This window comes from Neofelis nebulosa, chromosome 1 (assembly GCF_028018385.1).
Source record: "Neofelis nebulosa isolate mNeoNeb1 chromosome 1, mNeoNeb1.pri, whole genome shotgun sequence".
NCBI classification, from domain to species: domain Eukaryota; kingdom Metazoa; phylum Chordata; class Mammalia; order Carnivora; family Felidae; genus Neofelis; species Neofelis nebulosa.
This window is the reverse complement of record NC_080782.1, coordinates 191277117-191421295: the sequence shown is the minus strand read 5'-3', so window position 1 is coordinate 191421295 and position 144179 is coordinate 191277117. Positions and strand designations below refer to the sequence as shown.

At 40.9% G+C, this 144179-nt stretch overlaps 1 protein-coding gene and 3 long non-coding RNA genes across 7 annotated transcripts in view; 1 reads left to right on the top strand and 3 right to left on the bottom strand.

Moving 5' to 3' along the window:
- Positions 1-3259, top strand: part of LOC131496426 (uncharacterized) — a 5490-nt gene extending 2231 nt beyond the window's left edge. The window contains exons 2-3 of the long non-coding RNA XR_009254490.1: positions 907-968; positions 3147-3259. This is a non-coding gene — a long non-coding RNA (uncharacterized LOC131496426). The remainder of the gene's footprint in view (positions 1-906; positions 969-3146) is intronic.
- Positions 3260-24490: 21231 nt separating this feature from the next.
- On the bottom strand, positions 24491-62450 carry LOC131484030 (uncharacterized). Of its 4 annotated transcripts, none has more exons than XR_009247988.1 (6): positions 62265-62450; positions 46628-46785; positions 45835-45956; positions 44047-44831; positions 25759-25807; positions 24491-25353 (listed from the first exon to the last, which is right to left on the bottom strand). It is a non-coding gene; the product is annotated as an uncharacterized LOC131484030 (long non-coding RNA). The 4 variants fall into 4 exon arrangements; XR_009247983.1 differs by lacking the exon at positions 62265-62450 and adding an exon at positions 51687-52571; XR_009247980.1 differs by lacking the exon at positions 62265-62450 and having other exon boundaries at positions 46628-49533.
- A 4928-nt stretch (positions 62451-67378) lies between these two features.
- LOC131484023 (uncharacterized) lies at positions 67379-137381 on the bottom strand. Its single transcript, XR_009247976.1, has 4 exons — positions 137143-137381; positions 135936-136063; positions 75045-75195; positions 67379-67655 (listed from the first exon to the last, which is right to left on the bottom strand). It is a non-coding gene; the product is annotated as an uncharacterized LOC131484023 (long non-coding RNA).
- A 5101-nt stretch (positions 137382-142482) lies between these two features.
- The window catches only part of POU4F1 (POU class 4 homeobox 1), a 2613-nt gene continuing 916 nt past the window's right edge, over positions 142483-144179 (bottom strand). The window contains exon 2 of the mRNA XM_058682309.1: positions 142483-143910. Coding sequence (XP_058538292.1) covers positions 142768-143910 — 1143 coding nt within the window. The 3' untranslated portion in view covers positions 142483-142767. The remainder of the gene's footprint in view (positions 143911-144179) is intronic.

Here is a 144179-nt window from a genome sequence, read left to right as displayed (position 1 = left end):
AAACCCCTGATCCCTCCGGAGGGAAAATTGACGCATGAATTCTAAACTGCTCATCACATTCACATTTTTTCAAATGTATCACAAATCAATATTTTATTCATGAAAACATTAAACATTACATTATTACCAAAACATTTTGTAGAACCTTGAAATTTATTCTCAAGCGGGGAGTTTCCTCTCGCTCTTTGCCTAAATACTGCTCTGCAACTGATGTATTTCCCGAGACCAGTGAGAGCAGCTTCATTCTCGAACAGAAACAATTTACCTGGACCGTCTGCAGACAAGGCCTGAACCCCAAGGAACTGCATTAATTGGGAACAGGCTTTGTGAGCAGACAGAGGGGCCTTGGTTTTTCACCTTCTCCCACAGGGAATTACTTTCACTGTCATTTACAGGAGCCTGGACAGAAAGGGTGGGGCTTCAAAGTGAAATACAGAGATAAATGATTTTGATCCATTCTCAATATTCCATTCTTAAATAGTCCCTGAAAACTCTTCACTCATATATAAATGATCAAACAAATGAAACAACTGAAGCCAGAGAGGAAGGCCATGTTACTGAGTCCAACTTGCTTACCCACATGTGTTTAAGTACTGCAAGAGCAGTATGTTGACGGTTATGGCCTCAAAGCGAAGGACAATATATTCAGTTTGCAATCAAATCACATTGCTATAGATTCTGATTCAGAAAATGTTCTCGTAAAGAATATTCGTTCAGTTTCACAAATTTACCCACCTGAAATTTGCTCTAGTAGTACACTAACTTAGCTTTTAGATCCAGGAAAAAATACGACGGAAGACAGTATCCTCGGCTTATTTATTCTCTAGGAAAGAGGATAGTTTTATATACTTTACTCTCAATTTATGGAAGACAGACAATTCAACATGTTTATTTTTTTTTTTCAAGTATAAAACACTGGAGGTGTATTTTACTTAGTGTGTGCACTAAGAAGCGACTCTTCCTAAAACGTGAGTACCACATGACCAGATCCTTGGAGGTAATATATCATGCCTGGATCTGAGTGGAAAATTTGGAAGATAATTATTAAGGTTAAAAGATCTAAAAATTGAGGGGCGCCTGGGTGGCTCAGTCGGTTAAGCGTCCGACTTCGGCTCAGGTCACGATCTCCCGGTCCTTGAGTTCGAGCCCCGCGTCGGGCTCTGGGCTGTTGGCTCAGAGCCTGGAGCCTGCTTCCGATTCTGTGTCTCCCTCTCTCTCTGCCCCTCCCCCGTTCATGCTCTGTCTCTCTCTGTCTCAAAAATAAATAAACTTAAAAAAAAAAACATTAAAAAGATCTAAAAATTGAGAGGTGAAGGATTCTGCCAACTTCAGGGCTGTCACAAATAGACTTTCCCTGTAGCTGACACAGAGAGAGAGTATTAGGTTACAGGAAAATTTGCTCTGAAAAGCTGTTAAGGCAACTTCAGCTTATTGTGGCATTACAGTATAATGCTGTGCAAGAGAAATACAATGCAAATCATAAATGTGAGTCACACATATAATTTTAAATGTTCAAGAAACCGTTTCTAAAAGGAAGATACAATTAATTTTTAGTAAGATCTTTTAACCTGGGCCCCTGGGTGGCTCAATCGGTTAAGCAGCCGACTTCAGCTCAGGTCCTGGCCACACGTTTCATGAGTTTAAGCCCTGCGTCAGGCTCTGTGCTGATCCACTTTGGATCCTCTGTCCCCCCTCTTTGTGTGCCCCACCCCATCTCTCTCTCTCTCTCTGTCTCTCAAAAATTAATAAACATTTATATATATAAATAAATAAATAAATAAAATCTTTTAACCCAATATATCTAAAATATATTTTTTATTGTTTATTTTTGTGAAAGAGAGCACAAGCAGGGGAGGGGCAGCGAGAGATGGAGACACAGAATCCGAAGCAGGCTCCAGGCTCGGAGCTGTCGGCACAGAGCCCTCCGAGGGGCTCAAACTCATAAGCCATGAGATCATGACCTGAGCTGAAGTTGGACGCTTAACCTACTGAGCCCCTAATATATCTAAAATATTATCATTTGAACATATAATCAATAAGACATTATTGAAATATTTGCATACATTTTTTCATATTAAGTCTTCAAAATACATTAGGTACTTACACTAACGTCTCAATTGGACTAACAACCTTTAAAGGGCTTAGTAGCCACACGTGGCCAGTGGCTATCAGTACAGACAGCGACTTGAGAGCGGGAACACACACGAAGACTTTCTTATTTTGTTCTTAGCTCTTTTTCTTCTTTCCTTCTTTTCTTTCCTTCCTTTTCTTTTTCTCCTGTCCCCTGTTTCTCTTCCTTTCTCTCTCTCTCCTTCCGAGTCTGTGCATGCTATGTACTGAGAATACTATAGAGCAATATAGGCCCGAGCCTTAAATTCTGAAAACATTGCCTCCTTTCAAAAAAAAAAAATTAAAAGCACTATTTAAAGATACATAAAATAGGGGCTCCTGGATGGCTCAATGGGTTGAGTGTCCCACTTCGGCTCAGGTCATGATCTCACGGTTTGTGAGTTCAAGCCCCGCATCAGGCTCTGTGCTGACAGCTCAGAGCTCAGAACCTGGATCCTGCTTCAGATTCTGTGTCTTCCTCCCCTCCCCCCACTCGTGCTCTGTCTCTTTCTCTCTCAAAAATAAACATTAAAAAACATGAAAAAGTAAAGATACATAAAATAGTATATACTAGTTTAAATTCAGCCACAAATATGGCTACAAGTTTTCTGGCAGCTGAAAGCGACAAGCATTACCAGTTACACAATTCACAGTGTATATGATCCAGAGTCACTAAGATAAACTCAAACCAGTTTCTGCAGAGGAGAATTACTCTCCTCTGACTTTATAAATCTAAAGTCTTATAAATAAGCAAAACTATGAACACAACATGGTAGACTGTTCTATAAAGGGTGCATGCAGTGCTTTTCCAGAATCACTTGAAGATCTCCAGCTCTATAACATGCAAGAAAACAGAAGTCTATCATTCAGTACTCCCTGATGACCTCATACAATACCCGGAAAAACACTTGACCTTTGTAAACTGACTTGGATCCTGGAAAAAAATTGTTTAACGAAACTGTTAGTATTGTCTTATTATTACATACATTTTATTCAATTCAAATTCCTGAACAGGTGGCAGGCCTTCTTTTTCATAGATACAAAAGCAATGAGACTCTAACCTAGAAAGACAACAGCAATATCACAGAGCTAAAACCAAGACTTGTGAACAGAAGATCATGCAAATCCATTAAAAACTTAATACAAAAGATACATGCTGTGTTTTTTATCATAAATAAATACATATAGAGAACAAATTTCACTTACATATCACTATGCCCATAAAGTATGAAGAGCTCACAAAAAGGGAAGTGCCTTGGATTGAGGTTCTTTAAGAACTGAAATTCATTTATTTTTTTACGTGACACAAAGGGGGAGATTCATGTGGACTTACCTGTAAAAAGCACTGAAGATATTTTTTTGCCACATCATTTATTTATGCTAGAGGAGTAGCATTTTAAATAGAATATTTAAATTTCCAAACAAATCGTGTTAGCATCTACACCTCTAATCGGCTAGCTGGGGCTACCATGCAACTGCCTCAGGATGCAGAGCTACCTGGGATCAGGACTGTGCTTCCCTTTGATATGGAAGGGTCTCAAATAGGTAATCCCCTCATTGTCTCAAGAGACACAACCTTAAGATTTCAATAAATCCTAAGGTGCACGAAATGGGGCCAGTCGCATCAGCTCCCCTGCCATCCTTTCTTCCTTCAAACACACACACTAGATAATGGTTTACTGTACGTTGACTCTAGCTCCATCTGAAGCCGAGAGGGCCAAGAGCAAAGAATTCGGTGCATTTATATGGTTTTTTAAGAAGGATATTGATATCATGCTACCGTTATGTTCACCAGAGGACGCAACTAAATTATCAAGGGTCCCTCAAGGCTAAATGAAATGGTTAAAGATGTATTTATTGATTTCTAAAGAAATATTACCAAGGCACTGCATAGTAACTCACCACTCTCATGACTGAAAGGGTCTTGGCTCTCTCTAAAGAGGAGACAGAACTCCAGAATACACAATAATGTTAAAACTATTGCATGTTGTGTTGTGAAACATACCCGAATCGGGGAGGGCAGAGAAAAATCATTCGTGCAGACATTTAACTTGAACCAATTCTATTCTTTATCTTTTCTTGTATTGTTGTTCTCTTATTTATTTCTTGTAAAGCAAAAATTGTAATTAATTACTTTGAACTCCAGTGTGGGGCTGTAATCACAACCCATCAACTTAGGTTGACATACAATGCATTTACGCACTGAAAGCTTTCTAAAAATACGTGCAGGATGGGGATATAGAAACTTGTATACATAGGAAAACCATCACGCCCCCGTTGGGGAATTTGAATTTTTTTCTCAAATAAGAGGAACATGTGCAATGACACATGTTTTTTTCTTTTTAGTTGACAATTGTCTCCCTTTTCTGTAGATCCTAATGGTGAAATAATGGATCCTGCCAACCATTATGAGCTTCAACCCATCTGGGGACCCATAACTTTTATTGTGGTCCATTATCTGGCCATTAGAGGCCACAAGTGTCCTCAGCACAACTGTGTAACATTTTGCTGAGGAAAAGGTGTGGAAACTGTGGAGGCAGCAGGTTTTTCTAGTATCTAAACCATGGAAACTCCAAAACCTCCTATATTGAGACCATTCATTTTCCTTATGCTGAAATTTTTATAGTGTATGCCTCTTGGATAAAGTTTCCTTATCTAGCCCTGCCAGGAAACCAAATATTCCACCAAGTACTGGTGTGAAACACCCTTGCTTTCTTTTCCTAGGAGCGAGCAGTCCTGATTCTAAGACGGTGTGTTATAGCTATTTAGCTTAGAAAACCAATATGCTCTGACCGTAGAGAATATTTACTCCACCTATCATACTATAGGTGAAGAAGTGACAAAGGGGATGCCTGGGGATTCTCAAGAGCGTCACCAACTTCACATGGTCTGCGTAAAATAGTCTGCCTACCGCACTGGTAAGAGAAACACAAGCCACACGAAGTGAAGCCTCCTGTCTGTGTGAGTTTCCTTACCGAAAGAAAACAAGTACATCATTTTCGCTACTGCTCCCTTTGTTAGCTACTGGCCAGCTCTTTGGTACACCCACTGATCACCAACGTCATCATTACTTTCTATTTGTGTCACCCTTTTGATCACAGACCGCACACTCCGATGAACTTACAAACAAGCGTAGTTCAAGATGTTGCGTGCGTTTGTTGCCAAGTGTGGCCCATCTTTCATCCAGAGGGCAGGGAGGCCAGACGTTGTCTTTCCTGGGCCTAATATAGAGTGTGTGGAGCTCAGGATGGGGCCAGGGCTTCATAAGGAATATAATAAATGCTTCCCACTTGCCTCAGCGGTCACCTCTCGACCCGCTCATAATTTTGAAAAGCTTTATGGCTGGGTATCTCCACCTCCATTCTTACATCAGACTCCACATCTTGCATTAGCAGAAGCATAGGTGGGAAATCTTTAGGTTAGGCCCATCCCCACAGCATCCCGACCTGAGGGCAAAGAGACCATTACTGAGACTACTCTAATGGTTTTCTCCTGATGTCTGTGAGTCTAAAAGTCAGGAACCTTAATTAGGAAAGGCCAACGGATCACTTCACAGTATTCCCCAAAGTGGGTAATTTGTGTGTTTATTGCCAAACACCGTCTAGACAGCAATGGCTGCTCAACAATATTTAATCAACAGTGTTTATTAGGCACTTATTATGTGCTGTACACTGTGTTAAATAAGACATTTGAAAACTCCTACTCTCAACGTGTCTTCTTCTCGTGAAGAAAAGCAGAAAAAAGTACAAATAATCAGACAAGAAAATATCGAACAATCGCTGTGAAGAGACTAGAAATACTGCAGTCATGGACGGCCAACATATATTAGGTGGTTAGGAGATGCTAACATTTATCCTAAGAAGCAAGTTGTCATGAAAGATCTGGGAGTGAACATTTCCTGGAAGGAAGTTGGAGTGAAGAATACAGGACTGCACAAATTTAGTGCCTCACGGGATGGAGAGAAAAGCAGTGTGAGCAGAAAGGAAGGACCAGCCACGGAGACTCAGGAGGAGCGAGTAGTGAAGTGGGAAGACAAGCAGGTGGGGTGGTGTCAGAAGAGGTCAGCCAGGAGGCGGGGGGCAAAATGGTTTGTGTTTTTATTACAACTGAGTATAACCCAAAGCATTAAAAGTTTTCAAGCAAGGTTGAGATTTTTTGGTAATTATTTGATAAAAAGAGTAGTCGAGCCATCTCATGGGGGATGACTTGTGTGGCGGGGTATGGAGGTAAGAGGGGCATGAGGAGGATGAAGAAGATGTGGTATACATATATACAATGGAATATTACTTGGCCATAAAAGAATGGAATCTTGCCATTTGCAACAACTTGGATGGACCTAGAGAGTATTGTGCTAAGTGAGATAAGTTAGTCAGAGAAAGACATATTCCATATAATTTCACTCATATGTGAAATTTAAGAAACAGAACAACAAACAAAGGAAAAATGAAACAAAAAAAAAATCAGACTCTTAATACAGAGAACAGACTGGTGGTTAGCAGAGGGGAGGTAGGTGGGGGGATGGGGGAAATAAGAGAAGGGGGTTAAGAGTTCACGTATTGTGATGAGCATCGAGTAATGTACAGAACTGTTGAATCACTATATTGTAAACATGAACCTAATATAACACCCTATGTTCATTATACTTGAATTAAAAATAATGATCTACAAAAATAGTAAAATGAGTGGCATAAGAAGCCAGTTAGGGGAACATTGCAATATTCCAGACACTACTAAACTCATAATGGTTTGAACTGGGGCAGAAATGATAAAGATGCAAAGAAATGTAGGGATTCAGGACATACTTTAGCTGCAGAACTGAAAGGACTTGCCAAAGTTTTAGAAGTGGATGTGGCAAAAGAAACAAATTAAGTATGATGCGTCTCTAACGACTTGGTAAGCAGTTCACTGAATGAGGGGAAGCTTGGGGGTGTAAATCAAGTGCTCTTTAGGGCCATGTGAAGTCTGAGTTGCCTCTTAGACATTCTTGTGAATATGTCAAGTAATAATATGGATATATTATATGGATATATATATATATATATATATGGAGGGAGAATAGGACTTAAAAAAGATTTGGGTTTTAAAAATATATATACAGAGAGAGAGAGAGAGAGAGAGAGAGAGAGAGAGAGATATTCCAGGGACAAATCCTTGCTCTTTCCAACTTTTAGAGTAGAAGGCACCAGAAAAGGAAGCTTAGAAGGAGGAACTGATGGAGTAGGAAGGGAACTAGGCATGTGTGATATCATGGTAGATGAGAAACAGGAGGTCTCCACGTGGGTTTCAAGCACATTTTTCTTTAACTTTTAAAAAAATGTTTTAATGTTTATTTATTTTTGAGAGAGATAGAGAGCAAGCAGGGGAGGGACAGAGAGGGAGACAGAATCTAAAGCAGGCTCCAGGCTCTGAGCCATCATCATAGAGCCCAACGCGGGGCTCGAACCCCCAAATTGTGAGATCATGACCTGAGCCAAAGTTGGACGCTTAACCAACTAAGCCACCCAGGCGCCCCTAAAGCACATTTGCCTGCAAATAAGACAGATCATTTATGTGCCCTGCTGACCTATGCACAGAATTCTATGATTTTGTATATTATTCCTAGATGCTTTGGTAAACACATTGACAAATCCATTCATTTTTAAAAATTATTTATATTCAGGATAGTTAGCATATAATGTAGTCTGGGCTTCAGGAGTAGAACCCAGTGATTCATCTCTTAATGTATGACATCCAGTGCTCATCCCTGAAAGTGCCCTCCTTAATGTCCGTCACCTATTTCGCACATCCACCCACCCACCCACCACACTTCCAGCAACTCCCAGTTTGTTCTCTGCATTTAAGGTCTCTTGGGGCACCTGGGTGGCTCAGTCAGTTAAGCATCTGGCTTCAGCTCAGGTCATAATCTTGCAGTCTGTGAGTTCAAGGACCACATCCGGCTCTGTGCTGAAAGCTCAGAGCCTGGAGCCTGCTTTGGATTCTGTGTCTCCCTCTCTCTCTGTCCCTCCCCCGCTCATGCTCTGTCTCTCTCCCTCTCGAAAATAAATAAACATTAAAAAAAACATTTTTCAGAGTCTCTTATGGTTTGCCTCCCTCTCTGTTTTTATTTTTCCTTCCCTTCTCCTATGTTCATCTTTTGAGTTTCTCAAATTCCACATATGAGTGAAATCATATATCTTTCATTTTCTGATTGACTCATTTCTCTTAGCATAATACCCTCCAGTTCCATCCATGTTGTTGCGAATGGCAAGACTTCTTTCTTTTTCCTCACCAAGTAGTATTCCATTGTGTATGTAAACCACATCTTCTTTATCCATTCATCAGTTGATGGACATTTGGGCTCTTCCCATAATTTTGCTATTGTTGAAAGTACTGCTATAAACATTGGGGTGCATGTGCTCCTTTGAATCAGCATTTTTGTATCCTTTGGATAAATTCATAGTAGTGCAATTGCTGGGTCATAAGATAGTTCTATTTTTAATTTTTGTAAAGGAACCTCCATACAAACTCATTCATTTTAAGTAGCACACACCTGGGCCGGCTACCTTTTCTTCTTCAGTAAATGTTGAATTAAAAAGCCTTTTGAATAACAGCCTTCCAAAACGGCATGTTTCCTTTATCACAAGCCATTGAAGTCTGGGGGTAGAGGCACATGTGTTGTAGCTATGAGCCATTTCTTCACTTTGGACTCAGTTGTCCTAACACCACTCACAAGCCATGCGTACAAATCTGTTACATAAATGCATGTGCCACCTAGTAGAATTCCAACACCATTACAGCAATTATGTTTGGTGAGAGCATTATTAAGAAAAGGAATGCCTTGATGCCTTGGGTTCTATGTAACTACACATACATAAAGTTTTACTCGCATATTTGGTGATCCCTTTCTACGGTTCTGTGCAATTCTTGCCTGTGCTGTTTATTATTACCACTTAATGCTAAACAGTAATTATTACCACTTAATGCTAAACGATACGCTGGAACATCAAGTCCTCTCATATTTTAATGTCATATATATTAAACTGGATTACTCACAACCACCAGAGTGACTTTTCTAAAGCATAAACTCCATTATGATTGTGTTCTCATAATTTAAAGCTCCTCACTGTCTTTTCACAGCCTATGGGACCAAGCCCAACCCTCCTATGTGTTTTATAAAGTCCTTCCCTACTTGGCCTTTGGCTGGTTTTCTAGTCTTTTCTAGGACCAGACAACCTAATATCCTATGTCCTAGTTCTGAATATCCTATGTTGCTACTTGTGACTACTTAACGATGCAGGTGCTTCACTTTGTTTCGTACCACAACCCCTTTGCTCCACTCCACCCCATCCGCTTGGAATGTCTTGCACTTTCCTTCAGCATCCCCCACCCCAGACAATCCCCAATTTTGTACTTTTTACTCTGTGAGCTATTACTTCTACCTTATTTCTCTCTGTCTTCTCAGAATCGTGAATAGTTCTGGCCCATGATACACATTTCAATATATCCATGATATTAAACGAACTGAAAGGGCACCTGGCTGGCTCAGTTGGTAGAGCACACGACTTTTGATCTTGGGGTTGTGAGGTTCGAGCCTCACATTGGGTGGAGAGATTATTTAAAAATAAAATGTTTCGGGGCACCTGGGTGGCTCAGTCGGTTAAGCCTCCGACTTCAGCTCAGGTCACGATCTCACGGTCCGTGAGTTCGAGCCCCACGTCGGGCTCTGGGCTGATGGCTCGGGGCCTGGAGCCTGTTTCCGATTCTGTGTCTCCCTCTCTCTCTGCTCCTCCCCCGTTCATGCTCTGTCTCTCTCTGTCTCAAAAATAAATAAATGTTAAAAAAAATTAAAAATAAATAAAAATTAAAAAAATAAAAATAAAATGTTTCATGGGTGCCTGGGATGCTCAGCTGGTTAAGTGTCTTACTTCGGCTCAGGTCATGATCTCACCATTGGTGAGTCTGAGCCCTGCATCAGGCTCTCTGCACCGATGGTACAGACCCTGCTTGGGATTCTCTCTCTCCCCCACTCTCTCTGCCTCTTCTGTTCTCTCTCGTTCTCTCACTCAAAATAAATAAACTTGAAATTTTTTTAATTAAAAAAATCTTTCAAAAAATTTTTTTAATTTATAAAATAAAATAAAATGAACTGAATCTCAGTGTCACGTCCTCCATGAAGCTTTGGCTAAACCTCTTTTCTACTGAAATGAAATCAACCAGTCCATCTCTGTGTCTTTACCATACCCCATTCATTAGCCAGCAGGCTATCTCTAATACTTAATCACACTGCTGTCTTCTCTATCAGTCTATAAATTCTTTTAAGGATTCTGTTTTATGCTGTATCTCCTGTGTCTAGGTTAGTGCCTGGAATAAAGTATCATGACACAAGGTTAGAATCTGGCAGCGGCATTGGTATCAGATACAAGGATTGTAAAAGAGAACTTTCAACTGCCCATAACAATATGACTTAAAATATGCCATCAAGGACCACCTTTATATTATCTTTTCTACTTGGCGTAACAGCATAAAATAAAAAAAAGAGGCGATAGCAATAATGTATTCACTCAGCCAAGTTTATTGATCACTTTTTCTGTATAAGATCTGACCTCTGAATCCAAAGAGATTACAGTTCAAAGAGTAGGACGTGTACACAAACCATCACTATACAAGGAATCCTATAAATACTCTATAAGGGCTAGAAAAGTTCAGAAGAAGTAAATAAAAAGGGTTTCACCCTGGTTGGACCACAGAAAGCTCAGAACAAAGGTGGCTTCTGAGCGTGATGTAGAAAGGACAGTGAAAGTTTTAAAGACGATAACAAAATGTGGAAAGCATTTCAGAAGGAAAAACACAATCACTAGCAATGACGTGGGGGAGGAAATTGGAACTTGAAAAGGAGAAAACAGTCACCAATAGCACTGGCATAGTTTTGAACCAGGGATCAAACATAAATCACTTACGTTTAAAAATAAACCCCAACTCCATGCGTGCAGGTTTTAGGTCAATAAGTCTCGATAGAGCTAATAATACATCTCTTGAAAAGGTTCCCCTGGTGATTCTGAGGCCAATCACTGGCAAAGGGCGTGAAAGTCCAGTAGGGGCTACAATTTTGGAGAGGGAGTGGCCAGTGGGGATAGGAGTCAACTCTTAAAGATTTAGAATTTTAAACTGGGAACCATCATTCCTCCAGAAAGTTAAAATCTAAGTAGATTTAGAGAGATTGGACACTCAAGACAAACACTGGGTTAGGTACCAATGAGACACTTTGGGTTAAGTACCAACGAGAGATACAGACTAGGAATGTTAAAGAATTCAGACACGAACTGATTTCGTTAGGGAAGACCTGACGAAAAGGTCATGACTGAGCCTTGAAACATTAAATCTGGGATGGCACGTGTCCGAGCATGACTGACAGCTCCTTCTCAGCCTATACTGGACATATTTAGGCAGGACAGTCTTTCCCACTGAACGCAGACTGAACCTCAGAATCCTTCTCAACACAGCACTAACCCACTCCTTTTGATCGGAGTGGACCTGCAAGCTGAAATTCTTTGCCATTCCTGATATTAGTCAGCCAGAAAAAAAGTCAACTGCATTTCAGGCCGTGGTAAAAAACCGTGAGACAGAGTAGAGGCAATCAAGTTCACAGCATGTTTTTAGGCTCGAAAATAGCAATCACGTAGGAGAGAAATAAGAGAAAAAATTAGAATGGTAGACACAGGCCAGATTCTTAAGGGCTCAAATATTTTTATGCTGATTTCTGATTACTAGAGTGCCATTATCCAATTGCATATTAGTATAGTGTTCTATTTGCACACTCATGTCTATTTTTTATTTACTAGACTATACTTGAAGTTGTATGTGAAAAAGAAATGTACTGTCTTCTTTAGCCTTCAGCCTCTTATTTCTGTGTTCTGTCTCTTCCTACAATGCTGCCACTCACCCGTGCAATGTCTCTAGATATGTTTTCCCTTCCCTGAAGCCCTATTCCCACACAGTTGAAAACTTCTCTGGCCAAAGGTAAGAGCAAACTCTCACTAAAATGTAAATGACTGATACGATTGAAAGCATGAGCATTCTCCCTGTTTCAAGGGCACTGGACTTTTTCGGCAGAGAACCAGAGACTTTAAGCAGAGTTTCTCAACCATGGTGCTATTACATTTGAACCAGGTCAGTCTTTGTATTGGAAGGTTGTCCCACACATTGGAGGACATTTATCAGCATCCTTGGCCCCTTCTGCCCATCAGATTTCAGTAGCAACCCTCAGTCATGACAATCAAAAATGGCTCCAGGCATTATCAGATATCCCCAGGGGGGACAAAATTATTGCTAGTTGAGAGTCTCTGAGCTAAATAAATAAATCACATGATATGAAATTTCTTCCAGATGAATACTCCTGAAAGCTCTTTACTAGGCGACTAATAAAGGTGACCCTGACTAGATACACCAACAAGTCTTACTGGCTGTCAAACTAGCAACAGCCACGGAAGCTTTAAAAACCCAATGGTTTCTTTTTGAAAGGGTTTCTTGGTATCAATTCAAATAGAAACAAACGTATATCGACATTTATACTGACATCCCATGCATTATCATTGGGTTAACGTCTGGGAAGACAAGTTTTGCAAAACATTTTGGTAAAAGACACTTTGTATAAATAAAGACAAATAGAGGGTTTCAGGCAAAACATGAGGATCTTGTCAGTATCTCCCGTGAGCCATAAGTGGTCTGACATTCTGCTTTGACAAAGATGAGGCTAATACCAAATATATTTCAACATGTGTTGGGAAGTATTTTCCAGGCTTTTGAACATCAGACAATCAATATATTGGCTGCCTTTCAAGAAGTGCAAATATATATGCTAAAAATTGGGTTTTTTCTAATTCTTACTACTCTCTTTTTATATTTTTAACATCATAATGCACATTCCCAATGGTTAATTAGTAGAGTGAGACATATGTCAGAGAAAATCACAATTTCTCTGGTGGCACTAAGATTGCATGTTGGTGAATGCCAAAACTGCTTTACATCAGAAATCTCTGAAAAGTAACTACCTCAACCAGCCTAAAGTAGTTTTCGCCTCTTAGCTACACTTACTTAGCAGTTATCGTAATTCTACCTCATGCTATAATAGAACTATTCAACAGCCTTTGATGAACATATACAAGTCATTTTTTATAAGTTAGTCTATATAATAATGAGTGGTCCATAACATCTCTTGACTAGTGGATATAATGTACCTTGAACTCACAGTTTTCTAATCACACCAAACTAATAAGAATTATAACAGATTTCAACTCTTAAGCTAAGGATTTGGATTTTAAGGTGACAGCCATTGTTCCTCCAGAAGCTTAAAATCTAGTTAAAGATGTCAGACTATCAGAAAAACATTGGCACACTTTAGGGTAAGTACCAAATGAAATACATATAGACTATGTATGCTAAAGAAATTTTAATTATGCCTTAGAAAGGACTAAGTATTATGGATTAAGTATTCTTTAGTAAGGGCTAAGATTATAGATTAAAGAAAAACTTGACTACTATGCAAACTTCATCAACAAACGGCATTCCATAGTGGTTAAAAGTCTTAACTCTACGGCTGTAGAGCCTGGGTTCAAACCCTACATCCACCCTTACTAGCTGTGTGATTTGAGGCATATTGCTTAAACTCTCTGGGCCTCCATTTTCTTTTCGGCACAATAAGTATAAAAAGATTTTTTTTAGAAGACTTATGGAGAGGATACAAGGGTTAAATAAATCAGTCCATGCAATGTGCTTAGAACAATGGCTGACACATAGTAAGTACTACATAAGTGTTTGCTGCTTTCATTAAAAAGAAAACAGTGCAAGGTGCCTGAGAGGCAGACTAGTAGAATGGTTAGGAATGCTCACCTTGGATGTGATCTGAGTCAGAACACTTGCACGCTGTGCGACTTTGGGCAAGTCATATGACCTACCTGAGCCTCAGTTTCCTCATCTACATAATGGGGATAATGATTGTTCCTCCTTCTTCCGGTTATTTGAGAAATAAACATCCTAGTGCACATTAAGTGCGTGGCCTTCTGCCTGTCACAGTACTGAATAAATGTTACAAATGAATGTTTGCATGTGTATTAGAAATAGAAGGGGAAGAAAGAGTACAAACATTTGTCACTTGGACAAACAGTTACGTAGTGGTAGTGCCTCCTTTGTGCTAGGCAGTTGCAGATACTAAGGTGAACGAGACATTGTCACTGGCCTCAGGGGGCCTAGACTCTGATGGGAGCTCCCAAAATTCTAATCAAGTTGTCCAAAATTTGAGACAGACCATAATTTTCACAAGTGTATTCTGTTAATTTATAAAGAGCTCTATAATATCTAATCTCACGATACTATGTAATCTGTCTAGGGTTGTCCTTTGACTTCTGGAGCTTCTTTTCACTCATCTGTTCATTTATTCCTGTGAGTGATATTTATCGAATATCTGCTCTGGGCCAGTGATGGTGCTGGATTGGGACATACAACAGTGACTAGAACAAGCATAGCCTTGAAACAGGGAAATTAAGATCCTGGGGAGTCGTGATGGAATGAATGCATACAGGCATACTAAGAGAGTATTGGAAGGAAAGGAGAACATTCGCAGTAGGAATGAGTTTGATTCGCATCCATTCACAGTAATATATTAAAGAAGGGAGAATGCGGAAAACACTGTACATCCTTGATAACTTTAGAAACAACACAGTCATTGTTGGGGTGGTTTGTTAAAGTATGGCAATTCTAGAATGAAGCTACGTAAAGAGCATTCAGTCATGACTGCAAATGTATCATGTGGGAATCTGAATGGTTGAATTCTTGTCCTCTGATAAGAAAACCAGACCAGGAGTCATGATACCTGACTTCTGATCCCGACTCTACCATTAATTATCTGTGTGACCTTGGACAGGCTCACAGCCTCTGTATATATCTTTGTTTCTGCATTCTTCACATGGGGACAATGACACTGGTACATACTGTTTCACAGGGCTGTAATAAAGGCTCCAGGTAAGGGATATATAGAACTGTCTTTAAAACATAGCACAAATGAAAGGCACCAAGACATTTTAATTAAAAAAAAATCATAATAAGGGATCCGCTAAGAGAAGGCAGAGAAATTATTACTTTAAAGACAAATAATTTTTCTAAATTCCACTAAAAGCCACGTGTTGGTTCTTCATGGTCTAAATAATACTTTACTTGGCGATTGTTCTGTGCACTGTGGGGAGGTCAGCACTGACGAGCACCTTGCAGGCCAGGTAGGGCTTGCGTTCTCTTTAATGCAGAGAGCAGCCGTGGAGGTGCGAGGCCGGCTTTCATGGCGCCCGGCAATACGAGCCATCTCCTTTTTCCTCTCTTCTCTGAATGTTGAATGATCTGCGATGAAAAACTAACAAGCGCCTGTCAAATCTGAAGCCTCAGCTTTTCTGACAGAAGGTCCACTGGACTTTCTTATCAAGAGAGCCTTTATAAGGAAACTGGAACTCTCTCTCTCAGAAAGGAAACAGAGCTCATCAGAATCTCTGGACCCTTGACTTAGAGGGCATGCTGTCTCCGATGAAGGTCTTTTGATCATGGGGCTTTTTTATTCAGATTTGACTTCACATTATGGCTAATCAATACCTCGCAACTGTCCAAGCCCCCAGTCAGACGCACGTCTCTCCATCAGGCGGGGAGGCCTCCTAATTGAGGAAAAGTCAGAGACCTAGGTACCAAGCCCTCGGGCCATAGTCCGGAGCCCGCTTTCTCCTTTCATAGCATTCTAGGGATGGTGGAAATAAAACTTAGAGACATGACAGGCACAGCTAAGAAGGATCAATTCCTGTCACTTGCCACCAGTGTTTACTGCTTCCCCAGGTCTTCAGAGGGTGTTTTCCTTTCATAGCTTAGGGGAACTTAACCTTTTAAAAATGGGAAGGTGGTTTCTTCATGAATTTTAAATTATTTTTTCTCATATGTCTACCATTGTTGATTAGATTAAAATGATTTGCTTTCTTCCCCCTAAATATCGAATTTTGTTGAGTCATAGTTGGGGGAAATATAAATTGGAGTGCCAGTATTCGCAGTGACGCATTGAAGGGGCCATATTAGTGACAGCTTGGGTAATAACGCATCTAAGACAATTAGCACGTTCTCATGACCCCAGTGTTGAACAGGAAGTGGAGATAAATTTCTATTCTCACATTTGTCACTGATATTAGGCAAGCTCCTTACTTACCTAAAATTTATTAGCAGAGGTAAAATATCTTGGTGCAAATGTAAAATATATGGCCATTATCTCCACTTATTTCTTCCTATCTAAATACTATATACATAAATATCTACAGAAGTAAAGATTTTTTTTCATTTCTCAATTGCTCGAGTATCCTTCAAACGTGACTAATTTCTCTGTAATTAAACCATAAGACTATACACTTTTGAGAACATTGTAAGACATTTACATAAAAATTCCTAGATCATCAATAAAAAGTCTATGATTTTATTGCATTTGTTCATGACCAGTAAACATGTTTTTTAATACTAAATTTCTTGGTTTATGACAGCCTTAGACATACCTAAAGGTGTCTTCCCTTCAACCCCAAAACTACCACTGCCAAAGAGTGAAACATTTAGTCATTCAGCCAACCAGTATGTGGTAAAGTTTCAACTGACCCGGGTTAGCTATTTCCCATTCCCTCTGCCATAAGCTTGCATCCATATGAAATTGACTAAATTGGGAGGGGGGAGTATTGGGTAGATACAGGTCCCATTCCTTAATATTATCCTGAAAAGAAATTTTTACTCAAACTAACAACTTGCCTTTTAAAAGACAGAAGTTGAGGCTGAATGAAATTAACTAGAATGTTTAAGGAATTAAATATGTATACTTGGGGGTTCAGTGATTAAATAAAGTTATGCTTCCCCCTCAAGATTTTTAGCTATGAGATCTTTCTAAACTATGCCACATATTCTTGCCTTACTTAGGACAGTTTGCTGAATGGACTCTATTTTTCTTTGATGGATGATGAAAGACTTCAAAGTCCTTTGGGCTTGGGAATCATTATTTTTAACCTCAGCTCTTCCTGAACAAAAATGTGTGCATAAAGTTCTGGAAAATCTAGTAGTATGGATATCAATCCCCAGGACATATTCTGGAAGTTGTTTTGTTGTTTTATTAAACCTCTGTTATTCATTTAATTTCTTTCCACTTGCCTCTTTTCTCCTAGGCTGAATGCAAAAAAAAAAAAAAAAAAGTGAGTTGAGTGAAGTCTCTCGTTAACTAGGTACTCATCAATCTAGATTTTTCTTATGCTGTGTCGACATTTTAAACAACATTGGTATGAGCTGAGCAATTTTTATAAGTTGAAAAAATATATAGAACCAAACTAACTTCAAAGAAACCTGACTGTATGTTGAACAAAACACCTTCTGGGGAATGAAAAGCTCAGCAGCATAAGAGAGCTGACCTGTGTGCCCCGGTCCAATGATTCATAGAATATACCCATACTTAATAAAAAACCCTTCTTCAAGTCCTGGAATAGGTCATTGCCTTCTCTGAGCTTACAAAAAAATCTGTATATTTTAACTCAGGTACCCATCATTACTCTGTTACAGAACCATCTACGTGTTCCTTCTGAAATTGTTGTATTGCTGAAAAGAGTTCAAGGCTTTTGGTAATGAAGTATTATCTCAATATGGTAATGTGATTTTGATATCTAGTCTGTAGTGTGATTTTGATATTTAGTCTCCCACTTAGCTCTAGAATTTGGAAGACTGCATTGTATTTGGGGGCTCTAATTATACCTGTCTATCTTTCCAATAAGATTCCATTAATTACATTCCATTCTTTCACTTTGATATCTCATTAAAATCTTATAAATGATCATGCAGTGACCTTGAAGGCTATGCATAATACATGAAAGTAAACCTGCAGTAAAATGTATTCTTTCACTCCTGACTGCCTACATCCCATGCTTCTTTTCTTCTCCCAAGCGACTCCAGTTGGGAGAGTTTTGCTAACTGAGCCAAGGTATGCAGGGATGTGCACTTCTCCCAGCTCCAGTATCTTTCTTAGTCATGACAGCTGCAATATGTTAATGGCTTCTGTTTGGATGTGATGGCCCGGTTACTACTTAGGGCACTATGCTAATTAACATAGGATGGCAACAACAGGTGCAAATGTCATTTTACATCAACATCATGCACATGCAAAGCTAGCTAGCAGCCCAGAAGCAAGCCAAGCAAATGTTAACTTGAGTCAGCAGCCTTGCAATCTCTGAACAGATCTTCTTTAATGCCCATGATTAAAGGATTCACTGTTGCTTTTTTTTCCCTGCAAGAATGGTATTTCTGAATCTATGAGGATGTCTTTATAAGCTTTTAAAAGTTATGATTCAACAAAACGCACTTCTACAGCAGATCAAGTAAAATGCATAAGGTCTGTATTTATGGCTTCCTTACTGAATAAAAGTTCTACTGAGCCACGTTTATTGCACTAAGCTCCTTACGAAAGGGACACAGTTTGCACAGAGTAAAATCCTATCATTTGGCATGGGGTGATTTTCCCAGTGGGATGAATGCATTTTATTTTATTTCTTTGTATATTTATTTGGAGGTTGGTTCTTTTAGATCATATTTTTCTTACATTTTAATGTAATGAAATTGAAGAAAAGTAGAAACAGAAATTTCTCTTAGTTAAGGCACTGTAATTTAACGGTGTGAGATCTTTTGTTACCCCACAAAAGGGGAAATTCATAGACACTGACATCTTAAATAAGTAACAAACAATCATTCATTCTCTAAGACGTAATTTATCATAATTTATACCAAATGATTAATTTAATTTTAATAAGGATATTTAAGGATCATTAAGTGACTGTACAAATCATCCCCAAAAAGGAGTTTTGCTAGTTTAGTTTTCTTTAACAATTTGAGTTCTGTGAGATTTATATTTATGAAACAATCCAAGAACATTGGAGATAAAAAAAAAAAAAAGAAAAAAAGGATAAAGAAATCCTGATGGAAACACACACACACCTTATGGATTGAATTCGCTACTTTGGTCCACTACTCACTAGCTGCTTGGCCACGTGGCTTTCTCTCTGAGCCTCAGTTTCCTCATCTGTAAACTGGGGATGTTAAAGACATTTCAGGTGCTTAGGGGATGGCAATTCGGATTCTGAGTTGAATTCAATTCAGAAAAATGTGCATTTTGTTTGCATCCCTGCCATAGTGTTACTGAGTATCCTGTAATTATCTTTACATGTCAATGGCACATACGCTTTGGAGCTCTCCAAGGCTGTACTTATGTCAGATTTACCTTTTTATTTCCAATACCTCGCACAGTGCTGGACCATAATAGGTTTCAAAAAATACACGGTGCATGGATTTGTAAATAATCTACCAGTAGTTCTCAAATCTTTTTATCCCAGAACCCAAAGGGCTTTTGTTTATATTGATATTTATAGTATTGGAAATTAAAACTGAGAATTTTTTCAAACGTTACTTTATTAAGCCATTTAAAACAATAATAACCCCATTATACGGTAACGTAAGTGAATATTTTTATTTTTAAAGACTGTATTTTCTAAAGCAAAAGAAAAATTATGTGAGAGGGTAGCATTTTAAAATTTTTTCAAATCTTCCTAACATCTGTCTTAATGGAAGAAAGCTAGATTCTCATGTCTGCTTCCTCAGACATATTGCCTTGGTTACATCACAAATATTTGGGGAAATTTATAAAGCAGAACCCAGAAAACTTAGCCTTGTACTGGGAATTTATATAAATGTGTTCTTGAGTATCTCAGATGCATTTTGAGGAGCCCAAAAGGACAAATAAAAGCATGTGATATAAATCATGAGCTATATCATAGAGCAGAGAGCATTAAATCCCAGAGCCTTCATGACTCCAGAAATTTCTTATAAAAAATTATCAATTAAAATCTCCAGAAGCACTATTACATAGTACTTGAGAATATGGAGCTTGTCTTTGAATGCAACGGGGTTCCAATCCTTCATTTGTCACTGTGTGACTCAGATAACATCTCTCAGCTTTGCTTCTGTCTTTGGGATAACAGAGAGGGTAATTTCTGCCTCAAAGCATTACCATGATAATTAAATAAGATCACACAAGTGAAGTATTTAGCACAGCGCCTGGGATAGAGTAGACCTCGATGAATGTTAGTGATTGGCAGCTGGAGGAGGAGAAGGTGGGACCAAAGAGGATATCCGTTCATTGATAAACCTTCGGAACACATTATAACCCTGTGAAGCCCCGATCGCTCCTCTGAAAAAGTTCAGTCCAAACACACAAAGAATATCTAAACACACGTGGAGTCCCATTGTTGACTTGTGTCTTTCAAAAGCCATTGAAGACAATTCCCTTCAAAATCACCCAACTAAACTCACAACTCTTATTTTTCCTAGCCAGGTTTTTGCCCTTCAAACCTTTGTAAACCTGTAATATCCCAACTACCAGTTTAACACAACGCAGCCACCCACCCAGCCTCGGCCTCCCTCACCGCTGTTTCTGATCCACTAACTTTTCTCTTCCTCTAGGTTCTTTCCCTCAACCTCCAACCTCTCATATCTGCTCCTTTCCTGCCCATAGTCTGCTTTGGCTTCCAACCTCCAGAAGCCGCTCTGGCCAAGACAGAGCTCTGTGGAAGGGGGCGTGAGGAGAGGGCCAAGAGGGGGAGACAAACAGGGAGTGGGATTGGAATGAATGGAGAAGAGACAATGGATCTGTGAACACTCCTGTGTTCATCATTTTACAGTGTCCCAACTTCACTCCACAAATATCTAATGCGTGGCCCCTATATGTCCATTGCTCTGTTCAATGCTGGAACAAAATGGACACAGTCCCGTTACTCAAGGAACTGAGTGTAGTGGGAGATAAACTGGAAATGTGAGAACCCAGTGAGCCCTCTCTGCCATGTATGTAAATGCTGTTCTGAGCTCTTTGTTTGCTTTATTTCAAGTTCCTGGATTAAAGAAAAGCTTATGGACACTAATATTTTCAATTATCCCTTTTTTAAAGTTTATTTATTTATTCTGAGAGACAGAGACAGTGTGAATAGGGGAGGGGCACAGAGAGAAAGAGAGAGAGAGAGAGAGAGAGAGAGAGAGACAGAGGCAGAGAGAGAATCCCAGGCAGGCTCTGTGTCATCAGCGCAGAGCCAGATGTGGAGCTCAAACCCATGAACTGTGAGATCATGATCTGAGCTGCAATCAAGAGTTGGATGTTTAACTGACTGGACCACCCAGGCACCCAATTTTCCCTTTATTTGACACCCTGAAGATATTTATACCTTAAGGCACCGCACTACCTAAGATTTGGGTTGATAGAGAAGTATGTCTTCCTTTCGTTAAGTGGGAGAAGGTTGATGGTGAACAGAGAAGTGAATGAGAACTGGTGTGACCCTGGAGCACAGAGCTAATTCTAATGGGAATAGGTGAGGCGAAGAATGTGGAATCAGGTGAGTTTTGTTTTTATAGTAAATGTGGGACTAGCAGACGAGACTGATGAACGGTAAGCAGACTGGAGAATACCAAATAGAGCACACTTGGTGAAGAGCTTATGAATGAATATTTGGCCCAGAACTCAGACTAAATTATCCCTTCACATTGCTACTTTAAACAACACAGGAGAGGGGTGCCCAGGTGGCTCGGTTGGTTACTCGTGGGACTCTTGGTTTCAGCTCAGGTCATGATCTCACAGTTCCATGTGTTCAGCCCAGCATGGGAGCCTGCTTAGGGTTCTCTCTCTTTCTCTCTTTGCCCTCCCACACCCACACTGTCTCTGTCTTCTCAAAATAAATAAATAAACTTAAAAAATAAAATAAAATAAAAGGGGTGCCTGGGTGGCTCAGTCAGTTAAGTGTCTGACTTCAGCTCAGGTCATGATCTCCTGGTTTGTGGGTTCAAGCCCCACATAGGGCTCTGTGCTGACAGCTCAGAGCCTGGAGCCTGCTTCGGATTCTGTGTCTCCCTCTCTCTACCCCTCCCCTGCTCACACTCTGTCTCTCTCAAAAGTAAATAAACATTAAGAAAAAAATTTTTAATGAAGTGAAAACAATAAGGCAAGATAACATTTTTGAAATACTTTCTGATATTTTTTTCATAGTCTGTCAATCTTGTCTCCTTATGAGTTCCCACTCACAAGGGTGGCCCTTGTGAAGTGGCCTCTCCCACTTTAGAGGAAACCATCAGTCTAAAATAAAGGAGTGGTCCCTCACTGTCAAGTTTCCAACTAGATTTTTTTTCCCTAAGGCTGTAGCCTTAAAAGTCAGATTTGTTGGCGGGGGGGGGGGGGGGGGGGGGGGGGGACATGGGTTTTCTAAATTCCAACAGCTTTAGCCGTACAAATGTAAAACAAAGCTGGGGAGCTGGAGGCTGGAGCATGGGGCCAAGGTACAGCTTTAGACCCACGTCCGGACTCCCTGTTGGAGGGGACCTCAGCCGGCCCTGTGGGGAGAAGCACCTGCACGTGGCCTCTCCGTGTGGCCCGTGTTCCTTTCCCACAACGACAGAGGGAAATCGAAGTTTGACCACACTGGAAGGAAGGGAAAGGAGAAGAGGAGAATAAAACGCTCTTAGATGGTGCCTGCGTCCTCAGGAAGAAACCCAGTCCTAGCGTCACACAGCACCCCTCCGTCCTCCCCCACTTGCCTCGGTTCCCCCAAGACCGCCCCGTCGCTTCGTGGAGAGGTCAAGAGAGGCTCGGCCCCTCCGAGGCTGTTTCCTCACCTGTGAAGTGCACAAAAAAAACCTCTCACCTAAGTCATGGGGTCATTGTGAGGACTACGTTAGATGGGCGAAGGGCTTAAAACAGGGCCCGGCCCGTGGCAAACGCTCCACACACGTCAGCTACCACTGTCATCGGTTCTTGTACCGGCGTGCAGCTGTGGTGTGCCATCAGCCTCCGTTAGAAGGGAGAGAGACTGCATGTGGAGTTGGGACGGACGCTAGCACGTTAGAGGATACCTTCAATTTCTTCCTTCAAGTGCATATTAATTGAGCCTCTAGGAGGGCAGGGCCCTGACCAGGTGTATCTTTGGTGACCGCAGAGATCCCGCTGGATCTGCCTCTCGCAGGAGGACGCCCTGTGGCCCCGGGGAGCAGGGTGGACGGCTTGCAGCGCCCCGTACCTGTGGGTATGATCCACCCGGAGTGCTCCAAGCCCCGCCTCCCTCCCCAGCCCCTCCCACGCGGGACGCTGGGCGGCTCAGACTAGAAAGGAAGCTCCTTTCTATGAACATTTTGTTGCTGTGGAGGTATATTCAGAGAAAATCATGAGTCGGGGGCACCTGGTGGCTCAGTGGGTTAAACGCCCAACTGCGGCTCAGATCATGATCTCCTGGTTTGTGAGTTCCAGCCCCCGGTCAGGCTCTGTGCTGACAGCTCAGAGCCTGGAGCCTGCTTCGGATTCTGAGGCTCCCTCTCTCTCTTCCCCTCCCCTGCTTGTTCTCTCTCTCTCTCTCTCTCTCTCTTAAAAATAAATAAACATGAAAGAAAATAGTGAGTCAAGTAGGCACTGGGGATATTGAAGGAAGAAGATAAATTTTAAGTCTTTTTTAAAAAAAGGACTTTACATTACAAGCGGAAATCATCCAAGATTGGTTCTAAAAATTACCATTTGGAAGCAGAAGCTTTAACATACAGAGCTGGATCGGTGCCTTGATACACCTTCTACTGATTCCCCCCTTGTATGATTCTTAAGTCCATGTGCTTGAAAAGTTGCAGTAACTCTTACTACTGTTGCAGTTTTACTGGTTCGCATAATTTTACCTAATCCATTTCTCACTTGAGCAATCATATAAATAATATGCATAAGGTCTCAGAACCTTGCAGTCAACCCTGTGCTCATTCCTCCTACCCTTTCAGGACCAAGTATGGTGCCAGCCACCCACCAGGGATACCCCCATAAATAAGAGACTCTACCCCACTCCTGCTGTAGTTTCTGATCTTACAGTGGGGGGGGGGGGGCAGGTTTGGGTCCAAAGCTGTTCTCTGGAGCAGGGGCCAATGAAGGACTGGGTCAGGAAGACTTACAAGAAGTGACATTTTAAGCAGAGACCCTAAAATGGAAAAGACATCATTAAGTTTTACCTCTCCCCATTTTAAAAAGGAAGAAGTTAGGGTTATGTCTTACCCAAGATCTTTTGGCTAGTGTATCTGGCTAGAATCTTGATGCACAATTTATTCTGCATTTGACTTTAGTTTTTTTATGGGAGCGTGTATCCTGCCAAGTGACAGAAACATAATCTGAATTCATTCCGATCCTGCCCCTTCTGCTCTCCACCACTGTCCCTCTGCCTCCCACCCCTACCTCCCACCCACACATCGCTCATCCCCCCTTGCTTTCCCCAGAACTGTGTAAGTTCTAAGAAGCTTCAGTAATGTCATAATGCTGAGAAGTATGGTGGGGGGACAGGGGAGGAGAGGCTTTGTCCTTGTCATCAACTGGTTGTGCTTCTGTCCTGACATGCTTGTCTAGACGTGCAGACAGATCTCCCTTCTGCTTTTACATTGTGCTGTGCGTGAAGGATTCTGGGGCCATGAAATCTCTTTGTTCTCCAGACATAGGAGCTAAGGTCTCATCTGATCTCAGATTCTCCAAACCTATTCTGGGATTTCCAACACCTCCTGTTTCCCTTAGTGAACTTGCCAGGGACATAGCATGGATAGGAAATGACCCTAGCCTCTGAGCTTTCTGAAGTTCCCCTCTAACTAGCTTACCTGCTGGAATCCCAAGGGAGTTTTCCTGTTCTCCTCAAACCAAAAACTTATCACTTAACACATATTTCTTGCCTTTTTGTTTTCTGTTCTCCTACCCTTTGACTGTAGGATGCCTATTTGTCTAAATGGGACTAAGCATAGGACTAATTTTCAGGAGGAAAAGTTTATGAATATTTCAAACTACAATAGCCCCTCTACTGATTATCAAATTGAAAGATATATTTCAGGATTTTCTTTCTGTATCATGAAGGTGCAATGTTAATCACAGGAGCAGTGCCAGAGCTCAGAGGAGTTAAGTTTGTGCCCTCCTTCCACCGCAGATATTGCCTCTTAAACAAGAAGAACTGTAGAAACTTAGGACCAGATATCCGGTGACCCATACAGGAGGACGTGTCATTAAATTCGCCAAGTCGGGGATGCTTCTGTAAACAGCGGTGTGGCAATCGTGACAGAAGTGATGCTTTCGATGCAGAATGCAAGATGTGCTTGTAGCAAACAGACACCTGTGCTCTTGTCTCTGCCGTGTGATCTCTCCCACACCTGCCCAATTTAAAAACAAAAGGGGGGGGGGTTGATTGGAACTAACACAGGAGGCAATAATTCTCTGCTCATATAATACAAATATATCATGGGCATTTATTTTTAGTAGTTATAAAAGTAACTATAGAAATGGTTGTGCAAATTTATTTTTTTTGACTATCATTTAGATTGTGAACAATCAAGAAAGGGACCCATTTCAGACCATGTTATATAGTAACCAAGAATCCACCTGTTCCCAGTACCATTGTCTACAGTGTCCACTCACTTCTACAGCCTTCCCCCCAGAGGTGAAATTCAGTGTGTAATACAAAAATTCGTAGAGTGCTGAGACAGCACAGAATCTACCTGAGATCCGCTACAAACGTTTCAGTACAAAAGGACGGGCCACATGAGGCCAGAACCTACCATAACTGTCCCGTGTTCGGCCTCCAGGTGAAACAAGCCTCGTGTCTACCTATAAACACATTGGAATTAGCAGGAATGGAGGGGCTAATGTTGAGAAATGTTTTCTAAATGCACTTTCTTTCTTTACCTTACACTTTAGTTTTGCACTCCAAACTATTCCTCTTAGAATTTATTTTTTTCCCCACTAAACATACGTACAATATCCTGGACAGTTATTACTACATTTTTCTGTTGAGTTTCTCTAGCTGTGGATCATCATTACCATCATTATCATTGGGAGCTGTCACTTCCAAAATAATTTGTGAAGAGATCCTTTTGGCTTTTTGTCACTATGGCTTGTGGGGAGAAATAGAAAGTTGGTGTTTGTTGCACGTAAAAGTAACTTTTCCCATCATCAGGCATGTGCATGATGAGGGGCAAAACGTAAACCACTTTGACTTCACACGATCATGGACCACGTGACTTTGCATAAGCACACCAGCCCGCCTTGTAAGGGGCTGCGGGCTAGGATGAGAGAAAAGAAGGGGAAGAGAAAGGCAGAGAATGAAAACAGAATGGGGGTGGCACCACCCATGCCCACGTGGCCTGACAAAACGTCTTCTGGCCGACTTGGCTCTCTGTGCAACTTATCCCCCAGTGTGATCGATTTACTAATCATTTCAAAACAGGCTTTTGTGTATACTTTTTCTAGCTACAGCTAATTTGTAAACTGAGAATATTGTCCTTGAAATAATTAACCAGTGACTTTCTCTCTGAAAAAGTATTCAGTATCACTGGGTTTTAGAACTAGATACCCAACGTCTCATCCCAAGTGGACCTTGCAATATCTCAAGTACCTTGTTAATTCTTCTGGGTGCTATTTCTGTTGAATTAACCCTAAGTTCAGGAGCTTAACGCAAGCACTTTATTATGCTAACGGATTCTCTGGGTTAGTAATTTAGACAAGGCACCACGGGAATGGCTTCTCTCTGCTCTTTGAAGACTTGGTTCCCAGCTAGAAGGTTCAAAGGCTGGGGCTGAATCCATAGCGAGGACTGATGTCATATGGAGGTATGTTTATTCGCATGACCGGTGATTGATGCTGGCTGTCAGCTTTGGCCCCATCAGGGGCTGTTGGTTGCAGCACCAACACCTGACCTCTCCCAGTGGCCTAGGCTTCCTCATAGTGTGGAGCTTCAGGGTGTTGGCTGCTACATGATGGATCAGCGGTCCAAAAGTGAGTGTCCCAGCCAGCAAGGCAGAGTTGCGCTGTCTTTGATTACTGAGCCTCAGAAATCGCAGTGTCACTTGAACCACATTCTACAGGTTATAAGCAAATCACAAGCTTGCCCAGAGCCAAGAAAGGGAGAATTTGATTCCGTGTTTTGGGGAGGTAAGAGAAAGGTTCTAGAAGAGCATGCAGGACAGGAGGTCATGTTGCAGCTGTGCAGCAGCACACCCCTGCCAAGCCCCAGACACCTGCCTCAACCGCAGCATCCTCAGCTATAGGGAAATCGTGTAGCCACGGGCGTGCGTGCAGATAGCTGGGGCCCCTGCAGCTGCCTGTCGGTCCGGAACTTTGGGAAATGCAGTTTGCCCCATAGATTCAAACAACAACTGACCATGAGGGGGAACTTCATTTGAATTATTATTCATCATGATATATAACAATTCCAGCTGATCAATTTAGTTTTTCACTTCTCAGTTGGTTATTTGGCCTCTCAAAGATCCAGGAAAACATCCCTTTTCCCCTTGGTGTGATGTGAATATTCTTTTTCCTTAAAAAGAATTCACAAGCTGAACAGTGACGAGAGACCATGTAATAAGTAGAAATTCTTAAATGATGCTCCAGAATAGCTTGACTAAGAAAATTATGTTGTGGAAATAAAAACTGAAAAAAGTATTTTAGGATTTTGTGTCTGTGTCATGAAAAAGGGAGCTGGACTTGAGAGTCTGTAAACAGGGCAGCTTTAAGAGATTCTAGAATAGTGAGGAGCATCCAAAGTCATCTCTTAAGCCACAGCTGGAAGATTTCAGACAGAAAGAAACCATTAGATTTCTCAAGGTATAGATACAGGTCAGCACAGCTATGAGACATACACATCAGTATACTGCATTAGTAAAATGGTAAATCGATTCCTTAAAATATTAGGATATACAGGGCCTCTGAGAGGAAGCCTGGTTGTGTGTGATTACCAACCTTGCTCGTTTTTGTAATCTTTTGCTTTTCAGACATTATTTGGCAATATAGCCTTGAATGTGTAAGCTTCCCCTCTTGTTTCCCATAATAATACAACCTTTTAAGCAAGTGCTTAAAAGAAAATTGAAAGATTTATCCTACAGTTCAAACCCTAATCTATCAGTGAATATGTTCACAGCCAAGGGTTAGCTTCTATCAGATCCTAGTAAAATGTCCTTGGAAGGGTTTTACAACTCCAGACCCTAACTATATGGTTTTGCACGAAGACATATTTAGCTAATGGAATTATAGCCTCAGCTTACGTATTGTGCTTGCTAAGTGAGATTTCTCAGAAATTCACGCAGCATGTACAGGGCTCTTAACTCCAAAAAGTCAAACCCTGGCTGGCTGGGCCCACTAATACTGAGCGCATATTATTTTCATGCACTTCCATTTGCGTGTGCAAATACCCATATTTGCTCATGGAAATTGCACAGGCAAGCAGATGATAATTTAGAAAAAGGACAACCCTATTCAGCATGCACCAATGCACGAAGGAACACATGCTTTCAGTGTCTGAAGATTGCCCAATCCTTGGGCAGTTCATGAAGAAAAAAAATTAATATTCTTGTATGCATGGCAGGTGAACTGACAAATAATGAGGATGCACTTAAAGGAGACTGCTAGAAGTTAGCATTATTTCACAGTAATTTTATTCTCGCTTTGTTTATATAATCCACTATCATTTTTCAGCCTTGGGAAAAAACAAAAAATGAGGCTGAGTACAAGAAGTAACTGGTCTATTTCCTCCTCTATAATTCCCGGTGTCAGTTTTCACAGTTATCTTTCCTGTTTCTGCCTCCTGTAAATACATGGATGTGAATAGCTCTCTTTTTTGCTCAATTAAAATATATTTTGTAATGTGAAAATCAGCTTATCTCGCTTTGGCTACCTTAATTACCTTTGTTAATTCTCCTGGCTTCCCCCCCCCACCCTGATATTTCACAATCGCCTTCCTTATCAAAATGGCGACCCATTTTCTCATCGTAGCACTCATTATCCTAACTTCTTAGAGTAGAATGAATGGAAATGGGCTTCAAGACTAAACTATTGAGTCATGGCAATATTATTGCATGCTGCCTTTGAGAGCGTGTGTTTCTTCAGGAGCCACACTTGTAGCACGTAGAGCCAATTTGGAGACATAACCCAAGTATCACTGCTTTCTTCCTCCAGTGGCTCAGACCGCTGCAAAGTCCTCCTTCTCCTCCTCGTATTTCAGGGGGCCAATAGTTGGTTCACACAAGTGTAGTTACCCACCACGCAGTACCTGCCGGCTTGGCCATCATGCCATTGCCTCTACGGTTTGCCGCTCTCCACTTGCCCGGCATCATGCCTCCCACACACCACCCCTCTCTGGACACGGCTGACCCCACACACCCCACAGCCTCCTACCACTGCTAACGCACCTGATCCTGTGAGGACCCAATGTTGTTGGCAGTTAGCTTTTGAAGTGGATGAGAATGTGTCTCTCTCTTTGTGTATCACCGTATGTCAGATGGCCGCAGCCAAAACAGTATGCTTGTGCCCCAGGAGTCTTCACATGGCCAAACGGCTCTTTCAGTTTGCACTTACAGACACTGCTCACAGGTCACTGGAAGCCTCAGACATGAGTTCAACTGGGGGAGGGGGGAAGAATGTGCTGGGCTGGGCTGATAGATACCACCACCCGAGAAATCCCCAGAATCTCCCTTCCCCTCATAAGTCTGAGGTGTTGTTATTGAAGGAAGTGTCTCATGCCTGGCTCCCTCTCTGCCTTGGATGGGTTGTCCAGTAATGCCTCCCACAAAACAACTTTCAGTGGGTCTCCCCATCAATCCACCTGACCGGCTCACACATCTTTGGATCTCACAATGGACACAACTTGGGCTAAGACCCCTGCCACATTTCACATTCATTTCTATCTGTTCTTCTGTCTGAATTGATTACTTATCCCCTTGGTTCTCAGAAAGGTGAGGTCAATATTGGCATGAAAATTCCTGGTGCGAGGGGGTTGTCATTTAGCGAGTCATTAAAGATCACTTTTTAGTCAAGAGGAAAAGAGTGAGGAAGAAAGAAAGGGGGAGCAACAGAGAGAGAGAAAGAAACTGGGGGTCAGAATAAGTGACTATAACAACCGACTGCTAGAGCCAGTGTTACCTGTCATCCCCCTTGGAGGGGAGTTACTGCATCAGATCCACGAGTTACTTCAGAGGAAGGAGCAAAGAGATAACCCGTCTGAACATCAACTGAGCTTGGAAAGGGCTTCAGATTACCCTGTTGTCAAAATATAATTTCGTAATCTGAGTCACTGTTTTTAATCTGATTAGATAAGGCTAAGGGGACATCACTTATTTAAAAGGAAATGGATACGAGAAGGAGGAACATACTTAAAAAGTTGGAGAAAGAAAGGGAGGGAAAGAGAAAGAGCATGATTCCCCCAAGTAAGTTTGTAGATCAAAGAATAGTAGTAAAAAGTGTCATAGTTTTGAATTGTTACCAAGGCACAAAAATTGTACCGTGAATCAGGCAACCATTAGACTGGGCAAATTATCATAGATCATGAGAGAATGGAAATAAAAGATGGAGTCCATGAGGTATTTCTGAAACCAACCTAAGTTGCATCATGCAAATTTTTAGTTTCTTCATGGAGGTAACTCACTTATGTGAAAAATAAATCATAATTTTTACTATGAGAACAACTATAAATCCTAACTTACTAATATGTTAATAAATCCTTTCTTAATTTTTCCTCACGTTTATTTTTTGAGAAAGAGAGAGAGAGAGAGCATGAATAGGGGAGGGGCAGAGAGAGAGGGGGACACAGAATCTGAAGCAGGCTCCAGGCTCCGAGCTTTCAGCACAGAGCTTGACGCGGGGCTTGAACTCATGGACCCTGAGATCATGACCTGAGCCAAAGTTGGATGCTTAACCGACTGAGCCACCCAGGCGCCCCAATTAATGAGCCACTTTGAAGTGATGTCCAGGTTCTTTCTATTTTTCCAAAATGAAGGTTTATTAAAACAAGAGAGAAACTGAACATTACCTCTTTAAAATATGTTTAACTAGTATATGGATACCTCTCTGGGTATCAGCCATTTCAAATTTGTACTAATTGAATCCATGGTTATTTTCATGGCTGAGAGTAATTTGTTCTAACTTTGGTGAATTTGTGTGTGTGTGTGTGTGTGTGTGTGTGTGTGTGTGTGTGGTTTAATAAAGTCTCTATCTTATTTCTAATATTAAGACTTGAGCTAAAACAAGAAACACATGACTAATGAATATCCATGCACAACTGGAAAGCTTATTTCATATATGAGAATGTTTTCTAACTAGACTTTCTTTTCTTTTAAAAGTTGCTAATGGGGGGGGTGGGGCTGTATCATTTCCTAATCCTACATCCATCAAATTCATGATAACATAGCATTTTAAATACTTATTATAAATTTTACATCTTAACATACATTACACCTGGGCAATCATAAATGTGGGTGTTCTACTTCTGATAAGAAAATTTTAAAAACTGAAACATTTTTAACCATGCTGGATCATGTTAATACGTTGAAGGATAGTGAATAACTGTTTTCAAATTTCTCACTCTTCACAACTTCTTGTGGCTCCTCACCTTTCAGATTTATCTTGCTCATTCTTTGTTAATTAAAAATGTTAAAAATCAATCTCTCGTCAAAGCTGTTCTGTAGTTAATAGGCCACCGTATAGCAGCTTAATGTCCAATTACTCTGTGTGAGTAACCCCAGCCTCTGTCAACTAGGAAACATTTACAAATTTAACAGGGTAATTTGTTCATATTACAATATAATCTTTATTTCAATTTACCTGAAGCATGTTCGGCATGGGCCAGAGGTTGACAGTCTAGATGAGCATCAGTGACGAGACTAACTTTGGCCAAGCTGTGGAATCTGAGGTTAGGACTGTGTCCCTGTTGCAGTTTATTTTCCCTACCTGCGTAGTGGGGTCGCAGAGAATCACAATCTTGATTCATTATAAAATTGAGTACGATAAGGACCTGTCCCACTTTTAGCTCGCCTTCTAAACACCCACAAAACACTAAACTGTACTTGAAGCGGGCCACTTCCCGTGCATTGGCCAGAGCAGCCAATAGCCTGTGTTCCTTAACACAGCACTAATATATAACAGCTGCTAACTTAGGGGTGCTTGGGTGGCTCAGTGAGTCGAGCGGTGGACTCTTCATTCCTCCTCAGGTCATGATCTCACGCTTCTGGGTTCGTGAGGTCAGGCTGTATGCGGACAGCGCAGAGCCTGCTTGAGATTCTCTCTCTCTCTCTCTCTCTCTCTCTCTCTCTCTCTCTCTCTCTTCCTCTCTGCCCCTCCTCCATGAGTTCTCTCTCTCTCTCTTTCTCTTTCTCTCGCAAAAAAAATAAACATTTAAAAATAAATAAATAAAATAAGAGATAGCAGCTGCTAACCTGATAGTGAATGCGAAAAGGAATGAAAGTGTTCTGTGCCAAGGCCAAACCACTTATTCATGAAATCTAGTCCAGATTCATCTAATCAAACCCCCCCACCCCATCTCCTTCTTTTTCCTAAACGACTTGTTCGTTTTGTTTTTCTGGTGTTTCGTTTTTTGTTTTTTGTAGGGGTTTTTTTGGTTTTTTGTTTTGGAAGGGATCTGGGCACATGCTAATATTGACTCTGAAAATAACATGTTATTACTTTATTACCTTTATTATTTTTCCAGACAGCTTTCTAAAGCAATTTCTTCTCCTCATTATGTTTTGTCCAACAGCCCCCTTTCCAGGTCCCTTGGCTAAGCTGTCAATTCTCTCAGTACTACCTTTAACCAGAAGACCAAACACTGTGCTGTTTCCTCCCACATGCTAACGAAATCCCTCTTCAAAAGGAACATGCTCTGCCTTTCCATGTATCCCCCGAGTTTCATGTGTGTAACAATCTCATGTTCAAAATACCGGTTACTTAAATTTTCTTTGAACAGGGAAATATTTAAAAATATTAAATCATTTTAGTAATCCACTTAGCACTCTCTGAACCTTTTCTTGTAATATGAGAAAAATCACATGAAAAACATTTTAAAATTATAAAACATTACATTTAATCTTCTTTACTGATCTATAAGTGTCATCAATCAGAATATTTCATTTTTAATTATTTTTGAATATTTTGTCATGTAAGTTAGATTATCTCTCTTTCAAAGTGAATGTGAAAATAACACACCTTTTTCTTTTCTACCCAAGAATTCTCCAGCAATCATTACAAATACAGAAGAAAAAGCATGGTTCTGACTAGAAAGGGTTCTTTGCTCCCCATAATATTGTTTGCCCTACAATTACCCAACGCTGCTTAATCAGCTTAGTATCTATTTTAAAGTCAAGAACATCACACCTAGTTCACCAGTCACATTAAAAGAATGATTCTTAACATATCTGCTTTAGCATAATTTATGCTAAATTATTTTTGAGAGTAAAAAAAAATAAAAAGATGAAACAAATGAGTTTCCATAAGCACGAGGAAACTTCTCCTTTTCTCCACCCACTCCCCAAAAGACACACTCTCACATGTACCCCAGACTTGGCCTATAAGCTTATCACACACCCTCTGAAGCTCATCCCTAACCACAGATTTAAAATTCTTGCTTTAATTCAGAGGGTGATAACACACAAAACAATAGTACGAAACTTGTGACAAGTGAGCTATGATATGGGGATTTCTAGAAACTTCTGTTGCTTGACTGAATTGACTCATGCTTTCAATAAAAACTGACTAAGCCACTCCAATAGACCAGGAATACGTAACACTGAATAGTGAATAGAGCAGGAAATGTAATACTGAACAAAATAATCCACTACTTTCAAGGAGTTTACACTCTAAGTAAAAAAAGATAAGGAATAATATACCTGAGACAGAGATACTTAAGTAATTAAAAAAAAAATGCTAAGAAGCACTGGTGACACGGTTGGCAAAGAAATAGACTGAGAAATTTGATTGGGCAGAGTCGTGGTGCCCTTCCTGGTGAAGGAGCTGAAGTTGAAATGTCTCTGTGGATACTCACTAACAATCCAGCATGTTAGGAAATGGCTTCTTTGAGGGAGGAACAGAAGGATATTAAAGAGATGCTGCCTTTACCCAGTTTCCTTCTTTACCCAGTTGGGGCTGAAAACCCCAACTTTACAGCTGGTCCTTAGAACTTAGGGACACCTGGGTGGCTCTGTCAGTTAAGCAATTGACTCTTGATTTCAGCTCAGGTCATGATCTCACAATTCATGGGATAGAGCCCCATGTCGGGCTCTGCACTGACAGCGTGAGCCTGCTTGGGATTCTCTCTCCTTTTCTCTCTGCCCCTCCCTCCCCCTCAATAAACAAATAAACATTTAAAAAAAGGAACTTAAATATTGTCCCTAAAGCTTTTTTGTAAAAAAAAAAATAAAGTGGGGGGAAGGGGGTGAAGGGAGGGCTATGTCCTTTTTCTCCTCATAATAACATAAATGTATTCTTCAATAAAGGACAGTTTGGGGATATGTATCAAAAGCCTTAAAACTGTACTTGCAAGAGTTTGTCAAGGTTCATATATGTACAAAAACCCAGATGTATGAGAGTGTTGTTGCTGTATTTGTCTTAACAAAGGAGAGAAAACAGCCTAATTCCATGAACAGAACAACGATCGTATCCAATTTGATACATTCATACCATCATTATTATGTGGCCAGCACAAATCATGAGTTGGATCTATGTGTTCTAAACTGGAAGAAGCTCCAAATACATTTTCTTTTGATTATACAAAATAAAGGTACAGAATAAAGCATGTACATCCATTTGTAAAAAGAAAAATATATACTACATGTATATGCTTACACAGACTATTTCCAGAAGGTACCAGAAGAAATGTTTAACAGTAGTTGCCTGTGGGAGAACCAAGAGTCTCTGGTGGAAGAAGAAGTTACTTTTCATTATATATGATCGAGATTTTACAATGGGCATACATTCCTTTTTTTAAACAATAAAGATAAGCTAGCTGAGAAAGTGACCAGGTGTTTCTTATGCACCCATTTGACCCGGAGATTCTAGGTCGAAGATGTTTTCTAAGAACATTATTATTCAGAATATAGATGATTTAGCAGGATTCACAATTTAGTTAATAGAGAAAAAATGCACAGTAGTTGCCTATCCAAGAGCAAGTGACTATTAAATAAATAGTCATTTATTTTAAAAATAAAATACTTTACAGCCACAGAGAACGATGTCCTGGAAACATATTTACTGACTTGGAAATGCTTTTTTTTTTTTAATTTTTTTTTCAACGTTTTTTATTTATTTTTGGGACAGAGAGAGACAGAGCTGAACGGGGGAGGGGCAGAGAGAGAGGGAGACACAGAATCGGAAACAGGCTCCAGGCTCCGAGCCATCAGCCCAGAGCCTGACGCGGGGCTCGAACTCACGGACCGCGAGATCGTGACCTGGCTGAAGTCGGACACTTAACCGACTGCGCCACCCAGGCGCCCCATTTTTTTAAAATTTTTTTTTCAACGTTTTTGGAAATGCTTTTAGTTAAATATTGTTTAAATGAAAAAGGCAAAAAGTTATATACATGTGTATATGCATGTGCACAAATATGCATATGTTAACAGTAGTTACTGGGTGAAAAGATCCTGAATCTTTTCATTCTCTTAAGCACGATTACTGTGTTCTCTCATTTTTTTACAACAAAACATTTTAATGTCATTTGATTAATGAAAGTAAAACGAGGGCATCATGGTACAATAACATCTCCCATTAGCAGAATTGCATCAATAAACACATTTGCACAATTTGGTTCTGGAATCAACAAGTAACCTTTAGATGACAGAGGTCAGGATCCCGAGGACCAGGATCCCTTGGTCAGGACCAAAGATAGACAAGGTGTGAGCATTCCTGAAGCCCAAGGTGAGGGCCCATATCGAGTGGCCTTGGACCACAGAGCCATTGTGAGGTGACTGGCAGTCCTGGTGTGAAGAAGAGAGAATTGGGAACCGAGGCCATCAGAGGAAGGACAGCTCTAGAAGGAGTTTTTGTGGCGGTGGCGGTTGTGGTTTGGTTTGATTTGTGTTTTTTCACTGAGTGACGTTTGTGTAACATTACACAACATTGTGGAGGTTTAAGATGCCCAACATATTGAGTTAATATATTTGTATTGCAATGGGATTGCAATGGTATTGTTAGCTAATACCTCTATCACTTTACATAATTATCATTTCTTCCAGTGCTGGGAAACACTTAAAATCTGGCCTCTTAGGGGCGCCTGGGTGGCGCAGTCGGTTAAGCGTCCGACTTCAGCCAGGTCACGATCTCGCGGTCCATGAGTTCGAGCCCCGCGTCAGGCTCTGGGCTGATGGCTCGGAGCCTGGAGCCTGTTTCCGATTCTGTGTCTCCCTCTCTCTCTGCCCCTCCCCCGTTCATGCTCTGTCTCTCTCTGTCCCAAAAATAAATAAAAAACGTTGAAAAAAAATTAAAAAAAAATCTGGCCTCTTAAAGCAAGTTTAACATTTACAGTACAGGTCTGTTGAAGGGTTTTTCAAGTATTCAATGAGGCTTGCCTTAGCGAGCCTCAAATATCACCCTGTCTGAGCAACATGAAAGGAATCCAGGCTTAGTTTTCTAACCCTCATGTGGAGCTTCATCTGACCCGTGAATTGCCTTACCTGAGATTAGATTTCTCATTCAAGGTATTCTACAATCACTAAATAAATGGCCTGTTTTCTTCTCTTTTTCATCTGATATTTTCCAAGAGCAAAAGCTAAGCTACAAACTTGATTTTTGACTTGAGAAAATGCAAAGAACTCCGTTCTTTAGAAAGTTAGCTTGCTTGGCAGACACATATACCTAAGCTCTGGCAAACCTACTTAAACCTGCTATTTGGAGATTCATAAAACTTGAATAAGTCAAATTTGTTCTGTGGGTGTTTTATCCCTCAATCAACTTTCAAGATTGTTTTATTTCTTCTCCTCTTTTAATCTGTTCCAGGGGTTGGGAAGAAATAAGATCCCTTAAGTATACTATTTAGGTCTTTCCCTTCTCTTTTCTAAGAAGCTCATAAATCAAAATAGAAACAAACAATTTCTGGATTTTTCCACACTCATCTCGTCTCGGCAAAATTTATAGAGTACATAACAGCATACATAGCTCACTCTCCCAGATACAATAAGAGAAGTAGTAGAATTATCCCCTTCTGCAATGCACCCAAAGAGAGAAACAAAAACACGTGTTTCAGGGCTCCTGGGTGGCTCAGTCAGTTAAGCGTCCAACTTTGGCTCAGGTCATGATCTACAGTTCGTGAGTTCGAGCCCTGCATCAGGCTCCATGCTAACAGTTGAGAGCCTGGAGCCTGCTTCAGACTGTGTCTCCCTCTCTCTCTGCCCCTCCCCTGCTTGTGCTCTGTCTCTCTGTCTCTCTCAAAAATAAATAAACATTAAAAAAAAATTTTTTAATGGAAAAAAAAAACCACGTGTTCCACAGCTGTATGCCACAGAAGCCTCTAAAACGCTATCAAATGAATTGTACCCTGTGTATGGGTTCATATATTCTCAGTCTAAGACTGTGGAGATTCCTTAACAGAGGACAAGGAGGAGCCCAGGACAAAATCAAGCTTTTGAATGGCATAGGTAATCTGAAAAGGTTTCTGCAAAGATTCTCCTACAAAAAATAAGCAGAGAATGAAAAATAAAAGTCAACATAACAACAAAAAAAAAACCCAGAATATACCTGGTGCCAAGCACAGATTGTATCATATGAAAAGTAATGTGACAGGAATGGCATGAGTGTTATCATGTCACTTGGGCTGGGAGGTTTAGCTCTTGCTTCATTGAGCTCTAGCTCAATGTATGGTGAAATGCATGGCTCTAACAAGCATATAGCTCAATAGAATTTTCCATGTGTATACACGCATGCAACCAACACCCAGATCAAGATCTAGAACATTCCAGCACTCCAGAAGTCTCCCTCTTATTTCTTCCCAGTCAACGTGCACCTCCACTCCCAAAGTTGGTCACTCTTCTGCCTTCTGTCAGGCAAGGGAGTTTGGTGAAGAAAATACCCTCTAGTGTGTCAAGAAAGAGGGAGAAAGCTTAATTCCAAAAAGGTCTGAAAGAGATTGTAACAAGATGCCAGCTCCAGGGTAGTATTAGTGAAAATCTTTGCACATTCTCTTCCTGCTGCCTGCTCCTTCCATATCAATGCTGGCTATTTCCCTCTCCTTCCAGAGCCAGCTGGGAGGGCCTCTCTAGAAGCCTTTCTATCCCTTCTGGGGCATGTAACTGAACCTACTATGTGCTCCATAGCTCCCTGTGTTGAGCTTTATCAGAACCATGATCACGCCATTTGTTTGTAATTGTTTGGCTAGCTGGCTTCAAATCTGTTTCTTAAGACCTGCAATCCTACTTTACATTTGTACCCCCAACTCTTAGCAGTCACGTGTAAACTAACACATTTGTTCAAAATATTTGCTTTCAGAACTGAAGTCATTGAAGGGCCATCAAGCTAGTGATTAAAAGACTTGGTCCTTGTTCTTCTTCCACTGCTACTGGAAGACTTCAGAAAGAAAGTACACATGCCTTTTCTGTTTCTGTGTTTTACTACTCCAGTTTTCTACAAATTAAATTTTACAATAATGCTCACTGATGTACTTCCAGGGCTCAGACTACTTCTGGCACTTAATAAGCCCTTAATAGATATTTGCTGAATGAATGAATGAATGAATGATGAATGAATGAATGAATGAATGAATAGAGCAAAAGAATGAATAGATGGAAACCTCTCTTTTCATAGGTACTATGAGATCATGCCTCCTTGGTCTCTCAGCTCTGGTTTACTTAAGCTGCAGTGGGATATAAATATCCAGATAGTTACACAATATATCAAACATAAAATCAAATGGAACAGGAAGTCTATGTGTTACTTATTTTGAAAAGAAGACATGAGTGTTTTCTTATATCACTCATTGTATCCCTCCATTTTCTAGACTCCCAGATATTATGAGGCAGCAACACTGGATAATTCTCACAGGGCCAAGTCAGGCATCCATAACTGCTTTCAGTTTGGGGAAGAATTTGGACTAACAGAAATATTCACTTATTGTTTAACTCCCTGATTTAGTTCTCTCTCTCTCTCTCTCTCCACACCCCTCCCCCAATTCCCTGTCATATCTTTCCATTCTTCGAAAGGTTTATTACCATTTTCCAACTCGTTTCTGTAAATTTTCTAAGCACAAAGCTAGTTTCTCCCCCATGATGGTGGCCAGTTCAGTGTGTATTAGTCTGACCCTGTATCTCCTCCCATCCTGTCCCCATCTTGCCACACCATACTTAGGCTCTGATCCAAGCATCTCAGGAATGTTGACTCCTAAATCCTTAACTGTAAGATCCATCAACATCTTCGGTTTCATTGATATCTGCCCTCCTGATTCTCAGTGCAGCTTTTCCTCACACACCCATAGTCCCCAGAATTCTGAGTCGGGAAACAGATTCAGAGGTCTCTAGTTACATCTGCTGATTTATAAAATTGTTCTTCCCTTCTCCACCTCCATGGCACTGGCCCTGTTCTCAAGATTCATACAGTGGCTCTGTCTCCATTCTTGCTTGCCTCCAGTTTGTCCTCCACCTTGCTGCTAGAGTGACCCCAAATCTGACTTCTGGTCAAGATGAAACAATATTCACACTCTGATGCATCAGTTCTACTCTGAATACAGAGCAATAACATATGTAAAATGTATTTTATATCCTAAAAGAATATAAAAAAGATTGGGTAAAAGAGAGGGGATGCCTAGGGCACCTGGGTGGCGCAGACAATTAAGCATCTGACTCTTGATTTCGGCTCATGTCATGATCTCATGGTTCATGAGTTTGAGCCCTGCCTCAGGCTCTGCACTGACAGTGTGGAGCCTGCCTGGGATTCTCTCTCTCCCTCTCTCTCTGCCCCTCTCCTGCTCAATCTCTCTCTCTCTCTCCACACGCACCCTCTCTCTCAAAATAAATAAACTTTAAAAAATGTATATTAAAAACAAAGAGAGGGGGATGTCCCTGTGGTAGGGGCTGTGGAAGAACACAGGGACCCAATGCAGTAGCTGACAAGAAATTATCGAAGTTGCTAGAGCAATGAAAAAGAATTTCATAAGAACGTAACAGACAGAGGTATGAAGGCTGAGATCCATGTATGTCAAGCTCATGTCTCCTGACAGTCATACATTTATTATGAAAAAAGACTGTACCCCAACATCAGAACAATAAGAGCCATGTTGGGTGACCCAGTTCAGTTGTAGAAAATGAAGCCATCAAAGTTGGTTTTAGAATGTTCCCTTCGCATGTGTTATTAAATGTATTTATTTCACCTACAAGGTTTGCCAGACTAACAGCTCCATTGAGAATGCCAAATTCCCAATTGCACCTGAAAATTACACTGAAACTGCAAATGGCCATGAACTTCCTAGGTTGTTAAATAAAATACAACCTAATAAACTGTTAATTTTTTTAGCATTCAATTCTCACAGTTAAAAATTTCTTTACATTTGCTATTGCCTGTTACGGATAAGAACTATAAAGTGTGTTGAATAGCAGGTTACTGTCAGAGTTGAAATTCATTCTCTGCATAAGCCAATTAAAGGCATTTTCACAAACTCTAGAACACATAAGTATGTCAGTTTGTAGGTGGTTATACCTTATCTTTTCAATGAGACTTTCAAATTACTTTAGTAACCATAAAGTAAATGCCAAGAATTTTTAAAATTTTTTTTAATGTTTATATATTTTTGAGAGAGAGAGAGAGAGAGAGACAGAGCATGAGCAGGGGAGAGGGAGACACAGAATCGGAAGCAGGCTCCAGGCTCTGGGCTGTCAGCACAGAGCCCAAAGCGGGGCTCAAACTCACGAACTGTGAGATCATGACCTGAGCCAAGGTCAGACACTCAACCGACTGAGCCACCCAGGTGCCCCTGTAAATGCCAAGAATTAAGTTTAAATATGTAAGTACATGTAAACACAGGAACTACATATTGATGTGCTTTTGGTATTTTTTTAAAACAGTTGTGAATCTGTTATAGTTATGACTAGCACTTCTCAAGTTATGCAAATAGTTAAGAATAAACATGTCTTAACTTAGTCAAAACACTGATCCCTGTGACACTCAGATACCCGAGAATCTCCTTCCTAAGCTCCATTTGATGAAAATAAAAAGGCCCGGTCAGGTTCACAAACATGGTAAGAAAGCTATTTTTTCTTTTCAAAATTTTTCTCAATATCTTAAGGAGCAGGGAAAGTAAGGATAAATAATATTGGGAAAAAAGAAATAAAATTGTCATTATTTACCAATAGTATGATTATGTATATAGAAAATTCAAAATAATATGTAGAAAATTATTATAATTAAATACAAGGTTAGGAGATTGAAAGGCTAATCACAATTGTTGAAGCTGAGTAATGGACACATGGAGGTTTTTGACACGATTCTATTTTTTTGTATGTTTAAAAATTTCCATAATAAATTTTTGAAAAAAAAAGAAGTGAATTTCCTGGATAAAGGTTAATTACAATAATCATTTGAATCTACATACACTAGAGACACAAAAATAAAATTTTTTAAAATATCATTTATAATAATACCAAAATATATCAAATACCTAAAAATAAATATAAGAGGGGGTGCCTGGGTCGCTCAGTCCATTAAGTGTCCCATTCTTGGTTTCGGCTCAGGTCGTGATCTCACGGTTCTTAAGATCAAGTCCGCGTCAGGCTCTGCACTGACAGCACAAAGCCTGCTTGGGATTCTCTCTCTCCCTCTCTCTCTCTGCCCTTCCCCACTTGTGCTCTTTCTCTCTCTCTGTCTCTGTCTCTCTCTCTCTCTCAAAATAAATAAATAAATTTTAAAAAAAGAAGTAAATATAAGAGACTAAAAAATCTCTAAGCAGAAAACTATAAAATAATATTGAAAAGAATTTTAAAGATCTAAATGCCCATAGGATAATTCTTGATCAACTCAATAGTCAATATCATAAAGATATCAAGTCTCCCTAAAATTATCTATAGACCCAATGTAATTTCAATCTCCGAACAGTTTGGTGGATGTGCGTGTAACTTGACAAGCTGATTTTAAAAGTATATTTAAATTTTGGGGTGCCTGGGTGGCTCAGTCGGTTAAGTGTCCAGCTTCAGCTGGGGTCATGATCTCGCAGTTTGTGGGTTCAAGCCCTATGTTGGGGCTCTGTGCTGACAGCTCAGAGCCTGGAGCCTGCTTCAGATTCTGTGTCTTTTTCTCTATCTGCCCCTCTCCTGCTTGTGTTCTGTTTCTCTCTCTCTTTCAAAAATAAATACACATAAAAAAATTAAAGAGAAAAAGTATTATTAAATTTCTATTTGAAAATGCAAAAGGCCAAGAATAACTGAGATAAAGAGGAAATATCATTGGATATCAATGATTATTATAAAGCTATAAAATTAAGATGATATACTGGTAGTACAAAGGGTGGACAAATAGAACAACTGAAGAAAATAGAGAGCTCAGAAACAGATTGCTGCATGTATAAACACTGATCTATAATAAAGGTGCCACAGCAGAGCAGTGGAAAAAGAAGTCTTTTAATGAATGTTACTGGCATAACTGAATATCCACAGAGAGAAAAATTATCTCTACATGATGTTGTAGACAAAATCTATTCCAAATGGTTTGTAGATATTTATGTGAATGGCTGACAACAAGAACAACAACAACAACAACAATAATAATAATAGGCATAGGATATTTTGTGATGTTAGGGAAGGAAAAGATTTCTTAAACAGGTCAATAAAGAAAAGGATGATGAATTAAACTATATTAAAATTAAGAAGTTCTGTTGATTGAAGAGGGAAAAAGCACTGTCAAGAGTGTTTAAAGGTAAGCCACAGTGTAGAAGAAAATATTTTCAACAATTTAATCAAATAAAAGTTTATATCCGAAATATATATAAACTCATAAAAATCAATTAGGGAAACATACAAACAATCCAATGAAAAAGACGTAGGACATTTGAACAGGTATTCTTAAAAAAGAATATCCAAAGAATCAATAGATTTATATAAAGGTGCCAACCTCACAATGAGGTATCACTTTGGTACAGTTATCAAAATGCTTAAAGCTAAAAACAACTAATACCAAGTGTTAGCAAGGATATGGAGCAATAAGAATTTTCATACACCGAAATAATATCTAGACAAGTCACAATTCATTGAAAGATGATATTGTGGAAATTACTTTTAATGCATCATGGACAAGAAACAGAAACAAAAACCTTCAGGGGTGCCTGGGTGGTTCAGTCGGTTAAGCATCCGACTTCAGCTCAGGTCATGATCTCGCAGTTTGTGAGTTCGAGCCCTGCATTGGGCTCTGTGCTGACAGCTCAGAACCTGTGCCTGCTTCGGATTCTGTGTCTCCCCCTCTCTCTGCCCCCCCCCACACTCATGCTCCGTCTCTCTCTGTCCTTCAATAATAAATAAATGTTTTAAAAAATTTTAAAAGAAAAAAGAAACAAAAACCTTCAAAAAGTCATAGAGGATAGAATGAGAGTCTTAAACATATATCTAACTTCAGAAAAATATGTTAGAAACACAATACTTAAAGGGATACGGTCAAGAATTTTCCAAAATTGAAGGAATACCTGGGTCCCAACATAAATAAAATAACTCCATGCCTCATCACATGAGAGAAAGCTGAAGAATATCAAGGATAAGGATAAAATCGTAAAAGTTACCAGAGGAAAAAACCAACCTACCAACCAAAGAACAACAATTAGACAATATATTTCCCCTTCAGCAAAACCATATGCCAGAATACAATGGCTTTCTTAAATTTTAAGGAGGAAATCAGTAAGCCTGCAGTTTTATACCCACCTAAACTGTCATAACCAGATCTCTTCAGACATCAGAGACTAAAAGAGTTTAACACTCACAGATTCTCACAAAAAGATAATTATTGAAGTATATACACATCTTCTATGAAAATCAGTCTCCTTTGGACCTTCATTCCCCATTTCCTTTTCCATTATTCCTGAAACACCTTGTTTATCAAGCAAATAATTCTGTCTCCAAAACCCTTGATATATTTACCTTGTTTTTCTTTTCCTGAATTCCTCTGGATAATAATCGGTCTTGTATGGATACATATTGCTTGTGTCTCTGCTCCTGTGTCCAGAGTACTGGATATTGTCAAAAAAAATAGTAATAATAATGAAAAAAATGAAATATGCTAATTAATCCATGTACGTTACACACAACTGGGGTTTTCAGTCTCCTTAACATTTCATACATGTACACCAAGCATCTCCACTGTACATTCCTTATATTACTTATTCCAAACTTCTTGTTCTCTCCTCAAGTCCTTCATTTTTATTCTCTTTGCTGTGAGCAAAATTGCTTCTCAGGGTAGAACAAAAAACAAATAAAGAAAAAAGACATTAAACACCTCAACTTATCTATTTCTATGAGGCCTAAATCAAAAGGAATACAATTGAAGGTGCATCTTTCTGTTATTGAAGCTACTAACACTGTTTAATTCCCTAGTAGAGAAGTGTTTATGATTTCATGTGTGCTCTATGCCACTATCATCACATATATAACTCTAGTGATAATACTGCACTTTTATCTAGAAACAAAGAACTCCCACAAATATTCTCACTCTTGGTAGTTTAGGTTTATAATCTCTAATCATCATACAAGGAGTGATTTGCCTAAAATCACATGGTTATTTACATGCAGTACTGAGAGTGGAATCTGTGACTTCCATTTCCAAATCCAGTCCTTTGTTCGGTGCTGCCGCTATATGCCAAAATATGCTAGTATTTTACCCAAATCTTTAAGGACAAAATAACCCTGCAGGTAGTGTATGTAGTTTCCTATTAAAAAAAAAAAAAGAAGGTCGTATTAGGGAAAATGTTACATTACTATACTAACCATTTCCCTTAGTAAAAATACCGGTTTGATGCGACGATACCAGTGAAGAGGTATTTATCAGCTGAACTGCATGTTTGTCTATGTACCCCTTTCACCCCAGTAAAACCCTTCCTCCTATTCGATATTTCTTGTGATCTTTGATGCCTACAGCTATGCTTGCTCATTTACAAGACAGCATCAATAGGTCTACTAGTGAAATGAAGAAACTCTTTGCTCCCAAGTTGTTGGTCTGCGTCTATTGTGATAAACAACTGGAAAATTAGAGTAACAAAATACTGAGTTATGAGAATCAGGACTGCACCAAAAGAAAAGAATGTGGCTTTGCCACCATGAAGACCTGGTTACAGATCCTAGATAGGAAATTACTAGCTACATGTCCTTATGCCATAATCATAAGTATATAACCATTTCACAATTATATTCAACATGACAGGCATGGGCTAAACACTTCACCAAAATCTATCAGGAAGTCAAAATACAGCTGGAATCAACATGCTGATTGTTGCAGTATGTCTGACACTGGCATTTAAGTGTCCCGGACTTCTTAGGTATAAATCAGTACTAATGTTAGCATCATTTGGTGGAAACTGAGGCTTAGGGAGGTTATGTTGCCAATCAGAATGTCCAGAATCCAGATTCACAGGTGAGAAGTTTGCCCCAACCGCCGTGGTCTTCACCAAGAGTCTGAAGACATGTGGTGCAGGTGCCAGACCTGATCCACAGCACGTTTCATTATGCCCGAACAATGCTTTTAAAATGAAAACATCTCACTGAAAATCTGGATTTCTGGTTTCTGAACAACTGGAAACGCGTGCAACAGTGAGGTGATATTTGAGCCCCCAGTTAGCTGGGGCTGAGTGTCAGCTGCCACTTTGGCCAAACACGTGCTCACGGGTCCCCACCACTCCACAGTGTACACCCACCCACTTCGTATACCGACGTCACCTACCAGACTCCTGCAGGCATCAGTGGTCAGAGCCCCGTACATTCCCTCCAAGCAAGGAGTGGTGTCTGAGTCTTATTTCACAATCTGATCAAGTGGGAACGTCGAGGACTACGGCACACTGCTAGGAGAGATAAGTTCAACAATGTACATTGATGCATCAGATAATGCTAGCCATTTAATAAGTAGTAACAATTACTGTCTTTTTTATTAATAAAAGCATGAAAATAAGTCAATTTTTCAACCAAAGAATCAACAGTAGCATCTTGCAGAGACTATTATTTATACCAACAGCAGCCAATTAATTTAAGTTGAAAATATTCTGATCTTTGAAACGTTTTCTAAGCCAGCTTGTTTTGAAATAAACAAAACAAACCAAAAATGAGCCAACAAAAAATCCACACATTTATTGGGTATGTTCTATGTGCAAAGCACCCTGTGACATGGCCAGTATCCTCAAAGTTTTTGATCTAGGAAGTAGAAATAGATCAGCAGCTCATCCTAGACAACAGACTATGGACGTGCAAAAAGTACCTCGTATTTATGTACATACTTACATATTTATTTAGACCTCATCTTTTGCCACCAAGTATGTCCATAAAGACTATCAGGTGAAAATTAACAGGTAATCAGAGCCAAGAGGATTTAAGAGAGGTCAAGCTGAAAGTGAGTAGAGATCGATACGACCTACAGAGAAGGTGGGCAATTTTGGTTCAGGAAGTGCTCATAGCCAAAACTGAAAGAAAGACACTGTCCATTCCAGGACTCAGAGAGCCCAGAAGATTACAAACTCACCAGTGGCTCAAGAGCAAGCCCAACTTTCTTGATACTAAGATCTGAGAGAAAAATATTCTTGCAATCAGGCTTTTGGTAAGGACTTGCTGTTGGAGAGTTTGCCTTGATGGTTTCTGGAAGAACTCTGCATTGCCGTGTCAGGGATCGGCACACTTTTTCTGCAAAGGACGAAGCAGTGAGTAGTTTAGTCTCTGTGGGTTATCCAGCCTCTCTGCAACCACTCAACTCTGTGTTTATAATGTGAAAGCAGTCACGGGCAATATGTAAGCACATGGCCTGGCTGTGTTCCAATAAACCTTTACGTGTGAAAAGAAACAACAGAACGGGCTCACTCATAGGCTATAGTTTACCAGCCTGTGCTCTGTGTTTTCAACTAAAAGCAGAGTTATCAACAGCAAAAATTTTTTTTTTCACAGTCATCTCAGTGAAAAATAAAAGTTATTTTTTCCAACTGTTGATTATTTCATGGAGCTGATCACCTATGCCTCACGGCTTGGAGCAGGATGTAATTAGTATGTCAAAAATCCTATACACATTAAACAGTGGTACTTGTTGCATTCTGCAGATATGCTAGCTGTTACTTACAACCTTACAAGAAGGAGTGACTGAGATTGGGTTGCTCATGGCTCAAGTGGCCATGCAGAGTGGAACGGGGCAGGGCCTATGCCTGCTGCCACTCAGGGAGTCTGGAGGCCCCCAGAGCTCACGGCAAGTGTGATAACATAATGCACCTTCCAAAGAGACCTACAGAGATCATTAATATGTGTCCTCGTGTGGCAGAGGGTCACTGGAAGCGGGGTTCACGATTTTCCCCAAAACTTCTGGGGAAGTCAGAGACCTCGAACAATGAAGATTTTGTTGTGTTGTTTTTTCATCAAACTAAAAGTGACTAAAAATGCCCCTCATATGTATACCGATTCCTCCTTCTGAAGAGTCAAGAGTAATTTCAGAAAGCCATACTAGTGAGTCTCAATCCAAAAGGCTCATGTTCTCTGGTCTCTTCACCAAAAAGAAATTCAAAAAGTGCTATATGTGAAAGTGATCATTCCAGTGCCAGGCACTTAGTACTCACTCAGAAAATCTACTGAATGTGAATCTGTATCTTCACAGAGAGGCAAAATTAATTTCCGCTAAACAAAATTACTGACACACGCAGAGAATGAAGTAATTAATCGAGTTTGGAGATGTCACGGAAGGCTTCGCGGAGGTTTCACTTGAACGCCGTCTTCCTGGAATTAAACACGCACCAAATGGGCAGACAGCAAGGGAGTTAGCAAGGGGCACAGGACGCTACTGGTGGAAGAAACAGCGTGGGCAAAGGCATGTGGCATAGGGAAAATGGAAGCTTCTAGAATGGAAAGCACTTTTGTTTTGGTGTGAAGAAGCCACGAGAGACGAACTAGAGAGGCAAGCGGGACACCATTCAGTTAAAAGGAATGTTGAGGCAGAAGACCAACAGTGGGGGCCTCCATCCAAGAGCTAAGATTCTGCGGTAGACTCATCTGAGGAAATGATTCAGTGATCGAGGTGCCTGCTCTTGCTTGGGGCCCCGACCAGAGAAATAGAACGGATGGGCAGCAGGAGTACCCACAAGACCAGTGGCGTAGCTCTGAGAAGAATACATTTTCTAAATCACATGAAAGGAGGCCCTGCAAAGCAAAGAGGGAGACGAGTCGGTGTTCTTCTGGCACCAAAGATCTGAACACAGCATCTTTCAAGAAGCCATTCAGGTGAAGGTCCTCAGGCTCCCTGTCCTCTTGAACCTTCACCAGGTGTGGGAATGAATTGCAGTAAACTGTACTTTTCTTTCCTGGAATAAAAAAGTGGTGGGTGGGGGTGGGGGAAATGAAGGGAAAAAAAAGTCTCCCTTTGTTTTCTTCACTTCCCCACTGGGCCCTCCATTCATTAGGCATCGGTTCCACTTGCTGGTGCTTCCCTGAAGCGGCTACCGTGGCTTTTGCCGCTGGCCTCTGCTACAACACAAGGAGCCTGCAGCCCCACTCTGTACTGGCTTTTATAGAAAGGCCTTCTCGCCTTCAGAAAACACACCGTTGCCTGATCCAAATGAGAAGAAGCTGCCTTTTAAATAATGCTAAGACTTCCAGACAATAATCACTCTAGCACTTGGAAGCAATGCTTGTGTTTCGTTGTGATCTCTTCCTAGGTTCCTAGACCTCAAACTCCACAGGGAATGTCACAAATTCACATGTTATCTCTGAAAAATAGATTCAGCACTTGCAGCTCTGAATTACCTAAAAAGGGGTGTAGGGAGAAAAAAAAAAAAAAAAGAAAAACAACATATTCATGTAGCCAGACAGCTCCCTGTCAGTGACACGTACAGGGAAGCTTAAATTGTAAGTTCCTCTAGAAAAAGGGTGAATGTTTTATATTAACAACTTGCCTTCCAGATCTTTTTTTTGTTTGTTTTTTTGTTTTCCCTTTTGGCAGAGAGCTGTAGGCTAATCTTTACCTATTCCTTTTTCTACCATAGAATTTGTCAACTGGCAAAGTAGCACATAAAGAAGAAACATACATGTACAGTAAGGTGTCTTAGACAGTGTGGCACAATGAGACGAGTCAAGAGACGGAGATGGGTTGGAAGACTGCCACTCACTGGCAGGGTGACCTGAATGTGTACTTCAGAATCCCCGAGGCTCAATTTCTTATAGTCATCAATAGCTCCTAAGTTTGGGGAGACTGAATTAGACAACGTGTCGATACAGGTCCTCCGAGAAGCAGGCGTCAGGGAAGTTCATCAGGGGACACATCTGTGAGGTAAAGTGAGGCAAGAACAGGTGGAGGCTGGGAGAAGCGTCAGACCCAATGGCAGTTGGGCCCCTGTCAAGGAGAGGGTGGAAAGGACAGGTGAGTGGAAGAGTTTCGATGGTAGTTCTAAGAAAGTGCAGCAAAGCCTATGGGGAGAACTCTCTATCTCCCAGCAACAGAGCTGCCTTGGCCGCCCTTCCGTGCCTAGTTGTTGGCTAGGGGCAGCCCTTGAGAAGTGTGGCCTTGTGATGCTGTAATTTATAAAAAGAAATATATATTTGCTCTTTGTCCCTGTTTCTGGCACAAAACTCCTAAAACCCTTGGAATTTCCTAAGCGATTCAGTAAAGGTGTCTTTTGTTACGTTAATGGAGAGGCTTTTGGAATGTCCCTGGGTCACCTAAGGTTGGGGGCAGGGTCCCAACCAACCCCTTGATTAGAAGTTTGGAACTTTCAGTCCCACACCCCCCAGGGAAGAGAAGGTGACTGGAGATTGAGATCAATCATCAATGGCCAATGATCTCATCAATTATGCCTATGAAATGAAACTCCATTAAAACTCCAAAAGGACAGGGTTCAGACAGCTCCTGGGTTGATAAACACTTGGAGACTTGGGGAGAGTGTCCTTCACCGGAGTGTCCTTCAACCATACGTGGCCCTTGCATTTCTTCCATTTGTCTGCTCCTGAGTTATTTCCGTTTATAATAAACCAATGACCTAGTAAGTAAAATGTTTCTCTGAGTTCTGTGAGCCCCTCTAACAAATTAATCAAACCCAAAGAGGCAGTCATTGGAACCTCTGATTATAGCCCGTTGGTCAGAAGCGCAGGTAACAACCTGGGCTTATGACTAGTGTCTATAGTGGGAGCTGTGGGGACACTCTTGCCGGACAGAGTCCTTAACCTGTGGGATCTGACACCATCTCCACGTCAGAATTTAGTTGAATTGTAGGATGCCCAGCTGGTGTCTAAGAATTGCTTGGTGATGTGGAGAAACCCTCCCCCACGCATACATTGGAATTAGTGACCAGACCCTCTCGGCCTCTATACAAAACTAGTGACAGATTTCAGACCACAGCAGCTGGGGCCAGACAGTTACACTCCCTGGGAAAGGCGATCAGAGAGATGCACCCTCAACGGCCACCACCAACTGCATACAAAAGCATTTTGCACAGTAACTGGCATACAGAAGACAATCAACAAATACATTTTTCCCCTTAGATGTCAGACATTGTGTTCATAAGCTGAATGAAGGGTATAGTTTTCCCCAGTTCCAATCAAATTTGAGACGTAAGTTGACCTTCACTCGCCAGAATGCAATACACAAACTGGTAACCTCTCATTCAAATTTGGAAAAGGGATGCTTCCATCAGAGACACGGAGGAGAGAGGAGCGTGATGGCTCGCTTAGCACTCTTCCAGTTCTCATCCCCACTTGGCATTAAGAGCAGAGTTCTTGGGATAATAATGCCAGGCCCAGGTTCATAGGTCAGGGGACAAAATGCTTACAGCCAGTTTACACAAGCTTGCAACACGACCAGCAAGCTTTTAAGCGATAAATTCCTGCTCTTGCAGTTTCCACATGTTGCTAAAACATGTCATGCCCTGACACCAGTAAAATCATCTGCTGCTTCGGGTCCTCAACCTCTCAGCTACTATAGCTTCCAACACAGGAGACCTCAAACTTCGGCCTCTCCTTCTTACTGATGAAAGTTTTCCTGTGAAAATAGGAGGCTACACTTTGTGCCCACATAGTGTTCTACTAATAAAACGCCTTCGTATAGGAAGGTACAGGTAATGTGTATCTGCACACAGACTTGGTTTCAGGTATCCAGGAGTCCCATGCTAGGCTCTGTCTAGCTTTTGACCTTGGGGACATAATTAACCTCTGTGAGTCTCAATTTCTTCATATACAAACTTGAAATAATACTTTCTTATCTTGAAAATCTGTCACAAAGTTCAGAGACAATACACGCAAACCATATAGTTCAGTGTCAAAAACATAATAGGTGCTCAATAAATTATAAGTAATAATATCTTTCCTAGCCTGTAAATCATAGGAAAATATACAGGAAAAGTGTTCGTATATGCACTATACAATGCCATGTAAGTTATTTAAAAATGCAACAGTAAACTTCTTTAATAATTAACACCATTCTAGTTGCTTAGTAAGTATATGATTATGGGTTGATAGCTTAAAAGAGTGAACATAAAATTTTAAATAATGATAAATAAACCTCATAACACTGGAAGTAGGGTTTTTCTCTCTTTTGACTCACCCCCATGGCACACACTTACTGAATTCCACATGTAAAATCAGAAGGTAAATGCTACCAAGTATTTGCTACCATTTGCTTCATAGCATCTTCCAGATCAAAGTACTGCTAATCCTTACACACCAGGAGCAGAGCATCAGCGTTAGATATTTTTCCTACATCTTCTTTAGTATTTTCTTAGTTTATTTCATACTTTGATTTCGCATGCCTCAGTCCAAGTATACACTCCTTTTCAACCAAATTGACTTATTCCTTCCCCTAGGAAACAGGGCCTTCTCTGAAATGTATGGATCCTCTCCTGCCAAGAAGTGAAAAGTCTTCCTATCTTAATCAGGTCAAGGCCCCTCCTTGCTAGGCCCAGAGGTTACTCAGCAGTAGCTGGTACAGAGAATGATTCCCGCTCTGCAACTGTCTGTTACCATGGAGACATGCTAATTAGTGAATGATGAGAAAGCAGAGGAGTTCAGGGTCTATAAAACCATGAGAAAGAAAGGGAAATGAATGGAAAAATATGGATGAAGAGAAATTAGGGTATTTTATGGGGCAAACTGTAAGTAAAGGAGTCCTGGAATGATAGGATCAGAATAAAGAAGAAGAGGGTTATGAGGAGAGAATATCAATGACAGAGATTCATAGGTTGTAAGTTTGGAGAAATGAGGGGTAGAGACTGTAGCTTAAGAAAAGAAATAGAAAACTGCCACCGTGCCAGGTACAAGTCATAAGATCATAGCATGTTAAAAGACCTGAATTTTACAGGTGTTGAATGACAGGATCATTTTTTTCTGAAGGGAAGGAAATGTGACATTCAGGGCCATCAAAATAGATTGCAAATCTCTGCAGACATTTCTCTGCTATAACTCGAATTCACATTTGCCGATTCAACATACTTCCAACAGGGTGGTGCGTCAATGTGCCAGTGCATGGGATTTCTGTCCAATTCTCTGAGCCAAAGGTGCCCTTGGACTTCTATATCCAGACCTCCAAGGAAGAACAGCATAGAAAAAGAATTTAGCTGAGGGTTTCAGAAACTGTTTTTTAAAAAGATAATACAGAGATAAAACGACAATACTGAAGGGCATATGAGTACTCATACATCTTGGGCATTTTGAAAACTTGACTATGTGATAATATCTATCTTCTACGGAGATAATTTCAGATTATATTAACATAAATATTTTCTATTTTGTTCATTTTACTATACATTATTTAATACACATTATTGCCATACTACATTTGATCTGTTAATACATTTTAAAAGAGACATTTTATGCAAATGCAAAGATATTGTTGAAATTCCAATAAACAGAATAAACAATCTACCCATGAAGGCCAAGGTGTTATGACCAGAATTAGCCCAAATGTGAAGGAAGAGAATGAACCCATTGTGTTAACCAGAGAAAAGTCATGTAGTTCGTTAGGTGTGTCTCATGTGCAAAGTTAATCTCATATGCCCTTGTACATGAACAAATTCACAACATTTCAGACCTTGGAAATTTCCCCCTTGATATTGGAATTTATAGTAAGAAATATATATTTGGTCTTCATTGCCCTTTCTGGCACAGAGCTCCTAACACCCAGAATTTCCAAGTGAAGAAAACAACAAAAGTGTCCTTTGTTATGTTAAAGATGTAACTTTTGGACCTCACCTAAAACTGGGGGTTGCCAAAAGAACCAAGCATTTGATAAGAGGGTTGGAGCTTTCCATCGCCCTCCCCTGGCCCCCAGGGAGGAGAATGGGACTAGAGATTGAGATCGATCACCAATGGCCAATGCAGGTGCTGGGAGAGTTGTGAAATGGAAGAGGGCTTGGAAGCTCCACGTTCTTTCCCCACACCTTGCCCTTGCATTCCTTCCTTCCTTCCTTCCTTCCTTCCTTCCTTCCTTCCTTCCTTCCATTATGGAAACCATAACAGAAATTATGGTTTCATAATAAACCAGGAATCTGGTGAGTAAATGGGCTTCCTGAGTTCTGTGAACCACTGCAGCAAATGTATCATAGCCCAGGAGGGGGTTGTGGGAACCTCCAATCTGTAGCTGGTTGGTAGGTCAAAAGCACAAGTGACAACCTGAACTTGATACCTGCATCTGAAGTGGTGGTGGGGAGGAGGGGGCAGTCCTGTAGGACTGAACTCTTCACCTGTGGGATCTGATGCTGTCTCTAGATAGGTAGGGTTAGGAGTGAATTGAATTGTAGGATACCTAGCTGGTGTCCAAGTACTGCTTATTGGTGTGGGGAAACCTCCCATCACCACCCACACACAAGCACACACATACTCATCAGAATTAGTGACAAGAACCTATTACCCTCTACCTTGGATTTCTTCACCCTAAATTTTCTACAAGTACGGTCTATCCACATTGTCTTCCATTTTACAGATTTCCTCTCATCCTTCAAATCCAAATCAAATGCCATCTTCTCAGGAGAGGCCTGCCGAGACCTTCACAGGTAGTTAGCACTAAGTACCATTCTTATGGACCTGAAGTGCTTTGTACCTGCCTCTCTTACGGAGTTTCATTCTTGACATTATGTAATTCCTGACATTTTGGCTATTTGTTTCAATAACTCTATCTCAAGCTATAAATTCCTCAAGGATAGAGACCATATTTTATGCACCTTATATTCTCCAGTATTCCCAACACCAAGCACGGGGCTTAGAATATAGCAGATACTTGCTCAATATTTATTGAATAAGTATTTATAGTAAATTACAACCAATAACTAATTTGTATAGTGATTTAAATTCTACAAAAGGCTTTTGTGACACTAGTGTGTGAGCTCCTTAAATGTCCATGTGTCTTTGGCTCAGCTCTATCTTTAGGACATTAACTAAACAGGTCCTCAATTAAAATGTGTTAAATAGGGGTGCTTGGGTGGCTTAGTTGGTTAAGCGTCTGACTTTGGCTCAGGTCATGATCTCATGGCTGGTGGATCCGAGCCCCGCATTGGGCTCTGTGCTGACAGCTCAGAGCCTGGAGCCTGCTTCAGATTCTGTATCTCTCTGTCTCTCTCTCTCTCTCTCTCTCTCTCTGCCCCTTTCCCACTCACACTCTGTCTCTCCATCTCTTAAAAATAAACATTAATTTTAAAAAAAACGTGTTAAATAAGTCTCCAGATCCAGAATTATCCAAAGACCCTGACTTCCTTTCAAAATAAATAATTCCTCAGCAACATGATGCCTAAAAATGTCTTTCTTCTGTCAATAGAGATCAAATTCGGCCAATACATGTGTATTAAAAGTTAGCTTTTCCTAGGCAATAAATTTTCCCCTAGAGCTGACAAATGCCAGAAGTGAATGTTCTAGAAGCTACAAGAGGCTTCCCCCAAGCAACTCAGACTCAGACTCGTAATCCGTTGGATGGACACAGTCTGGAGTCAATCTCAGGTCCTAACGCCAGGTGGAGCCAGCATCAAGGTGAGGCCAGGTGGGGTGAAACTCACAAAGTAAGAACATTGGCCCTCTGAAGCCTGGTTACTTCCTTCTTTATTACTTTGCTTTCTCTAAAGTCTTTTAACTACACTGTTAAAAATCACCATGTCAGTGATACTGCATTTAAAATGTTTTTGAAAAGCACCACTTGAGGAGGGAGCATCATGAGCTCCAGGAAATCTACTGTCCTTCCTGCTTTACTCCTAGCCATTCTTCTGAGTTAGCCAGATTAAGGAAGTATTTGGATTTATAGGCATGACATACACAAATCCAAATCACTCTCTAGTCCCCAAATATCTGCCCCCCCCCCAATCCTGCAAGATAATCTAAACTCCCGTAATAGTAATCACTGTAAGTAAAGAATTTGATGGCTCACATTTTTTTTTTGAATCACATTCATTCTCCCCATCAGTACTGAAATCATTCTCCCCAACAATACTGAAAATGAAACACATAGGGCAGATGCATTGGGATGGGGCAAAGGAAAAGAGTGGCACACAGGGTTCTGGGAAGAAGGAAGGCCAAGTGGTAATGCCTCAGTAGAAGATTCTAAGCAACCAATAAACAGCTTGAGAATACTAAGCACTGAGGACCACAAGTTTCAGCCGATGAAGGGAAGGGAGTCAGAAAAGAAAGATGGAAAAAGCTCAGTACAAATTCATTCATCACACAGTTTTGACAACCATGGTGAAAATCAAAACTAGGTCATCTTGCTCTGGGCCATCACACACAAAAGCATGGCATGGCCTTTTCAACATTTGCTACTATGCCATACATCAGACCACCTGCTGTTACCAAAATATATGACATTTATAGATTTGTAAATGTGGTGTGTGTGTGTGTGTGTGTGTGTGTGTATACTTTTTTTAATGTGCCCAATCAGGTGATAAACCCAGGGATCCTCATAAATGAGATGTAAAAAGTCTTCTAATAGAATTTTAAGTGCAAAAGACCCATATACTTCTAAATTTCATTCCCATGCGTTAGGTTTTTTGGGTATAAATACACTCTCCCAAATAAGAGAACATAAGTAGATCAGGATAAACCCATTACCTGAAAGCCTAAACTCTATATTATCTTTATCCCAACAGTATCATCTCCACATATATCAGGCAGCACACTCAGTCTTTGGTTATGAAGGGACCAGTTTATGAAAATACCTCAGTGTTACATAACTATTACTTACAACCTCACACAAAATATTTTTTGCACACTTTCAAAAAATTCTACTTCTCAGATTAACAGAGCATTTATATTTAAGAGGTAGCATGTAGTTTTTCCAGATAAATTAAAGAAATATCATAAATATCATTTAGTCTCAATATTGCAAGTGGACTTTCTTGGTGAATATATTCTACACAGTCCTACATCTGGGCCTTCAGTTAGAACTGAATTCATAATCACAGAAATTATAAATTTAGAAAGTTTCTGACAATATAAGGGGCAAGGGAACAAGTGAACCCCCCAGTTAGTTAATCTGCCTTAAATCTGTCTACCATAAGCATTCAGAAACCCAAGTTCTTCCATCACCAAGAGAACCTCCACTTTTGCTCACGCTTGCAGACTCCCCACGGACAGGCTGGCCTTCTTTGCTGCTGCAATGGTACGGCTTCCTCCTCACCACCTTCAACGTCTTCAGTGGTTTCTGGCACTCTTCCAGCCCTTTTAATTCCTATATTGCGTTTGTGAATAACAGAAAGATTACACAGCAAAATTATGGAAATTCTGCCAACCCATCAATTCCTTCTGTCTTAGTCCATTGGATTGGTATAACAAAATACCGCAGATTGGGTCGCTTAGAAACAACAAAAATTTACTTCTTACAGTTCTGGAGGCTGGAGGTCCAAAGTCAAAGTGTCAGTATCGTCGAGTGAGAGCTTTCTTCTGAGTTGCACACTTTTTGCTGCGTCCTCATCTGACAGAAGGGGCTAGAAAGCCCTGTGAGGGCGACTCTTTTATAAGGTCACTTATCCTCTTCGTGAGGGCCCTCCACAACCTAATCACCCCCAAAACAGCCCACCTCCTAACACCATCACATTGGGCATTAGGAGTCCAACATGTGAACTTGGGGGAGACACAAACATTCAGATCATAGCACTTTCCAACACACCAAAGGCTATGATCCCCCCTCCGAGTGACCCTGTTGAGTGAAGAAGCAGAGAGAAACTAATACAGAGTTTCAGAATGCAAAAAAATACAAGCTGGAAAGTAAATGACTAAATATGAGCAGGGATCAAATGATCAGAAGCTCACAGTGAGTAATAAACTAGCAGTGAGTTAATAACGGGAGGCCCTAATGTTTACAAAACAATTCAAATATTAGAATGTACAAAGGCAATCACTTTCTCCATATGAATCAGTGCTAGTCAAGACCTTATCAAGACGCACTGCCCTCCATCAGGGCCCGAAATGGAGAATTTTGAGAAGATTCCGCCAAATATCGCCACCGAGAGGGTACAAGTGCTGGAGAAAGCTCTGGGGAGGTTTAATTATTGTCTTTGGGTGTGTGAGGCTCCCACACAGAGTACAGAGTCACGGAAGAATGGAATCGAAGCCATGTGTAAGGCCAAAAGCACTGGATTCATAAGGCAACAGCAGAAGGCATTGGATTCAGACATTTTCTGGCTTTGAGTGTTATTGAATAATTGATTCAAACAACAAGCTGGATTGAGGACTCGTTCTCAAAGATCTTCCAGAGCCAGTTTTTCATCTCTCTGCACCTAAGAAAGGAACGGGTAAGATGGAATCTCTGGTTCTCTAGTTCAGTCAATTCTTGATTATCTGTGATTCTGTACTGATTTATCAATTATTCAAACAATTTAGAGAAAAGCTATTTTTCTCCTGTAAAGCTGATATTTAAGTATCAGATACTCAATACCCTATCCTAGCTTTGGGAGCTCTCAGTTGAAAGACACCACAATATTGAACTTTTATTATCAACAATTCTAAAATGAATTTTTAATTTGTGACGCTCAGTAACAAGTCAAAGTTTGTCCTGAACTAGGGAAATATACATATGTTTAAAGAAAGTCAGACTTTCTATGTTCTGATTCTAATGACTTGTTTTTCTCTCCCAGCTCTGCCGAGTCAATTTAAACCAGTGAAATGGAGTAATTTCATAATGGCACAAACAGGGCACAGCTAAAAAAAAAAAAAAAAAAAATCTTTTTCTACTGTCAAAGACAAAGACCTCAAGGAGATAAACTCTTGTTACCTTGTTATTCCCTCCCCAACATCTGACAGGCATTTCTACTATGGGATTTTTTTTTTTGCCTCAAAAGAAGCAAAAACACAATGCATATAGTTCATCAGGATATCTGTAAAAGAGACTATTTTTTTTCTTTTCAATATGACAAGAAATTAGTATTTGAGCTTTCCGAATTTCTTAAAACTTATACTTGTTAACAAAATTATGATGTGAAAATAGTTTTAAAAGAAAAAAAAGACAAAGAAAATCTAATTCTATAAAAATAAACTCTTGTTCCTGGAGGATGGAAATCAGATTACCTTTAGGATCTCTGAGAAAAACATCCAAGGAAAGACCAAACAAATGCGAGAGAACTTAGAAATAGTACAAAAAGAAAAAAAAACAGAGAGACTTTTCAACGTTGTTGCAAATAGTGGGCTTGATCATTTTTCCCATTTGATCCCCATTTGATCAGTAATGAGGAAGTACATGAAATATTTTACAAGAAAATCTGAGGCTATTGAGCGTAAACCTTGAAAGTTTTGTAGTAATTCCTAATAAATAGCACTCTTAAAAGTGTTTTATTTTTAATCTGGCTGTTAAGCATTCTCTGGAGTTAACTGTCTTATATTCTTCTAATGTTTTAGACATTTTCCACCAATGTCAAATAGAAGTTTACTTTTCTCAGTGCTAATATACTAAACATACCAAGTAACTCATAACGTTTCTCTCTTTACAAACCTCAAGTGTATAAAGGTTACAAGTGGTAGAATTCAAATAAATGTATAATATTTTATCAAAGGGAAACTTCACTTTCATGGTGATACACATGCCCTGGGACATTTTTCCCAGGTAAAAACATCTATCTACAGCTGTGTGTATAAAGACAAAATAACATAGTGTGGAATGGCATTTAACTAAATTATATAAGCTACTGAATTACTCTTGCAATTGTTTTTTTTTTCTTGAGTATTTACATGTTTTTATGGGTTTAGCCTAGACACTTCTACGTAGTTAGTGTTCAGTAAATATCAGTGATTTATTTGGGAAGAGGGAGGTGTCTTAATCTGCACAACCTCTCCAGTCTGCTTGCTTACTAAATTCAGACAGGATCAAAAAGTTAGAAACTTTTGCTCTTCGAAAGACACTATTTACAACATGATGACACAAACCCCAAACTGGGAAAAAGTATTTGCAAAATATATATTGGATGAAGAACGTGCATTCAAAACAAGTTTAAAAACGCCCATGGCTTGACAAGAAAAAGACATACAGCTAAATTATTTTCAATGAAAAAACATTTGAACAAACTTCCCAAAACTTCACAGATGGTAACTAAAGACATGAAACAATGTTCCATATCATTAAGTCATTAGAGAAATACAAATTAAACTGAGTTAGATATCACTACAAACCAAGCAGAGTGGCAAAAGTGTTTAAACCAACAGTGCCAAGTGTTGGTGAGGATACGGAACAACTGGAATTCTCATCTGTTGTTCCTGGATTGTAAAATGTTCCAACTGCTTTGGAAAATAGTTTGGCAGTCTTATGATGCATTTTCCATTCGGTCTACCAATCCTATTTCTAGGTATTTGCCCACGAGAAATGGAAAGGCATGTCCACACCAAGACCTGTGAGGTTAATTTTTATAGTAGCCTTATTCATCATTGTTAATAACTGGAAACAACCCAAATGTCCACAAATTAATGAGTGCACATATGAATTGTAACACAAACATACAATGGAATATTACTCAGAAAATGAAAAAGAACAGACTAATGCTACCTGCAACAGCGTGGATGAATCTTAAAAACAATATGCTAAGTGAAAGGAGTCAGGCACGAGAAAACTCCATGACTCGATTTGTATGATATTCTAAAAAAGGCAAAATTATAAGGACAGACCAGATCTGGTGGGTGCTGCGGGCTGGGAGTGAGAAAGGAGAATGATTACCCAGGCACATGGAAGAGGCTTTGGGGGTGATGGAAAGATTCTGTTTCTAAATTGTGATGGAGGTTACCTATTTACTTTTTCCAAAACTTAGGAAGTAAGATATTTTAAAAGGGTAATTTTTACTTCATGAAAATTATACCTTCAACAGACCTTTCCCTAAAAGGAGACGTGTGTGAGTAGGTTTACACACCCATAGGGAAAGTGATGGCCAAGCAGCCTGCCTGCCGATGATGAAGACTGATCAGAGGGATTAGGTCATGCACCACGATTCCACTTAATTTCACTAGTTGACTCTATGCTCATAGGGCGTTTTATAAAGAACCGCCATCACCCCCAAACGCCATGAACCAGCACTGCCCCAACTCCCCCCAGTCAAATAAACCAAGCTTTTCACATTTTATTTGGTTTGGGTTTTGCGCTCTTTCCCTTTAAGTGTTAAATTGTCAAGTTGGTGGCCCGACCACCCCCATCTATCCTAAGATGTTTCGTTTGCCCCTTTTATAGGATCTTAAACTTAACCCGAGTCATTTTCTAAAGAGCGATAATGGAAGTGTTACGGGCAGATTGCGATGCACAAGTGCAGAGTAAAGCTTTTACTTAAATGGAACATACCCACAAAAGGAAGAACCCCAACGTCACCTCAGCAGGGCCATGGCGGTGACGGCGGTGAAAACACTATTATCAGGAGGATTCATTTCCACCTTACTTTAGACCTTTTGCTGTAATTCCTCATATAAAAATCTCTTTCTTTCCTTGACCATTAATACTGATAATTATATCTGTATTTCTTAAGAATATTATGAGTTGCCATTTCTGCATAGTAGCAGATTGAATTTATTCACCTTACGGATATATTATTATCACAGATAATAACTGCAGCATGATAATTATCATTAATTATTCATTTGGATTAAAAGGCAAATAGGCTTGTATTCAAGGGTCTTCCAGAGCACCGTTCATTGTTCCCGAGCCCTGTGTGCCAGTGTGACTAATTCATACTCTTTTCTGAGCCACTGTTGACATCTGACGGGTCCCATATGTATTTATTTGAAAATATAATAAAAGGAATAAGTACACCGTTTCGGGATGGAGTCACTAAAATAGACATATGGTTTCTTCTTTGCCCTTTAAGTGAGGGTGTGCAATTGTCTGTTAAAACCAGGCCGCCGTGAGCATTGCTTCGGTAGATGTGTATGTATTTCCTTTCTTTGCATCCTTGCCTCGGACTATTTAAGCTCATATAAGCCTGTATATTTACATAATAGCTTTTTGCAAAAATAATAATGTGGTGAGTCATATAGTTTATCCTTCATTGAACAAAATGTTTTTAGCAGGGTTGTTTGTGCTTGTGTTTGAAGCTGACTTCAGTTTAATATGCAAAAAGAGCCTCTGCAAAGTTTGGAATATCCGTAGAGAAATCAGAAAGAGAGAGGAGACAGAGAAAGAGGGGATGATACGTCTTACAAATGTGACTGCTTTTTGGTGGTTTGTTAGTAACATACCCCAAAATTGAGACATGTATATATTCGCAGAGTCTCTTTTATTTCTTCTCTTGGTCTTAGTCCTGATTTTTTTTTTGTAACCTGCCATTCATATTTATACGTTTAAAGTAGATATCAAATGATGGTTTGAAGACTATGCCAGGAGAGCTAATATTAACATAGTCTTGAGTGTCCTTGACGTAGTTGGAACTACCTTTTGAAATGACAGTGGAGTTTTTTTCTTTGTCTCCATTGGTGATGCAAGAAAGGAGCTGATATTCTGCACTGGATGTTGCTTTTGAAAGAGACTTGTGCTTGTATTTGTCAAGATACTTTCACGCCGCCCTTCATTTTCTCCTCGTGACATTCCTCTGGGATACTATAGGGCACTAGCATTATTCCCATCTATAGATCGGGAAATTGGGGGACCAGAAGAGTAAGTGGTGTTCAATTAGGGGTACACGGTGGTGGGACTAAATCAGGAACCCACGTCTCCAGACTCATCACCCCTCTTTCTGTGCCCCTCTGAGCACTGCTGTGAATCCTCTTACCCGGAAGATGAAGAAACAGGGAAGAACTTTGAAAACTCTGCCAGATGGAACTGCTGCAGATTTCAGAGCAGGAAGGGACCCCAGGAGCGGCGGCTGTGAGGCTTTGCAGTTCCTATCAGTGCTGACAGTGGGGCCCCTCCTATTTTTCAGCCGGTCCATTTAGGTGCAGTCACTCACGTCTGACAAAGGGGCAGGCTGTATTCCTGAATAGAAATCTCATTTTTAATCTATCATACTTAGAATAATAATAATAAGTACTCAAAACACCATATGCCAATAAATGCATTAAGCGAATTTCAGGCACTTTGCAAAGAAAATGGGTGCCCAGGCAGCTTTCCATCACTAAAGAGTTGTTTAGGAAGAAGTCCCAATCTATGAGACATTTCTCTCTTTGACAATTAACAAAGTAGAAGAGGGGCACCTGGGTGGCTCAGGCGGTTAAGCCTCTGACTCAAGTTCAGCTCAGGTCATGATCTGACTACTCGTGAGTTCGAGACCCACGTCAGGGTCTGTGCTGACAGAGCAGAGACTGCTTGGGATTCGTTCTCTCCTCTCTATCTCTCTGCCCCTCTCCTGCTCACGTTCTCTCTCTCTCTTTCTCTCTCTCTGTCTCTCTCTCTCTCTCTCAAATAAATAAACTTAAAAAACAAGAAAGAAATAGAACTTGTAAACATTTCTTCTTGGGGATTTGGACTTTAAATTTACCATCCATCTACTCATCTTACAAGGATTTATTGACTACCTATGATATCAAGCTCTATTCTAGGTACCGGGGATATAACTCTGAATAACACAAAGCCCCTGTGTCTTAGTTCATCCAGGCCCCTGTAACAGTGTATCACAGACCAGTGGCTTATAAATAATGGAAATTTATTGTTCACGGTTCTGGAAGCTGGGCAAGTCCAAGATCAAGGTGCTGGCAGATTTGGTGTCTGGTGAGAACCCACCTCCTGGTTCATCAACAGCCATCTTCTTACCGTGTCCTCACATGATAGAGGAGACGAGGGGGCCTTCTGGGGTCCCCTTTTATAAAGGCACTAATCCCATTCTTGGCAGTGTCACTGTCGTGACCAAATCACATCCCAAAGCCCCGCCCCAAATGCCATCTTACTGGGGGTTTGATTTCAACATATGAATTTGGAAGGAACATAAGCATTCAGTCTATAATACCCTGCCCTTGGACAGGATGTATTTGAGTGGGGCAGAAAGACGATGCACAAATATTGCATATTTCATAGTAGTGACAAGTGATATGCGGAAGAAGAATGTAGAGAAAGGCAGTAAAATGGACAGGTGTTGATTGGGGGCAACACAAGATGGGGCAGAGAGAAGGCAAAACCAAGGGATGTGAAATGAGAGATGAGCAAAGATGTTGTTGCGTGTAGACTCTGGGGTCATCCCAGGGGGAAGGCCAGCAAATGCAAAGGGATTCACGTGAGTGCGGGTGTTCAAAAGAAGAATCAGAACCCACAAAGCATCGTGCGCCAGATAAAAATGTTCTTGCCGGTGATATTTAATTTGTTGTCAGCCTCTTTAATTTCCCTCTGAACATTTTTCTCTCTTCCTCTGAATAGGATTCTCTTCTGGCTGAGTCTCTTTGATCTGATTGTTTATGTATTTCTTTTTGGCCATGTTATGTTGACATTTCTGTCAACTCCCTGAAATCCGGTTCTAAAAATGGAATATTCTTCTAATAGTCATGATCACTTGAATATAAAATAACCTGGCACATGAGAAAACAGAGCCATGAATTACAACTGCTTTACAATTGAATTATGTTAAGTTTTGATGGATTGGAGGAAGAGGCCAAATTACATGAATTGTCGCTCCTGATGCTTTCCCTTTTTCTGAAAGGAATGCTGACTTTAAATCCATCAGGCTTATTTAAAAAAGACTAGCTAAGAGCTAGTGTTTCCTGAAAGCTCACATTACATAAGAGGCTCCACTGAGCACTCGGCATGTTATTTCTAACCTGCACATAATCCGATGCAGTGCACATCATTACCCCCATTTTCAGGTGAGAAAGCTGAGGTTCAAGTAGAATCACTAAGGCAAAGTTGTCTAGCCAAGTTTCCATTGTTCCAAAGCTGTGCACTTAACCATCATCTCTTCATTACAGTGGGGAAATAACAAGCCTTCTTCAGCACGGGGAGGACATAGATTTCTGTTTCAAACAGAGAATTCCGGCAACAATGGAAAGGATGGATTGGGGAGGGATGACTGTGGGGTTAAGACAAGTGGGAGATAATTTCAGTTCAAGAGACAGACCTTAAACGAGCAGCATTGTCAATAGTGGTTCCGGTAACAATCAGCCAGCCTCTAGAGGACACGTATGGACTCTGCTATCCAAAATCAGGTGAATCTGGGTAAAAATGCCTATTCAAATGAGCTACAGAGTAATAACTTGACCATGTTTTATATAATATTCCTGTAGCAGAAGAACACTGCCCTCTATTGCTTTTTGTCTCTTGGCTCTCAGTGGTCCAACCTGTACCAGGAAAAGAGGTGCCATCAGTCAGTGGGCAAATTGGTTGAAGAGTTTGAAATGTGCCCCTGGATGATCAGTAAAAGGTCCCCATCTAAACGGTCAGCTCACCACAGGTGCTCAGGAGTCTCACCCAGCTCTAGAACGCATACAGGCTTTAGCTCTCTGCCCCGACAAAAGTGATAAAGAGGCTCTGATATGTTTGTACAATTGCACAATTTTCAAACTTTATTGAAAATGTTAGTAACTGTAATTCAGTTCCCTAATCTAAATCGCCATACAGAATGTGTTGAATATACTTATTTTGCCTTCCTCTGGAAAAGATGGAATAATTATGAATATAAATGGTTGCTGCTTCTTTCATGTAAAAAAAAAGACATTATATACATATAAGTCAAATAGAGTATAAGAGAGAAATAGATGCAGTGTAATAATGATGAGAAACCATAATATCTGCTTGGAGGTAGATGCGAAATTGCCACTCATTACTCGAATGGCGAGAAAGTTAGTAGGCAATTAGCAACAGCAAATGCCAAGTGGAAGGATAATTTGTAAGACAACAATAAACACAGTCTATACCAATGAGTCAGAAAGAGGGAGGAAGCAGAAGAGCCAATAAAACAAGCAGAGCAGGCACGGGAAAGACTGCATTCGCACCGTGAGAAAATAAAACAAATCTTCTCCACTCCTCGTCATGACTTCCAGCATTTTCAGTTTGCGGCTTGTTCGGGACTAGCAGTGGCAAGAGCCAAGCTTAGAAAATTATAGTAATAATAAGCCACACTGTGTGAAAAAGTGTGCTTTCCGCCAACTAAACATCACCAGGACCTATTCACAGGGCAAGGCAAGCCCTTTTAGAGAAAGGGAAGCTATGAAAATAGAAAGCAATGATTCAGCCCTTGAAAATCAAAGAACAAATAATTATATAATCAGTGAAGAAGGACCTGAGGGGTGTAAATCAGTTGGCTCGGCTACATCCACACACACAGGAAGTAATTACAGTGAAGAATTTTTAAAATTAAGAAACGCAGCGATTGGAAGGATGATCTCTGCACATCTAACACGTCCACTGACTCCCGGCGCTCACCTGACCTGACACGTTCTGGACCAATCAAAACGTGTCTTAGTCTCAATGATCTTCATAATCTTCCCCCATAATCTATGCCTTATGCAGAGAAGCTTTTCATACATGTGTAGATAGGACTATGTGTGTGGATCATATGTACAGTGAATGAAGTCTGCAGGTAGTAATACATATAAACATTTCTTAAGCAATGTAAGTTATCTCAGAAATGCTTAAGTGCGTACTTTGCTACTCACTTCATATGTGCTATCTCATTTAATCCTTACAGTCCTATAAGCTGGGTGCTATTATTTCATACCTTATATATGAGGACACACCCTAAAATTTTAATTTCTTGCTCAAGGTGAAGCTGGATCTTAAAGTCAGATCTGTCCGATGACTAAATGTGAATGCATAACAATAGAGAAGGACAATATACATTATAGCTGAGAAGAGCATTCTAGAACCCGGTGTCAGACAGACTGAACTAGAATCCTGGCTCTGTTCATGCCCTGCTTCTATTTAAAATCATGCAGCAGCTTAGTTCACTTAATCCTCACAGCTGCCCTGTAAGGGAAGAATGATGATGGTGATGACGCAGATGAGGACGGTGATGATTAAGGTGACGATGACAAGGATGTGACAGAGACAGGGGGTGGTGGTGATGATGACGGTGATGATAATGATGATGGTGGGGAGGATGGTGATGATAATGATAACGTCCATTTTCCAGAATAGGCAAACTGAGAGGTTAACTAACCTGTTTGGAGGCAGCTGGCTAAATAAGAAGCTAAGTTAATGTTGACCAGAAAGCCTGTGATTTTACACATACTACTAAAATCCTGGAGCATTCCCCATCTAAGGGCCATCAGTCACGTCTCAGCTGTACTGGCTTCCTAGCGCCGCATAACAAATTTAGCTGCCTCAACACACGTGCATCATCTCACACTTTCCATGAGTCAGGAGTTTGAGTGCAGCCCAGCGCTTAGGGTCCACAGCTCAGGATGTCACCTGGCTGCGGTCTGGGTGTCAGCTGAGCCACTTTCCTTTCCGGAGCACAAGGTCCTCTTCCGAGCTCATGTGGTTGTTGGCAGAATTTAATTCCTTGTGGTTGTAGGACTGAGGTTCCTGCTTTCTTGCTGGCTATCAGCCAGGCACCTCTCTCAGCTTCCCGAGACCCCCACAATTCTTCACCGTTTGGCCCACTCCCAGACCCTCTAGAAACATGGCAGCTACTGATTCAAAGCCAAGAGGCAAATCTTCCTGACTTCTGGTCTTTTTTAAAAAAGAGCTTGGCTGATAAGGTCAGCCCACCCAAAACAATCTCCCTCTGGGTTAACCTGAAGTCAGTTGATTAGGAGCCTGATTTACCTATGCAAATTCCTTCCACCTTTGTCATACAATGTAGCAAAATCATGGGAGTAACATCCTATCAACTTTGCTATATTCTATGGATGGAAGTAATTGACAGGTCTCGCCCTCAAGGAGGGGCATTACACAGAGGGCCATTACCCTCAAGGGAGGGGCATTACTTAAAGACACGGTTCACTGGGGGATCTTCTTGAAGTTATGCCGACCACAGCAACTCTGACATTACTTTCTTTAGGATTATCTGCTGTTCTCTGCAGTGGAGTTACTCTCTAATTCCCATGTGCCTTCCCGTACTTTCCAGTCATAGAATTTATCCGAGAGTAATGTCATGGCTTACTCCCCACTATGTGTCAAGCCCTTTCCGCCAGAGATTTTCTCTTGCTCACCGTGGTAGTCTCAGCATGGTTCTCAATGCATGTGATGAACAGGAACAATGATTATCCAAACAGCATTTCTTCAGACATATTAGTCCCTGCCAATGAATAAGGTTCAAAGGTCATGTTATCTTCTTGGATTTTTATCCAGTTCTCCTATTCAGCCAGTATTTTCACAGACATATCTAATAACTTAAAGGTCTACATTACACTAACAAATAACAAGCGTAACAAACACATGATAGTTTTCACATCATCACTAACAGCGGATTTCTGAGTCATTTATTTTCTCGCTGTTTTCTAGGTGAAATATGCCCACGTTTGCAATATGAACAATACTTTCCAGTTTCACAATGCCTTATTAAAAAAGAAATCTTCAAAGTAAATCCTTCCGTGTTATATAAATGGATTAAAAACATAGATTTGCCTCATTAAAGGCCGGAAAAGTAGTCCTTGAATTCAGGGTTAAAATGAAAAAAGTGCAAGCCATGGAAAGATGATATTACCACAATGCTATAAAATACCTACAGGCAAGGAAGTCTGTGAGGAAAACACAATAGAATTTTTGGTAACAAAGTAGAGGGCAGAGTTGAGGTGATAGAAAACAGATCCATAAGGGAAGAATGTTTTCAAGTCCCAAGCCATGATTCTACCATGTCTTGAGATAAGCAATTCAACAGCACAGGGAACCTGTGAACTGACATTTATCATTCACTTAAAAACCCACAGTGCTATGTGTTTGCATTCAGGGGTAACTTGAACCACATACTGTTGCCCTTAAAAATATATTGGAAATTGATCTTAGCTTTTTCACAAGTGGAGGCACAGAATCATTTGAATATTTTTTTTCAGGTTATAGCTAAAACTCCCTCAAGTTTGACTATTTTATTTTAGTCTTCATGTGTGGAAGGAACCACCGTGTGGACACTATTAATAAGAGACATTTGCTCTATTTCTAGGTGAGTCTATCACTGGGATAATCACAAAAGCACGCCAGCTCTATAATTATTTAAGACTAAAAAAGATACGTTCAGGATTTGGACGACATTCAAACTATTGCCTACAGCAACCTTTTTAAAAAGTTCTAAGGAGACTCCATAACCAGTTTATTGCTCCATTAAATAAAAGTATATCTTTTCCCTGACATGACTTCGGGATTCTCTCTTAGTGACCTAGCATCAAGATTCCCAAAGAGAAGGCTTGTAAATCATGCATGAAAATAAATGTAAGTCCAAATGCTCTGGGCTGCTCAGAGGGGGGACAGGAGCAAAGGATGGAGAAGAAGTCTGTTGGGTCCTTTAAAACGTCTGACAATAAATAAATGAAAATAAGAAATGGGCCCTATAATACCAGAGTTTATGTCTTACTTTGTGTCCTATCTTTGTTCGCAGGCAGAGCCAGAATATGCTCTGTACCCAGCCATTTGTGTTTAGTTGAGCGAGAGGGAAAGGAAGAAACTCAAGGGCCAACAAAGCTTTTGCGGGCAGAAGAGAAATTGGCCGTATAATGATATCTCAGATCTATATTTGTCAGCCTATTACAGTAAACTCTGCTCTCTACTGTCTATTAATAGTTGGCACTTCTGCAAAACTGTAGTTCAAAGATAGCCAATGTCCATAATGATGACCCGAGGGCTGCAGGAGCCCAGAGGGCTTCCTGCCCCATCCAAAGAGGTCACAGGCCTCTTGTGTCCTGAGCTCCAGCCATTCCAGACAGGTTTGCCCTCTCCGGCAACACATCCTGGGAGGGAGCTCTATGCTTTCCTTGCCATCCATTCTAGCAGCTGTGAATTCCTTCCCCTGTTAGCACAGCACTATGCCCAGAGTCAGGGGCTCCATCAAAACGTGCTGAATTAATGAATGGAAGTCAATGCTCTAGGAATTTTTATCCACTGACACTTATTTTAACTCCTCGGACTACAGTGGAAGGCACTTGCCTACCACCCGTATCATTGGTGATTTTCTTCCAACTGCTTGAGAATTTCAGCCTTTCCTGCCTACAATGTACTAGCATGTTGCTGTACTCTGTCCAAAGGCCCCTCATAAGTTACCTCGTACATCCCGTCCTTTATACTCTCAGTGTCTACAGTTGTACCTGGCACATGACAGGTGCTCAGTAAACAGATACTGGACAAATGGATCAAGAAGTGAATGAATGAATTGCCTCTACCACAATGTCTTTCCTGGATTGCTGCGAGAGATCCTTCAACAGACCCACTACTTACATACTTTAATCTAAATTGCATTGGTCATTATTTCCCAGACATACCTAGATTTTTCCCTATTTTTCCTCCTTCTTCAGGGTCCTCAAGTTTGACTCTATTCTTTTCATTCTCCAAGGCCTAGTTCAAACCTCCCTTCCTCCAGGAAGCCTTCACTGATAACCTTGGCTATAGTCTCCCCTACTCCAAACTCTGCTACTGCTGAGGCTGATCCTTTACTCCATTAATTCTCCTTACAAAGAAACCTGAAAATTAAATGTAATGAGTAAAATTTTATTTTAGGTATTCTAGTGTTTTATGTTTCAGATGAAAACAAATTTACATTTAATCACAGAAATTTGGGATGTTTGGGATAATGCTGCCTATTTTCTAATAAAAGAAGAATGAGAAAATGAGTATATTAACTTTACCCCAAAGTCTGACATTCACTCTCAGCGTTACATAATCAATTTAATTTTATTTCTTCAAAGTATGAAAACAATTACTGATGTAAAAATTTGGGGGCGCCTGGGTGGCTCAGTCGGTTAAGCGTCCGACTTCGGCTCAGGTCATGATCTCACGGTCCGTGAGTTCGAGCCCCGCGTCGGGCTCTGGCTGATGGCTCAGAGCCTGAAGCCTGTTTCAGATTCTGTGTCTCCCTCTCTCTCTGACCCTCCCCCATTCATGCTCTGTCTCTCTCAGTCTCAAAAATAAATAAACATTAAAAAAAAATTTTTTTTTAAATTTTAAGGCACTTTGTTAATCAGCTGAATTTTAATTTTTAAAATAGACAGGTTTCCCAAAAGCCTAATAGGCAAAAGTCTCACCTTTGGATTTTTGAACAAATATCACGGCATTTCATGTATTTAAATGTGTACAATTGATTCGATCAGTGAATGTTTCTTACAAGGTTTGTAAATGGCATGTGCAACAAAAGTTGTGTTTTTTTTCCCCCAAGATAACCCAGTTAGGCTTGACAGCTTGTTTACAATAGTACCCTGAAGACACATTCTACGGTGCTCAACTATATAAATATACATTTGAGATATACACTCTGGCTCGTAACATTTGTTAAACATCTGAAACATGAAGTCAATCCGGTTAGTGTGTTCTTTGTACCTCTTTAAATAGTATGAAGGAAATGGATCTCTAGACCTCACGAGTGCATCTATATACTCCTACTTCAATTGACATATACCACTGTGAAAATCAGAAAATAATTCAAAGACCTCAATAAAGAGAAAAAAATGAGGGATCCAAAGACACATTCTGGAAATACATGGCAAGCAGAGATAGAACACCAGTTATGAGAAATATGAGGGAGGGGCAGGGGTGCCTGGGTGGCTCAGTCGGTTGGGTGCCCAACTTTGGCTCAGGTCATGATCTCACGTCGTGGGCTTGAGCCCTGCATCGAGTTCTGTGCTGACAGCTTGGAGCCCAGAGCCTGCTTCAGATTCTATGTCTCCCTCTCTCTCTGCACCCCTCCCCACTCGTGCTCTGCCTTTCTCTGTCTCTCAAAAGTGAATAAACATTAAAAATTTTCAAAAAATATATGAGGGAGGGGCATAGGGCAAAGGTCCTCTGTTAAATCATACTCCTAGACCATTAAAGCCAAAATTTCCACCATTAAGAATTCATTCCTTTGGATCAAAACATCCCATAGGAATGCTCTGTTAAAATGTGAACATTACACAGACTATTAATACATATTGGCTATTAGTATCATAGGCTCACCACACCAGTCAAGAATATCTCTGTAAGACCAAGAATGGGTTTCACTGAAGACTTGTAACAAGAGTGAAAAAAAATAGAACGTTCATGGCTCTGCTCCCATCGCTTTCTTAAGGACCCCAGCTTTCCCGAGATTCCTTCAGAGCAGACCTGGGAATTCTGAAAAGGGGCTTTCAACCACATTCCAGGAATCCCTCTTCCTGATTATCATTTTGGTCATCTTGTAGCTGCAGATAACCAAAGGAACAAGTGTGCTATGAAGGCACCAAGGCTCTGTGATGAAGTCTCAGCCATCCAAAGATGACAGCTTTGCTGCCCGTCCTTTGATGCTGTGGCTGCTGATGCCTGACGCTGAAGGAATTCACGTCTTTCCTAGAGAGTCATCTTTCCTCTCAGCCAAAGCTCTAGCCAACCATTTCTTCTTCTATCTTGAATCTTAATATATCAGCATTTTACAATTTTGTTCACTATTTTATTATAACTCCTGTGTCCCCGTGCTCTCGGTTGAATTATTTGATTTTCATGGATGACTCAATGGTCAAAATACAGAAACTTCAAAAAGCTTGCATATAATTCTATTGGGTGTGGGGAATTAAACTTATTTAAATTCCCCAAGCATTAACTCACTATCTCGTCTCATGTTTTGGTCTCCAACCACCTTTCAGCAATTTTTATGTTCTTTTTTTCCATTTGAAAACCATTCTCCTTGATGAAGAAAATAGAAACAAACTGGATTAAAGAGTAGGTTGGCTCTTTCTTTGATATGTGTTAACATCATAACATCTTTGAACAGCAGACACATCCACATTTTTCTTAGCCATTTTTAGCGATCTTGAACATTAATAAACTTTTATCTTGTACTGATCTGCAACCATTGTGACTCAGATCTTAAAGGTTTGTGCCTATCTTCTATATTTCTTTCTTAGTCATGAGTTCTTTCTGTCTTTTTTTTTTTTTTTTTTAAATTTTTTTTTTTTTTTTTTTTTTTTTTAACGTTTATTTATTTTTGAGACAGAGAGAGACAGAGCATGAACGGGGGAGGGTCTGAGAGAGAGGGAGACACAGAATCGGAAACAGGCTCCAGGCTCCGAGCCATCAGCCCAGAGCCTGACGCGGGGCTCGAACTCACGGACCGCGAGATCGTGACCTGGCTGAAGTCGGACGCTTAACCGACTGCGCCACCCAGGCGCCCCATGAGTTCTTTCTGTCTTATTTGGTATATTATAAAATCTGAACTCATGAAGGAGCTAATTTTATAACTATTTTAGGTGCTTTAACCTTCAATCTCCTTTCCTTCTCACTTAAGTTAGTCCCACTTGCAGAGTCAGAATTACATATTTATTTAAACTTCCCATTCCCTTTAAAATCATATTCTCTTAAAGAGTCCATGAGGTTTCTCTAGTTTGGGGAAGCTGTTTTCATGGGAAACAAAATGGTACGAGGAAAAGGACTCTGGAGTCTGAAAAATCTATGGCCATCTTCTAGCCTGGCTAGTGCAGAAGAGATGATGCATAAATATCAAATAAGTGAATGAATGAATGAATGAATGGTGATCTCAAACAAGTTAATCCCATTGAGCCTCAGTTTTCATATCTGTAAAATGGTAACACAAGTATCTATTTTAGAGGCCCATTGTCATAAGTAAATGAGCCATATTATCTCTAGGAGCATCTCTAATGACAGCATTTTTCTTTTTAGCTTTGCAGAAGTTCCAAGCTCACCCTGGGATTCAGGTATGCTCATAGGGCTGGCTGTCTTGACATCCTTGTAGAGTTGGTTGGCTCTCTTAACATTTTTAATCTTTCATTTTTATTAAATTTATATATGCACATACTTTAAAGATTCACCCAGGTCTATAAATTTTGTTAATAAGCAGCTGTTGTTAGCATCTTCCCCCCAGCACCCTCAACTTCCCCTTCTTCAGAGGTAACCACTTTTAACATTTGTAGCTGATTGTGTTGGTATTTACCTGTATATTCTAAATGACACGCTTACGTTGCTTGTACTCGATATTTCCAGCTCTGGACATTATCTATTGACTCCCCACATGGAAGGTTAGCACGTTACACTCTTCCCTTCCTAGTCTCCACCATACATAGATGCCCACCTCTCACACCCCAGCCTCTCAATATAGTTATTTTAAATGTTTGATTACATTAACATTCAGCATGGACATTATTTTGAGTCTGCACCATTCAAGGCTAAGCCGTGGGATCAATGGTAATTACCTTTACTTTCCTGCATATTTTAAATTGTTTCTGGCAATTAAAATTGTCTTATCTATTTTCCTAGCTTTCTGTGTTCTTGTCACAGATTCATTTCAAACTTAACACGTCCCAGATGAACACTCTGGACATCCACTCCCCTCCCCAAATGATTCTTCTCCCAGTCTCCCCATCTCTGTGAATGGCCCTCGCTCTAATTGCTGAAATCACCCTTACTCTTCCTTTCCCTTCACCCCTTACATTTGACCTGCATGCAGGATGCATTCAGAATAGATCTTGAATCTATCTTCCCATCTCACTGCCACCCACCAGTGCAAGCCCTTTCTTGCTTCCCTTAGCCTTTGTCGTAGAGTTCTATCATTGGTATTCCCCCTTCACTTTCCTCCATCCCCGGTGCGATCATCATACAGCAAAAGGCCCTTCAAAAACTGCAAACAACACCATTCTGCATCCACTAGATGAACTTCTCAGTGGCTTCCCGTTGTATTGCAAGTGAAACCCATACAAGGCCCACTCTGCTCCAGTCACACTGGCCCTCTGTGAGCTCCGCAGAGCACGCATATGCCATTCTAGCAGCTGGGCTGTAGCTGTTCCTTGGGCTTAGATGCTCTTGTTCCTTCTCACCCTGCAGTCACTCCCCAAGGCCCTGCCTGCTCTGTACTAAAGCAGGTTCTGCCCAGAACTATCTTATCAGTCTGCTTACTTCCTTCGTAGCGCCAATCACAATTAACCTATTTAAATCAAGTCCATAACTGCAATCATTTTATTTGTTTATTTAGTTGCTCACCATGTAAACTCCATGAAAACAGGGGCCTTGTCCCTTTTGATCCTCATTGTACTCATGGCGCCATATAATGCATATTTGAATTCTTTTTTAATTTTTTTTTTTTTTCAACATTTTTTTTTTTTTTTTTTATTTTTGGGACAGAGAGAGACAGAGCATGAACGGGGGAGGGGCAGAGAGAGAGGGAGACACAGAATCGGAAACAGGCTCCAGGCTCCGAGCCATCAGCCCAGAGCCTGACGCGGGGCTCGAACTCACGGACCGGGAGATCGTGACCTGGCTGAAGTCGGACGCTTAACCGACTGCGCCACCCAGGCGCCCCTTTGAATTCTTAATGACTAGATGTTAGAATATAAGGAATGGCTACGTTTTGAGTGTTTTTATTTTAGAAGGACAAATAGCAAATTTGAAGTTTGGTGCTTGTGGTTTCCACGTAGATGTGACGGCTGTGGTGGTAGAATTCACCAGAGTCAGAGCTAGGGGGAAGAGGAGGCCAGTGCGTTGATGAGTGTAAGGATGTATCCTGTTCAATACCTTCGACACTAACCTGTAGGAAGAGTAGACCACACGCTCTTCAGGTCTGCATGCGGCATAGGACCGGGTGGTGTGGCTGGAGTTCTGGAAGACAAGGAGAACTTGCGGTGATCTCAGGTGGCCAGGGTGGCGTCAGCAGTGGAGCTGGAAAGATGCTGTTTGACCTGAAAAGGGGAGACAGAGACCTGCTGGAGTCCAGGGAGCCATGTGACTGCAAAGGGGAAGGGGAAATGCTTCCTTAGCAGTGCTTTGTGAAGTGTGGCTGCTGTTGTTAAAAAGCACTCGGACAACCTTATTCATTTACTCTTCTGCCTGCTGTGACCGAGGCCAGTTCCTGTCCATAAGAAATTCACAGCCTTACTTTTAGCTGTGGCAGCTGGGATATAGGCTCCAGACATAGGCAGGTGACAGTAACACGCTACCCTGTGATCCCGTGGACCCTATGCGGCTTAGGGTGTCCTAAGCCTTCTTCTGGTGTCATATCTTGGGAAATGTGTTGTTAGGCTATAGGATTTTCAGAGGGGAGACAACTCGGATGTCAAGAATTCTAAAAGTTAGAACATATGATAAAGAACGGCAAAGGGAAACGGAGCTGTTTAACCCAGGAAGAGATATGAGTTGAAAAGAACCAAGAGGCCCTTCACACAGTGTGAAAGTGCTCTGTAACAAGGACGGTGGTCCCTTTGGGACCGTTCTGAGCACTGGGACCAGTGTGCACAAGGGGCAGTGCGGAAGCGAGATGCCGCCCCAAGGAGAGGTATGTTGTGACAAAGACGTGCCACTTCTCCACAGTCGAACAATGGCTCGAGCACCCTGGCAAAGGCGTGAGCCACTGTTACCGGCGTTTGCAAGCATCCCCAGCACGCCCTTCCGCCGTTCACAGGTGTGCCGTGGGTGGCTGGTGTTCCTAGGGTGGCTGCTGGCTCTGAAGGCAGTGATGCTAAGCCAGGGGAAAGCCCACAGAGGCCCAGGCAGGATAAGCCTCTATTCAAAGACAGTTAGAGAGAGCATAAGTTAAACCGCTTTTCTGTTTGTTCGAAGATTTACTTCTGTACATTTATTCTCTATGGAAACAGGGGAGCTGGCACGTGCGACGTTCCTCATAAAGCTCTCCTATTATCATTGATCAAGCTACCTGGCTGGTGGTCATAAATGAATAAACAGATATAAATCCCCAAATAAGCAGACACTCCGTTCTGTTTTTATATACCACTAAATGCTTTTTTTTTTTTTTTTTTTTTTTTTTTTGGCCACATCCTGTAATAGCGGAGGAAGTCTTAGATGATTTGATAATACAAACAATTAAGTCGGGAACCTTTTCCTAATGAAAGGAAATTATAGATATGTGCTTTTCTGGCAGCCTTTAGTACTTCACACTACCAGCCGCCTCTCCCCTCCACCAAACACACACACACACACACACACACCCCACATGGTTTCCCTTGTAGGAGTCAGTTGAATTTGGCTCAAGTGCATTCACTGATGTCTTCATCCCAGCACTCACACTCAACTTGCCCTGATAAAAATGTTTTTATTAATAACCTAAAAATTTAATGAGAGCCCTGTCTTTAAAAAAATATCCAGTGCTCCTTTTACACTAAATTTATAATGAGCCTTTGGGAAATTTCTGAAGTTCTTACACACGTATTAATTCCCATTAATTAACTTAAAGGCTGCAATGCAAATAAAAACAGTTCCCATCTTTCGAAAGGGCAGGGCTCTGAGTGGGAGAAGGATCCCTGACTCAGGATGTTTCCCATGCTCCCGTGAGCTGCTGACTGCTCCTTGATTCTGGCCTCCCGCTAAGACCAACACTGAGCTCCAGTAAGACTGAGTGGAAGTTTCCCAAGAAGCTGGCACTCTCTCTCCACAGTAGCAGGCCAGGAGCTGCATGAGGTGACGGAAAGACCAGACACAGGCTAAGTTCAGATCCCAACTCTGTCTTATGTGGCCTTACACAAGTTATTTACTACAGTGAGAAAGTAAAGTCGTATGCCACAACAACAGTTCACGATGGTTGTGCAGGCATTTCCCGATTCTATATCCTGTTAACATTAGAAATATCTAAGGGATTCCCCCAGCTCCACTTAGGAACTGGCAAAAATGACATTATCCCCATTTGCACCAGAAGAAAAACGCAGGTGAAAAGTTAAAGGATTTCTCCCCAAACGTGAAGCTCTGAGATGCATGGAACTATATTTCACAGGAAAGATACAAAACAACCCAGCTCTTACTTCTATGAGGCAAAGATAATATCAATGGTTCCCTAGCCCTAGGGTAATCTGAAACAGAGCTGCACCAGGGTTCTTGCTTAGCAACACGCCCCTCCCCAAACGCACAGCCACGCCAGCTTTACTCAAACACCGCATGGGGACAAATGGCGGAGTCAGAATTTGAACCTGGCATTTGAGAGCTGATGCTTGGGCCGCTAAACCCTTCCTCCAGCACAATAGCCTCCTAGAAGGAGACCGCAGGCAGACATTCTTCATCAGCGGGCTGCTGAACACTGCGGCTCTCTGATTGTCCTCCAGGAAGCTCTGCCTCACGAGGGGAAGTAATTATGCACCCAAGGAAGGCAGAGGACGTACTCTGTACGCTTCGGCATGGGGAGGGATTACAAGCACTAGCACTGTGTTAGAACAAGTCTCTGGCAATCCACTCTTCCACGATGGGAGGGCCCCGACACAGCCCGGCAGGTTGCAGCCATGAGGCAGAGGGCTTTCGCTGCTTTGTGTCAGGGCCCAGGGAAAAGCAGACAGGAGAGAGGGAAGAGGAAGATGAGGAGACTGAATATTGGTTTTCTTAAATGGAAAGTAGCTACAAGTTAAAAAGTTGCTTCAGAAACACCAGGGAAAAGAGAAACATATACAAGCTTAATTAATAGAATTCAGATGAAAGAAGGGTAAAGCAATGAAATATTCATTATAGATCTCATATAACTATGATGGAAAACAAACTCAATCGAAAGATGCATTAGAGAAACAAAACCCTTAAAAATTAAAAAAATTTGGAGGAGGGGTGCCTGGGTGGCTTCGTCGGTTAAGCGCCCAACTCTTGATCTAGGCTCGGGTCATGATCTCATGGTGGTGAGATAGAGCCTCGCTTCCGGCTCCGCACTGAGTGTGGAGCCTGCTTGGTATTCCCTCTCTCCCTCTCTCTCTCTCTCTCTGTCCCTCGTCTGCTCACGCACACATGCTCTCTCACTTTCTTTCAAAATAAACAAACATTAAAAAATAATAACAATAAATTTAAAATGTGGACAAAACAAGAAAAAGCCAGCAAATGGTTCAAGCGTAGGTTCAAGGTTTCCTGGGGCTTCCTGGGCATTTGAATGATTTGCAAGTGGCAGAGCACACATTTGTGAAGCAGACAGTATGGGTCATGGCAGATGTTGTAGATGAAAACTGGACAACAGGATGTCTCTGTGTCCAATTCAATTCACATGCTCCTTGATGAACTGAAGACAGAAAATTCTGGAATACAGAAGAAAATAAAACGGAGCTGGGGAATAAAAATAATGATGACAATAGCAATTATAAAAATAGCTAACGTTTTTGTAAAATGTTCTCAGGTGCCCGAGAGCATGCCAGGCATTTTAAATGCATTATCTTGCTTATTCCCCATAACAACACAACGTAAGAAACAGGTTCCACCATCATCCCAGTTTACAGGTGAGGATAAGAAGATTCAGACAGATAAACTTGTTCAAGGTCACAAAATAATTAAGTGGCAGACGCAATGTTTGAATCCCATTATCTGTCTGACTTTAGTGTTCGAGCTAATAAAATTTATATAAAATTTCATTGTGTACCCTGTGCTTCTCCTCAAAAGCTCCTGAGTACATGTATATTTAAAATCGCAGTTTCCTTTTTTTTTTCTTTCCAAAAGCCATCTTCTAAAAATAATAGGTAAATTGCAAACTGTAAACTTATCATCATGCTTATGAGGGATGTGGAGGTGGGGGCACCTAAAAGATGGGCCGGGAAACTGAGTTATGAATTTATATATTAAAAGATTGGGAAAGTTTTCCTTTGATTTGCATTTTTATCTGAGCTAATTGATGCTTTGGAAAACTTGGAGTATTTCAAAGAGCCAGCCTTTTTTAAGTCCAGGCAAATCCTCTCGTGTTTCTTTCCAGATTGCTCAGCCCTATCTCTCCAGCTCTCTCAAGACATTAATATGTAATCTCTCCACCAAGCAAAGGATCAGGTCATATAGTGAGTCACAGCACCTAGTAACACAACTACTTATCGGATGAAAAAGATTGATCATCCTCCTCCCACCTTCCCCATAGCTGCACTTTGGGATTTGCTATTTCAACAAATCAAAGAAAAGTATTTGCAAATCATGTGGTGTTCTCTGTGTGTATTCGATTCAGAGAAGAAACACTCTCCCCTCCCATGATAATCATCAATAATCTCAAACCACAAAGAAACAGAATCCAAAGCAGATGGACGCCCACAAGGAAAGGAAAAATGCTTCAGCCCTAGCAGTTTAGACCATTCTGGCAGAGAGACTTAGTGGGAACCTAGAGTGACCACTTCAGTGTGGCCCCAGATACGTTCTAGAAATCTCTCTTCCTTTGCAGTGGAGGGGATGGCAGGAGGGTGGGGAGAGGGCAGAGTTACCCCATCCTGTCCAGGAAAGACCTGAAAGCCTTAATACTGTCATCCAACCAGGGGGTGTTCACGAGATTGAAAATAAGTCAAGAGGGGAGCCTGGGTGGCTCAGTAGGTTGAGTGTCTGACTCTTCATTTTGGCTCAGGTCGTGATCTCACAGGTTCATGGGTTCGATCCCTGCATTGGGCTCTGTGCTGAGAACGCAAGGCCTGCTTGGGATTCTCTGTCTCCCTCTCTCTCTTCCCCTGCCCCACTCATGCGCTCTCTCTCTCTCTCTCTCTTTCTCTCTCCCTCAAAAATAAATATATTTTTTAAAAATATTAAAAATGATTTAAGAGTGTGAAATCCGGTTTGTATATTCAAAAATTCAAACCGCATTTTAATCACCTCATGTTATAACCTTTGTGCTAATTATTACACACACTCCTCTCCCACCCTCTCAAAGAGGTCCTAAACTGCCATCAGCCCTTCCTGGATCCCATACCTTCATCCCAGCATTGGCCACTTCTGCAGAGAATCCTGCTTATTGAGCAAAATTCTCCCAGTGCAAGCATATTAACTACGCCCAGGAATTAGCCCTTCCACAGACTATAAGAATTAAGCTCATGATTGGATAGTGACAGCTCGTTCATCAACTTCAGTAGATCAAGGAAGGCCAGTCTTCTAGTCTGTGCATTTGGCCCTGGGAGCACAGGAGATGCTTTTTCCAGGAATCCATTCCATCCTACACCCCTCAGGAGCCCCCTGCCCACTGGAAATCCCCACCTCCCATCCCAGGCAGGGCCTTCAAGTGGTAGTTTTCCATACAGAGCCACAGAGAAAAGAACTGTACAATTTAACCATCAGTCACTCCCCAGAAGACTCCACTTTTACCTGTCTACACTTTCTCCAGGAGCCAAAAAGAAATGAGCACATTAACCTGGTTTATTAAATTAAACAATGAAATACATCCAAGCCTTCTTCCTTCTCATTCAGTGTATGTTTTTCCTCAAGCGTATGAACTGGCTTATCATTTACTTCAATATCGTCAGAAGCACCCATAAACAACAACAACAACAACAACAACAACAACAACAACAACAACAAAAATCCTACAAAATAAAGTCGTAGCTATAATAGGGGAAATTTTTTTTCCTTGAAATTTCTGAGATTCTAAGTCTAACCTCTTTGATGTTCTACCCACCGTGTTAAGTAGTTCATCACAACCCCTTTTTTTCTTATTATATATAGTTTTAATACCCCAAGAAATAAAAGTGCTGAACTCTATCTGATATTTTACTGAACTCCTGAACTATTCTGAGCTAAGTATGACAGATGCCCTAATGCTTGAGCTAGGGAAGTTGTTCTTTTAGTTCACGCATGGAACATTTCCATTAAAAACCAGAGACCTCGCTTCTAACCTTGGCAATGCCTTCTCCATATGATTAATTATTTTTATGTGCACTGTCGTCCATTAGGGAAGTGTCAGTGTGCCTCGGGACCCAGATGCCTTTACATGGATTATTTTGCCCACTTTGTTTTCCCCTCTGTCTTCATTCAGCAAAATAAAGAATTACATTTCTTATATACTTTTATTTTAGATATTCTGTGAAGTTATTATGAATTTTACACTTTAAACTGGGATACTATTCGGTAGTAGTCTCTTGAAGGATTCTGTGTTAGTGCCACTGAACTTCAAAAATAGAAAATTAAAATAGAAAAATTCAATCAGGAAAATCTGGTACAACCATTTAAAAACAATTTAGAAAGAAAACAAGTCACATATAGTCTTTTGTCATTTGAGGATCACTATGACTTTTCTATTTATATAAATAGCATTATCTGCCTTATATATACCCACAGGCCATTAAACTATACTCTTTAGAATTTTTGCCTATTCTGTTCCAAAGCTTTTATTCTCACTTCAGAAATACATTGTTCAGTTGAATCCCAGGAGAAGACAATCGGTGATCTCTTACTGTGAAAGTAAAATTTTTCTGTATGTTTAGTAGAATATTTACAAAGAGCTGAGTATTTTAAGTAGGGTAACATTAATAGTTTTATAATTGAGTTAATAAACAAACTCACTACAATTTCTAATCTAGTTCTTATTCTGAAAGACAAAAAACTGCATCTCTACCCAACAAGCAAATATACAAAAATGCCTCTTTTTTTTTTTTTTAACTTTATCTTGTTCCTTGAAATTCCATTATGGTGATGACTCTCGCTCAATAATTTGATTTTCCAGCCACAACTGTATACAAGGTTTAAAATGTATGGACATTTGTATCATCTTCTCTCTATTTCGGTCAAGATCTCTGGTTTATTTTAAAGGTACTTAAAATGCTTGGTGTTTTGTTTTGTTTTGTTTTTCTTGTATTAAAGATTTTGAAGTTGTTAGATTAATTGTGGCTTCTTACTTTCTCATGTTGTATTGAAGAAAAAGGAAAAGAAGAAAGAAAAAAGAGGGAGGGGAGCAACACATTATCATGATTATTGTTATTATTATTTATTAAGAAGTGATTACGTGTTAGGCATATGCTAGGCACTTACATAAATCATTGCTAATGCCCTCATCCACACTGTCGCTTCTCTCATTTTGCATTTAAGGACATAGTGACTCAGGAAAGGCCATCGGCATATCAGAAGCCACGCAGCTACTAAGTGGCAGAACTGAAAAGGTCTCTCTCCACTTTCTGGTTCAAGCCCACAGGGCCCCCCTGAGGACCTCCGCAGCTCCCACACCAGCTGTCAGACGGTCACTCGGAGCGTCACAGGAGCCTCTCAATCCCACACTCAGAAAAGGCCTCAGCCACCCAACTCTCCAAGAAGTTAATATTGGAGCTTAATTAGTCTGGCTCAAGGCTTTGATAGGGATCAAATTTCAAATGTCCTGTGGACAGAACTAATAAGTGGGGGGGCAGGGGGGACTAACTTTTCCTGCAGGCCTATCATGCAGCAGGTGCAGGAAGAACGGGTGCCCCTTGAATCGCTGTCCCCTCTCACCTGCGAGCCTGTGGGCCTCCCACCACCGCAACACTCGTGGCGGGAAAGAACATCGGGACCCGTTTGGTGAAAGGAGGGTGGACAAGTTTAAGAATAATAACGAAAAGTAACAGTTGCACAACTCTTGTTAATAATTAGCATGGCTTGGGGCGCCTGGGTGGCTTGGTCGGTTAAGCGTCCGACTTCGGCTCAGGTCATGATCTCACGGTCCGTGGGTTCGAGCCCCGCGTCGGGCTCTGTGCTGACAGCTCAGAGCCTGGAGCCTGTTTCAGATTCTGTGTCTCCCTCTCTCTCTGCTCCTCCCCTGTTCATGCTCTGTCTCTCTCTGTCTCAAAAACAAATAAACGTTAAAAAAAAATTAAAAAAAAAAATAATTAGCATGGCTCATTGGGAGGAAAAAGCAAAAGGCTTAAAACTAGACTGTCACAGGGCACCTGGGTGGCTCAGCTGGTTGTGTCCCACTCCCGATTTCAGCTCCAGGCATGATCTCTGGATTGGTGAGATGGAGTCCCGTCAGGCTCTAGGCTAATTTCAGATTCTCTGTCTCCTCTGTCTGCCCTGCCCCTCCCAGGTGTGGTTTCTCTCTCTCTCTCTTTCTCTCTCGAAACAAACAAACAAAATGCCACAGGCCAAAGCCCCCCAACTTAGGGGGCCCTTTAAACTCTTCACTTTCTGTATTTCCTCTCCAATTCTGTGTCTGTGAGCATATGTATAAACATGTATTTATTGAATATGGAAAGAAATATAATTAAAATGTAAATGCCTCATGCCTTATCCCTAATCCAGTAACTCCTCCCCTCAACCCCAAATGAATATTTTTATTATGCTTCCATTCAGATTCAAACAATTTCTGTGTGTCCAAAGGCTAACTCTGCGTCACATTTCATGGAAAAAAACCAAGCACATAAGACACACAGGAAACGTAGTAAGGATGCAAGTAATAACCAGCTTATGTTGACCAAAAAGGTAACGAAGGATAAATAAAACAGAAAAACTTAGGCCAAGATTAAAACACACCCAACGTAAGGAAGTTCTAGCTTCCAGTTGTTTGACAGCAGTGCCTACAAACTCTTCTTCAACATAAGTCAGAAATCTCACGATTTCACCCATTTGATCCCCACCACATCCATCAAAAATTATACTGCCGCTTCTAAAAAATAAGATCAATCATTGTCTGGAGCTTAGAACAAATGAGAAAAATGAAAGGAGATATTTTAAGCAACTAATATGCTTGAATTCATTTATTCGGCACTTTATACTTCAGGCTGACCCTGAAAACACACCCATGTCAGTGATTGTTATCCACATACCCACATGAGAACACTAAGATTAAGGAAACAGCAACTTGCCCAAAGTCGTAAGAAACGGACAGAGGAAGGAAGACTTCCAATTCAGACCATCCGACTCAAAATCTCGTATACATAACGCCCAGCCTTCATAAAGTGTTGTTTTTCTGTTTTAAGGGAATCAAAGGTAAAGGGAATTAATTTATGCCATTTTATACCTGAAAGTCCTCTAACCCTATCGCCTTACAATACTACTTATGCCATAGCCTGAAAATCCCAATCAAGTGTAAGCAATCAGAAACTATAAACTATAAACTTTTATTTCATGAGACCCGGAACTTCAACTATCTCTCACTGATGAATATAATCTTTCAAAATAAAATGTCTCTAGGTCCATTTGATTCTAACAGTTTGGGGAAGTTACTAGAGGATTTTAAGCAGGAATGTTTCATAATTCCTGAAAGTGAAAGATCACATTAAGGACAAAAGGAGCAGTTCACAAAAGGACTGGGGTTCAGGGTGTGCACCCAGGACGATTCTGGAAAGATAAATTGATGGGGACACTGTGAAAAGCTTAATTTGCAGTCGTAAGGGGCTCCAACTTTGTCCTGGAGGCCATGGATGGAAAAAAGAAAAAAAGAAAGAAAAAGAAAACGCAAGGACTTTAAATTTTATTTTAAATGAGGGAGTGTGGCATGCTCAAGGTTTAACTTTTGAAAGGAAAACTCTGGTGGTATAGAGGAAGGATTGGTGAGGACGGTCATGGGCAGCAGAGAAAGCACTCAGCAAGCTAAGGATTAGTCCTTGTAAAATGATTCAAATGAGGGCCACTGGCTGCAGGGTGGAAAGGAGAGAACAGTTTGGGGAAATATCTAGGGGAAGAATTTTTTAAAATGGGTTGTGGTTGGGAGCTGAGAGGGTGGAGGCCATAGAGAATAGTTCTTGTGTTACAGAGAGGGGGGAGGGCCAGGTCTGAGGGGGAAGGCAACGCGTTCAGTACGCAGCGCTTGGGTTGCTTTAGCAAAATGTACATACAGGTGGGTGTCCCCGAGGCCTCTGAAAGTAAGAATCCAGAGCTCACAGTGAATGTAGATTCAATAACTGGCCGTGTACACTCTGCTCTGAAGAAAACCCCGGATGTCCGCAGGCCTTTGAAAATGGGAGCTGATTCTTTCCCTTCCATCACTGTGTTCACATCACACCCTGTCTTCCAGTTTCTCCCTCCATACGTTAGAGGAGCCCCGGTGCAACTACAACCTCTCCGTCCCTGCACACTCTGCAGGATGCAGTAGCGAGAACACTATGAACACCTTTGTGACTTAAAGACCTGAGAGGAATACTTCAATCCTTTAAGTGTAAATAATCCCATTTATCTCAAAGATATGCTTCCGAGTGTTTATTGTGGGCCGGGCACCGTGTTTGGTTCTAGGAACAGCAAGCAAAAACAAATACAAATTGGGCCCAGAGAACTTTCCAGTTAGTGGGAAGAAACAGACTCCAAGCAAATAACCCCACAGAGGACGTCAGGGACCCTAAGAAGAGACGACACTTGGCAGTTCTGTGAGTGTGTGGAAGAGAGCTGTCCTGGAGAAACTTCTCCCAACAAAGTGACGTTTGCATCCGACTTTGAAGGCTGAGCAGGAGATGGCTGGAGAACAGCACAGAAGAAACCCCAGTGGTGAGGAGCTGAGTGAGGCCCGCGGCCATACACAGGGAGGCGGGGGCGGGGGGTATGCTGAGAAGGTGCTGGAAGTGTGAGTGGGGGCTTCAAGGCCTTATAACAAGTTTAGTCTTCAAAGCAAGAACAATGGGAAGCCCCTGGGTGTTGAGCAGACGACATGACCTGATTTTTGTTTTGGGAAACCCATTTGGTGCACAACGTAAAGGACAGATTGGCTCCCTTCTTGCCATGGTTAAAATGCGACCCGACGCCTCTCTTTGCCCAAATTGATTTTTCTCGTCTGTTCATTTCAGCAGAATGCTTGTAACCAGGCTTGGGCCAGGCTAGGGCAGACTTGAAAACAATTCACATTCGTCCATATAAGATACAAGCCGCCATCCCTCTGGTCCTGGGGACACCATAGCGAGAGTTGTTCAACGGCGATGATGGAAGAGCTTACTGCTCACAAATCCATGCCGAGGGGACAGTGTGCAACGAGAAAAATCAGTTCACTTGGGTTCTAGTTCTCTGACTGCCATTTTCTCAGTATAAAACCATGGGACAGTCCTGTGAAATGTTCCCACTAAAGACACCTCATCTTTCAAATGCAGAACAAATGGACAGGCTCCCTTCTGCCCTCCTGGCTCTATTTAACAAATAATGAAGAAAGGGCAATTCTTAAGTCAAACCACTACCTTGTTCCACAAGCAAAGAAAAATGTGTTGATACAACGAAATTTTCATGTCTCTGGATTCTGCACTTGAACATGTGGATAGAGATTCTAAAATGTAATACACTGGCCCTTTGCGGGATCTGTCATTTAAAACTGCACTCTTTACATGTGGAAATAAGTGCACGCCCACAGTCGCTTCTTCTGTTTATTATCTACCAAAAATACCTTGAAATCTGTCTTTGGGCTCCTAAAAATCCTGAAATAGGTGCACTGTTTCCTTTCCAGGTAAACCAGGTTTGCAAATGATTAACAGCCGGAAATGGGATTGGTACTTTCTTCCACAATCTCAAGTCCATAAGGAATATGTAGCTAATTTAAGCTTCATTGTATTAAATTGTAGAACACACCATAAAATACTGATACCACAACTTGCATCAAACAAGTAAACATTTGTTATGGGGACAGTAAAATTTACTTTTCACAAAAGGAGCCTACAGTAATAATGCATTCAATTCTATTTCCCAGAATGCTTCTTAAGTATGTTAATAAAGTCTTTATTGTGTCTGCTTATAAAAGTCGCCACCATTTCCCATTAGAAAGTCTCTGTTTATTCATCAAACATTTACTGACAGTGACTGCTGGGAGCAGCCTCAGATTTCCACTCCATTACACGTTTGTGGCATAAAGCACATTAATTATAGATATATTACAATATTCAACTCATTGAGGAAAAATTAGATGATCAAGGCTCATTTTCCTTGACAATAAGCAAGTTAATGAAAATACTAATTACCTGATGATGGAGTGGAGCCTCCAGGATTGAATGCTTAGCATCTGTAAGAGAGTTCTGTGAGTCTAGCACAGAATATTAAAGCCAGAAGCATTTGAAGTCTATGAGGTGGTCCTTGCAATTGTCCGGTGCTCTTTAATCAGAGGATAAAGGACAGTCAGAGATGAGGCAGAGTTTTTTAAGACATTTGGCAGAAGTCGTTGAAAAGCCACGCTCTTTACGGAAAAATGTTTAAACGGTATCAGCTGGAACACAAAGCGGCTTCATTTTAAATAATTTGCAGGGAGTTGGCTCATTGACAGCGAGGATATTGGCATCTCCCAGTTATCCATTTTGTTAAAATGTCAAAACTGGTTTCAGCCATTTTGAAATTTTAAAGAAGGAAACCTCCATTTGAAAACCCTCTTCTCTCAACTTCTAGACATTTAGACTGAACCATAATAAATTCCCAACACAAGAAAGCCGGTCCACATCCAGTCAGGAGCTTGGAGATCCTTAAGAAGAGGACTTTTCTTAATAAGCATGTGGAAAGGCACTCAACATGTGTTGCCACCAAGGAAATGCAACTTCAAATGACACGGAGATACCACCGTACACGTTTTGGGATGACTCACATCCAACCAACTGACATCAATTGCTGGCAAGAATACTGTACAACAGGAATTCTCATTCACTGCTGGTGGAAATACAGCCACTGTGGAAGATAGTGTGGCAGTTCCTTACAATGCTAAGCTTGGTCTTAACCTATGATCCAGCATGCAAATACCCTTGGGTATTCACTGAATTGATTTAAAAAATTGTGTCCACATAAAAACCTGCACACAATGTTTATATTAGCTATTGCCATATTCATCGAAAACTAGAAGCAAGCAATATGACTTACAATAGATAAATAGGTAAATTATACATCCACACAATGGAATACTCTTCATCAGTAAGAAAGGTAATGAGCTGTCAAGCCCCACAAAGACATCAGTGAATGTTAACTACATATTATGAAGTGAACTAAGCAGTCTTTCAGGCTACATATTGTATGATTCTAGTTATAGGACATCCTGGAAAAAGGCAAAACATAGAAATACTGTAAAAAGATGAATGGTTACCAGGGAGTTGGGGGTGGGAGAGTGTGAGGATTGAAGTGGTGAAGTTATCCAGCTATTAGGACAGTGAAACTATTCTGTATGATACTATAATGATGAATGCACGACATCATGCATTTTTAGAATTTAGAACACTAAGTTATATTATATATAATATATAGAGAGAGAGATAAAGAGAGAGCACTTAATTATACAACTTAAAAAATCACTTAGGAGGTCGGAAGATGTCAGGATGAGATGCAAATGTGAAAAAGGAATCTAAGTGTACACACCAATGCATGAAATAACTTCACTGAAGGTGGTTGGGGGGAAACTGCTAAACCCAGTAACTTTCAAAATGAGTAGAGTCCGTAAGACTAATTGCAAAGCCCTATATGTAAGCATTGTACTGTAATTGATAAAGTTGTCTCCCACAAAGGTATAAGTTAACAACTCTGGACTCACTGTGCATGTATACAGAAGCTGAATAGTTAGGTAAATGGTGGATAGTGACAGCCAAATTCTCACTGTTGTAATAGAAAATTACAGATAAGCAGAGACTAGAATGATCCATGTGGGAACAAATTAGAGTTAGATAACCAGTATAAATGTACATTTAGCTTAAATACAGACACAGGCAGCATGTATTATATATATATATGAACATACACATACACACACATACACACACACAGGTTAGCATGCACATATGTATTTCCTCACTCTCTCAACTGAGAACTACTAGAATCAACTACACCCCACTAGCAATGAGCATACCTAGAACCCAGATCTCAGTTTCGAATATTATTTTCCAATGAAAGAAAACAGAAATAACACAGGAAATACAGAAGATGAGACTGGTGCCTCCTGCAGTGCCAGGAAGTGAGGAAATGAGGAAATGGTAAATATTTATTATGTACATGTATTTAAAAACAAGTGTGTGTGTATATATATATATATATATATATATATATATATATATATAAATGTTATATATTTTAAGCCAAAATGTCTTATTTTATTTATAAAATAAGTAGCTATCAGTCCATACTGAAAAAGTAAATAAATAAGGGAGAAAAGACAAATTTCCCAAGCAGAAGAATTCCAAATAATTTATGTAGATACTTCACCTTCAAGGAGGCAGAGTATAATTTCCCATTCTTTAAATGGAGGCTACACTAAAAACTTCCTTCCTAAGAGTACAGTATGGAAAGGGGAAAAAAGAAGCACCTTACAGCAGAGAAATGTGATAAACATTCCCTCAGCTAGGTGATGAACAGGAGTAACTCATATTGATAGTATGCACGCGTGGTATGCTATGAGAATGGCACTTTGCCTCTGTGGTCTTCCTCCCCCAATCATATGTCTCCAGTCTAATCCCAGTTGAGGTACATTCTATAAAACACCTGACCAGTAGTCCTCAAAACTGTCAAGGTCATCGACAAGGAAAATCTGAGAATCTGTCTGTCACAGCCAAGAGGAGGCTAATGAGACATGATAACTAAATGTAATGTTGTATCCTGGATGGGACCCTGGGGGGAAAAAAAGGGGTATTATCTTAAAACTAAGGAAACCAAATAAAAAACATGGACTACAGTAAATAATAATGTGTCAACATCGGTCCAGTGATTGTAACAAATGTACCCTACTAAGGTAGGATGCTACTAAGAGGGGAGATAGGTGAGGGGTATAAGAGAACTCTCTGTAGTATCTTTGAAATTTTTCTGTTGATCTAACAGTATTCCAAAATCAAAGATTTATTAAAAAAAAAAAGCTCTTTGTATATAAGCCTGAATTATTTCTTCCATTTCTCAAACTGGCAGTCTAAATCAGAACAAGCAAACTGCTGAGTCTATCTTCTGATTTCGTTCCAGCACCAGAATAATTTCCATGCTCTTTTGAATTCAGCTAATAGCTCTGCATAGCCTCTCCCTTTTCCTGTGCATTATCCATTGAACAAGTTCCAAATCACTCTGCTGTGGAGTGGCCAAGGATCCCATTTGATGGATGGTCATTTCACACACCTGTTTTGGGGTCTTTGATGGATGTGCTGGCATCTAATGTAACTTCTCCGAATAGGGGAGTGAGGAAAACATACATTTGTGCACGCTACAGTCCGGCGTGCTGCTCATCCAAAAGGCTTAATTTAGAAATAGTTACTCAATTATTCAACATGGACAATTCCTTGATTCCCATTGACTTTCAATTCAATCAGCAAAGCTGCCTCTTGGATTTTCCATTATTATGAAGACTGATGTATTTTATAAGAGCAAACAGCTGCTCTGGCAGATTAATGTTCCTTCTTGTCACCCTGCAGTGAAGCTTACTTGGAATTCTTCTCTTGTAAAAAGAAGTTTGGATCCGATGTATTTAACCAGCTGACCACCAACAGCTTTAGTGCACTCCTCTGCCCTTGGTTCTGTTCTTATAACCCTTCCTGCCAAAGTTCACCAAGATCTCAAATAGACGGCCTCTCCTGAAATCTAGTGATGAAATGCCCAAGCACTTGGAGGCCAGACATGGGCTCTCATTTCAGACTTCTCATTTGCTCTGGACAAGTTATTTAACCTCTTAATGCTTTATTCTGCCCACCACCCCACATTAAATGGAAACAATAATACTTGGCTGGCCTGTCTCATAGAGATATGGGAGAATCATGCATTCATTCAACAAATATTTCTTGAGGACCTACTACACTGCAGGCAATGTATAAGAACTAGGAATGGAAAAGTCAAGGGGGAAAAAACACAAAAACTGCTGCTCTTGTGAAACTCGGATTCTAGTAGAAAAAGAGAATAATAAAATAAAATATATAGTATTGTGATGGTTATAAGTGTAATTTTTTAAAAAAATAAACAGGAAAGAGGACAAGGACTCCTGGAAGGGGAAGTAATTTTAAATACGCTGACCAAAACAGGCCTCACTGAGAAAGGACATTTGATCAGCGACATCTGATTGAAGGTGAGCCATTCATGAGGGATATCAGAAGAAAGAGAATTTCAGGACAGGGAAACAGCACACGTAAAGGCCCTGAGGCAGGAACAGCCTGCAATGGTCAAAGTACAGCAAAAAGGCCAGTGCGTTGGAACAGAGGGGAGTAGTGGGAGGTAGTTAGAGATGAGGTCAGACAGGTAACCGAGAGGACGATCAGGTCTCATAGACCCTCATCTGCCATTGTCAAGACTTTTGTTTTCCTCTGAGATGGAGAGACATGGAAGATGGAGAGCCATTTTGAATAAGAAAGTTATGTGATCTGTTTTATGCTTTAATTAGATTACTACAGGTAAAGAATAGATGCGGGTCAAAGGCATAAGGAAGACGAGTGAGTTAGCTATTGAAATAACCAACGGAAGAGATTGTGGTGGCTTGGGCCAGGATCCTGGCAGAGGAGGTATTAACAAGTGGCTGGATTCTCGATATATGTTGAAGGTATAGCCAATAGAATTGTGATATTGGGTGTGAGATATGAGAGAAAGAGAAGCATCTCTTTCCAAAAGGTTCGTCTTGAACAACTGGAAGGACTAAGTTGCCAGTTACTGGCGCTGGGAATACAGTGTGAGAAACGACCTGGGTGGTGGAGGGCAAGGACAGAAGCTCAGCTCTGGAAATGCTACATTTGATGTGCCCGTTAAACACCTAAATGAATGTTAAAAGTAGACAACTGGGCCTACAGGTCCACAGTGTAACGGGAAAGTTAAAATTGAAGACAGAAAATGCGTCAGTCCCCCGGGTGTGTCGCTACTTAAAGCAATGAGAGTGGCTGGGTCACCAAGTGAGTTGGAACAGTAAGGAAAGAGAAGAGGTCCTCCAAGGATTCAGCTCCTTAAGGGGTAAAAAGAAGGAAAGGGAACTGGCCAAGAGCTCCCCTGGAAGAGGCAAGCATTGAAAATGAAGCAAAAGGTGAAGAGTATGGTGTGAGTGACTTAACATCTGAGGGAAGAAAGCGTATGGAGGAGGAGAGAATTATCTGCAGTATGAAAGCTGTTGATAGGTCAAATAAGGTAAGGTCTGAGAATTGACTCTGGATCTAGTCGTGGAGGGCACTGTGACTTTATCTGGAGGCAGGCCGCAATTACTGTGGATTCAAGAGTAAATGGAAATTCCTGGTTTTGATATTATGCTATGATTATGTAAGAGCTTAACATCAAGGGAGGCTACGTGGAGAGTGTAATGGGAATTCTCTGTACTATTTTTGTAGCTTCCCTGTATGTTCAAAATTGTTTCAGAATAGTAAGTTGGGAAAAGTACATAGGAAGAGAGTAATTGGAGGCAGTAGTGGACGCAACTCTTTCATGGAATTTTCCTGAAAAGGTGAGAAAAAAACAAATGGTAGCTTAAGGAGGAAACGGGGTCAAAAAAGCTTTCTGGCTTGTTGAGTTTGGTTTCCGTTTCTTTTAAGCAAAGAGAAACAACACCATGCCTGTAGCCCCGTGGGAATCATCTGATAGAAAGATAAAAACTGACCACACTGGCAAGAGTTATTTCTGCAGCACTGTCTGTCCTTGAGGAGGAAAAATGGGCTGCAACCTTGCTTCCTGTCCCACCTGCATTGAGGTAGATGAGCAATGCTGTCTGATTGCTTCAGACATCTCACTGAGGAAAGAAGCAGGGTCACAGATGAGGGAGAGGAAGGCGGCAGAGGTGCAGACGCGTTGGAGTTTTGGAGAGAGGGGAAAAGAGTGAGCCGGTCACCTAGAGAGAGTGGGGCGGGGTGGGGGGAGGATGGGTGACAGCATCTGAGACTCTGGAAAGTGAGTACATGCATATAAGGAAGAAAGCCTGGGACCTGGGGGTGCTGGGGTGAACCGGCTGATAGCCTACTCATCTCTCTTCTGACCAGTAGCGATAGCAGTAACTCCAATTGACAGACTGGCCACGCCCAGGAAAGTTCCTGGGGCCTGGACACAGCCCGAGTCTGTAGTTTTAGTACCGCTGCTAACGCTTACCAAAATCTTCACACACCTCATGTTGAACAACCTCCGTTCAGAATTCTCTTCGCTGCCGTGAAGCAGAAGTCACATTATGTTGCTCCAACATTCCCCTGTTGGAGCCGACCATGCTACATATCACAGAGGTATGCATTGAATTATATACTTTTCAAATATACAGCTTGTTTAAGTAGTGACTTTAAGGATAGAAAAACCAAGAGAAGAGCTGGAAAAAAAAAAAATGGAAGAAGTTCTATCTTCAGTTGACCAAGTGGCTGCCCTGTGATATTAAGTGCCCCTGTTAATTTCACAGGAAGGGGGTGCTTCCCCATCTAGCAGGCTTCGCCTCAGAAGTAGGGTTAGAAAAGAGAAGCATCCCAGGAGAATCGTCTGTCTCCACACAGCAGTCCAAGAGAAGACTCCTAATTGAGTGACATTTCAACCAACGGTCAAGAAGGATTGTTACTGCCTACCTAATAAAGTTCCTTGATCTTCAAGCTGGTTCCTGACCCTTGGGGATGTGAGGGTCCGCAAGTTTCCTGGGCTACTGACTGAATGTCTCCCGCAGAGATTGCATAACTAAGACACAGGCCTCACAGATGGGATGAAATGAAAAAGCTAAATAATTATTGTTTATAATTTGGACTAAACACACCTGTTCATGAAGGGGAAAGCGGGTCAGAAGTTCTATGGAGCGAACCAAGGGAATCGGATTTCCAGGGAACTGCAAGTTGTCCACTTCAACGACATCGAAATAGCTCTGAATCGAGTCCTCTCTCCTCAGAAATCCAGGTTAAGCGAAGTTTCTACCCCAGAGATCCCAACCCCCATCCCCACCTGCTCAGAACAGCCTCCTGGAGCCTGGTTCTTTCTGTCAAAGATTCAGAGTAAGTGTGTTTCTCACAACTGTAAGAGACAGCGGAAGGGTACTTTTTTTTTTCCTCACTGTTTAATTTCCACCAAATTCTGTCTGTACTTTGCGCCAGGCCTTCGCTCTTTGTTAGTATCCTGGTTTTGTTTCTTTGTTTTTTGTTTTGTTTTTAATGTTTATTTTATTTTTTAATGCAAAATTTATTGTCAAATTGGTTTCCATACTACACCCAGTGCTCATCCCAACAGGTGCCCTCCTCAATGTCATACAGAGAGAGACAGATACCATACGTTTTCACTCTTATGTGGATCCTGAGAAACTTAACAGAAGACCATGGGGGAGGGGAAGGAAAAAAAAAAAGGTATCCTGGTTTCGAGCTGAACTTTTGTTCAGTTTGGTTCAGTAGTAATTTGGTCCCTCCAGGGCGGTGCAGCATGCTATAATTAAAAAGTCCGTGGGGATATTAGGAAGAAGTTTTGGAGCTGTCATCCCAGGTACAATTCCAGCAGCCATAAGGAACTCTCTGGCCAGGAAGTCCTAATGCCTCCATTAATAAAGCTATTAATTTAGAAAAGCTTTGACAGCTTTAACATCTTTTCTTAAGAAATCAAATCACTCTTCCTTCATCTCCAAAATGCCTTCTCCTTTGTATGTAGTGGCTGCCTCGAGCCTCATGCTACTGCCTGTTTTAATTTGTCTTTAATATCAGAGGTGCCTTATCGATTTCTTCTGTGTATATTTTCATTCTGAATAATTCAGAGGCATGATTTTTTCCCCATTATGGTCAATAGCAGGAGCAAATTTTGAAGATAATCAATGGAGCCCTGACGGACGACTCCTGCTGTTGATATCCCCAGAAGTGAGGGAGGGGGAACAGCAGGGGATAATATGACCCAACAGTCAATCACAGCGATCAGCAAACGAGCCAACATGGGTTTATGTGAAGAATGGAGATCCATACTGCTGGCCCAAAAGGTCTGCTAATAGTCTCTCTTTATACTTTTCATCACACGGCCCTCCAGCTGTGCCAGGGAGACCTATGGCCCATTCTCATATACATTTTCTTTTCTACTAATGTCTAAAAATCATGTTCTAAAGGTGTCATCTTTTAGAGGAATACGTGCATCATTGATGCATCAATTCTTAATGATCTGTTCATATTTTAGCCAAGCCTATTCCAAAATAGGGTAGGGAAACTGGAAAGGTTCCAGGAAATCAGTCTAGGGAATAAATGTCACTTTTTAATTCAGATAATATGGTTGAAATTAATTATCATGGAGCTGACAGAAACAATGCAAGTTTGTCTCGCTGCCTCTCACCTGCAGGAAGAAAACACTTCCCGAGCCTGTTTTGATGTTGGCCCCCATCCAAGTCTTTGACACACTCAATTTACTACAAAATTGGCAACCTTCTATCTCATAAAGGAATCCAAGTGTAACAATAAATATTGGTCCCTCTGCACAATATGACTAATGTGAGTCAGAGGAGACCTAATAAGTATCAGATCATTGGAGTTAATAATTATAGTATTCGGTTTTCAATCTCTTAAGACATTTTCATAAAATCCTGATTTGACAGGATATGCTAGAGGCAGGCAGGCTCTTAGGGATGTTGAGATCAGAACAAGTGAGGAAAAGAGGGGGGCCCAGGTTAATGCAAGCAGTTCAATTTCAATTATGTGAAGTAAATGGTCTTTTTCGGGTCTGATGGTTTTTGAAAACTGTTTGAAGGTCTGGTGTGATTTACATGCAGTTTGCCTTGATTTTTTAAAAAATAAGGGCTTTCACACTACTCAGTTCAAATATTTGAGAGTAAATTATGATATGCCTGCTTGTTGTAAACAGATACTCCTAAAGTAATTTTTAACAAACAACCAAGCAATCCCTAAAGGATTTTTGCTTATAAAATAAAGGCTATGGGGTTAATATTTTTCCAGAGGAGATCCATAAAATTACGAAAACATCTGTAGTTAATTGCTAAATAGCTTATAGTTAAATACTACCTCAATGTATGCAAAGTAAAAGAAGAAATTAGAAGTCCTGGTCTAGTTTACCATAGATAACTTATTTATAAATCTCTGTAATTTATTATTAATATCCTTATACAATAATCGCTCATGCATACAAACACGGTTAACCTTAAAATGTTATTCTGATTCCCGTTTCTTTACAAAAGAGGTATTTTGGCTTTAGGAGTCATTAGTCTTAAAGGTTTTTTGAAGACATTAAAGAAGTATGTTGCCACTACATTTTATGGGAAAAAATAACAATTCTTTGTTCACGACCTTACTTTATTCATCAATAAACTTCACAGAGAAAAAAATTATTCTCATTAAAAACTACAATTTCCTTGGATTAATTTTAGGGCTAAGGCTGATAATCTCAAAAAGAAAAGTAAACAATATTCAGGGATAAATTATTTGTAAAATTAGGATTTATTTTGCATATGTCAGCAATGCTTTCCTCCTGCAAATGACAACATCAGTACTCATCTGCTCACATGGCTTTCCCCAGAACAGGTCATTATCTGCTCATGTTCTCAAAGGGAGAAGTTACAATGTGGCGGTGACAAAGTCTGAAAGAATTATGCAGTGGATCAAGCTGACCTGTTGCATAAAAATGGAGAATAGAAGGAAAAAACTGTTTTGTGTGTGTGTGTGTGTGTGTGTGGTAAATGGTTGGTGTCACCTAAGAGCAGCAGATACTTCCCAGAGTTGATTGCTGAGATAATCAATAGTAAACTAGCAAATACAGCCTATTATAATTTTTTTTAATGTTTATTTATTCTTGAGACAGAGACAACGTGTGAACAGGGGAGGGGCAGAGAGAGAGGGAGACACAGAATCCGAAGCAGGCTCCAGGCTCCGAGCTGTCGGCACAGAGCCCAACGCGGGGCTCGAACCCACGAACTGTAAGATCGTGACCTGAGCCGAAGTCGGACGCTTAACCGACTGAGCCACCCAGGCGCCCCAAACACAGCCTATTCTAAAGTAACAGAATTATTCAAGAAAGCCAAAGTTAGTAGTATAATGCTGTTAGCCTCTCTTTCTTGGTCAGCCATAAATGTTTTATAGGTTGATATTGAAAGTTGGTATCAAGGTTGATATCAAAAGTCTAGATCTGTCTCAGGTTGAAACAGCGAAGAAAAAGAATTGGCCTGAGGAAGGAGGCATGGGTTCTAGGCATGAGCGCCACAAGTGTTCCAACCTAGCTACATGATCTAAGTTGAACGTGGTAATAACAATCATAAAGGCAGCTACCATTTATTGGGAGTTTGTTTTGAACCACAGATCATCTCATTCAACTTCCAGCAGAACCTTATGAGGCGGGTGCGATTATTATTCCCGCCTTGCAGAGGAGGAACTGGGGACGGAGAGGTAAACAATTTGCCTGAAGTCACACTTCTAGTAAGTGGCAGAGTCCCCTTCGCCACGATAAACGTGTGTCCTCTGGACGAACATGGAGGGTGGAGCAAATTGTCACCTTCCACTTCTAAAATCCCTCATTCCTCTTTTTTTTTTTAAAGCTCTCTTACATCTCTACTAGTTACTTAATGTTTTTTAATTGAAGTATAGTCAGTGTACAATGTTACATTACTGTCAGGTGCACAACACAGTGATTCAACAAGTGTATACATTGTGTGAGGTCATCACAAGTGCAGCTACCATCTGTCACCACACGACACCATTTAAAATCCCATTATATTCCCTGTGCTCATTCCACATTTTTATATGTACTCCCAAGCAGAGGATTCCCCGACTTTTTTTGTTGTTTTTTTGTTTGTTTGTTTGTTTGTTTGCTTGTTTTTTAATGGAGGAGCTACTTTTTTGTTGGCCAAATGCTCCTGGCCATTATGAAGGAAGGCACGTAGGAAAGTCACTGAGAGAAATGAGGGAGGGTCACAACAGCCGGCTCACTGCCCTCCCCTCAGGAATCTCGGCAAGTAGAGCGAGGGGACCATGGCAACAGCTGATGATAATGACACCTGCCACAGCTGGGACATATAACCCATTTTAAGAGGCCTCAAGAAAGAGATGCAGGGCTACGACAAGGGATAAGAGTATGTGGTATATCAATAGCTGGGGGACGTGCTTCACTGTAACTTCTTTGCTGGCAATGTCCGTGGCCGAAACTTTCTAACTCACAGCCCAGGCTGTCTCCTGGCAACATGAGACCGATTTAACGATAATATCTCATATAAAGAACATCTCTGTTCAGAGTAGTTCCACATCTTCAGAAAGTTAATAGGGAGGGAGGGCTCCAGAGCCCTGGTACCTACAAGCTCAGGCAACGTGTTAGTGAGGTCAGGGTATATGTGGTGGGACAAGCATGGGTTTGGGTCAAAACCTTTCTGCCATGGTTTATGTAGTCTTGGGAAATTTATGTCACCTCTTTGAGCTCTGGTTTTCTCATCTAGAAAAAAGCATAACACCTCATAAGTACATCATCAATATGTACATCACCATAAGATGGTTGTGAGGAGATAATGGGCATACAGTGCCTGTCACAAAACAGAAGCTCAATAGCGACCGGTTCTTGTGTTTCGCCTTTTCGCGTTCCCATCACAGAGATGCCTCTCTCACTAGGTCATCAGGGAAGATACTACTTTATTTGCTCCGAAGTTGAAGTACTTAAGTATTATTTGGATTCCACCTTTAATTTGGAAAACCTAGGGGTACTATTTTCAGTACATCAGTCCTAAGACTTGGAACCCAATTAATACTCGTCCGCTAGAATACTAACTGTGTTGTTACTATTTAAAGCACACTTCAAAACCACAGGTGAGTTGTCATAAACTTTTTTTTCCCTAATAATCTGCTTTCATCAGATTTGTTTAAGGGGAAGTTACCACCATCCCACACTGACGGTACCCGGTATAGTGACAGGGAATATAAAACCCACAGGTAATTGTCTCTTGGTTTGCCCTTTCCATCAGAAGCTGGAGTAAGTCATTTACTCCAAAGTTGGACATCCTTACAGAGTGGGAAGCTAGTACCCAAAATCCTGGGTTGAGAGTTGCCAGGGTAAGGGAAAACAAGATCAAGATTCCCATTAGGGGCTTTAGATTTCTAGTCATTTGTCCAAGCCAGTCCTGGAAGCCTGAACTCATTCTAAACTGCACCTTTCAAGGAGCAGACACACACATGCATCCTGGGTCCAGATGAGACCCCATGGATCTCTACATACTCATACGATACATCCGGGTCTATATATTTAGGCTTATAGTCATTTAATAGCATAAAGATGCAATGAAGCATTATGGATAAAATTTCAACAAAGTAAACGACAGCTTTTTATATGTGCATTCAAGAAAGAAAAATGTATCTCTTATGCAGCCCGTAATTGTGGAACTTATGCTAATGGAAATCATTGTAACACTTTATTCATAAGGGTCATTTATAAATGATGTATGAATGTCCATAAAAGTCTCTCTTATTTGCTATTAATAGTTAGGAATGCTATTATTTTTACATAAACCAAGCGAGATGTCTTTCAAATGGAAGCAACAATAGGTATAATCTGTTGGAACGAGTCTACAGACAGAATGAGCATATTTTTGCTTGGTTATTAACTACAATAAAGTATTTCCACATGGGTTATTTAAGGTTTTATTTAGATTTCATCTTTAATTTGGAAAAACCTCAGGGTGCTATTTTCAATGAAATGTATCAATCCTAACACTTGGAACCCAATTATTACACTTCAGCTAAATTACTTACTGTGATCTTACCATTTAAAGCACACTTCAAAACCACAAGTGAGTTATCATAAAAAAGATGTCTTTTCTCAGACATTTTTTTTTTTTTACTCATAATCTGCTTTAATCAAATTTGTTTAAGGGGAAGTCACCATCACACATTGACAGTATCCGGCACAGTGACAGGAACATAAAACCTACAGCCATTGCTCTTGGGGTGTGTCCTTTCATCAGAAGCAGAGAGTCAAATGCAGTCTTGCCCTTCTTCCTAACATGCAGGAGGGATGGTCTGTGAGTAGAAGTGCAAGTTCTTGGATGATCTCATTGGAATTTAGTATATCTTGTTCAACGTTCTTCTGATAGAATTTCATGAGATGATTTGTTTCAGACGAGGACGAAAGAGTCAGCCTTCCCCAGGGTGACTTATTTAAAGGCAATGCAGCTAGTATTTTGCACAGAGGAGCCTTCAGAGCTAGCACAGGCAGCGGTCCCTCTGGTCTGCTGCTTCCGTGCTTCCAAAGCAGTCCAGGTCCAGGCTCTATAGGGCCAGGGGGGCGCAGCTCTTTGCAAACTGGTGAACGCGTCCCAAAGGAAGGGAACCGCCACGTACATTCTAGCTCAGAATAAAAATTGCGCCATGCCAGGGACCCCTGGGGGGCTCAGTGGGTTGAGCATCACAACTTCGGCTCAGGTTGTGATCTCCAGGTCTGTGGGTTCAAGCCCCGTGTGGGGCTCCGTGCTGACAGCTCAGAGCCCGGAGCCTGCTTGGGATTCTGTGTCTCCCTCTCTCTCTCTCTGCCCCTCCTCCACTCCTGCTCTTTCTCTCTGTCTCTCTGTCTCTCTCTCAAAAATAAATAAACAGGGGCACCTGGGTGGCTCAGTCAGTTGAGCGGCCGACTTCAGCTCAGGTCACGATCTTGCGGTCCGTGAGTTCGAGCCCCACGTCGGGCTCTGTGCTGACAGCCTGGAGCCTGTTTCAGATTCTGTGTCTCCCTCTCTCTGACCCTCCCCCGTTCATGCTCTGTCTCTCTCTGTCTCAAAAATAAATAAACGTTAAAAAAAAATGTTTAAAAAAAATAAATAAACATTAAAAAACAAAAAAAACTGTGCCATGCCACACAGGCTAGAATAGGGGAGAGGGGGGAAACAGGAGCCTGCCATCCCACCAACCCTACTTTTCTTAGCTTTCTTGACGACTTAGCCTTCCTCTCTATATCTGAAGCTTGGACTCCAGGGAGGTCCAGAGCAGACGCTGCCCGACCCTGGCGACAGTTTCCAAGCTGAAATTTCCCTTAACGGATGGCTTTCACGCCTATTTTAAAATGCACAGCGCCTCGAGTGGGAAGCGTTTTTAGTTTCTTCTGGGCCCCGCAAAGAATGACAAACAGCACTTCCTGAGAGCTGGCGGGAAGAGTGGACACTGCTGGAAGAGGCAGGATCCCAGGCTCGGGCCCGCAGGTGGAAGACAATCTCGGTCAGATTCACATTTTTGCCCGGGGCCAGATTTGCCTAAAAGCTTCACGCTTCTGCACAGCCTGTCCCCCAGGATTCCCAGCGCACCCAGGGTGAGCATGCTTGTCTCCCCAGGGTCAGCCCTCCAGGTCCACATCACAAAACCTGCTGATGTGCCGTCCAGCGACGCTTCCGTCCTTTGGCCTCTTGTGGATGATGGTTTGGGAGGAGGGAGGATTGTTGACAACACAGGAAACTTTCAGTTCCTGTGACTAAAACCTGGAAGACTTGTCAACACCTCCCAGAGCTGTCAGAGGAGTCAGGCAAGGCAGATGGGCAGTGATTCTGGTTAAAATGCTGCTCCTTATTCCAGGGTCAAAAACTTCATTTCTCTGGCTGGAGTTTGGGATTTTAACTACAGAATTGCAAGGGCAGGTGAAAGGAAACTGTCAGAAATATTAACTGAATAAATAGAGGGATGGATGGAGGCTAGGAAGGAGGGAAGAATGGAAAAATGAAGGGAGGGAGGGACTGAAGGGAGGAAGGGAGGAATGGAAAAATGGAGGGAGGTGTGGAGAGGGATGGAGGGGGGAGGGAGGCGGGAGGGAGGGAGAAGGAATGGACTGACTGGATGGTCTAGGCATTGCTCTATTTAATTCTCACAATCCTAGGAGGCAAGTGCTGTTGTAACCGTGCTTCATAGATGAGAAAACGGAAACTAATACAAATGAGTTAATAGTCACATCCCAGTCTTTTTTATTCCAAAATCTTTTTTTAGTAGGTGTCATGCTTACTCTACTCCCATTCCTCACCTACACCAGAAAACTGGAATAAGCAAAACCCTAATGGGCCAGAATCTGACCCCAGTTGCATTGAAGAGTAAGGATAGGAGGTAAGTAAAAGGCTTAGCCTCTCTGATCACCAGGAAGTCACAAAGCACTCCCAGTTGTCCTCTGCATCTTAGCTCTGCTACGGTGTAATAAGAATAGCCTAAGGAAATAAGGTACTTGTAGTGGTGGTTACTTGTTCAACTTCTTTGATTTTTTCCCCCCTTACTCTTGATTTAGTCTATTTTAGACTTAAACTCATTGAGAGCATTCGGTTTCGGACAGTACGAGAGAACCTCCCTTACGGTAGAAGTGGCTTAGATATTTAGGATTCCAGTATCTTTAGCTGGAGAGGAAAGTTGAGGGAGGCAGTGGCAGCACAAGTGGGAAATCAAAACTAGGGCTGCTGAAAAATTGGAAAATTTAATGTGGAGGGGAAAAAAATAAGAATGTAAAAAGTCGTTTCTGGATCCTTTAGAATGAAGTATAAGGAAGAGTATCTATCAAACCTTTTCTCCATTTTTTATTCAGTCAAAATAAGAGTGTGAGATCAAGTTACAGTGGGAGGAATGCAAGTAACTGCATACCTATGCCCCCTTGCCACCTGGAAGAGTACTTATGTGTCAAGTTCCTGAGCTACAAGAGCAGTTTAAACCAAGCTGGTCTCTCCAACCAAAGCCCACTTCCTGAAGGGAGTACGGGATGCCCGGCAAGAAGGAGCACCAGCTGGCTTGCAGCCTTTACTGGGGTCCCAGGCAACATTCAACAAAGAGGGACACAAGACCGGGATAAACTAAACCCACCAAACTCTATTGTACATGTCATCGTGCAGGATAATAACAATGGCTGCCGTGTACTGCCGGCATCCAGTTAAGACTCTAATGACATCACCTCACCTAATCTTTACAAAAACCCTATAGACAGGTGCCATTTTTACCCCCACTTAACAGGAAGTTAAAAAAAAGAAAGAGGGGCGCCTGGGTGGTGCAGTCGGTTAAGCGTCCGACTTCAGCCAGGTCACGATCTCGTGGTCCGTGAGTTCGAGCCCCGCGTCAGGCTCTGGGCTGATGGCTCGGAGCCTGGAGCCTGTTTCGGATTCTGTGTCTCCCTCTCTCTCTGCCCCTCCCCCGTTCATGCGCTGTCTCTCTCTGTCTCAAAAATAAATAAAAAACGTTGAAAAAAAATTTAAAAAAAAAAAAGAAAGAAAGAAAAGAGAAAAGAAAAAGATCAGAGAGGTTAAGTAATTTAACCAGGCTTATACCACATGTGGCAAAGTGATTCAAGTCTCTAATTTCAGGTACTAACATCTAAATCCAAATAACTGACTACTCAGTCAACTGAATTTCTTTTCCCTGATATGGACTTAGGAAGAGCAAACCAAATCCAAAGATAACAGGGATTTAACTTTAAAAATAAAATAAAATGCATCTAACCTGTGTTCTCAGGGCAGCACGGGGTCAGTTGTATTACCTCAGCGTCTCGCTCATTCATTCATTCAGTCCATAGGAATTTATGTTTAGACTGAACAAAGATCCTGAATAGACAAGTCTATTATATGTTGTATATGCTCTGCGTGTGTTATATATATATATATATATATATATATATATATATATATATATATATCTACCATAAATTTATTAACAATAAATAGGAAAGTTATACAAAATATTTTAAACACAATGCTAAACCAGATTTTTTTTTAACAGGGCAGGGATTTCTGTTTTATCCACAAATCAAATCAATTACCATTCTCTAAACATTATCGCTTATTGAGGTTTCACTATAGGGTTTGATGTGTACTTAGATGATTCGCTAATAACAACTAAGAAAATGTCTAACTAGCTATCAGGGAAGTGCAACCATCTCTAAGCCTCTAATTATTAAAATCCAGTAACATACAAATCAATATCAAGATAGGAAGAGGCAAGAGAGGAAAATCTAAAGTGTGCCTTGAGAAGATGGCTTCTCTTAGGCTGATGGACAAGTGGTGTCTATTTACTATGCAGCTCATTGGAGAAATGCTTTTGAGGAGTGGAGGATGTTTGAGGAAATACAGCTGGCCACTAGCCAGCTATGATACTGCTTCCGGTCCACACATCAGACTAGAATAACCCAGCTCCTTCGGAGGAGCCCAGGGAGGAATTCCTGGAAATGGCAAAGCGTATTAGATTTCACATTATCCAACAACATAAAATGATGTATTAACATTCTCCCTGAATTGAAAATATGTATTGATCGCTTTAAATCTTAGGTAATTTAACTAGGTTATATTTGCATTATGCACTATAAAATAAACATTTCCAGTTATTTCTGCTCCTATCATGCGCTGAGTATTTTGTCTAAAATATTTCTGCATTGCCTGAATTTATGGTATAAACTGAGATGGTACAAGTCAACCAAAGTTAGTCATCAAATATTTAGGTGTGTTAAATACTACAGTTATTCACAGAGCCCAAAATAATTTTTAAAATGGGACTGTGTCTGATAGTAATATAAAATTGAGAGAAATGCATGAATGATTCTGTGCCATCTAATAACGAAGATGAGGCCGGTGTTATGTAAAAGAAACAAGAAAAATGTTCTGCATAAATGTCAAGGTGAAAAATGACAGGAGACGAGAAGAGAGAGGCAGTGTCTGATGGGCTTAGCTGTGATGCTGAAGACTGGGCTTTCTGGTGGTAAGATTTACATTTCGGACAGGCTGCTGTGCTGCAGGGTGGCGGCTGGCTTAGAGGGGAGCGAGACTGGAGAGAGAGTCTAGTCAAGAGAGGAAGGCAATGGTCTGGTGGAAACCTGAGGAGGGACTGAACTAGGTGAAGCCAGGGGATATTCATCTTTGCATCCCCGGTGCCTGGTATAGTTCCTGGTACACAGAATGTGCTCAAATAATATTTATTAATTTAGCTAAATTTATTTTCCTCACCCACATTGCAACAAAACCTCCATCTCTTGGCTTTAAAACCGCATTTCTAGTGACTATTATAATGCATACTGAGGTTCTAGACAATTCCACAAATACGTCATATAAAAAAAAAGCACATTTATGAATGTTGCTAAAAATTAACTGGATAATCTGCTTAACATGATCATAATTCATTCCACAAACATTTATTGATCCTTTCCACACTTTGCTTTTCCTGGACCACAGGGATGTGGATAAAAATACGGATTTTAAAGGATTGTTTCAATGCTCATTGCAACAACAACAGCAACGAAAACTAAAGCCAGATGGCCAATTAACTAAGCAATCCTTCGTGCCGGAAATAAGCAAACCTACAGCTGTCATTGCCTATAAAAGTTCATATACCTTGTTGGGCACATGGAATGCACACAATAAATAATTATAGATTGAAAAAACAAGGCTCTGCCAGAAATTTTTTTTTAACAAAGTGTGATCAACAGCTGAAGTAAATGTAAGCTAATCTCATGCTATGGTGCAGCCTCACACCTGGCAGTCCTGCATCCTGGAAGCTCAGTTATCCAGAAGGGAAAGCACCACGATACAAAAAGACTTCTACGCCAACAAATAAACATCAAAAATGCCAAGTCAGACTGGAAGGGCTCCAGTCCAGGCACTGCCACTCAGAAGCTATTTTTCACACGAGCTACTTAGTCTTCTTGAGCATGTCTTCAACTGCACCCTAACTTCAGGGGCTATGATTGGGGCTAGTGTTCATACAAGTACCTAGAAATTGCTGACACATGATAAGCTCTCCATGGAAAGTGATTAGAATAGTGTTATAAGCTGTTGTACCAAAATTCATATGCCCCCACCACACGCCTAAAATTCATATGCCAAAGCCCTGACTCCCAATACCACAGAATGTGACTGTGTTTAGAGATAGGGCCTTTTAAAGAAGTAATTAAGGTAATGTGATGTCATATGGGCGGGACCTAATCCAATTTGACTGGAGTCCTTATATAAGAGGAAACTTGGATGCACAGAGAAACACCAGGGGCATGCCTGCAAAAAGAGCAACCATGCGAAGAAGCCACAGGAAGGCAGCCATCTTTGAGCCAAGGAGAGAGGCCCCCAAAACAATCCAACATGCCCACACCCTGCTATCAGACTTCTAGCTTCTAGAACTGTGAGAAAATATGTTTCTGTTGTTTGAGCCACCCGGCTAGGTGTCATTTTGTTATGGCAGCTCTATGGCAGCTCATGTATTCTTCAAAGTAACTTTGAGGGGGACAAGAAGTCTGACATTTGAGTGACAACGTGTTGACATAAGCATCTAAACTTTAAGTCTTTTTATGGGTTCAGCATTTATTTCCACAGTTAGTCTGGTGGCCTGGCACACACAGATTCTTAATAAGTATTTGTCGAATGTATATATGAATGAATGAATGCACGCCTGCATGATTGAATGAATGAATATTAAGAAGGTGATAAGCCTCTGGTGCCGGGCACACCACAACAGACAGCTGACAGATTCACAGGAACAATGACTAAATGCTTATTATATGCCAGGCACTGTGCAGTAAAAACTATAAAAAGCAAATGCAAGAACATAAAACCTTAGGAGTCTGAGGGCTTTTAGAGTAAGGAAAATTGGTCCATGTTACCACTTCATTATCTTTGCAAAACACCACTGTGTAATCACTGGCCCAGAGAGGCAGGGCTGTTCGTGGGAAGGAGCACTAGGCTTGGAGCCAGAAGACTTCAGTTTGCTTTCTTGTTCTGGCACTCATGAGAGATCCTTGGGAAAGTCGTTTCACCATCCTGAGCCTCAGTTTCCTCTTCTATAAAACAGGGATATTGATACCCACCCCACCTATGCCATAAAGCTGAGGCGAAGATCAGAATAGGAGGTATGTGTGTGAAAATGATCGCGAGCCCATAAAATGTTGTGTACATTAAAGGTATCCTGTTAATAATGATAACCTTGAATCATTAAGTAAACATTAGCATGTATTCTGGACATTAAATCTTATATGAAAGGGCATACACAAAAGATTTTTTTAAGACATTCCATTCAAGTTAATAATCTCCTTTAAAAACTCAGGTCACCTAGGGGCGCCTGGGTGGCTCGGTCGGTTGAGCGTCCAACTTCTGCTCAGGTCATGATCTCACGGTCCGGTCTGTGAACATGAGCCCCGGGTCGGGCTCTGTGCTGACAACTCAGAGCCTGGAGCCTGCTTCGAATTCTGTGTCTCCCTCTCTCCCTGCACCTTCCCCACTCAAACTTTCTTTCTCTCTCTCTCTCTCTTTCTTTCTCTCTCTCTCTCTCTCTTTCAAAAATAAATAAACATTAAAAAAAATTTTTTTTAATTCAGGTCACCTAAAAGTTTATTTGGAAAAGTCACGTAGGAGGTGGCAACTCACGCCTGATGATACTGATAAATGTGGTCACCCTTCAGTTTTTAAGACGGTATTTCTGATGGTAATTATTTGAAAGCTTTTTGCCATGGGCAATTCTGACCTTTAGATTTCTGGTTTTCTAAAAGTGTAGTAATAACCAATTAGCAATTTCCAGTGAAAAATAGAATTTATTATTTTGGCCGATAGATGCAGAAAAAAAACAAGACATTTGTGCAAATAGTGATGTATTTTAGATTTGTTGAATTGTTCATTGTTAATATATTTATATTTCTTTTTCACTTTAACAATTTAATACAGAGGGGCGCCTGGGTGGCTCAGTCAGTTACGCGTCTAACTTTGGCTCAGGTTACGCTCTCGCAGTCCATGAGTTCGAACCCCACATTGGGCTCTGTGCTGACGGCTCAGAGCCTGGAGCCTGCTTCAGATTCTACGTCTCCCTCTCTCTCTCTCTGCCCCTCCCCCACTCATTCTCTCCCCCTCCTTTCTCTCTCTCTCTGTCTCTCTCAAAAATAAACATTAAAAAATTATTTTTAAAAATGTAATATAGAAAACCTGATTTCATAGACATAGCCACAACACATTTTTTCCTGCATTACACAAAAGTAATGGAAAAGAAAGCAAGACATGAGAGGAGAGGAACAAAAGAAATGTAGATGAGTAAAATCAATATTTAGCAAAACCCCAAGGTGGAACTATCTAATTCATTTTTTTTGAAATACTGCCAACCCTTGAATATTTTTCAATAAATAGTAGCAAAAAATAATAAATGTCTGGATTTCCACTTAAGTATTTGCAACACAAATCTTTTCAACTTCTCCTTTTCTTTATTTTCACTGGAGAAAATATCTAGCGTTGTGCTAGAAATGTATGCTGTATTGCATTTGTTCTTATAGAGGCAATATGGCAGCTTTAATGGAGTGATGTCGTAAGAACATGGTCTGGTAGGACACCATAGCTAATAAATTTTAAATCCAAGTTGCTTTTTTCACAACTGCAGGCATAAGCAATTTCAAAATATCTGAGTTATAATACAGAAGATTGGATTACTAATCCAGCGTATTTTTGTCAGGTAAATCTGATATGAAATGTTCGCCATTCACCCTAATTAAACAGGGAGTAATTAATAGTCGGTCCTACTTCCACATCTGTAACCCAGGTACCATCAAAGACCAAGTTTCTTCAATGATACATTGAAGCAGAAATTCTTGGCTTATTTACCTCCCAGAATAATGTATGAATATAGTCAGATGATTGGATGCCTTTGGTGTGGATATCTATGCAACTGTGAATGCATTCAGATTAAGAAAATAAGGAATGCTTTACAAATAGACATGATACTGTTAATATAAGTTCCTGAATGCACCCTAAAACATCATTATCTAGATTTGTGTTCAGACCAGGAGGATGACAGACCAATTCATAAATCTAATAAAACTTACATTCAAAAAGAAACGTTTTTATATATTTCCTACGTGTTTGACCGTCTTTGAACTGTTTTTTTTTTCTATGTGATTCTTACTTCCTTTTGGAATAAGTTTTTTCCTGTCTTTGTCAACCAATTAGTCGACAACTTTCATTATAGATACATTATACATACTATTGATACATTAAAAGTAGCTTATATTCTTCATAGATTTATAATTAAGTACCTTCCATATATTTCCTGGGTGTTTTTCTTTTTGGTTTTTCTAACTCGTGAAAAATTCCAAACACAATAACTTGAGAAAAATAACATTTAGATACCTTCCTTTTAGACTTAACAATTATTAATATTTTCCATGTTTGCTTTCTCTTTCTCTGTGTATATGTATGCATAAGGACATTCTCAAATATACCACAATAGTATCTTATAACTAAAAATTTTTAATTACTATTGAATTTTTATGGAATAAAAATTGTTGCATAAATGTCACCTAGATCCAGTTGCACTCACATTTTCCTAATAGTCCTTGCCAAAAAAAGAAGTCATCCCATTGCTCGTTTGCCATTGACGTTGTTGTTGTTATTTTACATATTTCACGGAGTTGTTATAGTTCCTTATTCTCTTTTAATTCAGAACAGTCCCCCTGCCTGCCTTTTTTCCCCCATGATATTGAACTTTTTTAAGCATTCAGGTCCAATTGTCTTACATAGACTATCCCACTTTCTGGATAAAACTGGTCACTTCTTCAAGATGCACTTTCACTTGTACCCCCTTCCCCTGTATTTCTTTAAACTGGAAGTTAGGTGAGAGACTCAATTGGATTTAGATTAAACATTTTTGGCCAGAATAGTTCATGGGTGGTACTTGATACCTCATGTTTGATTATCTAGTAACATATAAGGCCTTCTTGTCCCTCTGGAAGTCACAAACTTGACTATTTGGTAAAGGCAGTGACCACTTGACCTCTCCATTGTAAACTTACATTTTGTCCTGTTTCAGTCTAAACCATGAATATCCCCTTCCTCAACACCCAATGACTTAGCATCTACTGACCGTACTCACATGAGTTGATTATGATATTAAGGACTGTAAAATGGTGACTTTCTAATTTTATCCTTTATTCAACATTTATTATTGACAGTTTTCTCTAAAGAATTATCCTCTTTTTCTTGCTTTGTTTTGTTTCCCCTCACATTGGATGGTTATTTTTAATATTTTATCTTTTAGTCCTCATAACTTCTCTAATGTAAATAATATCACCCCTATTTTACGAGTGGAGAAACTGAAGCATAATTAGTAACTTGCTCAGCTAGCTAGTAAATCGCACATACAGACATGGAATTCAGCTGTCACCCATATTCTTATACCATGGCTCATTATATCACGGTTACCTCATAATATACAGGCTCACTTGATATAAGGCATCTGTTCAACCCCTTAATTACCAAAGGTCTTTCTCTTCAAATACTTCTGCTGTGGAACCATGACTAAGCTTCCCGTTAGAAAAGATCAAGAACCAACATCTAAATGCTCCCAGCACAGGCTCTAGGGTCTGGGCTCTGATAAATGAAAAATAAAAATAGGTGATGTGCTGGCCAGTAATGGGATGACATTCCTCACTCCACACTCTAGTAACTAAAGATGACATTGAAAAATCTGGGATGCTCTTAGAAAGGGGGCAAATGGGATATTGACCCATCAAGAGTTTGTAGACCAAATCCCTTGAAACCACCAGTTACACAATTTCCAGGTGATTCTCTTATTGGCATTGGCCGTGTCTCATAATTTGGCTGGGGAAAGATGAGTTGTTCAACGTGAAGCTAATTTTGTTCTATTATAATTATTTAGAACTACAAATGTTGGGCATATATGCACCTGGGCAGCCAGTACAGTTTCCATCTACCTATTTCCTCCCCCTCTACTCTTCTTTCCTTCATCTACAAAATATAATTATTAATAAGAGCACATGAGTTATGGAAGATAGTATATAAAGGTTCCAAATAGCATCTGGCACTACCCCTCTTTATTTCAATTCCAGTTTTCCTTTCTCCTTTTTTCCTCTTTCTCATTCTCCTATTATTCCTTCCTGGAAAGAAGCAAAGTTTAGCCACTGGTACAAAGAAAAGGGGGTTAGGTGACCTAAATTAATTCTTCTAGGAAAAACATTTAATACTAAGTGCCTATGAGGATGGCCTGGGTAGCTTAGTTGGTTAAGTGTCCAAGTCTTGATTTCGGTTCAGGTCATGATCTCACCGTTCATGAGATTGAGCCCCGTGTTGGGCTCTGGGCTGACAGCACAGAGCCTGCTTGGAATTCTCTCTCTCCCTCTCTCTATCCCTCCCCCACTCATCCTTGCTCTCTCTCTCTGAAAGTAAATGAACAAACTTAAAAGAAATACTAAGTGCCTATGATTAAATAGGTATGGTAAAAGATCTTAGAGACAAAAAAATGTGAAAAATTTCCCCCAGAAAGTGTAGAGCAAATATCTGTTACAATGTAAATGCAAAAATAAAGGTCTGCACATGGTTTGGGGAGCTCAGAGGAAGAAACATCCTCAGCACTGTGACTCTGTGAGTTCTTGAAGCCCGGCGTGTCTCGTAAGCACTGATTAGGGAGGAACAGTTGCTTCATTTCCTTGTAACAACAAAGAAAGGTTATGGGATTTTGTTAGTTTTAATTAAAGAAGAATCTAAAAGGAAGGTTAATGTGAATCTGAACTGATCTCAAAGAGTAGACTTGCAGGAAAAGGTTTCCTGTGAGATTTGTTGAAAAGTGAGAGCAAAGACCCTAGGACCCCAGAAATTATTTTCATGAGCAGAATTTGCACAACCTCAGCTCAGTCAGGAAGGCCAGAATGGTGTGTTCCCAGAATTGTTCTTCCAGCCGTCAGCGTCATTTTGACATCCTTCAGTCATGGGGATGTTTGCGCTCATTTCATTAGAAGATCACGGACCCACATCAACTCACATTTAGACAACAGAGCCCGGGGATGAGCGAACTCCCCTTGGGAAGAAGCCCCACCCCGAATATCCTGAGCCAGCTGTAGACAGCCAGTTTCTAAAGTTCAATTAAGGTTCCTCAGCAGTGAACTTGTTGTATGACCTTGAGTGAGTCACTTAATATCTCTTGACTGTGTTTCCTCATTTGTACAATGGGGACAGAGATGCTGACCTTTCCCTCATGCCCACTTTGAGGAACAGCTCATTAGCAATCACAAAGTACTTTGAAAATGTAAATGCTGAATTATAATTTTAATCAACAAATTAACCTTGGTGCTTCCCACTCAATCACTCCCTCCTGGGTAAACGATCAAAAATGTTGGCTGACTCAGACACTTCTAGTCCGGAATTCACCCCACACACAAAACATGGCTCCTCCAGAGATCCATTAGAAGTCCTTTTCTGCCCCTGTCACCACACCGCAGGTGCTTTTCTACCAGTGATCAGGACACAGGAACCCCAATGTATTTGAAGAGTATTCAAACTCGTACTTAACAGACACTTCAACTCCAAGGAAATTATGATAAAGAAAGTAACAAGCCCAACCCCAGGGAGGTGTAAACTATATCTTCTCTGGGTTTGTGAAGGTTTTCAATTATGAAACTATGTAATTATTAATTTATTTTTAACAAATATTCACTGAATACTTAAAATGTGCACGTTAGAATGAAATTCTTTTATAGCTCAGCCAGTAGGAATCCTGTAGCAATAAGATCAATGGGCCAGTGGTCGTTGGTAGCAAAGTAAAGAACAGTCTCATAGCCAGGGCTGGGTTGTAGGCAGGGTAGTTTGCGCAAACAGCAAGTCTCCACCGGGTGGGTGCCTGACGTGGCCTGGTCCTCACGTCACTCAAAGCACTTAGTGTCAAGCACATCTTTGTAAAAATGACTCTTCATTTACCAATAAAGCAAGCAATCCAGTCCTGGATTGGATTCTTTTTTAAATTTTTTTGAGAGAGAGAGAGCATGAGGAGGAGAGAGGAGCAGAGGGAAAGAGAGAATCCCAAGCAGGCTCCACTTTTAGCACAGAATCTGACACAGGGCTCAATCCCACGACCCTGGGATCATGACCTGAGCTGAAATCAAGAGTCAGACGCTCAACTGACTGAGCCACCCACGTGACCCTGGATTGAATTTTAAGCAGACACTCCCCAATCTAGGAAAAGAAACATGCCAGATCCTCTGACACAAAATACTCTGAACTGAAACCAGAGGTGCTTCCCTTCGAGCTGAAACCAGAGGTAACTTGAGTCATAAACCCAACTAGAAATAAATGCCAGGAATATATCCCATTAGGGGAAGTTGCATACATACATTTACTAAGTTCCATTAATAGTTGCAGGTAGAATAAAACATAGAGTCTTCATTGAAGTGGTTATATTTTCTTTCAGACTTAATCTGAGCCATTCAAGAGCTAGTGTGCTTACATGAGTCATTCACTATTTCAACACCTATTATTAATTACAAAGTTGTTGTGGCTATACCTGTTACGGATTGATAAAATACAACCACCTCTGATAGTTAGTAGATAGATTTGGAACCCAAGCACAACACATTCTAACACTGTGATTTGGGGAATCACTCACACTCTCTTAGCTTGAAATTCCACCTTGATGAAACAAGAATAATAATAAATGCCCTTCCTAAACCAGGGCCATTGGGAGGCACTAATGGAATGATGTATGTAAAAACATTTTGTAAGCTATAAAGCACTCTGAGTTTAAAGGATGATGATTATGATTACTTCTGTTAAATCTTCACGGAACAGGTGAATTTGGAAACCCCTCATTAAATGAATAAAAAGGGCACACAGATATTAGAACGGTGCCTGTAGACAGTAATAAATAAGTGTGGATCATCATGCATAGAATAATAAGAAAATAATATTTTCTTCAGATTATGCCTTTGATTAAAAAGATATAACTGGCTTCAGTGTACTTTTCACAGCTATCACATTTATGACCTTTACAATTAACTTCTAAAATATTCATATTTAAACGGCATACCATAAAAATAATGGATTCAGAAAAATTACCATATGTGGCAAGAACAAAGAAAAAACCAAATACTTCTCTCTACCCCCAAAGAGTTTCAGAAGTTTCAGATTAATGAAATTCAGCACTCTCTCAGACGGTATAGACCCACAAACAGAATACCATTTTTAAGAGAATCTAACTCCCTGGTGTCACCAAAACCTGTGGATCACTGCTACTTAACTGTGATGAGATACAGGACAAAATATAGTAAATGGGTAAATAGGCAGGTGAAATGCAATACGGATTTCTAAAACAGTCATCGAACAAGTTTACATATGTTAGCAAATATCTACATGTATTAGTATAAAGTATTATGAAATAGTAAAATGACATAAAATAAAATGATATACAGCAAACCTTATAACAATGTAAATTTAGTCCTTGGTTCATTTTCTTCTTAAAAATTATTTTTTCACATTTTCCTAAATACTTTTGAAAATATTCATGTGCCATCTGTTATTGATATACAATACTACAATTTTTTGTTTTATAAGCCTCTATTCTCTTCCGCAGAGAAGATACAGACTAATTTTTTATAGTTCTCTATATAACCAGCCTTCATATCTTGGGAGACATGTTTGGAGACAAGCATGCACTCAATTTTGCTTCCCCAATCTGCTCTCTTAAGAGACAGGGGAGATACAACGTTATGTCCTTGATGGTGTGAGTAGAACAGAATCGATCTCTCTCTCTCTTCCCTTCTCTCTTTCTCCCACCCTACTCCTTTCCCCCTCTCTCTGTCTTTAGGGCCCTCTGGAACAACAATTAAAGTGTTAGAAAAAACTAAGTCTATTTTTCAAACATTTTACCCAAGGATTTTTTCTCTACTTATCTAACGGTGCATTCAGTGCATTTTTCTCTATTTACCTAACAGTGATTTGATGCATAACAAATCACTCCGATACTCAGCTTCTTAATATAACAAACATTTATCCTTTCATAGTCTCCATGGGTCAGGCATCTAGGTATGGTTTAGCTGGGTCCCTCAGACTCCAGGTCTCTCATGAGCTTACAGTCAAGCTGTCAGCTGGAATATGATCACCACAATCCCCAACTGGGACTGAAGGTATTAAGTTCTCTCTCAACTATTGTAGCCAGGCTGAAGATCTGCATTCCCCTTTGGCCTCAGCTCCTCCATATGCCCTATGGGCATCTCCATAGGACTGCTCACAACATGGCAAGTGATCCCGGGGAGTGTGCAAGAGAGCACCACAAAGGAGGCCACAGTCTCTTTATAACCTAACCTCAGAAATAACATCCCAGCATTCTTGCCATAGTCTAGTCATTAGAAGGGTCCAGCCCCACTCAAGGGGCTTATATAGCATTGCATATCATTCTTAGATCACTCTAGAAAATGCAAAACAGTGACAGATGAGTTTATTTCCTAAGAAACAAAATTAACATACTCAGCGTGACTAATTCCACTCGTAAAATGCTTTTGACGAATCCAATTTTTTTTCCCAAAAGAACCTAATTTATTCATTTCAAAATTGTTTCTGATCAAACCCCTAAACAATAGAGTACCTAAGATGTGCTAGGCACTGGGCTTGGTGCCGACTGTACAAAGAAACAGACAGCCTCTGCCTTCAAGCACCTTTTAATTTTGAACTTTGTTGTTTATTTCCAGATCTTTGAAAATCTTTTTAAATATTTTAGTTATTTGGATTTTGTTTTGTTTTGTTGAAACAAGAAATGATTACCCTTCTAAATAAATATGGAATTAATTGTGCCCTTCCAAAGAGCTTCAAAGCTCTTGAAGTGTCAATATCTCTCTGGATCTTAGATTCCCTAAATAAATAGAGATTCAGTTTACAGTTACACAAACTAACACATAAAAGAATTAGGTTGCCTGTCCTGTGCCACAAAGATAAGAAAGATAATGGAATAAAAGACTCTGTCTTAACCTTAGTGGCTATCCACTTCCTTATTCACCAGGGATTACTGGCTTTCTCTGAGCTCAACAAGCCAGTTAGAATCATCATTAGTTTCACAAAACTACTCATGTAGTTCATTTTTACTCTTTTACCTCTTTATCCCTTGACTTACTGTAATGTACCCCTTTCACCTTTTCCCTGCTCTGATCTTTGCATTAAAGCATTTAATTTTTGCATCATACAGTTGTTCCTGATCTCTCTTTCATTCCAGACACACTGTGCTTTACACTAAATCCTTGAGACCACCTTCAAAAATCCATGTCACATGTGCTTTTGCTCTTGAGGATTCTTGTTCTTTAGTGGTATTGTGATCAGGTTGGCTTTTATTAAATCTTAGTTGACAACAGCGTTTTTCCAAAGAAGAGAATTTGAGCTTCACCTCCATGCACAAAACCAAGTCATGCCTATTTCAACCATTCGTATTAGGATTTGCACTACCTCCAGAGTTTTCTCCCGGTCTGAAATCAGATAATGGGAGAGTCTTCATACAAAGTAACAGTCTGTGAAGCAAGATACAGGAGTCCTAAGACAGAGTTGGCTCCTTAAAATAATTTAAGGGGAATTATAATAATATGGCATGCTAATAGTCCACCCACATAAAAGTGAATTATTTCAGTTATGTTTCTATCTATTTTAGTGTAACAGGGTAAAGGTTACAGAGCAAATAGTTAAAGAGTCTACTCCATTGATATTCAACATCTTCACGGCAATATAAAATGCCATACAAGACGCTTTTCTGGTGTTTGACACCACATCTGCCTAAGCTTGTAACATTGCTGGTCTAATTCTTAAGAATAAGCATTATGACTTTCAGGTATCTGGAACTCTGAAAAACTTAAAGAGAAAAACATTTTTGGAAAAAAGGATTACAAAACAAAGATAGTTGTTGTTCATCCAACCGAATTATATAAACACCACTGGATCCATGGGTTAATGACATAAAATCTAAATGTGCTATAGCAGTGAGTGGTCATAAGAGCATAAATTGCTGTCACTGACAATCAGGCAGTCTGGGACCTGTAGAGAAACCAGACGTGTTCATGGCTTCTACCGTGGTTAGCAATATACAATAAACAGCAAAAATGGGCCTCCAGAGGGAATCTGCAAAGGGTTGTAGACAGATGTTCTGAATCTTAGAGTCCAACAGAAGTGTATTTAGGTCAAGGAATAAGGTTGAACAAGGAGAGAAAGAGCAGAAACAGAATTTGTTGTGTGACCTCTAGAAGCTGTTTCAACAGAAAATTGTCTTGATATGTGCTTTCTAAAAGAGAAATGAGATTAGTTCTGGACTACAGTTAAGCTAACATTAAAAATATGGATCTAAATGAAATTACATTGAAAATGTTGTAGTGTTTGAGAGTTCTATGACAGGGTCCACAGAAGAGAAATTTTTTTAAACAGAATTCATTGCCAACAGAACCAAATAGCAGTGTGGTTTTCTTAAATGAGGCTTGATTTTATATCAGTTGTTCAGTTAAATTAAACTTCCTGAGAAAAGTCATTTTAATTCTTCTACATACCCTTCTTCTTTCTAATATCTATGCAAAGATAAAGAAATTGATGTAGCCAATAAAAGCATGAGTCACACTGGTATGACTGGGATTTTTTTTTCCATTATATATATAATGTTATAGATATAATTATTTATTGATTTATAATATAGGTAAATATTTGTACTTGTACTTAATTCTATTTATTATCTATTATATATTTTTTTCTATTAAATATATGTCTGTGTATATAAAATCAAAATTATGTTTGATTCTCCAGTGAGAATTAAGAAACATAGGAATAGAATCCTACGTAATCTCATAGATCCTAGGTATAGTCTTGCTACTTCTGTATATTAGGAAACTGTTGTAATAGGTAATAATATTAATAGCTCAGATAATAGATTATTTAAGCAATTATTCTAATAACTACGTTACCAAATTTCCATCTTTTTCCTTTACCCCAACTTATCGCTCCCTTGTCCCCACTACTTGGCTCTCCTAACCTCTGTCTCAGACACACTTATGACTCACTCCAGGCCAGATAGGCTCCCTAGACTGTGCTTGGTTTCTAAAACTTCTTCTAGAACTAAAATATTGGTATTTCTAGAATCTTCATCACCCCTACCCTCTAATCCTATCCACCCTTATCATGAAGAGAATGAGAAAATGACATAAGTTGTCCCCACATAGGAGAAGGTCCACGCAACTTCTCAGTATAGACAAGGCTCATCAAATCATATTCCCACTCATTCTCTCATCCATTTTTGGGTGGTCCGGATGAAGGATAGTTTGCTGATGCTAGGCTACTAACTCCACAAGATTGGACCTCCTATAAAACGGAACCCATGTAGTGGTCTCAGGTTAGATTATTCCTGTTTCTGAAAAGTACACCAAAGAGTAGCATTGAAATATCAAAATATTACTACCATGCCCAAAGTGACCTATTGTGAGAGTAATAAAAATATGTTTGTACATGTGCACTATATTTCTACTCCTATGTTTGGAGTCATGGAATTCAGGAAGATGAGGAAACAGTAAAAAGTGAGTTAAAAAATAAGGGCTGTTTATACCTCTTTGTTATAATGGGGAAAAGAACTTAGTTTTCATTTGAAATTTTTGGAAAAGAGTGACAACCAAGAATACATCATACCATATCAAACTAAAGTATGAAATTTTTGTAATTCAGTTATGAAGCTAAGGGCTACAAAATCCTTGAACATTCATGGAAAAGTGAAAGAAAAAGAAATGGCTCCTATCAAACATCAAAGCTGAGCTTTTCTGCACTACCATTTAGTGCAGTTCCCTCCATGACCCTCGCTTTTTTTTAAAGTAAGCTCTACACCCAACATGGGGCTTCAACTTATGACCCGAGATCAAGAGTCTCATGCTGTATCAACTGAGCCAGCCAGGCACCTGTGCAATTCCCTTTTGCAGTCCTAGTTTACACATTCTGTTGACCTAGTTTACCAGTTACTTTCTTTTCTTTGGTAATAAGAAGAAAGGCCAAAGACAAAATCTGAGATAAGTGGGTGGTGGCACTTCATCTGGTGGCAGCATTGTGGGCCATGGACAAGAGCTACAAGTCTCTGAACCAATGAGTTGTGCAGATGCCCAGTCTCCTGTTAACTTCTGCTTAGAGATTAGGGATGTTCATAAGATTCAGTAACATATTACTTCTAACTGACTAACTCTTGGAGTAATCTTCACGGTGAATTTTTCTTGCCATTTAGCACATTAGAAGAGACATTTTAATTTAATTGACACAATCAATCCACATGCAAGTGGTTAAATGTCTCTTTATTCTTAGTTCTCTCTTGGCATTTTTTGGGAATAAAGAATGACCTCTGCTTTCTATTGTTTAACATATGACTGAACACAAATACAAAACACAAATTATGACAAACACATAGTACTTATTCTAAATATGCACTGCACTGATTTGATTGTATTAATCCCCTAAATTCTCCTACCACCCAATAAAGTAAAATACAGCTAACTCTTGAACAATGTGGGGGATAGGGGTGCTGTATAATTTTTTGCTACCCCCAAAATTAACTACCCATAACCAGCCTACTTGTTGACCGGAAGTCTTACCAATAAGATAAATAGTCAATTAGCACAGATTTTGTACGTTATATGTATCATACATACACTGTATTCTAACAATAAAATAGAGGAAAGAAAATTTTCTTAAGAAAACCATAAGAAAAAATACAGTACTATACTGTATTTATTCAAAAAATCTACATGTAAGTAGACCCATGCAGCTCAAACTTGTGTTGTTCAAGGGTCAACTGCATGTTATTACCTCCACTGTACTGATGTGAAAGGTGAAACATGGAGAATTTATATAACTTGCCCAAAGTTATATAGCTAATCAGTTGTGGATCCAGGATATAAACCCAGGCATTCTGATTCCCCAATCTATGCTCTCATTTAGCATGTTCTATTTTGAAACAGTCACGTGTTACATGAATTTACAGGAAAAGAAGATAAATGACCTGGAGAGGTTCATGGATAAAATGGAATGGACTTAGAACTTGGCAAATGAACAGCCCATGGCCAGGCAAGGAGCAAAGAATTCTGGCAAGAGGATGAATGATAGGCATGGAGTGTCCCCGGGGGAGTAGAGAAGCCGATCTGACCAGAGCGGGTGGGAATGAGGAAAACTCAGATGAGATCATTAGGATGGAGAATATTATGGAAATTTCCAGTGAACATTTCAAGTGAAAACTAAATTCCTAAGAGGGTAAAGTTATAATTGGGTTAAAAGACATTACCTCAAAAATGTATTTTGTTTTAATTCAATGCAAACAAAGCTTCTGTTCAGGTATAGAGATCTCTAAATGATCATTTCACAATCGACAGAGTTGAACAGGGGAAAATACTGTTGGCATACTGAATGCATGTTTATTTTTAGGTAGCATGGGAGAATGGCATCCAAGGAGCTGGATTTTTCAGTACTGACCCAGAGTGCATTTTGATCTGGATTCCATCTTTGTGCTCTCTGACCACTAGAGATATACCAGACTTGTATTTAAACTGAATTGGGTTAAAGCCATGAGGCCTGCCTGAAGGAAGGCTTACAGAAGGAAATTTTCTCAATGCCGCCTTTCTTTTGAAAGCTCACTCCTAAAGGGAAATCAGCAGAGAGGCAAAGAGAAATTGTGGCCTCCCTGCCAAAAGCAGAGAGGGAGGTGAGGGAGGAGAAATAGAAACACATCCAAACCAACTCTGGGGGAAAATGGATACTATGGACAAGTTTGCCAAAAATAAGAGTGAAGCTTAAGAAAGCAGGGGGTCTCAGTGGGTCACCAGAAAAGTTAAGCAAGAGGGTGGAGTAGGCTGGCTCAGGAACACGGCCAGACTACTGGAAGGAGAAGTGGGAACAGTTTCATAACCTCTCAATCTTTCCAACTTCTCACAGTGTTCTAGAAAAGAGAAAGTGTGCTTGATAAGAATGATTTATCGAGCAATTATCTCTTTCCGCCCTCAGCTCTCTGGAACTGGACAGCAGACAAGTCTGGTGACTTATATTTGTGGAGTTCTCCGGAAGAGCTTCCTCTCAAGGATGCACAACTTTCCAGTTAGTCACAAGGCAGCTCTCCTTTCTGCACGTTTCTGTCATTTTAACTTCCTCTTCTCTGTCCCTTTCTTGGTCCTTGCTCATTCCCCACTGATTTAGGATTGTTTACTGCACCCGCCATTATAATCATTGCTCCCCCCCCCCCCCCCCCCGCCGCTGCATGCTTATCCAAAGCACTTGCTCCCTTTTTGCTTCTCCCACCGTTGCTATATGCTGTTCCCACTCTGTCTGGACTGCCTGCTCCACAAGCAAATGGGGACGCCTGGTGCCACCCCCTCTGCCCTCCCTCCTCCAGCCATGCTCTCTGGGTTTTGCCTTCCATCTCTGGGCAAATACCCTACAAAAGGAGTCTTCCTGGGTTTCTCTCCACTAGTAGAGCTCTTCACACCCCAGGATCTCAAGTCTCCACTTACTCCTGTCCATCCTGGCTTCATAGAACTGCTGTGGTTACTGCTGACAAGCACACGGGGTGGGGGTGGGGGTGCGGTAGGGTGGAGCAGGATCTCGGGGGAAATTGTGCTTTAGGTTCAGTAATTACTCAGGTTTGATTTGGGTAGCCTTAAAGTGCTGAAAAGTCTGTTTCAACTAAACATCCTACAGTCCCAAATGTGGTGAGCTGGTCTCGTTTTTCATCTGCTGTCATGGTTAACTGGCAACTTCCAGGCATGGGGTGACTGTCTGGCACCTCAAGCACACAATTACACACAGACAATTACATAGAGAATGCCAACAGATTACAGACCATCAGGTCGTGTTTTAGCGGACGTCTTCTAGCGGGGAATGTGTGCCAGCATCTTAGATCAATTGTGGCACATTGTTTATTTCAGAAGCTTTGTCCCAGAACTGTTGGGCACCTGATCATTCCAGTGTTTTCTGCATTACAAAGTTGAAGGAGAAACAAGTTTGGGCTGAGTATTCTCAATCACCAGTGACTCAGTGACAGGTACCAAACTCATTCCACTTAAGACTGCAGGGTGAACTCAAATTGGGGTCCCTGAAGACAAAGATGGGATCCTTTATCCAGTGCATTAAAGGAAGCATTTCTTGTTTCTATTAAACAATCAGGAAAGGAAAGATCATGCAACAGCGGGAAGAGCACTGCAAATATCAGGGTTACCAGGAGTCACCCAGAAACCTTTAAAATAATTTAAAGTGGTGATAGAACAAGTAACACAGTGTGTTTCTATTGATGCAGTAATCCTTAACCCTTGAACTTAACTTGTACTTGCACCAAGAAGTCAGTAGAATGGTTTCTAGTTGCTGTACCAAGGCAATTCCCCATAGTTTAATTGATTGGGAATGGTGCTGATTTTCTCATTTAAATTGTCCACAAAGCACTTAAAAAAAATGCGACTCTTTGCTGGAATTATTATTCCATGATAATAAAAAACAGAGAAACTAGTAACTGGATCAAGATTAATACTGCGCTGTGAGATCTAAATACATCAAAGATAGATGGATATATCAGAGCTATGATTTCCTCAATTCTTTGCAAGGTAACCAAAGCAATTCCAAGAAGTCTTACTTTATTAGAAATTGGATTTCTTAAATATTATCTAAGTTCACAGTGAGCAGACAGCTACCTTGAAAGTGGGGCTAAGAGAAGATAAAATTCAAAGGTTTGAAAATAAGTAAAGGAGAAGCAAGATGCTTTGAGTCATTAACAGCACAACGCAGGCACATAGAGATACAAAAACAGCTAAAAAGGCAAGGACAAAATTAAACAGTAATGATGATTTATAGTAAGATACTCTGAGACATGACAGAAGTCTCAGTACACCAAAAGGAAAATCTTGTTTGCTCAAATTATTTGTTTCTTCTGTCTAATGAATGTAATTCTATACAAGTGATAACACTGGCATTTCTTTGAAATGTTGATTCAGTTTAATTATGAAAATCACCAAGGTATTTTCTAGCTGCTGCATCACTCCCTGTACTAAGATTAATCACATCAACATCATTCATTTAATCTTCAAAGAGGAAGCAGTTGTCCACAAAAGCCTTCAAATAGCTTCATTAGTGCAATTTTTCAGTCTCAAACACTTCGCTGGCAGCCTATGATTGAGAGTAAGGTCATTATGTTCATCTATTTCCTAATCTAATTTTTTTAATGTTTCTACATTTAATGTAGAAATGTGCAAGTGTGGAGTTTTTGCCTTCTCTTTGTTTGGCAAACAGCCCAAAACGTGAGGAAAATATGGATTGTGATTGACAAAATATTTGGTTGCTGGGGCTTCAATTCAAGAAATGTAATGTGGCAGGCCCCAAACTGGCACATTTTCCCTTTTGGGGTTTGTTTAGTGTGAAAAGGGCCGGACCTAGAAGTGTCATGTTTTCTTGTCTCTTACAAAGAAAAACTTGAACATGAGAGACATTCCTTCCATTCAGGAACTCCAGTTAAAAGAGACATCGCAAATAAAATTTATTTAGTGTTTTAAAATGCAAGATGGATTTTATATTTAAAAACAGAAATGGTCAACCTCACTTATGTTTCATTACTAAAACCACTTATAGCATCCTTCCCTTTGTTAAGAGCATTAATAATTTCTTCCCCTATTGGAAACCAATAAGCATCAGAGTCCCATAAAATAACACCGTAATAATTGATGCGTTGATCAAATCACAGTATCAATCATTTAAAAATTACCAATGCAATCAAAAGCATTCTCAGAGACTTAGAGCAGAGCCTGGCACCAACAGGGGTGTGGCGGTTGAGTTATTTATAATTACTGTACCTACTTTGAAGTGTTATAAGATGTGTCAGAAAGTAAAATTTGCTGAGCCCTATTACCAAGAATCAAAACTTACTAACTGCTGCTTTAAACTCTGCATCAAGAAATGATTTATTTGACTCCTGACTGGTCCACTTGCAGAAATGATTGCATTGCAATATTCAGTGACTGTGCAAAGGAGAAGGAAAGCATAAATCATGCAAAGACATTCTCAAGTTAATATCTGGGGACCATATGATGCCAAATTTTTAAGGCAAGATCTGCAGATGATGGGACAAATAATAGATGGGATAAAAATGCTGTGGGTAAAGGCAAAGGATTAGGGCTTTTGGTCATGAAAACAGTTCAGAAGCACGCAATGACCTGCGGCAATTATACAAATTTTGTTTCCACAAATGACATATAGACGATTACTGTATTTAAAGTACTAACTTCTTTTAAACTGCTTTAAAATAAAAACTATAATGAGTTTTTGTGGAACTAAATTCTAACTGACAGGACATAATTTTAAGATAAATTATAAAGATCAGAATAACCCCAGCTTGAAAAAGCCAGTGTTGCCATTTGTCCAGCCACAGGTGAAGTCACCAGGATAAAATGCAACTACATTTGGCCTTTGAACAACACGAGTTTGAACTGCATGGATCCACTTACATGCAGATTTTTTTTTCAATAAATAGAGTACTGTTCTGTAAATGTGTTTTCTCTTCCTTATGATTTTCTTCATAACAATTTCTTTTGTCTAGCTGACTTTATTGTAAGGATACAGTGTATGTTACATATAACATACAAAATATGTTACTCATCTGTTGGTGTTAACAGTAAGGCTTCTGGTCAATAGCCCTCTATTAGTAGTTCTGTTTTGGCTGAGTCAAAAGTTATATGCAGATTTTTGACTGAGCAGGGGGCTGGCGCCCCTAATTCCTGTGTTGTTAGCAGATTACCTGTATATGAAAGAGGAGCAAGAAATTGCATTATTTACAAATGTGTACGTTATCTACATATGTACATATATTACAATATGATGATCAGGAGAAAGAGCTTTGTGCATTCTTAACTCATGTTGTGTTAAACATTCAGCCAAATATACAGATAAGAAAGATAAACCCTGTTCTCTTGAGATGCCTTAACTCTGGTAGAAAAACAGGAACACAAACATATCTTTGTAACAGAAGGCAATGTGAGGTAAGTACCTAAGGAGAAGAAAAACATGCCTAGGAATTCATAAGTAGGTTTCCTGGCTGAAAGATCAAGGAAGGCTTCATGGAATGACAACATCTGGGGTTCTAAGGATGGGTAAGATGTTAAAGGGTCAAGACAGGGAAAGAGAAGATTACATCTTAGAGTTTAAAATATTCTATCTACCCTTCCCAACATCTAATGCATATCTGCAGAGAATGATAAAAGTTCTCTTAACTTCACAAGCGTCAAAATGATTTTTTGTAACAATATACAAATAAACTTAGAAAGACTCAATGCTCATTCCAGTTGATATGTCTAAAAATGAGCCTAAAATATCCAGTTTAATGGTTCATGTTAGGCAGTTAATCCAATTAATACAAAGAGATTAAAACAAAAACCAGTAAACCTGAGCAAGTGTACTTAAACATGTTTCGAAAAACAGATGCATCTACTTTTCAAATAACAAAAAGAAAATTATTTTATTCATGTAAAATCTGGCTGGAAATAAAAATTATAATTTAGAGAAAATGTTTAAAACTGTAAATTATGTAATTTCATGGATTCTTTTATTGTTTCTTCCCTCCCAGCCTCCTTCCCTCTTTCTCTCTCAAAATATATATACATATACGTGTGTGTGTGTGTGTGTGTGTGTGTGTGTGTGTGTGCATTCCCCTCACTGAAAGCAGAGCATTCCTATGAAAGTTTTTATAAGCCAAACTGGTGTAGAGGAAAGACTCAATTACCATTAATCTATATGGAAAATTTTTTGAGAGTCCCCAGACCCCAAAAATTACCTCTCTTAGATTTTTCTTATACCTTAGGCCACGTCTTGTTAATGGACACACACAATAAACTGAGATAAAGCACAGATGTTCACAGGCACAGCTCAAAGGCTATGGCTGCTTGATGCTGAGATGCTGAGGGTGGTTCCCAGGGAAGGGGATTGGGGGTGCCGTTCTCGTTGCTTGGGATGCATGCTGCCTCTATAAGGGCACATGCAAAACAAACTCTGAATGCCATGTTTGCTTCTCACCTTTTTTCATAAAACAAAAATCTTCAGATTTCTTTTGGTCAGCAAAACAAGTCCTAATGTAGGTCTTTCATAAAAGCAAAGTAGCATAACGTGGACTTTTGAAACTCAGGGGATACCTGCATGCCTGAGGTTGGAGGTGGAAATTTGCTAACAGATAAAAGTGGATCTCATCAAAACACCTGTAGTAATATAGAATCCAAATATTATTTAATAAAGAGCAGAAAATAAAGCAAATAATGAATAGAGCTTACTGAATCCATCTAATTCACAAGCACCTCTGACGTGCTTCTGTTCATTTCAATCATCATCTTAAAAGTAAGAAAGCTGTCTTGCAGTATTGGACAATATTGGGAAATCAACAAACCAAAACAGTCTCAGGAATAATAAATGTGTATTCCTGTTTGCCAGCATATAAAGGACAAATACAGGTGGTTTGACAAAATATGAAGAGTTCATGAAACAAAACTAATCATATACAAACTAATACCTAATTTGGGTCCTATTCTGGAATGTGTCTCACTAATATGAGAATATGAAGTGGCTCTTTTAACTGCAAGTAACTGAGAAGCCTCTTTCACAGAACTCTAAGGAGCTTAGAATCACCTTTCTGACCATCTTTCCTGTCTTCTATATATCCTCATAAAATATTTACTGTTCTTCTGAATGACCACTCTGATTATCCTTCGACTCCTTTCAGATTCCCTGATGATGTCATGGAAATGTTAAACCCATTATGCTAAGTTAGGACCTCCATCTGCAGTGACCTCTTGGCACAAGCTTCGAGGACAGCATGATATTTTTACATAAAAGTTAGTCTTCATTCAAATCCTCGAGGTCTGATCCTGAAAAAACACTGACAGCTCAATCAACCCTAATAAATACTTAACTAGGTCCATGGAAAAAATAATAATACAATTCCCCCCAAAAATCCATTACATATTCACAATTGAGTCATAAAAATGTCTATTAAATGTACAATTATTTTACCACATTTTTATTGGAAAACAAGCATTTATCCTAATTTACAGGTTTAACCCAAAGGTGGTACATGACATTCCTTTTCATTAAGCTATTAGGGGAGTGACGAGTGATGGTGCTCAGCTCTAATTATCTTTAATGTAGTGTTTCAAATTGATCATGCATAATGCAATTACAAATCATAATTAAATTAATTTGTATTGATTTAAGATTTTATAAGTTGTTAATAACTACAGTGTAATACATCTATTTCCATGAGCTGACATTAATATTTTCAAATGCCAAAGCACTTCCTCCTTTTTTCCTCCAATTTTGTTCTCGTTAAAAAGTTCACAAACATACTGGGTGTTGTATGGAAACCAATTTGACAATAAATTTCACATTAAAAAAAAAGTTCACAAACTTGTCACTACTTTACGGCAGGGAAAGCTAACTTCAAAACCTTACAAGTAGAAGTCTGAGTATTTAAATAAGGTTTCTCCAAGAAATGATTTCTAATGCATTTGTAGCTTGAGGGTCTTCTACATTTAGAAGTATACATGTCTTTGAAACACGCTTGTCCTCCCCCATCCCCTGCCTATCCAGCCCACCACAGCTGCCTTCTTGGCTGGCTAGTAAGTCTTTGCACATCATACCAGCTTCTGATTGACTGACTCCCCAAAACCAATGGAAATGCAGAAGTCCTTTCTTCAGTATTACAGGGGGTGGAGAAGAATCTGGACGCCACTAGGAGGCTCAAGCAAACTTTAGCCAGCAACAAAACCCAGGGAGGTGGGCCTTCCTAGAGACTTCCCTGGTCTCCTCATAGTCACCACATTCAGGGAATAAAATTCCCTCAGAAATCTCCACACCTGAAGACAAAGTCCTAGTAGACATCTGTTCTAGTAGATGGCAGTCCAGGGAAAACCAGGAGCACCTCCTCCCCCTGTTTTTCTCAAGAACCCACTGGGAAGATGGGACAAGGAGAAGAGTAAGAAAAGAGTGGGATGGGTTAATGACTCGAAAAGCCCCCAGCAGTATGTTTTTGTAACAGGAACAAATACTGAGCAAATTTGCCAATTCGGTCTGACCTGTTTTGTCACATTCTAAAAAAGTATTCCTTCACCTCCTAAAGCTGAAACTGTAAATCCAGCTAGACCCATGGCATAAACCACAGAGAGACATAATCTCCTCTATCCACCTTCCACAAGCCTGGCAACTGGGGGAGGGTAGATGGTCGCTTTCATGCGGAAGGGTGGGCCGAGAGTTGAAGGGGATATTTTAGTGTCCTTCTCTAAGTGTATAAAATGCCTTAATATTCTATGAGGGGGAAATGAAGCGATCAGATTGGGGGGCGAGGTGGGGGTTGGAAATGGAAGTGAAATGTCTATGAGAAAGGCTCAGAAGTGAATATTATGGGTAGAGTTTCCTCATCCCAGCGCTCCTCTCTAAGACGGGTCAGTAACAGGAACCTACTAAGCTTCAGGAGTGCACGGTCATAGCAAGTTGAGGCCGGAAGTCCCCTAAGTCCCCTGGTGGTCTTGGCGGAGTGCGAGGCTTGCTGCTCACTAGCGACCCCTCCAGCTCTCAGGGGGAAACAAGCCGATGTCCGAGCGCACCCCGACACTGGTCCCGGGCGCTGCGCCCAGCCCCTTTCCGAGGGTCATCCCAGCAGGACAGTCCCATCCCGGAGCGCCGCAAGCCGCCCGCCAGCCCTGCCCTGCGTGCGAGCGGCTCCGGAGCCGCGCGCTGGGATCGAGTTCCAGGGCAGCCCCGGCAAGGGAACTCGGACACTTTCGAGAAGAGCACCCCTTTCATCACCGCGAGACAGAGGCTGATGTCTCCGGGATCCTGAGAGTAAACTGAGCAGGAGAGGAAAACATGCGAACATCCAACTCAGGTGGAACCGACGCGGGGGTCCGAGGAAGGGAAGCCCAGCGAAGAGCGAAGGTGGAAGCAGAGGGTCCAAGGGGCTCTTCCCCTGTACTGGCCACCTTAGGCTTGAACTCTAACGTGTGGGGTCGAACTACCGCGATGGTTTCAGATAAAAACAAGCTTGAGCAATACTTTCTCTACACATCCCCTAGTTATTGAAAAGTACACACACACACACACACACACACACACACACACACGCGCCCCCCTTCCCCCACCCCCCTACCTCCCTCCCACTCCCTCCCCGCCCCCCCCCCACCCCTGGGCAAGAAAGCAAAAGCAAAGGGGGTCCAAAACTTGACTGGGTTGCCAGGCCCAGTTCTTCCCTTAGCCGAGGTGCAACCCAGTCTACCCCGCAGCCACCTTGCCAAGTAGGCGGGAGTGCATCCATAGGACACGCCACGTGGACAAATGCAAGCGTTAGGTTGTTCCAGGTTTCTGAGGCCTCAGCCCAGTCTCGTCACCAACTGGCAAAATCAGTTCTCCAGACTGATTTCTGAAGGCTTCTCTTTTGAGTCAAGCATAACAGAGGGGTTCCCGGTGGTGTCTCATTCTCCCCAACACTACACGGAAAAACTCCAATGGACCGTTGTTCCCTAGTCTAATATTTCAGAAAGAATCTTGAGTTGTGAAGGGATCTTTGCATTAAAAGGTGCTGGACGGAGAAGGGGTAGGAGTGGGGCGGAACAAATATTTTCAAGCAATCTCCATACACATTGCTATATCGAAGAGTAAAATTAATTCAGTCAACACATTATTTTCCTTAACTCCGAATACTCAGAAATGGAAATACGGATTTCCTTGAACTTGAGTTACAACTTGGCAGTAGACTCAACACTCAGATTCAACCCTGAGTTTGAAATGCCAGCCATTAATTCTCCTGTGTGCATTGTCCCTGGGATGGTGATGATGAAGCCCTACCCTCCAGGAATTAGAACATTTGGGGGGGGGGGAGGGGGATTCCATCCATAGAAGATTTAAGATTTAAAAAACAAGACTCTGGTTTTAATAAAGTCATACAACTGAGGCTGAATGTTAAGTGTTTGGAAAAAGAAGGTTTCGTATTTTGTGAGGTTTAGGGTGGGTTTCCATTTTTGGGTTTTGGTTTTTTTTGGTATCGGTATGTGTGACTAGCAGTGCGGGTTGTTAAGTTTCCAAGCAGGAATCAGCTTAAAATGCATGGATTCTATTATATGTACAATTTAATCACAAGGTATTTAAAATAGACATTTCCATCTAAAATCCAATCAGAAATCAACACAGTTCCTCCAGGCATTAGATGATCATCTCGATTTTGCATTTGTAAACTGGGAGAAATAAATGTGACTTGTGGATACCAAGAGGTCAAGTACGGCTGCTCAAATATTTTTCTTACAAAATGACGGATTTATTAGACAAATAAGTAGCCCGGCTGATGCAAAACCCCCAGTGATTGAATTTTGACGTTAAGTCAACAACAACTCGAACTACATCAGTGCTTCAAGATTTAGTTATGATGGTAGAGATTACTGAACAAATAAGAGCCAGAAATGAATACAGATTTCTGAGGATCTGCCCCTGGCACCCTCTTCTTGACATTCTCCTCCATATGCTTCCCCTCTCCAGACTGTATTATAATTAAAGGACTTGCCTGTGCCTTGTGATTGGAAAATAACTTTAAAATAATTAGGCATATTTTTCTGTTAAAAGCAACAACAACAACAAAAGAAACAGGCTTAGAGAGAAAGCCAATTGAGTTTCATTATAAATTCCCTCATGGCCTGAAAGTCACCCACAATTAGGAGGGAGGGAGCATGCAGTGGGTGCTGAGTTTTGTTTTGTAAAGATCTTATTTTCATTAAGAATTTTGATAACCTACTCTCCTACCCTTTCCCCCCTTTCTCTTAAACTGCTTTCTAAAAGAATTGAGGGCTTGGGCCATGTTAGTATCCCACTCGCGGATCTGAATCCACTGCTAAATAATTAAGCCGACCGTAGACTTTCAGGAGTATTTAGATTTCACCTTTCCTGGGTCAATGGCTGAGTTTCTCCCCACAGCGGCAGACCCCGACCCCCCTTTCCGGGGACTGGGGAGGGGGACTGGCCATGGTGCTGAAAATCCTGCGTGAATCTTGTGGGAAGGAAGGGCACTATTCATGAAGGCTTTAGCTCGTCATAAAAGGGGGCTTAAATAATTGAGATTACATTTAAGCATAAAACAGTTCATTTCTCATCTTTTCATGGAGAAAGGGGCTAATCTGCTCCTAGTGTGAAAATGTCTTTTATTTATTCTATGTGGGACTTCCTTATTGCAGTGGAATTGGTGACTTAATTTCCATTTAAGTCTTCTTGAGCCAGCCAAGAACTCATTCCTTCTACCCCCTCTTTCTCTTATTCATCAATTTTCGGCCATAGTTTGTTCCCCCTATTCTATGGAACTGCTTATTTTGCAAGGATAAATCTACATTTGATTTTAAGGCTACATTTGATCAAGGGCTTGACACAATTTTTCTCTGTAGCTAGAAATTTGTTTTCTGGGTATCAAGGCACAGACTGCTAAGAGGCAACAAACTGGTACCAGATCTTTATCCCAGATTTTATTTAAGTGCAGTAATAATTGTATTCTGTAAAATAAGTTGCCCATCCAGGCTCCTCTCCCAGTCTGCCATATTCTCCTCCCACGTATGCATATACCCATAATTTCTACAGATGTTTTCATATGCTGGTTTTTAAAATCATCTATTGTATTAGTTTTCCCAAAAAAACCTGAAAATACAAAAATTGCTAACCCTACAATAGTAATAGAATTCATAAGTAGAAAGAAATGTTTCATAATTATTTGCCATTCCTCAGGATTAAGTAATAAGTTGTGCAATTGAAGCCCTTCTACTACTTCTCTATTCTTCTTCCTTTTTTAATATTGAATAGTATCTTCAGTCCAATAATGCATCTGTTTACAGTTTGCCTGAACTTGTTTCTGGATTTATATTTCAATATGCTCCTTAGGATGCAAAATCCCTGTCAAATTAAAGAGTGCTCATGTCTTGCCCGCTTCCAGCAAATCACTTGCAGCATCTAATAAATCCAGCTGGGGTTCCTTCCATAGCCCGATGCTGTTGAAATCATTATTGTCCTGCCTTGTTTCATGTCAGAGGCCTCTTCGCCTCATCTGTCATGAAACCAATTTCACTTTATTTACATCCATTTGCTAGTTTAATTACTGTGCTGATGAATAGCCTGAAGGAATTAAGTTACGAGTCTTTGGAAACCCAAAGCGACAGATATATGGGCTACCTTTTAACTACAGGGAAAGAAATGAAGGCCAGTGTGCATGCACCAAAATTTAAAGATAATAAGTGTTTCTGTCTACCCAGCTACTCTTGAAATTCAGGATGATCTTGTTTTTATGTATTCATCATCTTCTGGATGAAATATAGTGCTTTAGAACCTCTCATATTTACAGATTCACTGCAGTTCTATACAATACCATTCTCCATTTTTTAATGGTTTTTTTGGTTTTGTTTTTCCAAAAGAGTTACAGATGATTTTCCAGCCAAACCAAATAATACAATGTGCTGGTGTTTTGGCACTTCCAATGTTAACCTTTCCTTGTAACTGAGAACCTTACTTCTACATAAACACAAATAGGTGCCTCTGTAAAAATTAAGAATATTTAACATGTCCAATCTAATATACAGCATAAAGTATTCCATTAATATTCTATAAATAATGTAATAGATGACATTTATATAATTTTTGTTTATCACTGAGCACAATCTCACAAGTATCTTTTTCAATATATTTTTTAATCATAAATAAGAGCATTCTGCTCTCTTTTTTGCAAGTCCAATATAATAGAGTCCTATGAATCTACGTTAATGACAGATGTTTTGTGATATGGATGTATAATCTATGCTTTCAAATATATATATATAAGTAGTCAATCATTTGCATATATATTTTAAAACCTACAATCAATAAACTTTTTGGTCATTCCATTATACTATAAATTAACACTGTAAATAATGCCTACTAATCATGACATTAAAAATCATTTTCAAGGGTATCCTTTCCTAAATTTTATAATTATACACTTTGAAACTTAAAATTGATAATCGAGAATTAAGTCCTCATATGGTTCATCATCATTGACTACCAATGAAAACAATAACAATACCTTAATTGATATTTGATTTTATATTTTCTGTATCCCCAGGTAGCATCACACATGAAAACAATGCAACTTTTAAATCTAAGTGTCTATATGTTTTCCTTTCATTGCTCTGTTTGTGATTTTAACATCAGCACTTTCATGTTAGTTTATGGCACATGAAAAATATATTCACCATTTCAAGAAAGAATGTAATTTTTTTCTTATAGATTCAATGTTTCATTCACCTGTAGCAGACTTACTCATCTATACCGTCTCCATGTTGAGGACATAATTACTTCTAAGGTTGTGCAAACTTTCTAAACTATTTATCTAACCGAAATTTGTTTTTAACATTCAAGGACAAGAGATAGTTCTAAACAAAGCAGAAATGAGAAAGATGGGAGTTTTAAATACTTTGTCATTTCCTCTCCCCTTAAAAGAATTAAATACTTTTTGTACCCTGTAGACTCTGAAGTTTCATTGATCATAAAGCCAGCCTGAAGAAAGGGATAAAAATGTAAACACTTTATATTTACTCTCAGAAGAACTACGGTGGTGAAAACTCTACTGTATACATAGATCTATATTAATAAATTACATATTCATTACAAATGCTCCAGGTGCCTCCCTCCACACCCCCTGTCATCCCCTAAACACATATTTGCCCCATTCCCCCTCCCCCTCTACTTTTAATAAAGCTCATCTACAAAACAACCTATATAACAAAACAACATTTTTTTGTATCAAGTCTTTCTTATAAAAGTTTTGCGATAAAGGAACCCTAAACAAGATCTTTCAGATGAAATTCCTTTCTATTTTAATAGAGCCAGATACTCTTTCATTTCTTCTAGCAGAGATTTATGAACAGTCTTTAACTCGACAGAAAAAAAAATTGCATTGGTTGAATCTTTAGCTATTTTTATTCATTTTTTATAAAAGAAATGGGAATGATGGGGATTTAAAACGCTTTCTCTACCCCTCTTCCCCTCCCCCATTGCTCTCATTCTCCCCCTTTCGAAGACCCTCTCCTCCCTCTCCAGCTCTTTTTGATTAATAGATCCATGTGGCTAACGGCCTGACATATGGTGTGCGAAGCAGCTTGAGATAGTACCTTAGGCATCCCCTACGGCCATTAACATATTAGGGGCTTATGTGCAGTCAGACAGTCAGACCTCATCGAGAGCCGGCGTTTTCAGAAAGGCTGCACCCCAGAGCTGTTTGATAGAGAGTTTCAATAATGCACCATTCTTCAATTTTAAGCATTGCTTCTAGTGCTGAAACACTGGGACAAAACCAGAATAAAGTTTAGAAATGAGACTCAGTTACATTTAACAACAACAGTAAAATTGTGCCTACATCTGTTTGTACATGGATATGCACGTGGAGATACAGCTTCAAGCTCACAAACACACGTCAGCTCCTGAGTATTATCAGTAAACAGGCAGCGTCGTCTGCCTGGATTTATTTTGTTTAAAGATTTGTTTAAAGTCCTCTTTATGCCAAAAATACTAACAATGCGATTACAGAACAGTTACTGATAGGGATGATAAAGCAAAAATAAAATACAGTAGAATGTTTAAGAAATAAACTTCTCTGAATCATGTAGCTTGATGCTTTTCCCTCGTAGAAGAACTTAAGTGCATTTTTACATCTGTAGCTTTGAAATAAGAAAAAGAGGAGGAAAATAATGAAAATTTTAACTTTAAAAGATGTGACAATATTTTAGATACATTTGCAGATCAAAGCTCTTGGAAAGGTAACTATTCTTGCTCTACAAAACCTGGAAGTTTACAAACAAAAGTCTTGACAATAACTCTGAAGGTGGGGAAAGCCTCTAGTGTATATATATATATATATATATATATATATATATATATATATATATGTGTGTGTGTGTGTACACATACACATATACATCTGGTGAGGGAGATGATATACAAAATCAAAGAAGGCAATCCCACTTGAAGCTTATTTCATTCACTTTAACGGTTTAACGGCATAACTGAAGCTAGAAATTCGCTTTACCCAACGTTCTTATTCCAGCCTCCTGCTGATAAACCACTGTACCCCTTTTGAACTGTACTCTGGCTGTTTGCTTGGCAAATAAATGCTGTTCCGCCCTATTAAACCTTTTAGGTAGTTTCATCTTCTGATTTCTCAAATACAGAGCTAATAAGGTGCTTTGATGCTGTTTTACTTTCAAACTATAGCCTCGAGGCGTTGAAACGCGCAAAAGGTAACCGAAAAAGTAAATTGCCACGAGCAAGGCGCACCCTCCCTTTCAAAATCGCTCCGACCCTGTGCAGTGCACTGCGTGGCAGCCGAAAATCGCCTGTTCCTGGGCAGAACTACGTCCCGTCGGCAGCCCCTGGGGTTCTGAACCCATGCCACGTTACCAGGGGGATGAGGAGAGGGGGATGCACTTTTAAGTTTAAAAGCCCTAGGATCCCTTGGGGGAAGAGAAAAGCAGAGGAGGTAGAGACTGGAAAGCTTCTCAAAAGTTGATTCTAGGCAAACAAATATCAGATGGGAGTGAAGATTAAGATACAACAACTTGTTTAAGCAGCTAGTAATAAAACTTTTGCATGAGGCGTGGCGGCGATGCGCAATAGTCTGCTCACAGGGGCTAAGCCCGCTCTCAAACACGGGGCTCAGTTTACACTTTGGAGGGAAGACCCCCGCGCGCGCTCATGTCTCGCACACACTTGATTCTCGGAGGCACGCGCACACACACACACACACACACACACAACACGGACGCGCGCGCGCGCGCGTACACACACACACACACACACACACACACACAATCCTTTAGTTGAACATAAGCAAATGAAACAATCGAAACATATCTGTTTTCTTTAAAACTGGGAAGAAAGAGGCTCTCGCTCAAAGGCGTTTCATTTCCTCTCATTTAGGTACATTTTCAGAGGAAATGCACGCCCCCGGGAGATAACTCTCTGCCCAAGTTAAATAGGTCCTACCTGCTTTTTAAAATGCCTGCATTTCCATTGCTAACTCATAAAACGTATTTTAAGCAAGATAGTTGAGGTCCAATCTCAGCCTCAGAGCCCCTTGTTACATTCTGCTTCTCTTTCTTTCTCTTTCGTTCATGACAACGCTTTCGTAAAGTCGCATAAATGATCAAAATTAACATAAATCATTATTAGTTATTAGGATTTGCTCTAAATTACACTGTGAATATCGCACCAGCCCCATCTGCCGCCCCTGCTCTCGCAGCAATAGATTGCAGATAAAATAAATGTCCTTACCCCATTAGAAGGTTCCTGTCTCTGTAGCCAAAAGCCAAACAAAAGCAATAAATACCGGGCTTTTTCTCTCCACTATTCAGCTGTGACTCTTTTCATCAGCTCTTCCTCTAGAAAAGCTCGATAGCTGTCTGAAAATATTGCATTTTATATCACCAAAGGGCGATTAATATTGCATTAACTGTATTTAACATTTTTTAAGCACGAGTAATCTACAATGAGTTGGTTTCTGTTAATCGGTACGGGGGTATCAGAACTACTGCAGACCGCTTAAAATATCCGTATAAGCATATTATTTGTCTCACACTTTGTTTTGTTTTGTTTTAAATATACCGTTAGAGTGTAGCGCGCAATGTTTGAAGTGGAAGAAGCCTTGCTAATGGTCTGCTTAAAGTATTCTGACACTGACTGGAGACAGCCAGGTCCCTGCCTTCATTAAATGTTTATTGTCAACACTTGGCGGGGGCGGAGGGGGTACAGGGTGGGAAGAGACTGGTGAAAGTGTATTTCCTCGGCTGGAAATCGTCAACACTTTGTTTAATTCTGATCCGTGCCTACAAAAGTTTGTGTACATTACGCTGCACTAAAACCAGGAGTCAGAGTTACCAAACTTTTGTTTGTAATTCATTTTACCTAACCAATGCGGGCAGTCTGTCTTCCTCCTCCCTCCTTCCATTTGCCACTTCTCTGTCCTAGCTCTCTCTTAGCATCCTTAGTTTCCCTTCTGGTCTTCCAATCCTCTTGCCTTTGTAAATCAGAGAGAAGCGACCTCCGGGGCATTCCGGCTTGGGGCTGGGAAGGGGACTGGGCGCTTTTTGCAGGGGCAGGACGCTGGACGCACGAATTTGTGCTTTGCCAGCTTCCCTGGGACCGAGATTTTTCAACCTCCGTTTTGCGATCCAGGATTCTACTGAATTCTCCCGGACGGAAGCAGAGTGGCCAGGCTTCCTCGCACCCTGGGTACAAATCGTTGCCTAATAAACTCAAATCCATAACAGGGCTTTGATGGTGTGCACCTTAACAACAACAACCAAAATCTAAGGTCTTACTCCTCCCAATTATTATTTAAATGTAAACCAGTTTTGGAAGTTTCTTGGTGTTTTAAGGCGTCCAGTTGACTTAGACAAACTGTGGGGAGGAGAGTATTTTTAACCTCGGTAAGACACTAGTCCCTTCCCTTTTCTCTCGGGACGTCTTCAAAGGCACTTACATGGCGGGAGAGGACCCGAGAGCGCCTAATTACCAGCTGCGGAACTCCAGCTCAGCTCGCGACAGGAACTAGAGTACGCAGCGCGCATGTGCGAGCTCGGCGCGCTCCCAGCGCACACCGTGCGCGCCGCGTCCGCCCCGCGCTCTCCCCGCGGTCCGCGCCCCGCGCGCCACCTGCCACCGCTGCGCAGGCGCGCCGGGCGACTGGGCCTTGGACCGCTGGTGGGTCGGGGCTTTTTGCGGCCAGGCCAAGTCCCTGCCTGGGCCTGCCCGCCAGTGGCTGTCCCGCCGTCCGAGAGAAACTGCGGCCTCGGGTGGCTGGAAGCTTCCAGGCCGCGAGTCTCCCGGCAAGCGGTGGGAAGGTGCAGACCCGGCGCCCTGCGGTCGCTTGGCGGAGGCTCACACGCTTGGGGCGCTGGGATTCCCCGCGCGGACGGCCCCGGGTGGGCGGGTGTTTCCATGGCAGAGGGAGAACCCTACACGGGTCGGGGGAGGGCGGGTCTCTCCTGGCTGCAAATTATGACCCAATCAGCTCTGCCTGTGGTTTGAAACGGCACCCGCCAATCCACCCGCTCGGAAGTCCGAAGTCTACCCCGGATGACAAGTGAGCTGCGGACCGCGGCAGCTGGAGGGGAGGGAGCAGCCCCACGAGGAGGACGCCGAAATAACTCCCTGAGTCCAAGGAGCGCTTGTCAGCTCCAGTTTCGAGGCCCTTCCCCGCCGGAGCCCAGCCCTACAGATCCTCCAGATTCGGGCCGAGGGAGAGGGAGGGCTGCCCGTCTCCCATCAAGCTGACTTGACAACAATTATGAAAGTTTTAATTAGCTTCTTGTTATCATTCATTTTATTAATTTCCAGAACTCTCAAGCCATGAATTATTCAAAGGGCAAGGCAACCGGAGCGGGGCGGTCGCGCGCCCCCGCCGCACGTTCCCGGCCCGGCTCCGGCAGCGCCGCTCGACTGCCGCCCCAGAGGGCGTGAGCCGGACCGGCGCCGCCAGCCGCGGTGGCGCGAAGGTTTGATCAAATATTAAATAACGTAATTATTGCGACAAGGCTTATCGCGCAGGTGGAAAAGAGGCTCCCCGCGAGAATTAGAATTCGGCTGCTATTTTTTAAAAAATCAATTAAGCTTGCGGTCTCCTTTGAAACCGCCGGCGAGATCTACGTGGCTCTCTCATCGTGGGGCTAAGACCCAGGCGCGAGTAACACCGATAAACAGAACCGTACCAGATAATAGATGTGGTCGTCACCCGTATCATCCCGCTGGCCACCAAGGCAGCTCGAATGGGGTGGGGAACACTGCTTTTTAGCCAGAGTCAGAACTCGCAATTCCAACTTCAAGGACTCGGCTATGAAAGCTCATCCCTGTTAAAGATGGAGCAGGGATGCTTCATGCAGGGTTGACGCGAGGGGCCCGGGCGACAGGGCAGAGGGCGGTGGGCGCGAGCTGGCCAGGTGAGTCCTGGGGCTAGGGCGCCCTGGTTTCTCTTGGCGTGGCTACGTGTGGTAACGGGACCGAAGTAGTCTTAGTATCACAAGAACGTAAAAATCGATACAGTCACGGCAGTGGGTGCCTACGGTTTATTTATGAGAGTGTAATCGAAGTTGAGAGCAATTTCAGAACACGCATTAAACAATCTATTCAGAAGTTAGTTGATGTGTCTTGAGGACATCATTTCTTAGACCTATAGAAGAGCAGGACCCTGAGCTAGGGCTGGGGAAAAGAAGAAATTTAAAATGAATGGATGACATAAACGTTGGCAGGTGCATTTCATGCTTGCTTTTCTTTTGCCCTTTCTACTCTTCTGCCGCCTGGATTTCCTGAGAAGCTGAAATATAAACGGAGCACAAGCCCCCCACTGTCTCCAACTTACTTTATTTTTTTAATGTATGGGAACCACACATTTTACTATTTCCACTCACCGTCTGGTTTCAGAATCTGCTTAGAGTGGAGTTTTTCTTCACAACCAGAAAACTTTGAAAGGACAGCTACCGCTGAGTGACCAGCCTTTGCACTTGCTTAAGGAGGACGTTTGCTTGCTTCTTCATAAATTGACAAAGGTGTCATAGAATAGTCTTATTATGCCTTCCCGCAATACACAGATTCACTCACCAGATAGCAAAGCATTTCTTGTTTTGCACAGCTTCCTACTACATAAAATAGGAAACTCTGCAAAGCATGTGTTTTCGTTATGTTTTATTAACATAATATTGTCTTTTTATTTGGTAAGGATTTTACTTAATACAAAACAAATGCTTAAGTTCTTATTACATACATTGGTCATCATTATATAATACAAATGTATTTGCCTGCAACATTCCTGTTTGGAGCAGATTTAAAAAAAAAAAAAACAGCCTTTGTTAAATCTTTTCATTTGTTCATTCCTGGTTCTCCAACAATGAAATCCGGTCATACTTTCCTATAAAATAATGGTTTGTTTGCTTCTTTTTTTACAAATGCATTTTATTAAAAACTTTGATGACACTTCAAGTCAACAACAGAAACAAATCAATTTTGATGGAAGAGATGTATTTTTAAAAATACTTCTAGTGCTTTTTTTAAACATTAACAACTGTTTAAAATCACAGCTTTTTAAAGGTACTATTCTGTTTTGAACATCAAGTGTTTTGTTTCACAGATCTGCCGGTGAAATTAAAAAGATTTGGCTAAACTAGGATGATGTCAGAAGATATAATCCCAGCTATTAAGAAACTTTGTACATTTGGCATCTGATTTAGTCTTGGGTCACCAGGAAATAAAGTATCTCTGGTCTTTCTGGAGCAGTAGGTGGCACACTAAATGTTCCAAATGAACAGAAGCATTTGACATGGTGGCTGGGCAGATCAGTGGATGATTTTTTTTTAATATTTATTAACTTCCAAAGGAAAGTCATTTACTTTTTAAGAAATGTTTATAGGCTAGGATAACATACACAAACCTTCAAATGCCTCTTTCCCTGAACCTCAATTTAATTTGGGGGGGGGGGTACCTGGTTATTTATTACCTCCCAGCACTCTGAAGTGAGGGCTGTGGTTTAAGAGTTTCTGCAGTTCAAAAAAAAATTGATAAACACAGGCAACTAATATAGAATTCATTTTATTCAGAGCACCGCTTTTCACATGAGTTATCTGAAAGTGAATTCTGATTCAGCAGAAAAATACATCATTCTCACCCCTTCCTCACTTTTTATCCCCCTTTCAATATCCTCCCCTGTATTTGTGGTTGAATTGAGTCTTGTTTTCTGACCGGCTCTACCAGGATTTGGCCCAGTATAAACAAAAATGCACCCAAATCATAAAACTGCTCTTCTTTCAGTTATGTTTTATTTGTAAGCATACTGGGACACATCCCCCTGTTGTATTTTGGCGCACAGAAATGGTTCTAATAGAAGTGGGGAGGGGGGGAAAGGTAATAGAGCAAAGACATAACCAAGGAGAAAGCTCAGCAGACATAACATGGACAGGTAGATCAATCCGTGAGACATTTCAGGATTAACACTGGCAATTTGTAACCACTGTGTGAGTGTGTGCATTAAAGAAAATATTTACAGTAATCTTCCTTTTTTTCCCCTCTTCCTCTAAATACAAGAATATGACAAGAATGTTGTGTTTTCGGTGAAAACAGGCAGTAGACTGTGAAATCACACTATCCACAAAACGGTCTATCAGAAAGCTAGCCCAGTTTAGTGCTCAGTTTCAAATGCATAGAATGTTTGCGCTGCAAACAATGATAATACAACGTAATTAAATAAATAATACCTAACCAGAGTGAGACCTAATTGTGTTTCTTTCTGCACCTTTCAGATCATGCATGATTTCAGTCTTGTTAAATGGCAGAGTTTTCCTTTTCTCATTTGTCCGGTTTTTAATTTTTTAGTTCTTATTAAAGGATGGTAATAAACCATCTCCACATGAGATCGAAAGAGTATCTTGTGCACCAAGCACGCATTTTACCTAACCACCTTCAACTGTCTTTCTCTTTTTTTTTTAATCCAGTTCATAAAGTATCTTGATTATTACTATGAAATACTATACATGATTTTCTATTTGGGAGACTGATAGTGCAAATTAAAGTTCTTGCTACCCAACATTTATCCCCAGCAATAAATTACTTTTAAATAATAATAGTAATAATAATAATAATAATAATAATAATAATAATGAAACACAGTTGTTCTGCTTTCCACCCCAACATGCAGACCCCTTTGAAACAAACGGAGGGCTTTAAACCTGTCTTCCTCTCTTCTGGGATTTAGTTGATTTTTCTCCCAGCCAAGTCCTGCTCCAATTGAAAGCAGAAACTTCTCGGATTTCAACGATTTCATGTTCTCTAAAAGAGAAAGAAAGGGTACCTAGAAGAGCAAGACGGGTCTTGTTCTGGGGAGAAAATGGGACAGAGTATCTCTCCTAGTGTCTTCTTCCACCCCATCAGTCTAACTGAATCAATGGGGGGGGGGGAATCAGCAGGTAGTTTAAAATAAACCACACTAAAAAATAAATGAAGGGGCAAGCACGGTCCATGGGGAGGGGGGGGCAGGGAGGGGAGGAAGCTTATTTTGAAATAATGTTTTCCAGATCTTAGATACAAAAGCAAACATGAAAAGAGAAAAACCTTGCTAAAATGGTTTTACTTCACTAGAATAAAATACTTCGGGGCCCCTAAATTCTGCCTTTTAGTCAGCTCAAAGACTGTGTGTGTCTCTCTCTCCCTGACCGTCCCCACATGACAGTGACCAGGCCACAGTAGAGGCCAGGTCACCAGAAAACTTGGGACCCCTGAACAGCCACCCTCCCCCTTTCACCTGTGCTCCCACTCACTTTCCAGCAAATGGAGAGCAGCTATTGGATTCTCATTGGAAGCGAGAAAAATAAATCAAAAGAGGACAGGGATGGGGTGGAAGTGACACTTGGAGGGAAAAAGTAAACACTGAGAACAACTAGCTTCACTACCCAGAATTTCACCCTCTGGTTCGTTTGGTTTTCGGTTTTTAACTCAGTTCATGTATGTAGGGTTGGGGTTGGTGGTAATAATGGTGGTGCTCTTTTTTCTCTTCCTTAGGGGGTAATGAAGCTGCAGAATACGGCTCCCCAGACTTAAGTTACTAAAGCATTTTTTCTTTGCTTTTGTTCTGTTTTGTTTTAGTTTGTCTTTATTTGTCTAGGTTTTTTTTGTTTTTTTTGTTTTTTGGTGGTTGGTAGGTTTGTTTTTGTACGTAGTTCCTTGGTCCCCAGGAAATTTTGACAAGTGTCTCTGGTCAAAAACAGTCCATTTCCCTACTCTTCCCCACTCTCCCCCCACCCCAACCCCCAGAACCAACCTGCTCCTCAAAACCCCTCCTCCAGTCTCCGCTTTCCTTCCCCTCAACTCCCCGCTCACCCAAAAGGTCCCTCTTTTTCCCCCACCTGGCTCTTGGGTGTCCACACCCAGCACCCAGTCCTCTTTGCTGTGGAGGATCAGGGGCAGAGGGAGCACAGAGAGGGTGGAAGAGAGTGCTCGAGGAGGGACTCCCCAAATGCAAGCAGGATAACGGACACTCCAAGTCTAGGGGGAAGCAGGCCCAAAGAAAGCTCCCGAAAAGCCCCTTCAGCTCCCCGCTCTGCCCCGCCCCGCACCTCCCACCCCCTCAGTAAGTGGCGGAGAATTTCATCCGCTTCTGCTTCTGTCTCTGGTTGCAAAACCACACCCGCACCACGTTCTTTTTGAGGTCCAGTTTCTCGGCGATGGCGGCGATCTTCTCGGAGGAGGGCCGGGGTTGTACGGCGAAGTAGGCCTCGAGGGAGCGCTTCTCCGGCGCTGCGATGGAAGTCCGCTTGCGCTTCTTCTCGCCGCCGTTGAAGAGCTCGGGCTTGTTCATTTTCTCGCGCTGCGCGCCCTCGGCCTCCTCGAGCCACGCCTGCAGGATGGGCTTGAGCGCGATCATGTTGTTGTGCGAGAGCGTGAGCGACTCGAACCTGCAGATGGTGCTCTGGCTGAGCGAGCCCACGCCCGGGATCTTGAGGTTGGCCAGCGCCGAGCCCACGTCGGCCTGCGTCACGCCCAGCTTGATGCGCCTCTGCTTGAAGCGCTCGGCGAACGCCTCGAGCTCGCGCGGGTCCGTGTCCGAGTCGCAGATGGACGCCAGGCCCGCCGCGCCCACCACGGCCGCTGCCGCCGACGCCGCCGCCACCTGCCCGGCCGCCGCCGCCGCCGCCGCCGCCGCCGCGCCGTGGTGCGCCGCCGCCGCCACCAGCCCGGGGTGCGGCAGACCCGACGGCATGTTCATGGCGGCCGCCGCCGCCGGGTGCGACAGGTGGCCTAGGCCGTGCATGTGCGGATGCGGGTGCGCCGAGCCGCCGAGCAGCCCGCCGCCCGGGCCGCCGCCGCCGCCCCCCGGGCCGCCGCCGCCGCCGCCGCCCCCGGGGCCGCCGCCGCCTGGGCCGCCGCCGCCCCCCGGGCCGCCGCCGCCCCCCGGGCCATCGTGGGCGCCGCCGCCGCCGCCCGCCGCGCCCGCACCACCCGCGCCGGCCATGAGCGCGAGCGAGGGCGACGAAATATGGTCCAGCAGGTCGCCAGGCTCGAGCGCCTGGTGGTGGTGGTGGTGGTGGTGGTGGTGCGCCAGCGGCACGGTGGACGTGGACGTGCATGGCACGCTGTTCATCGTGTGGTACGTGGCGTCTGGCTTGAATGGGTGGCTCTTGCCCTGGGACACGGCGATGTCCACGGCCGCCAGCGCCTCTGCCCGCGCCAGCAGCGTTTCGTCTAGGCTGGCGAAGAGGTTGCTCTGCAGCTGCAGGCGACACAAACCAAACCAAAACAAAACACACACGCACACACAAAACAAAAACAAAACAACAACAAAAAAAGCAGAAACGCAAAACAAAACCACACACAAGCCGGAAAGCACAAGCAAAGGGCAAACCAAACACAAAGCAACCAAAATAACAATAACGGGGGTGGGGATAGTGGAGAACAGGAAAGACGGAATGGGGGGCACATTGGGGACGAGACAGGGGGGATAGATGAGTAGGGACGTATGTGTGGGGAGGGGGACAGATG